The following is a 144,179-nucleotide window of genomic DNA, read 5'->3' as shown; positions in this document are numbered from 1 at the left end:
CGTGCGATGCAGAGACACACAGGGAACCATATAGGTCACAAAGTACATGCCAGCCCAGATAGGTTTTTAATTTTCAAAGGCTATAACATATATGCTTACAAGGTGGAACCGTCCATCTCATGTAGAGGGAAGGGGTGGGGTGAAAACAGCCGCAACAAACGTAAAAACCCAGGTACAAGATGCCTAGGGTTATGCTTAAACTCTGAAATGTAAAAAGAGTTTATAGGGCCTGGCGTGGTGGCGCACGCCTTTAATCCCAGCACTTGGGAGGCCGAGGCAGGCAGATCAATGTGAGTTCGAGGCCAGCCTGGTCTACAAAGTGAGTCCAGGACAGCCAAGGATACACAGAGAGACCCTGTCTCGAAAAATTTAAAAAAAAAAGGAGTTTATATAAGGTTTATTTATGCCTTTTCTACTGCAAATGGCAACTGGCTTATCTCTTTAAACAGGGGCCTTCTCACAGGAGACAGGTGGCTGCTTGGCCTAACACAACAGGTGCCCGAGAGCCCAGAAGAGGCTATTTAGATCTATTCAACCTTGCTTTGATTTCAACATGATAATGATAACATACATCCCCTTTGAGAGAGGTCAAAAGAAAACAGACCCCGGTAAAAAGGAGACTGCTAAATCATATCAGGCTACACTTTTATGACTTCAAGCTGCAGAACAGGCAGGTAGCAGAATTTGCTGATCCCTTCGCTCTAAGAGTGACTTAGACATCAAAGTGTCTCGAGCCAGGACTTCAGCTGTGCACGGCCAATAGGTCTTTGGCTACAGAACCCCCGGAACTTATCATGCCCTTCTTTTAAATAGCATAGATAAAAATCAGGCAGCTCATAATCAGCCAGTGCTGTAGCTCCAGGGAACCTGACAGCCTCTTATCGCCTCCATGGGCACCGAACACTCATGATGCACACACATAAAAACAAGATACAAATACAGATAAAGAGATGTTAACTACTAAGTATTCACATCAAAATGCCTGTGAATTATTGATTTACAGGGCTTATCCCTTCGTCTGGAATACAGCTGGACTGGGTCCCAGTAGGATAAAGGGCATGCTCCTCCTCACGCAGAGCCCAGGGCATTGGCGTCAGGAGTGGGAAAGGCAGCCAGCCCTGTCCTACTAAGAAGGTCCTCTGACTGCAGAACACCAGGACCAGAATGCCAATGGCAAGGCCATTCTTCTTAATGTCATGGCAAGTAACTAAAATTTGCAAATGCAGACATAGCCCAAACGTTGATTTACTAAGAGTCTCTCAAAATTATAGTAAATGTGATGGAATTTTTAACCATTAAGAAAAAAAAATAACAACTTCTTTAAAAAAATACTAGCAAGTGTCAAGTTCTGAAGTTTCAAAAACTAAATACCCAAGAACAGCTAGGAAGATTCTGAAATACAACCCAAATGAAGAGAATTGGCTTTTCCAGATTCTTAGTTTATAAATCTAGAGTAATTTAAATTATTTGATTCTAACACATAAATAGACAGACTAAGTAACAGAGGATAGCGTCTAGAAAACAGATCCCTATGCACACAAATTCTTCATTTATGATAGTGGTAAAAGTATGGTAGGGGAAAAGAATTAATGATTAGGTTAATTTGGCTGTGGTAATGAAAAAGCCATGTCAATCAAAATGAAGTAGGCTTCCTAGCTTACTTCCCAGGCCAAAATAACTTTCAGGTGGATGAGAAAAGGTAAATATAGTATGTATGTATGTATGTATATATATGTTTGTCATAAAATATGAAATATTTATTAAAAGTATAAAAGTAAGGGATGAGGAGGTTAGGCCAGGAGAACTTGTCTACAGCATGTGAATCCCTGAGTTTAATCCCTGGCATCACAAAGTTAGACACTACGACAGTAAGACTGTAACATATTAGAGTACCACCTTAAATAAAAGGTCTTAGTGCAGTGTGGGCTTACGGGCATGTCACAAAAACAAGACAGCCTTCAAAGAACAGGGTGGTCATTCTGATTTTATAAAAGCATATTTATTCATGTTCAGTAAGCACCATAATCAAAACCAAATGCTTTTAAAAAAAAATACCCAAAAGATACTTGTGACTTTTGATGTAGTATAAAACTTCTCAAATAAATATGCAAGTTCTCAGAGATCAATCAAAAATCGTAATGCTGCTAGCTCTACTGGGGCCGAGGAACTGAAAAGGCACTTGCCTAACATGCCCTGGATTCTGTCCCGGGTCTCACAATGACACAATGACAAACGCACATTATTGATTAAACCAGGTAAATAAAAAGATACAGATTTGGCTTTAAGCCACACTTCCCCAGTCTCTCCTCAGCTGTCCTATTGGACTGGACAAACCTGCTAACAGGGGCTTCTTATTATTTGTAAGTAGTTTACATCCATCTAGTGGCTGCAGTCACTTATTGGCTAGCATCTCCTTTTTTTTTTCTTTTGGTTTTTCAAGATAGGGTTTCACTGCATAGCCTTGGCTGTTCTAGACTCACTCTGTTAAGCAGGCTGGCCTAGAACTCACAGAGATCAGCCTGCCTCTGCCTTTGCTGGGAATTCAGGCGTGCGCCACCACACCTGGCTAGCATCTCCTTTTAACTGTGGTGCTCACAGTCTTCTCAGATATTGACAAATTATCTCACCTTCACTAGTGAAAAAAATAAATACAAATGTTAACTTTAATGAAGTTATCATTGCGCCGCCCCCTTAACTTGTATTATCAAATACTTTATTACTTAATCTGTCTACTCATATATTAGGGTTATTCTAACTACTCTTGTTTTATAAACTATTCTAATATCTGGAAAAGCCAATTTACCTCATTTTCCCCCTGCCTATTCTTAGGTATTTCGTTTTTCAAACTTCAAAACCTGAAATTGAAGGCCGGGCAGTGGTGGCGCACACCTTTAATCCCAGCACTAGGGAGGCAGAGGCAGGCGGGTTGCTGTGAGTTTGAGGCCAGCCTGGTCTACAAAGTGAGTCCAGGACAGCCAAGGCTATACAGAGAGACGCTGTCTTGGAAAAAAAAAAAAGAACCTGAGATTAGCTAAATCGAATTCAGTACTCTCATTCATGCTTTTGACACTGCAATCCTTTTGGTGGTAAAAACCTATCTGCCTTTGCAATATCAATATTTAAAATGTATATTCAGTTTGATCCAGCAATTTCACTTTCAAGAATTTTTCTTAGATGGTACATTCACCTATGTGTAAACAGACACATAGAAGACGGACAAGGAAGCCAGGCATGGTGGCACACGCCTTTAAAACCAGCACCTGGAAGGCAAAGGCAGGCAGAGCTCTGTGAGTTCGAGGCCAGCCTTGTCTATATAAACAAGTTCAAAGACAGCCAAGGCTACACTTAAAACAAATGGAGTCTACAAAGCCAGTCCAGCCAAGGACAGGCAGGCCAGGACAGCCAAGGTTACACAGAGAAACCCTGTCTAGAAAAAACAAACAACAAAACAAAGCAAAAGAATAACGAAGGCAAAGATGGAAAAACAACGCCAACAAAAGGATAACAAAATAATGGAAATGATTAAGTATCCAACAACAGGGAACAGGTTAAGTGAATGATGGTCTTCAGTAATACTATGCAGGCATTAAAGAGGACAAGGACGTGTTGCACTAGAAACCTATGTATACCCCACCTCCAGGACATGTCAGGAAAAATCAGCAAGCCCAAAATGGAGTTTTCTACTATTGTCTAAAAAAAAAAAAAAAAAAAAAAAATATATATATATATATATATATATATATTATATTTTCACTTATACCTTTTTGAACTATTTAAATCTTTTAGCTGTCTATATGTGTCAAGCTAGTTAACATAATGGACATGTCACTCCACTTAAGATACTCAAATTTCATAGAACATGGTAGATCTTGCTTAGTTTGGCAGGGACTAAGTGGGGCAAAAAAAAATTGGAAGAACAAGCCGGGTAAGGTGACTCACCCTTCTAATCCCAGCACTCAGAGAGGCAGAGGCAGGAAAAGAGCTGTGAATTCAAGACCAGCCTGGTCTACAGAGTGAGTTCCAGGACAGCCAAGGCTACACAGAGAAACCCTGTCTCGGAAAAAAAGAGAGAGAAAACCGAAGAACATTGTTTAATGGCTATTTGTTTTGACTTTGCAAAACCCTGGTGACTGGCTGCACAACCGCGGAGATAAATATGCGGGCTTTTGCGGGGGGAGGGGGGCACAGACAGGTTCTCTCTCTGTAGCTTTTGTTGATCTAGCACACTCACTGTAGACAGGGTAGCTTTGAACTCAATAGATTCTTCTCCCTCTTCCTGGTCAGGGATTAAAAGAAGGTGCCACTGGTCTGGCTAGGCTGGGGGTAAATACACTTCAAGTTAAAAAAAAAAAAATTCCGTCCAAAAGATATTCGTATTGTAACATTTTTAACTCGCTATTAACTTGAAAAGCATTTTCAAGACACCCCATTCTTTTATTATTTTACAATCAAGCAAACAGAACATATAGAAAAGCTAACGTCACTAACTACACCAAGTGACCTTTCACCTACAAGCTGAAAACTCTCACGATGCCAAGCTAATGACAAGGATGGGGAGGTGGCAGGGACACCGCTGCACCTCACCCCCCATTATAAACAACTTTGGGTCCCTGTAGCACATAACTTTGGGTTCCAGTGCACGCGCAGGTCCCAGCGACTCAACTCCTCTCCGCGAACCGGAGTTCCAGAGAGCGCGGCAGCTCCACGGTTCCTAGCGCGGGCGACCTCGCGACTCGCCCCCTCCCCACTCCGTCCCCTTACCCGGTGTTGGGCACCATGACTTTCGCGGCTCAGAAAACTTGGTGGCAGTGGGACCGCGGCGAGCTGTGAGTGACAGGCGAACCTTCCCTCCGCATCGAGCCGCGCCCCCTGCCTCTCCCCGAGGCCCGCTCGGGAACCGGCTCACCCACAGAACTGAGATCGCAGAGTGCGCCTGCGCCCGCTGGGCGCTGGGCGGGTCTTTCCACGGTTTCACAAACAACACCCAGGAAACCACCGCTCAGCGCATGCGCTTTGGAAGACACTCCGCCCCGCCCCTCTCCCGGGTCTGGTGGTGACAATCGGTCTCTCCCGCGGATCGCCGGCGTGTCCAGAGCATCAGTCCTACGTCGGCTTTTCCTCGCCGGCCGCATCGGCACGCCACGGCTCCGAGCCAGCAGGAGGGCCGACTGAAGGGCACGCCGGACGGGCTTGCGGGGGCCGGGCGTCGTTTTTCCCTGCCCGTCCTCGAGCCAGGGCGCTCGCTTCGAGGAACACTTTTAGACGTCCTGAAAAATGTTTTTGCAAAAGCTGATCAGCGTCGCGTTCTCACTGCCAACGAACTTGGACTTAGCCAGCCTGACCTCCAGGGTCTGGAGATAGCCGGCGAGCTTCTTGGGGACATCTTTGCAAAAGTCACCCACAAGAAGCCAAATTTGGAGAAGGAATTCTTAGTTCTGAAATGAACGCTGGAATGAGGTGGATTCTGGGATTCAGTTTCGTTCTTGGAGTTCTACCTAACACAGCTCCTCTGGAAATGAAATTGTTTTGTATTTTGTAACGGTAGAAAAAGATGTTAAGGAGATTGTTGTCTGGTTCAAGAAACTAACCTAAGATAGCTATGTACTCTCTCCCATTTGTCACAGGCTCTAACTGGACCTGTGGCTGTTTACTCTTTTGACGCGTGAGTTTGTGAGCTATGATAATGATTCCTTGGATAATGATCCAGAAGAATATACTTATTCAACAAATACGAGTACCTCTTAAGTGACTTGAGGGACACGGTCTCTGCTCTTACATAGGAGATGCGAGTAGCCAGTCTGTCTTTTTAAATTACAGATGTTTCAGAAAACCAGAGACAGATGAAATGTGCCGTTCGCTCTTGGCTGCTTTTACTAAATGGTCTGTATATTTGTCTGTATATCAGTTCTGTATATCAGTTCTCAGTAGTGAGATGACCTCTCTCCATGAATCTAAAGTGCTTCTGACGTTTGAAACTTTTAGTGTCCTCGGTCTCTTTCTTCAATAATGTTGCATTTCCATTTGTTGCAGGCGGATCGCTGTGAGTTCGAGGCCAGCCTGGTCTACAAAGCAGGTCCAGGACAGCCAAGGCTACACAGAGAAACCCTGTCTCGAAACAAACAAACAAACAAACAAACAAAGGGAGAGAGGAGGAAGATAGAGCTCAGCTAAGACTCAAATTAAAAGAAAAAAAAAGTTGTGAATTTTTCAGTCATAAAAACTGGCATTTTGAAGCCAGGCGGTGGTGGCGCACGCCTTTAATCCTAGCACTCGGGAGGCAGAGGCAGGTGGATTGCTGTGAGTTCGAGGCCAGCCTGGTCTACAAAGTGAGTCCAAGACACTCAAGGCTACACAGAGAGACCCTGTCTCAAAAAACTTTAAAAAAAAAAACTGGCATTTTGTAAACCCAACACCTAGACTTGTATTATTTGGGAGGAGGGGTCATCTGTGAAAAGTAAGTTTATTCCTAAATTATTGGTGGTAATTTTCTAGGCAAATGTTTATAGGTGTTTTGCCTGTTTGCATGTTTGTGCACTTCCTGTGTACACTGCCTGAAGAGGCCAGAAGAGGGTGTCAGGATCCCTGGCACTGGAGTTACAGATAGTAGTTAACTGCAGGTGAGTGCTGGGGAATTGAACCCTGGATCCTTTGAAAGAGCAGCCAGTGCTCTTTCCTTAACCATGTACCCATCTCTGTAGCTCTAAATTAAATATTTAAATAACAATAAATAAATAAATAGAAGGCATGGCTGAAGCGATGGCTCCATAGCTAAGAGTGAATGCTGCTCTTGCTGAGGACCTGGGTTTGATTCCCAGCACCCACGTGGCTTACAACCACCTGCAACTACAGCTTCAGGGGACCTGACGCCTCTGCCCTCCATAGGCACCCCACATGTGCGTGCACGCACGCAGAAACACACACATACACACATAAGTATAAATAGCCAGGCATGGTGACACATACCTTTGACCCCAGCACTCTGGACACAGAGGCAGGTGGCACTACATAGTGAGACCCTGTCTCAAAGAACTTAAATAAAAAGCAATTAAATATTTTGACTGCTACTAAAGTGTGATTTGGAGTTATCCACTAGCCTTCAGGAGGCTGAAGCCAGCCTAAGCTGCATGGTAACACCGTAACTCAAAACAAAACAGAAACAATGCTAGCGGTTGGGAGTGGCTAAGGAAGAAGGGGTCTTGTTGATATTATGGGATGGGCTTCCAGGATGAGCAGTTTTGGTTTAGACTTGAGGAAGATTTCTTCAAGCTGCAGTGTGAAGAGCAGGCTTGAGGAAGACGGAGGCACAGGAGCCTGTAACGTCACGAATAAAAACATGTTAGACGATGTAACCTAAAGCAGTTGTGGTGTGGAAAGATTTTTTTAAAATACATTTTTATTAATTTATACATATTACATCTCAATTGTTAGCCCATCCCATGTATCCTCCCATTCCTCCCTTCCTCCCACTTCCCCCCTACTCCCCTCCCCTCCCCTAAGTCTGTGTCTGAGGGGGACCTCCTCCCCCTGAATATGCTCATACGGTATCAAGTCTCTCCTTGGTGACCTATTATCTTTCCTCTGAGTGCCACCAGGCATCTCCGTCCAAGGGACATGTTCAAATATGGGGCACCAGAGTTTGTGTGAAAGTTAGATCTCCTTCTCCACTCAACAGTGGAGAATGTCCATCGGCTAGTCCGGGTAGGGGTTCAAGGTTTTTACTGCCTATTTTTTCCTTGGCTGTTGCCACAGTTTGCGGAGGACCCCAGGGCCCAGACTCGCCTGTAGTTTTCCAGGACCCACTGGATCCTTCCATTTCCTCTTTCTCCCAGGCTTCTCACACCTAAAGTTTCAATAGGATGTCCTCCCCTCTGTGGTGTGGAAAGATTTGTTTAAGAAATAGAACCAGCCTGGCGTGGTGGCGCACGCCTTTAATCCCAGTACTCGGGAGGCAGAGGCAGGTGGATCGCTGTGAGTTCGAAGCCACCCTGGTCTACAAAGTGAGTCCAGGACAGCCAAGGCTAACACAGAGAGACCCTGTCTCGAAAAAAAGAAAAGAAAAGAAATAGAACCAACAAAATTTAACTAGTGAATATAGGCGGAGAGATGGGGTCTGGGTTGACTGCCAAATTTCTGTTGTAAATTCCTGGGAATATAGTGATACCATAAACAAAACTGGAAATACAGGAGCAGGAGCTCATTCTATGGCTGAGCCCTTTCCCCTCCCACCAAGCATCTGTTCCTTCAATGGCAGTAATACATTTTGAAATGAGATTAAGTTCTTGCCAGTGCTATATCTGCAGAAGTGAGACAACTTCTGTAATACCAGCATGGTTCAAACAAACTTGCCCCCAAGACACACACACACACACACACACACACACACAGAGAGAGAGAGAGAGAGAGAGAGAGAGAGAGAGAGAGAGAGAGAGAGAGAGAGAGATTCATTGTGTTTGAGCCAGTAGGTCATGCTGTTTAGGAAAGTCGTGAAAGGAACCTTTAGGCAGTGGGACCCCCACTGGAAGAGGTGAGGCACTGGGGTACTGGATTTGAGGGTTACAGGCTGACTCTCCTTCTCTCCCAGACCCCCTGTTCCTGATGGTCCAGATGATGAAACCGGCCACCCAGCTGGGAGCCTCTTCCGCTCCTGTGGTTTCCCCCAACAGTGCACCAAAAGAAATACTTACTCCTCTAAGTTGCTCTGGTCAGATATTTTGTCCTAGGAACAAGAAGACCTACTTACTTAGCAGAGCTGTACTGCCCTCCACCTCCTTTCCCTCCTTCCTCCTCCCTGTAGGCTGGGACATGGATGTAGACCGTAGCTAGATTCACACAAATGCAGATAAAACCCTCAGGACCGCCATTCTCAAACTTCAGCATGTGCCAGAATCACCAGCAGACCTTTTGGAAACACAGCTAGCAGAAGGTGACGGGTCCTCAAAAAACCAAAAGTGGGGGCTGGAGAGGTGGCTCAGAGGTTAAGAGCACTGTCTGCTCTTCCAAAGGTCCTGAGTTCAATTTCCAGCAACCACATGGTAGTTCACAACTATCTACAATGAGATCTGGTGCCCTCTTCTGGCCTGCAGAAGTATGTGCAGGCAGAACACTGTATACTAAATAAATAAATCTTAAAAAAAAAAAAAAAATCAAAAGTAAGCCAGGCGGTGGTGGCGCATGCCTTTAATCCCGGCACTCGGGAGAGTCAGGCAGATCGATGTGAGTTTGAGGCCAGCCTGGTCTACAAAGCAAGTCCAGTACAGCCAAGTCTACAAAGAGAAACCCTGTTTCAAAAAAAAAAATCAAAAATAAAATATTGCTGTATGATTCACTAACTCTAACTCCCAGCAAGTTAAAGCGAGGTTTGCACACCTATATTGGTAGCAGCACTATTTAAAATAACCAGAAGGTTACAAGTATCTGCTCTTTGGTGGGAAGGATAAGCTAAGTGTACTGCATGCAGACCACGTAGTAGCACTCAGTGTTCTTTGTTTCTTTGAAGCAGGGTCTCTCTATGTAGTCCAGGATGTCCAGGAACTCACTACGTAGACCGAGCTGGCCTCGAACTCACAGTGCTCCTCCTCCCTCTGTCTCCCAAGTTCTGGGACTCAAGGCATGTACCGCCGCTCCCTGTGGGGAATCATGGTCCAGCTGCCTGGAGAGGCATGGCTTTCTCAGGTGACAGTCTGTGACTCCTGGGGCACTGTGTGCCTTCAGACCAGAGAAACTGAGCAGTTCCTCAGGCAGTGAAGCCTTCAGGCGGATTTGTGTTTCTCTGCAGGTTCCCTCAGAAGCCAAGGAAGCACGGAAGCTTGACAGGACAATTGGTCTTAGTAATCTGTGGACCCTGCAAAGCTTGCAAATGCCAGTTTATCCTGTAGCTACCATAGTATAGATTCTAGTAATCTGCCTTTATGTCCTGTTTCTTATAAAGGTATAAGAAGTCTGATTGCTCTCAGTGAACTTGTCACAGCTTCAGTCTTGCTGTGGCCCCGCAAACCCAAGCCTGGTTTAATCTCTCAATGTCTATATCAGGTAACCTTACACACTTATAGGTGATACCTGAAGAGAGACCTGAAATATGAGAATTTAAGAAAAAGAAAAAGTTAAGGTGAAAGGTGAGAAACTCCTGGGTTGTGGTGCACACAGAAGTATAAGGCATAGAATTAACTACAGGTAAAAATACGGGACTGGCAGGGTCAAAGGAATGACATTTGTGTGCAGAAGCCCTGCAAATTTTGTTGCTAGGGGAAGGCACAAAAGAGATAAAAACAGTAATAGGGCCAGGCAATGGTGGCACACACCTTTAATCCCAGCACTTGGGAGGCAGAGGCAGGCGGATCTCCATGAGTTCGAGGCCAGCCTGGTCTATAGAGCGAGTTCCAGGACAGCCAAAGCTGTTATAGGGAAACTCTGTCTTGAAAAACCAAAAAGAAAAAACAAAACAACAAAAAACAGTAATAAATAAAAGTGACACAGTTGAAATTAAAAATGAAAGGGATCAAAAAATAGAACCAACTTGGGAATAGAAGAAAAATTAAAACCTAAGATATATTATCTAACCAGGTGTGTTGGTGCGCTCCTTTAATCCCAGCACTTGGGAGGCAGAGGCAGGCAGAGGTCCGTGAGTTCAAGGCCAGCCTGGTGTACAGAACTCTAGCGTCTCCCTCTGTGATGAAGTTGACTGTTTTCTTCCTCCTCGTGCTGCTTTTGCCCCCTACAACTAGCTCCAGTTTCCTCTTAAACCCTGCTCCCCCAAGTGCAGTTCCTGATAGCATGGAAACTTGTTCGCTGCTTCACTTCATCCCTTACTGAAGTTGTTAGGGAGGTTTCTCATCTCCCTCAAGAGAATTAACTCCTTTTAAGTCACAGTACAGGTCCCACAGGCAAGAGACTTTGTATGGAGCCTGAGATGGGAGGGGTCTTCTCTTTCATGTGAGTGAAGTGCCCAAGCCTGATAACCTCGGGCCAATGAGTTAAAAACTATATCCCCATTTCATTTAACCACTCTGTTGTTGTTTTTCAAAACAAGGTTTCTTTGTATAATCCTGGCTGTCTTGGAACTAGCTCTGTTGACCAGGCTGTCCTTGAACTCAGAGATCTGCCTGCCTCTGTCTCCTGAGTACTGGGATTAAAGGTGTGTGCCATTTCATTTAAGACTCTCAAGGTTCTTGTTTGTTTGTCTGTTTCTCTGTGTAGCCTTGGCTACAAAGGACTCCCTTTGTAGACCAGACTGGCCTTGAACTCACAGTGATCCACCTGCCTTGCCTCCCAAGTGCTGGGATTAAAGGCATGTGCCACCACTGCCCATGCCTCATTAAGGTTCTTAAGTAGGCTTGTGCTCAGTATAAACCAACTGCTCCTTTTACATTGTATCCCCTTGATTCTACGTCTGAGGATGCTTTTGTTCCTTCTGACTGGAGGGTCTTAGCAAAGCTCATCTTACTGAGGGTGAATATTTACTGGGGAAGACTGATCATTCAGAAAGATGTCAGGACCAAGCTACTAAAAATCAACAAAATAATGTGCCTATCATTTTTGAAACATTAGTAGGATGAGGCATGTATAGTGATGTGCTCAACAACAGATTACATATCCTCCTGAGGCTTGCGGACACATAACTGTTGGCACTGCAAGTGTGGCATAAGTTAGCAGATTCTGGAAGAAAGACAGAGGAACTTCTTATGATCAGACAGGGGCCTGAGGAGCCATATGGGGATTGTGTGTCCTGTCTTTGTAGGCGGTCAGTTGCCTGATGGTTGATGGGGAGGCAGGGAGGATGCTTGTTAAACAACTAGCGTATGAGGATGCTAATGGTGCACGACACACTGCCATCCATCCTGTTTTAAAGAAAGGAGATAGTAATGGTTACAGCTGCCCCTGTGCTGTTCCTGGGCTTTCAGATACCCAAGAGTTAACTCTGGCTACAACCCTCCAAAGGCAGACAGCTCCTCAACTATTGGCAGTCATTCAACAAGAGATAAAAGGAATAAATAGAGGCAAATAGCTCAACTTTATGTCAAATATGTTGTTATCGCTTTGAAGAGAGCTGGAAAGTTGTTCCTCTTGCTCTCATTACATATTATATGGATGGCATTCAGCTTTCTGATGGAAAGAATAGAATTCTGGAAGATAATATTTGCTGAAATAAAAATTGGATTAGCCCATTATGGATTGGATATAGCCCCTGAGAAAATTCAAAGTACTACTCCAATCTTATATTTAAGGAAATTGATAGAGTCTTCAGCAATCAGTTCTCCAAGAATAAAGATTAGAAAAGACATGTTAAGAACTCTTGAGTGGCCAGGCATGGTGGCACACACCTTCAATCCCAGCACTCAGGAGGCAGAGGTAGGCGGATCGCTGTGAGTTCGAGGCCAGCCTGGTCTACAACATGAGTAAAGGACAGCCAAGGCTACGCAGAGAAACCTTGTCTCAAAAAATAAATTAATTAATTAAACATTTTAAAAAAATAAAACATTTTTTAAAAACTCTTGAGTGGGAGTTGAAGAGATGGCTCACTGGTTAAGAGCACTGTCTGCTCTTCCAAAGGTCCCAGGTTCAATTCTCAGGACCCACATGGCAGCTCACAACTGTCTGTAACTCCAATTCCAAGGGATCTGATACCACTGTACCTAAAATAAAAATTAAATAAATCATATATTTAAAAAAAAACAAAAGAACTCTGAGTGATTTGCAAACACTGCTCAGGGACTTAAATTGAGTCAGACCTATGTTGAAATTTTCTACACTACAACTTCAACCTTTATTTTATGTTTTTTTCCCCCCCAGACAGGGTTTCTCTCTGTGGCCTTGGCTGTCCTGGAACTCACTGTGTAGACTAGGCTGGCCTTGAACTCAGAAATCTGCCTGCTTCTGCCTCCCAAGTGCTGGGGTTAATGACGTGCACCACCACTGCCTGGCTATTTTATGTTCTTAAGTGAAATCCTGGTCCTTCATCTCTTAGAGAATGGGCTGAACCTGCACATGTAGTGTTACAAAAGGTGAGAAGTGCAGGTAGGAATGCTTGGCTTCAGTGCATCCCAAGTCCCTAAGCTGTTCCTGCATTGTTAGCTATCCCTTCTCCCAGCATTCCCACAGGCATGGGGGCCAGTAGAACGGATACATTTTTCAGTCCAAAAATGGTGATCATGCTACATGGTCTGGAGCTTTGTATTTGATTGTTAATTATCTTGCTCCCCAAGATCCGGCCGCTGCACATTCTCACACACACCAGTCCTTGTTGTGTAAACCTTACCTAACTTAGAGTTGATTGGTTAATAAAATAAAAAAATGCTGAAGTCTGGGCGGGGCAGATGTGAGGGGAGGAGCTAGGGTTCGAGAGCTTTGGAGACCGAGGGATGGTGGGAGAGCAGAGACAGGTAGAGAGAGAGAAGGAAGCAGAGTAGCCAGGGGATGGGAAAAGAAACAGGTGGCCACGAGTTATCCCTGAGGCTCAGCGTGGAGAGGAGCAGCCCGGATGGAAAGCACAAGCAAGTATTTAAGGAATTAAGGATGGAAGTAGCCCAGATAGAAATTAATAGAGCAATTGGCATGGGTGTGGGGCTGGGAGGTAAAGGCAGTTTAGGGGTTAATATCTGCCCAGCCCCAGGTGAAATAAGGCTTATTTAAAATACAACAGGTGTCTGTGTCTTTTATTGATTTGATAGTGGGTTAACTGAAACCGCCATAATAATTATAGGTTTCTTAATAGTAAACATTAGCCATTTTTATTTTACTACAACACTATATTGGCTTATGACTGTTGAAATAATGATTCTAGCTAGACAGGTCTCAAAGAAAACAATTATTTGAACAAAAGCTAATGAAAATTTGTATTGTGATAAAAAAATCAGTTGGAAGTTTTAATAACTACTTCAGATGATTTATCACTGGCTTTGCTACATAGCCCTTTCAAATTGATAATTGTTTTCTTTCCAGTAAACTTACTATGCCTGGACAGTGGTGACCCACACCTGTAATCCCAGCATTTGGAGGCAGAGGCAGGCAGATCTCTGAGGCCAAGGCCAGCCTGGTTTACAGAGTGAGTTCCAGAATAGCCAAGGCTACACAAATAACCCCTGTGCTTTAAAAAAAAAAAAAAAAAAGCATGCTAGTCTATGTCTTAAATGTACTAGGTTTCAGAGCCAGGAGTGGTGGCGCACGCCTTTAATCTTAGCGTGCGGGAGGCAGAGGCCAGAGGATCGATTTGAGTTTGAGGCCAGCCTGGTCTACAAAGTGAGTCTAGGACAGTCAAGGCTACACAGAGAAACCCTGTCTCAAAAAGCAAAAACAAAACAAAACAAAACAAAAGTACTAGGTTTCATCTGATACCCTGTGCACAAGAAAAAGGTGGTGAGAGTGCCCTGGTGCCTAGAGATGCCTCACTGATGTGTGCTTACCCACGCACTTCCGTACAACAGATGGAAGCACACGGAATTCACATTCCTTCACCTCTAAACGTGTATTCTGATTCACAACACACGGTCCTGGTAGTGCCGGTGTGGGTCACCTCATCAGGCACCCTACTCGTGATTAACTACAATTCAACAGGAATTGCAGACATGAAAGAATATATTACATCACATTCTAATCTTTCAGGACCTTGTCTGAGGGAAAGTCAAAGGCAGATTCCCCTTTAACACTACTGTCTCTCTTACTAGGAGCTACCCACCTCCAGGGAGCAGGAGAATCTTGTGCACGCTCTTCTAAAAAAAATGTTTCAACATTGAAAAAAAAAAAGTTTTCCCTGACTAATGAGCAGGCTGCCTTGATAGCTAAGGAACGTCCTTTATGTTGAGGAGGACCATCTGTGTGCCGACTATGAATTGGCAACAATCCTCAGAGTCATGGCATTACCACAGTTGGCACACGGATGTTACTCACGTCCCTAGTTTTGGGAGCTGAAATATGCTCATGTCAGTGGGCACTTTTTCATTGCTCATTTTCACTGTTCCCCTATCAGGAGAAATAGCTAAGGATGTTATCACCTCTTTACTTAGAGCTTTTGATGTTTTAGGGCCCTGAGAGATATTAAAAACTGGCAGTGCCCCTGCATACACTGCCAAGCTTACTCAGGAAGTTTGCAGCCTTGTGCAGTCACCCATATCCCAGGCATCCCATAGAACCCTCAGGGTCAGTCTTTTGTGGAAAGGGCTAATTGGCAATTTAAACATTGTTTAAAAATAAAGGAGGAGGAGGAGGGCGGCATGGAGGAGGAGGAGGAGGGCGGAATGGAGGAGGAGGAGGGCGGCATGGAGGAGGAGGAGGGTGGCATGGAGGAGGAGGAGGGTGGCATGGAGGAGGAGGAGGGAGGCATGGAGGAGGAGGAGGGAGGCATGGAGGAGGAGGAGGGTAGCATGGAGGAGGAGGAAGGTGGCATGGAAGAGGAGGAGGGTGGCATGGAGGAGGAGGGTGGCATGGAGGAGGAGGGTGGCATGGAGGAGGAGGAGGGTGGCATGGAGGAGGAGGAGGGTGGCATGGAGGAGGAGGAGGGAGGCATGGAGGAGGAGGAGGGAGGCATGGAGGAGGAGGGTAGCATGGAGGAGGAGGAAGGTGGCATGGAAGAGGAGGAGGGTGGCATGGAGGAGGAGGGTGGCATGGAGGAGGAGGGTGGCATGGAAGAGGAGGGTGGCATGGAGGAGGAGGAGGGTGGCATGGAAGAGGAGGGTGGCATGGAGGAGGGGGAAGGTGGCATGGAAGAGGAGGAGGGTGGCATGGAGGAGGAGGGTGGCATGGAAGAGGAGGGCGGCATGGAGGAGGAGGAGGGTGGCATGGAGGAGGAGGGTGGCATGGAAGAGGAGGGCGGCATGGAGGAGGAGGAGGGTGGCATGGAGGAGGAGGAGGGCGGCATGGAGGAGGAGGAGGGTGGCATGGAGGAGGAGGAGGGCGGCATGGAGGAGGAGGAAGGTAGCATGGAATAGGAGGGTAGCATGGAGGAGGAGGAGGGTGGCATGGAGGAGGAGGAGGGCGGAATGGAGGAGGAGGAGGGTGGCATGGAGGAGGAGGAGGGAGGCATGGAGGAGGAGGAGGGTGGCATGGAGGAGGAGGAGGGTAGCATGGAGGAGGAGGAGGGTGGCATGGAGGAGGAGGAGGGAGGCATGGAGGAGGAGGGAGGCATGGAGGAGGAGGAGGGTGGCATGGAGGAGGAGGAGGGTGGCATGGAGGAGGAGGAAGGTGGCATGGAAGAGGAGGAGGGTGGCATGGAGGAGGAGGGTGGCATGGAGGAGGAGGGTGGCATGGAGGAGGAGGAGGGCGGCATGGAGGAGGAGGGTGGCATGGAGGAGGAGGAGGGTGGCATGGAGGAGGAGGAGGGTGGCATGGAGGAGGAGGAGGGAGGCATGGAGGAGGAGGAGGGTGGCATGGAGGAGGAGGAGGGTAGCATGGAGGAGGAGGAGGGTGGCATGGAGGAGGAGGAGGGAGGCATGGAGGAGGAGGAGGGAGGCATGGAGGAGGAGGAGGAGGGCGGCATGGAGGAGGAGGAGGGTGGCATGGAGGAGGAGGAGGGTAGCATGGAGGAGGAGGAAGGTGGCATGGAAGAGGAGGAGGATGGCATGGAGGAGGAGGGTGGCATGGAGGAGGAGGGTGGCATGGAGGAGGAGGAGGGCGGCATGGAGGAGGAGGAGGGCGGCATGGAGGAGGAGGAGGGTGGCATGGAGGAGGAGGAGGGTGGCATGGAGGAGGAGGAGGGCGGCATGGAGGAGGAGGAGGGTGGCATGGAGGAGGAGGGCGGCATGGAGGAGGAGGGTGGCATGGAGGAGGAGGACGGTGGCATGGAGGAGGAGGGTGGCATGGAGGAGGAGGAGGGCGGCATGGAGGAGGAGGAGGGCGGCATGGAGGAGGAGGAGGGTGGCATGGAGGAGGAGGAGGGTGGCATGGAGGAGGAGGAGGGCGGCATGGAGGAGGAGGAGGGTGGCATGGAGGAGGAGGGCGGCATGGAGGAGGAGGAGGGTGGCATGGAGGAGGAGGACGGTGGCATGGAGGAGGAGGAGGGCGGCGGCATGGCTCTTCCTCACAACATTTCATCTTCTAGTTTATATACTTCAAATTTGGGCAAGGATGGCCTCACTGCTGCAGAATGTTCTGGGGCCCTTCCAAAACGACTCAGGATGACAGTCCTTTGGAGAGATGCTATTTATGTTTGGCCTATTGAATGGCCCAGTCCAGCAATTCACGGGAGCCAATGCTGTATTTATGATGTTTTTCCTTGGCCTGCTGAAGTCGATGTAGGTACCCGAAAGACTGACTCAACTTTTGAAAGATGGATGAAGAGATTGTAAGGCATCCACAGAGGCTACACCTGAAACAAACAAAAACAAAAAACAAAAAAGGGAAGAGACTGGGGCAGTAGTCACCAAGCCATGAAGAACAGAGTCTGCCTAGCAACAATGACAGGTGAAGAAATTAGTGACTGAGGGAAAAGAAATGATGATATCTCAGGGGAAGAGTGTGAGTGCTGGAGTGCTGTCCCTTGCTGTGTTGTCCCTGTTGACTGCATCTGTTACTTCTGGGACATACAGAGCTTATGAACTAAAGCAGTCTCAATGGAGGGGCTCAAGACTTTGAGCAGGTTACAACAGTACCCTGTATAGCTTGCAAACATCATTGTATCCTGGCAAGTACAACTGTATTGATGCTGGCAATTGCCACTATATTCTGTTTCTGCCAAGAGTATGCAACGTCTGTTGTCAATAAGCTTGTCACAACCTCAATGTTGCTGTGGCTCCTTTAACGCAAGCCTGGTTTAATGTCTCGCTGGCCATATCAGGTAACCTTGGCCTGGTAAGTAAGCATGGGTGTTCACAACTCTCGGCTGTGTCAGTTTTGAACAGCAAGGACACACTAACACATGCTGCAACATGGATGAACCTTGAAAACATTAAGCTACATGAGTCCCACCATAAAGAACAGATGCTATGTAACTACACTTATATGAGGCATGTAAAGTAGTTAAATTCAGAAATAAAGGGCTACAGAGATGGCTCAGAGGTTAAGAGCAGTGGCTGCTCTTCCTAAAAGTAATGAGTTCTATTCCCGGAAACCACAGGATGGCTCTCCACCATCTGTAATGAGCTCTTGTGCCCTCTTCTGGCGTGTAAGTGTACATGCAGGCAGAACACTGCATAATAAATAAATCTTTTTTAAAATTTCACACATAAAATAGAAGGTGGTGTTTGCCCAGCATTGGTAGGAGAGGATATGAGAAATTATTATTTAATGGGAACAGAATTTGAGTTTTGGAGTTTTTTGTTTGTTGGTTGGTTGGTTTTTGGTTTTTTGAGACAGGGTTTCTCTGTGTAGCCTTGGCTGTCCTAGACTCGCTTTGTAGACCAGGCTGGCCTCGAACTCACAGAAATCCACCTGCCTCTGCCTCCCAAGTGCTGGGATTAAGGGTGTGTGCCACCATGCCTGGCTTTGGAGTTGTTGTTTCTTTTTAATACTATAAATAGATAGCTAATGTACTTACTATCATTGAGATATAGATTTGATAATGGTCAAGATAGGGCTCTGAGCATAAACTTAATTCCCAGCACTGGAATAAAAGTTGTTTGGTTTTTTTTTCTTGTTTTTTGTTTGTTTGTTTGTTTGTTTTTGGTTTTTCGAGACAGGGTTTCTCTGTGTAGCCTTGGCAGTCCTGGACTCACTGTGTAGACCAGGCTGGCCTCGAACTCACAGTGATCCTCCTACCTCTGCCTCCCTGGTTTGGTTTTTTGAGACAGGGTTTCTCTGTGTAATAGCTCTGGCTGCCCTGGAGCTTGCTCTATAGAGCAGGCTGGCCTGGAATTCACAGAGATCAGCCTGCTTCTGCCTCCCAAGTGCTGGGATTAAAGGCATGCACGACCACCACCTGGCTATTTTTCTTAAATTTAATGTTTTGTCACTACTGAAAGAATAAAGCAATTTTAAAAATATATATTTATTTTTATGTATATGAGTACTCTACCTGCATGTACAACTGCTACCAGAAGAGGGCATCAGATCACTTTATAGATGGTTGTGAGCCACCAGGTAGTTGCTGGGATTTGAACTCAGGACCTCTGGAAGAGCAGATAGTGCTTTTAACCACTGCACCATCTCTCCAGCCCCTGAATAAAGCAATTTTAAAATTTTATTTGTATTATATATGCATCAGTGTTTTGCTTGCTTGTATGTTAGTGCATTCCATGTGTGCACTTCCCTTGGGAGGCCCAAAGAATGTGTCAGGTTCCCATAACTAGAATTAGAGAGAGTTGTGAGCCACTATGTGGGTGCTGGGAATTGAACCCTGGTCCTCCGTAAGAGCAGTCAGCTCTCCGGCCTCTCCAAAACAACAACAACAACAACAATAAAGCAAGCTAGCCATGATGACATATCTATAGTTCCGGCTTCTCGGAAGGCTAAAGGAAGAGTTACAAGACCAAAGCCCACCCAGGCTGCCTAGAGAGTTCAAGGGCAACACTGGGCAACTGAGTAGGACTCTATCTGAGAGCTCCATAGAGTGACCCTGTCCCAAAACACACCAAAACCATGATTGTACAGCACAACACATGAACAGGAAGGTAAACGTGGACTTGGCACAAATGTGCCAGTGTTGGTCCATTGACCGTATCAACTCTTAACACATCAGTTTGGGGGGTTAATGATAAAGAACGGTACACAGGCAAGTGACTAATCTTCATCGTCAACTTGACTGAATTTACACTGACCATGGAAACACGTCTCTGGATGTGCCCATGGGGTGTTTACAGAACAGTGTAACTGAGGAGCGGGGGGGGGGGGGGGAGGGGGGGAACTTACACTGGGTGACCTGGTTCCATGGGCTGGACCCTAAGGCTGAATAAGAAGGGCATGTTCTGAACACCACCATTCATCTGTCTTCTTCCTGGCGTCGGATGCAGTGTAACCAGCTGCTTCCCTGCCAGGATGGACTGTACTCTCGAGTTGTTTTTGTCAGGTAGTTGGTCCATGGTATAAGGACCAGACAGAAATCTATTTTGAAAATAGAAACCCCATTTTGTGTTAAACCTGCCAAGATCTGAACCAACCCAGATTCCAGGAAAACCACAAAGTAGTCTAAACAGAAAAATATTCCCTAGCAACACAATCAGCTCACCTTGGGAAAGTCCAATTATACTCTCTGCTGGTCAAGCTGACCAGCAGGTGGTCTGGCACATGGCAACAAGCAATTAGGAGAAGCCAGGCCAAAGTTCCTAACGCCCCACATGACTCAACAACTTTTTTTTTTTTTGAGACAGGGTTTCTCTGTGTAGCCTTAGCTGTCCTGGACTCGCTTTGTAGACCAAGCTGGCCTCGAACTCACAGCAATCCACCTGCTTATGCCTCCTCAGTGCTGGGATTAAAGTAGCTGCGCTACTACACCCAGCTAACCAATCTTTTCTATAGGGCAACTTGCCCCTACACCTATTACCCAACCATAAAATGCCAAGGCTTGTAACTCCCTGCTTGCAGCTTTTCTGCCCAAATGCCATTCAATCATATACTGTAAAACTCATTTCTTTGTCTAAAACCTATAAAAACCCCCTCTCAACTGAAATTCGGGGCCACTTCCTTGCATCTGCTGTGTCAGTGCATAGGAGCTGTGGCTCGGGTTTGAACCTGCAATAAAGACTTCCTTGCGATTGCATTTGGGCTTGGATCTTGGGTGGTCTGTTTGGAGAGTCTCTCAAAATTTGGGCATAACAATAGCAACAACTAAAGTAGTAATGCAAGTGGAAATAGGAACTCTCTGCTCAGTTTTGTTTTCGTTTTCGTTTTGTTTTGTTTTTGTTTTTTGAAACACAGTTTCTCTGTTACACAGAGCCCTGGCTGTTCTGGGCTTCTGCTTGCCTCTACCTCCCAAGTGCTGGGATTAAAGGCATGTGCCGCCACCACCTGGCTCTGCTCAGTTTTTTTTTTTTTTTTATTATTAATTAATATTAAACTGTTCTTTAAAAGTCTGTTATGTTAAACAGCAACAAAACTGATATGGCCCTAGAATAAATGCAGGCCTGTAGACCTGTGCATGAGAACTGAGAGCCTAGAAATAAACCTACTTGCTGCCAACTGTTTTCATCAAGTGTGCAGCCATCAGTCAGTCTGGGCCAGAACGTACTATTTTACAAGGATGTCACGATAACTAGAAATCCACATGCATACAAATGGGCCCCATGCTCCACAGAAAAGTCAGTGCACACACTAGATTAAAGCCCTACCCGTAAGAGGTAGAACTGTAAAGTTCTTAGAAGAAAACCCAGAGGTAAACTTTCATAGCCTTGTGTTTGGCAACGAATTTTTCTATATAGCAACAAAAGCACAAACAAGAAAAGAGAAATACAAAGCTTTGGGATTCGGCAGAATTTAAAAGCTCTTTCTCTGGAGATTAAAGAGATGGCTCAGAGGTTAAATGCTCTGACTGTTCCTCCAAAGGTCCTGAGTTCAATTTCCAGCAACCACATGGTGGCTCACAACCATCTATAATGTGATCTGATGCCCTCTTCTGGCATGCAGGTGTACCTGCAGGCACAGCACTGTATACACAGTAATAAATAAATTTTTTTTTTAAAGCTCTTTCTCAGAGGGTGCGCTGGCTCAGGACTGTCCCTTGCCCACTCTCTGCTGCTTGCCCTGGACTTAGTAAACATATTTTCTCCCCACCAAGTGCTTTTTTCCTTTTCTAATTTTCATGTGTGTGTATGCATGGTCTTACATGTGTGGGGGTATAAGTGTGTAGTGCACATGTGTCTGCATCCATGTGGAGGCTAGATGTTGATGTCCTTGAGGCAATGCCTCTCAAACCTAGAGCTCACCAAATGAATATGGCTAGTCTTTCTAGCCAGTTTGCCTAGGAAACAGGCTGGAATCACAGGCAGGTACCACATCTGCCAGCATTTACCTGGGTTCCTGGCGGATGGGGGACACTGAGACATTTAACTTAAGCCCTGAGCAACTTTTTCAGCCTCTCTCAAAAGATGCTATCAAGAGATGGACATGGAGGTACATGGTTGTGATTCTTTTGGTAAGGCAGCGGAGGTAGATGGATCCGGAGCTCAAGGCCATCCTTAACTTCACAGTGAGTTTGATGCCAGCCTGGTTACATGAGACCCCATCTAAAATAAAAGAAAAGGAGAGCTAGAAAGATGACTCGGCAGTTAAGAGCACTGACTGCCCCTTCCAGCGGACCTGGGTTCAATTCCCAGCACCCACATGGTAACTTAAACTGTAACTCCAAGATCTGACTCCCTCCCAGAGACATATATGCAAGGAAAACATCAATGCACATAAGAAAGAAAAGAAAAACTGAAAGGATGATCTATGGAGTAGCGAACCAGATTTATAAATCTTCTAATAAAAAAACAAGTATCAGCCGGGTGTGGTGGCGCACGCCTTTGATCCCAGCACTCGGGAGGCAGAGGCAGGTGGATCGCTGTGAGTTCAAGGCCAGCCTGGACTACAAAGTGAGTCTAGGACAGCCAAGGCTACACAGAGAGACCCTGTCTCGAAAAACCAAAAAATAAAATAAAAAAGAACAAGTATTTTGCATATATGAAAAAGATGCAACATACCAAGAAAGATAAATAGCCCAAGTTTAAAATGGACAAAGAGGGCCACTGAGATGGCTCTGTGGGTAAAAGTGCTTGCGGCCAAGCCTTACGATCTGAGTTCAAATGTACATGGTGGGAGGTGAGAATTGACTTCTGCAAATTATAGCCACTGTGGCACACAGATGCACACATGTAGTTTGAAAAAGTGATCAGAGGCTGGAGACATGGCTCCATGCTTAAGAGCACTGGTTGCTCTTTCAGAGGACTCAGGTTCAATTCCCAGCAACCACATGGCAGCTCACAACTATCTATAATGTCTGTTCCGGGACCCAGTGTCTTCTGGTTCTGTGGACACTGCATTTGTGCACAGACATACATGCAAGCAAATTATCCTTACCCTTATATATATATATTATACATATTTATATGTATAAAAGCGGAGCATGGTGGCACACGCCTTTAATCTGAGCACTCAGGAAGCAGAGGCAGGTGGATCCCTGTGAGTTCCAGGCCAGCCTGGTCTACAAAGTGAGTTTTTGACAGCCAGGGACACACACACAGAAACCCTATCTCAAAAAACCAAAAGAAAAAAGAAAAAAAAATTTTTTTTTGAGACAGGTTTTCTCTGGGTAGCCCTGGCTGTCCTGACTCCCTTTGTAGACCAGGCTGGTCTCGAACTCACAGAGATTCTCCTGCCTCTGTCTCCCGAGTGCTAGGTGTAAAGGCATGTGCCATCACTCCGCAGAAAAACTTAACTTTTAAGTTAGAAAAATAGCAGGTGGATCGCTGTGAGTTCGAGGCCAGCCTGGTCTACAAAGGGAGTCCAGGACAGCCAAGGCCACACAGAGAAACCCTGTCTTGAAAAAACAAAAAACAACAAACAAACAAACAACAAACCAAAAAAAGGTTGTTTGAGACCAGAAGTATGAGATCAGACAGCAACACAGGAGCACCCCATGTCCAAAAACAAAAGCAAAACCCCCCACAGTATCTGAATAAAAAGCCATACAAACAAGCGGGGTCAGGGATTGGGGGGGGGCGGGGGGGGCGGGGGGGTTGTGGCTGGGGGAGCGCAGCGTTAGCTACAAGGGAAATGCAGCTAAATACCACGAGATTAGGTCATTTTAGCATCCACTAGGATGGCTAAAATCAAAAGGACAGAAAATAACCAGTGCTTCGGGTATGGAGAAACTGGAACCTTCAGACATTGCCACATAGTACAAGAAGCGTTAGGAAGCAGTTTCACAATCTCTCAAACAGTGGTTTACCAGCTACCACTGGATGTCTATGCACGCCCTAAGGAAATACAGGCAAGCAGTCAAAGATACCACCAGATGGCGCTGTTACCTTAAATTTCAAATTTTATCATCCAGGAAAATGTTAACATTGTAATTAGACAATTAGAGTCAAGGCAAAACTATGAGGCTTTGTATAGGACTGCCATCAAAAAGTGTGGTGGCACACGCCTTTAATCCCAGCACTTGGGAGGCAGAGGCAGGTGGATCTCTGTGAGTTCGAGGCCGGCCTGGTCTACAAAGGGAGGACAGGACAGCCAAGGCTACACACAGAAACCCTGTCTTGAAAACCAAAAACAAACAACCTCAACTCCAAACCAAGAAATCTGGGAGAAACAAAGGCTTGGAGAGAGGAGAGCTGGACACCTGTCTTTAGTTTGTCCTCCTGCAGGGCAGGGAGTGACTGTGCTACGGGGCCAGCAGGACTGAGCCACAGACACTCCCATCTTAAGCAGACTGGTGACTCCTCCCCACATCCTCCGGAAGGAGGCCTCAGCAAACACAGAGGGGTCATGGAAGTGAGGGAGTGGTCCAAAAGCAAGGAAGGGCCAACAGAGACCCCTAGTACTGGTTCTCCTCTAGCTAGAGGTGGGCAGGGAGGAGACACAGCTCAAATACCGAGCAGCCAGAAAAAGAAGAAGATGGCGAGAAACCGGAAGAGGAAAAATTGGCAGCTGGAGACCAGATGACCCTGTCCCAGATCCACACCTTCAGAAAGGCTCTTGGGCGTTGAATACGGAGGTGAAAAGGCCGTCTGGCTCCCTTGCCCATAAAGAGTGACACCCTTCTCCCGGCTCTACACACCAAGCACTCTTGCCAGTCTGGCTGTGTTTCCAGCCAGGTGGTCTCAAACGCTGACCACAGCTTCGGAAACCAAGCGGGCTCCAGGCATAAATTATAATCTAGGTTGCGTCCTCCCTGTCCCGCTCCGGGTTTGGCCCTTGTGTGTAGGGGGTGGGGTGGGGATGTCCACTTCCTCTGCTGCTGACAAAGCCAGTTCTGCTTCGCAGCTATGTATCCCTCAGTACACCCTGACACATACACATATACACTCATACACAACACACACACACCCACACGCACTTATGCCCCAACTTTTTGTGGCTTTTCAAGACAGGGTGTCTCTGTGTAGCCCTGGCTGTCCAGGAACTCACTCTGTAGACCAGGCTGGCCTCAAATTCAAGAGACCCGCCTGCCTCTGCCTCCCCAGTACCTCCTGACCTAAGATAAATCTTTTTTTGTTTGTTGCTTTTCGAGACAGGGTCTCTCTGTGTAGCCTTGGCTGTCCTGGACTCACTTTGTAGACCAGGCTGTGCTCGCACTCACAGTGATCCACCTGCCTCTGCCTCCCGAGTGCTAGGATTAAAGGTGTATGCCACCACGCCCGGCTCTAAGATAAATAAAATCTTTTAAAAGAAAGAAATTAACTGTATGTTATAACCAAGAGCAGCTATTTTCAGTGACTTGAGGAGAGTCAAAGGTTTCTTGAAAATGTTCATTTTTTTTTCTCACACGAGACAGGTCACTTTGCCCCAGAGTCGCCTTCTGAGAAACCCCTGTGTTTTCTTCGAGTGTGGCAATTGCTTCTGACATGGCACCAAACCTTCCCCATAGAATTCCCGTGTCTCTTCTTGCTTGCTTCATTACTGCCAGCGGTTATACAATAATTGTGGGTTGGCTTCACCACTGTACTTTCATTTGTACTTTTTCTGGCGATGTGTAATTTCAGAGAAGGGGGAGGGGAGAGAGACTTCTAACACTCGCCTCTGTATTACCATTACATTTCCATCTCTTTTAAGACTGAAATATGTTTATAGTAATTCTGATTGACTTTTAAGGCAGAGGAAAGATTTTTTATATCTACCACACTGTCTTATGTTTGCTTGTTTGTTTGTTTGTTTGGTTTCTTTCAAGACAGGGTTTCTCTGTGTAGCCCTGGTTCCCCTAGACTCACTTTGTAGACCAGGCTGGCCTCGAACTCACATTTCTCCACTTCAGCTTTCCAAGTTTTGGGGTTACAGGTATGTAACAGCATGCCCACTTCTGGGCTTGTTTTGGTGAGTGTATCACAGATCTCTTTCCATGGTTATGTCAAAAAAGGACCTCCCCCTCCCCCCCTTCTCTCTCTGTTTCTATGTACTGTATACTTGATCATGAATGTATATACTGTGGGTGGGCGTGTGAGAGTCAGAAGACAGTCTTGGGGAGTTAGTTCTCTGCTTCAACCTTTAAGGGAGTTCCAAGGTTAGAACTCAGGTTGTCAGGCTTTTGTAACAAGCACCTTTGCCTGCTGAGCTATCTTGCTGCCTCCCTACCTTAACTTTAAAAAAGTGGTTTACGGAGCTGGGTGAGGTGGCACATGTCTTCAATCCCAGCACTTGAGAGGCAGAGGCAGGCAGATCTCTGTGAGTTCGAGGCCAGCCTGGTCTACAAAAACAAGTTCAGGACTGTCAAGGCTACATAGAGAAACCCTGTCTTGGGAAAAGAAAAGAAAAGAGAAAAAAAAGTGCTCCAAATTAATGTAACCCTTTGTATCTGTAATGAAACGTGAATTTAAGACATTTCAAACGTCTCTGTGATAAAGCATTACCATAAAACATTTGGGCATGCATGGATCCTTGCTCAGAACTCACATTTCTCTAGAATATATTTCTGGAAGTAAAGCTGTTTGCTCAAAGGATAGTCACATGTGCACCTTTCAGCACGATGCTGCAATAGCTAACACTAAGATTTCCCAACCTTGGTATGGTTGGCCTTTGTGCTTAGAGAACCCATTGTTGTAGAAGGTGGTCGTGTGCATTATGACCAATAACCTTCCTGTACTCTGCAGATGCCAATAGCACCCCTGTCAGTGTTTTCAATTACGACAGTAAAATATACCTAACATAAAAGTCTATCGCTTTAACCATATTTTATGAATAAAGCTAGCTCAGTGGCATTAGATACATTATACTGAGATGTAACACCGCCCCATCCATTGCTAGCTCTGAGTTTGGACAACCAAAAACGTCCCTCAAAAATTGCTAAAAACTGAGCCGGGCGTGGTGGCGCACGCCTTTAATCCCAGGCAGAGGCAGGCGGATTGCTATGATTTCGAGGCCAGCCTGGTCTACAAAGTGAGTCCAGGATGGCCAAGGCTACACAGAGAAACTCTGTCTCAAAAAACCACACACAGACACAAAATTGCTAAAATTCCCCCAGAGGACAAATTGCTGTGATGGTTTGCAATATCACAAAGATGACTGAAGAGTGTAGAATGCAAATGCCATGAACAACAGTATCGACAGAAGACAAAACAAAGGCTGAGGAGGTTAAAGAAGAAAGAACTAATTATGTGCTGTCCAAGACCCAAGTCTCATTCCTGTAGAGAAAAAGGCAAGGTTATAGAGAACACGCTGGAAGTGGGTTGTGGTGCTCCCTCCCTGTGGTGCCACCAGCTGAGAGTCTGGGACAAGAAGGTAGTGCGTTCCAGGCAAGCCCTGGGCTACGTAGTAAGATTTTTGTCTCATAAAACAAACAAAAAGAAGGTTGGTTCTAAATTTGTGGTGCTTTTTCTTAGTTCTTGTTTTTGAGGACAGGCCTTATTTTGGGGGGCCAGGTCAGCCTCAAGTTGATGGCAACCCTTGAGCTTCTAAACACTGGAACTGCAGATGCGAACCACTTCCTGGCTTGCAATACGTGTGAGTACAGATATATCAAACATATATTTTGATCTTAAGTAGTTTGGATTTTAAGTGGATTGCTGGATCATATAGCACTTCATGTTCTAGTTATCTGAGAAAGCTCAATGATGTTACCCATAATACTAGCAATATTAGTTTATAGTCTCACCAACAAAATATGAGTCTCTCTCATCTTCACCAGTCCTTTGATATCTTTCTTTCTTTCTTTCTTTTTTTATTTTATTTTTCTCAGACAAGGTTTCTCTGTGTAGCCTTGGCTGTCCCAGAACTCATTCTGTAGAGCAGGCTAGCCTTGAACTCACAGAGATCTGCATGCTCCTGACTCCCAAATTCTGGGATTAAAGGTGTGTGCCACCTCTGCCCAGCTGTTATTTGATATTTTAAAATGTATTAATTATTTGATATCTCTCTCTCTCTCTCTCTCTCTCTCTCTCTCTCTCTCTCTCTGTGTGTGTGTGTGTGTGTGTTTGTGTGTATACATGCTGCCTTTGTGCCCACAGAGGCTAAAAGAGGGAACCAGATCCCTCGGAGCCAATGTCACAGACAGTTTGTGAGACATTGGTGCTTGACAAGCAAACTCTGAGAGAGCAGCTATGCTCTTACCCCTAAGGCTTAGACTGAGCCTGGGCCATCTCCGTCCCACCTCACCCCAGTTGGATTGTGTGTGTGTTTGAGTGGTGCTCATTCTAACTCGGATGCGATGATACCTAAGTGTGGCTTTGATTTGCATCTCCTTGGTGACTAGAGATACTGACGAGGTTTCAGACACTTTTAGGCCATCTGTATACTCTCTTTTGAGAACCGTCTATCCAGCTAATTCGTTTCTTTTATGATTAGATTTTCTTTCTCTGTTGAGATCGGTATATATTCTGGGAATTAATGCTTGCCAGACGAAGTTTGCAGGGCTTTCCTGTAGTTCTGTCTGCAGGTTGCCCTTTACTCTGCTGATCGCTTCCTTCTTGCATTGATGTAATCCAATTGGTCAATTATTGCTTCTGCTTCCTGTGCATTGAGGAGCATGTCCAATATCTTTGTCAATATTGTCATCTCGAGTGTTTCTCCTCTATTTCCTCTCAGTGGTCACACAGTTTGGGGTCTTAAAGTTAAGTCATTCATACCTCTTGGAGCTCACTAGCTAGACTAGCTGGGCTGGCTGGCCAGGCAGCCCCGGGGATCCCAGCTGTCTCTGCCACCCAGCAAGCCACCACTCAGGGAACAAACTCAGGTCCTTATGTTTTCAAGGCAAGCATTTTGCCACCTGAGCAGTCTTCCCAGACCCAGAAATTGTTTTTCCAGTCCTTTCACATTATGTACTTATTCTTTTTGTAATTTCTTTCTTTACATGAAGTTCTGGTTTGCTCTTATCTTTCTAGTTCTTGTGATGCATGGGTTGTTTGGTTGGGCGTTGAAATCTTTCCGTTTTGCTGCTACCAACACTTGTTCTTTCAGACTTCCTCTGTGTGCTGCTTACCCCCCCCCACCCCACCCTCCCCCCCCTCCTCCCCCGATTCTGGAAGTTTCAATATGCCGTGTTTTCATTTTCATTCCTTTTGAGACGGTTTAAACTTCCTTTTTCATTCTTCAGTGGCTCGTTCATCCAAGAGAATGTTGCCTAATTTACACATATTTATACAATTTCTAAAGCTTCTCTTGCTCACTCTTTTCTCACAGAAGATAATGCCAGGAGTTAAGTTGTATTGACTTTGCTGAGACTCAGATTATAGCCTGGCCTATGGTCTACGCTAGAGGATGGCTCACTGGCTGATAAGAAAGCACACACCCTGCAGCTTACCCTGCATGTAGCCTGCCGGAGGACATGCCGTGTCGATGGTCTGGTAGACCTGTTTGACTTGTAGTATAGATTTAATGTTTGTATTTCAGACTGGATAACTACATACTAATAGGAGCAAGATATTAAATGTGTCTGAATATATTCTATTATAATTTGTCTCTCCTTTTATACATAATGGTGTATATATTCAATAACTGAGTGCCAGCTGGGCGTGGTGGCTCACGCCTTTAATCCCAGCACTAGGGAGGCAGAAGCAGGGGGATTGCTGTGAGTTAGAGGCCAGCCTGGTCTACAAAGGGACTCCAGGATAGCCAAGGCTGTACAGAGAAACCCTGTCTCAAAAAATCAAAACCAAACAACCCCTCCCCAAAAACAAACCAAAAAACAAAACCAAAAGTAACTGAGTGCCACTGTATTCATTGTGTGTTTATGAATTTAGAATAGCTGGGGCTGGAGAGATGGCTCAGAGGTTAAGAGCGCCACCTGCTTTGCCAAAGGTCCTGAGTTCAATTCCCAGCAACCACATGGTGGCTCACAACCATCTGTAATGTGATAGGGCGCCCTCTTCTGGCTTGCAGGAGTACATGCAAGCAGAGCACTGTATATATAATAAATAAATTAAAAAAAAAAAAAAGAATAGCTATTTCATTCTTTCTTTTATCATTTATCCATTCATCTATGCAGAGCCAGCTTCATTGACTTTTTCAAGATATGGTCTCATGAATCCCAGGTTGGCTTTAAACTCATTATGTAGCTAGGGATGGCACTGAAAGGCTTTGTTGTTGTTGTTGTTTTCCCCTAGACAGGGTTTCTCTGTGTAGCCCTGGCTATCCTGGAACTGGTTTTGTAGACCAGGCTGGCCTCAAATTCACAGAGATCCATCTGCCTCTGCCTCCTGAGTGCTGGGATTAAAGGTTCTGCCAACACTACCCCACCTCACTGAACTTCTGACCTTTGGCCTCTACCTCCTTCATGCTAAGATTACAGACACATGTAGTTTATTTAACTTTTTTTTTTTTTTAAGATAAGGGTCTCACTATGTACCCGTGACTGCCTTGGAACTCGCTAGGTAGACTAAGCTGGTCTCAAAATCATAGAGATCCACCTGCCTCAGCAGTTGCCTCTGCTGGGATTAAAGGTGTATACCACCACTCCCAGCTCGTTAACGTTTGGAGTCTAATTTTTTTTTTTTGAGACAGGGTTTCTCTGTGTAGCCTTGGCCATCTTGGACTCACTTTGTAGACCAGGCTGGCCTCGAACTCACAGTGATCCACCTGCCTCTGCCTCCTGAGTGCTGGGATTAAAGGCGTGCGCTACCACTCCTGGCTTTGGAGTCTAATTTTTAATTTAACACAAAGTATTAATTAAATTTGATACAATTATAGTGACTCCTGTTCCCTTCTGATTGTTTGTGAGGCAATTTTTTCTGCCCCTTCCTTTTTTATCTATGTGTCTTTTTTAGTGAAGACAGCTCCCTGTAAACCCATATAATTGTGTGTGCATTTTTAGAAAATCCATCCAGTGAGTCTCTGTCTTTCATTGAGTAAATAATCTATTTTATTCAAGATTATTGTTGACAAGTAAAGACAAACTACTGATTTTCCTCCAGGGGTTCTATATATACTTGTTTCTTTCTTGTTCATCGCCACGGTTTGGTGGTTTTCTGAATGCTGAGCTTTGATGTTCTTTCTCCCAGTGATGTGCCCTACTGTGAGTCTTCACACTTGCTCACAACGCTGACAGAGTGGGTAGCACCCTCTCACTGCCGGAGTAGGACACCTTTGACTGTTTCTACGGGGTCAGTCTGGCGGCGAACAAGCCCCTTTGTTTCTGCCTGTTTGAGAATTTGGGTTGTCCTGATTTCTGCTTCATTTCTACAGGATAGCATTCCTGAGCATATACATGAGTGTAGTTCCTAAGCACACACCCCTCCCCAGTGTGTCCTGCCTCCGCCCCCCACCCCATCTGACTGAGGAGTTTCAAGACAATAGACTTTAAACTCGGAAGCTGCTCGCTTTTCTTTTCCCTCCTGGTTAATGCTGCTTTCTCCTCCTCCATGACAGATGGGGTCTCACTGTGTAGCTCTAGCTGTCCAGGAATTTACAATTGGCCTCGACCGCACAAGAGGCCTCTGCCTCTTGAGTGCTGGGATTAAAGGCGTGCACTACAGCAATGCCTGACCTACTAGGTAGTTCTGAACCTTGGTTGCAGATTGAAATAACTTGGGAGAACTAAAACATTCAAAGTCTGGGCCTTATATAAAGAGCGTCTCATGAGATCAGTAGAGGGGTGGACTGGTTCACCCAACCAGTAAATACCTAAAGCAGTTATCGAGAGTTTTGGCACTTCCGGTCCATGATCCGTTGGCAGAAATGCTTTAGTCCTGTGTGAAGAAGCACATCAGGACAGAACCATGTGGCAGAGTGTCATGCTTCCTGAGTAAGCTTACCCATGGCCAGGAAGCAAATCCACAGAGAAAGGGGAGAAGAAAAGCTCCCAGCACCCAACGCCATCCCCTGCTAGACCCGTCATTTTCTACCACTTCCCAAGAGTGTCACACTGGGGGCAAAGCCTTCATGGACCTCTAGGGGGCTTTTCCAAACCCAAATTACAGCGCAGATCCACACAGGAAACTGTACACTATAAAATCCTTCGGCTAGTTTTAATGTGCAGCCAAGGCTGAGAATCACTGATCCTGGCTCATATAATTTTTATCCCTTTGTCGATGTCTTGTTTAGAAGTTTATGATGGGGTTTGAGCCAATCTGGGAAGACCTCCTGGGGAAAACATCCTGACCTTAGGAAAACAATTGCGGGATAGATAGTATTCCTAGGAAGATGTCACTCCAGGGTCTTCCTGGATTGTATGTAGAAGAATGGCAGGCCAGAGAGCCCTTTTTGCAGCCAACAGTTCCTCAGATGACTTCAGCTTGAAGCAGCTAGTATATTAACCCCACCTAGTTTGGGCTAGTGTACCCTGACTTCCCTCACGTGGACGGAGATGATGCCCCCCTTTCTATCTTGTGTTTTGCTGCTTTGCTCAGGGTACCACTGACACAGCTGCGTCATCAGGTTCCTGTCTCTTCCTCTCTCCAAGAATGGAGGCACCAGACAGCTAAAGAACAATGGAGAAGGGACTTGTATTTGCAATGCAGGATTAACAATTTACACAGGAAAACTGTGACTAAGAACCCAAACAGGAAGAGAAGGCAACGGCTCAGAAGTGGGGTACCAGCCCACAGGTTGCAGGTTCTTAACTGGCCTGCGGGAGCAACTGAGAGCAGTCCTCTGAAGAACTAGTGTGTGGAAAGCAGGCTGCTGAAGTGGCAGGTCTAAGACGAGTCTGTCTCTGGAAGTTCTCCAAGGCAGGAGCGGTCTTCCTTCTCCAAAGTGAACCTGACTTTGAAACCTGTAGTCTTTCCCTGAAGTCTGGGAGCTGACCTCATCCTCTCCTCAAAATAGGCTGACAAAATTCCTCCATTTATAGGGCCTCAGGCAGGCCTTGATTGGCTTGGGGTGTGTGTGTGTGTGTGTGTGTGTGTGTGTGTGTGTGTGTGTGTGTGTGTGTGTGTGTGCGCGCGCGTTTCCTCTGTCAGCTAAAGAATTAATGACAGGAAAGAGTTCAGAGTGACGCAAAAGAAAATGTATTTTTAAGTGCCACCTCCTCTCTGAATAGAGAGGAGCCCCTGGAATGGATGCCTCTCAGGACAAGGGGGTTTGACTTTCGTTTGAATTCACAGTGCTTTGCCTGGTGATTTCCCTCCCTCACTCTGTATATTTGTCTAAAGGTGTTGAGGGAGGGGAGTTCACCAAGCAGAACATTGTAAATTCAGGGATCGGTTCCCTGTCTTTGTCTCCAAACCCAGAAATAGGAGCCCCTGTCCTGGTATAGATTAGTTACTTCTCTCTTGCTGTGATTAAAAAAAAAAGAAAGAAAGAAAGAAAAAGAAAAGGAAAGAAAAGAAAGGACTGGAGAGATGGCTCAGAGGTTAAGAGCACTGGCTGCTCTTCTGAAGGCCCTGAGTTCAATTCCCAGGAGCCACATGGTGGCTCACAACCATCTATAATGAAATCTGGTGCTGTCTTCTGGTGGGCAGGCCCACATGCAGGCAGAGCATTGTATTGATAAAAAAAAAATCATCAAAAGCAAATCTTAGAAGAAAGAAAAATCTTAGACTTATGGTTCCCAAGGGAGAGTCCACAGTGGTAAGGAAGGCATGGCAGCAGGCAGCACGAACAGGAAACTGGCTGGTCACATTCCCTCACATAAAAGGCATGAGAGCAATCTGGAAATGGAGTGAGGCTATACACTCAAGCCTGCCCTCAGAGATGTACTTCCTCTAAGAAGGTTCCAGGTCCCTAAAGGTCCATCACCTCCCAAACCTCCCAGCAAAGGAGGAGCAAGTGTTCAAGCACATGAGCCCATGGGGGACATTTCTCATCCAAATCACCCAGTGCAGGAGCATGGAAACAGCAGCAACGGTGCCCATGCCTTGGTGCACGAGTACACTAACAGTATTGGTGGCTGGGGCTGGCAGCTGGCCCCCAACCCTCTCTTTCCTTTGTGGTGTGACATGGACAGAGAGAGTCATTGCAGGTAAGGGGAAGTGACCTACTTCTTGGGGAAATGGAAACTTATTGCTGGGAACAAAGACCGCATAAGAAAAGCTCATTATGTTAACTCAAAAATGTAGTTATTATATTGCTGTGTTCTCGTCATAGAAAGCTACGGCCTTGTGTGAATATCAGATTAGGACCAATCCAGGTTGGAGAGATGGCTTAGTGGGTAAAAGTGGGTATTGCTCTAATTCACTTCGCAGCGTCCGTGCTGGAGGTAGGGAGGCTCGTAACTCTAGCTCCAGGGGATTTGACACCCTCTGGGCCTTCTGAGGTCACCTGCACTCATGTGTACACGTCACACACATCCACATAATTAAAACTAACATAATTTTTGGGTTTTTTGTTTTGTTTTTCTTTTCTTTTTTTGAAACAAAGTTTCTTTGTGTAGCCCTGGCTGTTCTGGAACTCACAGAGATTTGCCTGCCTCTGCTTCCCGAGTGCTGGGATTACAGGCGTGTGCCCTCCAAAGGGATTCCCAAACAAATGTGGTGGCTCCAGTTTCTCTTTCTGCCTCCAGAGGTTGTGAGGAGGAACCCGAGCTGTGAGAAGAGCGCAACTGGGCAGCCTGCACCCGGGAGTTTGAGCCTGTTTCTGGCTGCCAGCAATCTTTGCAGAGCCCATGACTCATCAGTTGCTAACTGGGGGCCATCAAAGGCAGCCCTCTCAGTCTCTGTGCTCCTGAGGTCTGTGAGATGGGGTTTCTCTGTGTAACTTTGGCTGTCCTGGACTCGCTTTGTACACCAGGCTGGCAACGAATTCATAGAGATCTACCTGTCTCTGCCTCCCCAGTGCTGGGATTAAAGGCGTGCGCCACCACACCCAGCTGAATCTCCAAATCTTGCTGAGCCTCCTTCCTGTCTGATACCTCATCACTATATAAGAATAAGAAAAAGAGTTTCACTTTATGCGACAGCAACTTTATCAGAGACTGCTAGTGACCTACCTATTTTTCTTGTCCATTTCTTACCAACACTCTTTATTATTAGCAGTAGAAATATGTTCAGCAAAAACACTGTGTTTCCGGTCTCTTTTGCAACTAAGCATAGCCATGTGACCAAATTATGGCTGAGATATAAATTGAAGATATTTGGGAAGAGTCTAGGAAAGCTTTGCTTTTCATGCCTTTTAAAAATGTGTTGACAGAGATAGGGAAGAGGCGGGGAGGTGTTTGCATGTGTGTAGGCTCCTGTGTAGGGAGGCCTGAGGCTGACACTAGGACTCTTCCCCCATCTTTCTCCACCGTTTTCTTGGAGGCAGGGTCAGTGGAACCCAGAGGATGCTGCTGTGGGTAGTCCAGCTAAGCACCTTGCTCTGGGGATCCTGTCTTTGTCTCCCTATTGCAAGCCTATGGTTGGGCTGCCACACCTACTTTGCACTTACCTGGGTGCTGGGGATCTGAACTCAGGACCTCATCCTTGCGCAGGAAGCACCTTACCCACTGAGCCGTCTCTCCAGTCTCATGACAAGCTTTTCGGAAGACCTTTCAGCCATTGACCATACCAAAGGCGAGAGTCTTTGCTCACATGATGAAACAAGCCAAAAGGAGACAGGGTTTGTAATGAACTCCAAATGCCAAGCCAGCCCTGAACCCATAACTTTGAACGTCTTTTGGTTGAGTACAAGTTTTAAAAACAAAATAAAAACATTTTCCAGTTACTTTGAGCTTTCTGTTAAATTTGGGTGGACCTGCTTCTTAATGGGTATCTTATTTCAAGACAAAAGGATCAGAAGGATAGTTCTATTACAAGGCTCTTAGGTACACTCACATGCTTAATGTTTTCCCTCTCTGAGAATCTTTGTTCAAATGTCCTTTACAATTTCCTTTCCAAGCTGGGTGTGGTGGCGCATGCCTTTAATCCCAGCACTTGGGAGGCAGAGGTAAGAGAACCTCTGTGAGTTCGAGGCCAGCCTGGTCTACAAAGCAAGTCCAGGACAGCGAAGGCTACACAGAGAAACCCTGTCTTGAAAAACAAAAACAAACAAATACAAACAAACAAACAATTTCCTTTCCTGGGAAGGGAGCATGAAGGTGGGACTAGGAGGTGGGGCTAGCTCCAGGCTGTAAAGTGAAATAAATAAGAAATAAAAATTTCTTTCCCTATCCTCATCTCCTGCTGGTCCCCACGCCCAGGATTGCTCTCACAGCAGGACCCAGCCTCCTTTCCCAAGTCTAACATTTTCTTGTCTGAATTATTCATTTTGTTCAGAAAATAACTTCAGCAAGAAAGTGCAGGGTGTGTGTGTGTATTCCAAGTTCCACTGGAGGTATTTCCACCTAACTCTTCCTGTCCTGTAGGTAAATATTATGTCAAATGTATCTGCATTTCCTAAAGACAGACAGGAATTTTAAGAGGCAGAATTACTGCATTTACATGTTGAGAAAGAGAAACATCTGACATTCCCTTGATCGACAGAAGCTCCTCCCTCCTTATGACACAAAGGTAGGATTGTTGTTAGTTACGGCTGGCTTTCGAATTGCTCCTGGTATTTGAGATTAGTTTAAGAATCCTGCCCCTTAGCTCTTTGTGTATCTCTTAACGGCCTGTGGTTTGCTGCACAAAGGTCAAACCCTGTGTTTTTACTCCCCCGCCAAACTACATTCCTCGTAGGTGCTGTCCTCCTGTCTCCACAAAATTAAATTTTTGATTAAGGTCTCATCCTCCCTGTGCTTTGGAAGACAGGCAACATGAAGACCTAAGGCCCTGGTGCAAGTAACCCTCTACCGCAGGCATGGGAGTGAGGCAGGGAGGTTCGATTTTCCAGTTACATAAATAATACATTCACAGGGAGAAACTTTCCAGGCAGGGTCTCCCCTGCATCTGTGTGTGTGTGTGTTTGTATTCTTTGTTAGACTGACCTTTTGCTTATTTCACACACTTAGGGGTTCTGTTTTCATGTGTGTATGTTTCTTCTTTTTTAGACCGATGTTTCGCTTATTTGCTCCTCAGGGTTGAACATTTGCCTGGTGTCCTGCGGCATCAGCAGCAGTTAAATGTGCTTCAGAGCAGTACAGGGAAGGGAGAACAGCTCCCTCCAGTTCTCTGACATTCCAGGAACTTTTCCACTGACCATAGACTACGGCCTGCTTTTTGCGTAAGGCTATTATTTCAACAAAAGGCAAGTCTGGAAAAACAAAAAAAAAGGTATATGCTAACCAGCCCACTTGGCTCTTTGTTAAAGACTTCTGTCAAAGAATACTGTGGACAAGTTTGAATTAGTGACCACAGTGAAGACTTTGTTCTAGTTGTAAAATAACATTTATATTTCCTGCTGGGTGGGGTGGCCCAAGCCATTAATCCCAGCAGTTAGGAGGTAGAGGCAGGCGGATCTCTGGAAGTTTGAGGTCAGCCTGGTCTACTCCACGTAGCAAGTTCCAAGCCAGTCAGGGCTACATAGTGATCTGTGCCCCACCCCCACCCCCACCCCCAAAAGACTTATATTTCCTGCTCATTATGTGATCTCAGATACCCAAAAGAAAACTTATCTTTTCCCTCATAGAACAGTAATAACAGTAACACTATTATGGACATCTATAATATTTATCAACTTCATATTTCATCAGACAAAAGGAATGTGGAGTCAGAATATGTATACACACAAACACACACACACACACACACACACACACACACACACACACATACACACACACACGCCCCACACAGGCTGAAGGGAAAGCAATTTTCTACTACCTTAGAGCAGTTTTTTCTACCTTCTATAAAAAATTAGGACCAGGCAATAGTTTCTTTTTTCTTTTTGTTTTTTCAAGACAGGGTTTCTCTGTGTAGCCTTGGCTATCCTGGACTCACTTTGTAGACCAGGCTGGCCTTGACCTCACAGAGATCCACCTGCCTCTGCCTCCTGAGTGCCAGGACTAAAGGCGTGTGCCATCCCCACAAGAGAAGTAGACTTGTCTGAGCAGTGGTGGCACACGCCTTTAATCCCAGCGCTCTAGAGGCAGAGGCCGAGGCAGAAGCCAGCCTGGTCTACAAAGTGAGTCCAGGACAGCCAGGACTATCAAATACAAGGACCTGAGTTTGATCCCTAAACTCTGGGCCGGCACGCCTTTAATCCCAGTACTTGGGAAGCAGAGGCAGGCAAATCGCTGAGTTCAAGGCCAGCCTGGTCTATGAAGTCAGTCCAGGACAGCCAGTGCTATCACACAAAGAAACCCTGTCTCAAAAACAAACAAACAACAAGAAGAAAAAAAAGAAAGGAAGGAAGGAAGAAAGAAACAAAAGAATAAAAGCTGGGTGTGATGGTGCATGCTTGTAATTCCAGAGCTAGGGAGGCAGAAACTCCAGGTGGATCCTCCAGGCTTACTAGCCAGCCAGTCTACCTAACTCAGTGAATTCTAGGCCAGCAGGAAAACCCGTCTTTAAGAAGATAAAGTGGATAATGAATGCCTAGGATTATCTTCTGGTCTACACACATGCCCGCTCATGTACGTATACCTGCACCCAAACACACACACACACACACACACACACACACACACTCCATTACAGGCTAGATCTTTGGAAATTCTCATGTTAAACTTTAGAAGCAATGAGCACACTTAGTACCCAGATCTTGTTTTTCCCTTTTTTTTTCTTTTTTTCTTTTTTTTTTAAAACAAATGACTGATTCTCGCACAGGGTCAGAAATAAACAAGATGACTCTGGAACATCTTGTAATACCATAAAAGTCAAGACATGTTCAATAAAAAATAGTTGGGTACAGTGGTTTGTGCCCATGGCCCCAGGACTCAGGAGGCTAAGACAGAGGATCCCTTGTATCCAGGAGTTTGAAACCAACCTTGGAAATATGGAGAGACTGAGCAAAAACATACAAACACTCCCCAGCACCGATGGAACATGTTATGAAGAGCAGCGGTCAACTTAAATAGCCTCCACTGGCCAAAGGCTAGAACAATGTGGATATTAAGATAAAATGACACTGGCTTATAATCAGAGTATAAAATAAATATCCAGGAGTCTGTAATAAAAAATGATTATATGTACAAATTCATGGGGGAATGACAAAGCAAATCTCAAATAATTGGATGAATGCTGTTCCTTCAAGGAAGTAGAGGGTGACACCCCATTCCTTAAGCATGAGCTGCATAAAATAACATCTTCAGCATGGTGGCGCATGCCTTTAATCCCAGCACTCGGGAGGCAGAGGCAGGCGGATCGCTGTGAGTTCGAGGCCAGCCTGGTCTATAAAGTGAGTCCAGGACAGCCAGGGCTACACAGAGAAATCCTGTCTCAAAAAAACTGGAAAAAAAAAAGTTTTGTTGTAAACTGGGCAGTGGTGACACACACCTTTAATCCTAGCACTTGGAGACAGAGGCAGGCGGATCTCTGTGGGTCTGAGGCCAGCCTGGTCTACAAAGTTAGTCCAGGACAGCCAGGGCTACACAGAAAGACTTTGCTTTGAAAAACAAAAACAAGCAAGCAAGCAAACAAAGAGTTTTGTTGTAGTTGGTTTTCTGAGTGCTGGAGATGGAGGTTTAATTCCTTCCTTCCCTTCCTCCTCCTCCTCCTCCTCCTCTTTTTCTTCCTTCCTCCTCCTCATTATTATTATTTTGGTTTGGTTTTTCGAGACAGAGTTTCTCTGTGTAACAAAGCCCTGGCTGTCCTGGAATTTTTTGTAGACTAGGATGGCCTCGAACTCACAGAGATCGGAGACTAAAGGTGTGCACCACTCTACCCAGCTAGGGGGACCAGCCTGAAGGACAGGAGGTCTTTGTTTAAGGGGAATTATTTTTAAAACATTAGTGTTTATCACTTGGACAATCCTCTGGTCTAAACCCTAAAGATTTCCCTCTGAATAAAAATAGAAAGGTCAATTACATGTAAAACCCCGGGCAACACTGGGAGCCTTGTGGCACAGGGTGACCAAAAGAGTAAGAATCTCTTACCTCTTTGCAAAGTGCTTCATGGAGAGGCTAGGAATGTCCAGAGAAAGTCTGGCAAGGCCGGGACACTTAACTATAGGGACAGGAGACAACAGCGCCTTCAGTGTAGACAAAAGAGGCCTCTGCACCAGGTGCAGGTGATTGCACTGGGGCAGTCACAAGATGAGGAAAACAGGCATCGTTCATGGCAGTTTCAGGGGGAGGAATTTCTTAAGCAAACCAGAAGAAAAACAGAATGAAAATAAAATTATAAATTATGTAGAACCGTTTTTCAGAGTATACACAATAAGCTGCAGTGAGCATATAGGAAACACTTCGGCGCCACCTCTTCTGGCGGTGGGGGAAGTCTGCAGAAGGGCTAACCCAGCACAACAGGCAGGTCTGTCTGATTCTGTGTATGACTAACTTTGTAGACCAGGCTGGCCTCAGACCCACAGAGATCCGCCTGCCTCTGTCTCCAAGTGCTAGGATTAAAGGTGTGTGTCACCACTGCCCAGTTTACAACAAAACTTTTTTTTTCCAGTTTTTTTGAGACAGGATTTCTCTGTGTAGCCCTGGCTGTCCTGGACTAACTTTGTAGACCAGGCTGGCCTCAAACTCACAGCGATCCACCTGCCTCTGCCTCCCGAGTGCTGGGATTAAAGGCGTGTGCCACCATGCCCAGTCTTTTTTTTTTTAACAAGTACTTTTTAAAAAAAGATGTATTTATTTATTGTTACGTATACAGTGCTCTGCTAGCATATACACTCGCAGGCCAGAAGAGGGCATCAGATCACATTATAATAGATGGTTGTGAACCACTATGAGGTCACTGGGAATTGAACTCATGACCTCTGGAAGAGCAGTCAGTGCTCTTAACCACTGAGTCATCTCTCCAGTGCCTATTTTGAAATAATTTTAATGTACAGAAATGTAAAAGATACTTCAGGGTATCACTCACACAGTTTCGTGTAGTGTTACCGTCTAACCAGAGCATACCATCAACTCCAGGAAATTGATACTGGTGCATCATATACTTGTCGCTTTCATATGGTGGGCATCGGAAGTTCTATGCCGCTTCATCGCCACAAATATCCCCCTTGCATACTACTTCATAATCATGGGGATCTACTCTCTGCACCCTGTTCCTAATCTCTTTCAAATGTCAATCTGTTTTCCCTCCATATGATTTTGTCATTTTGAAAATGCTACAGAAATGGAGTCACAGTATATAAGCTTTTGAAACTGGCCTTTTAAATTTAGTTTGATTTCAGAGGTTTCTTTTTAAAGGAATAGATGTGGGCTGGCATGGTGGCGCATGCCTTTAATTCCAGCACACGGGAGGCAGAGGCAGATGGATCACTGAGTTCGAGGCCAGCCTGGTCTACAAAGTGAGTCCAGGACAGCCAAGGCTACACAGAGAAACACTGTCTTGAAAAACCAAAAAAAAAAAACCACCAAAACCAAAACCAAAACCAAAACCAATCAACCAAAAAATACCCCCCCCAACAACAACAACAAAATAAAGGAACAGGTGTTAATGGTTATGATTTTGGAATCATCATGAGATAAAATGTTCAGTTAATAATCCTCTGAGACTCACTTGATGACTAGTATTATTTTTTGAACTACACTGGCATCTTTTTTGATTGCTTTATGTCTTAAGAAGTCTTACCTGTAAACATGAATCTGGGTTAAATGTTAACTAACCCCTGCATAGTGGAATAGCTTAAGGCAACTGTTCAAAGGTTACTTTTTGTGTAAACATAATAATGAAGGGGTGCGCCTCTTATCAGATAGACAAGTATCAGGGGGAATTTCTTAAGCAAACCAGAAGGAAAACACAGGGCAAAAATTATAAGCTAAATTATTCAGAACCATCTTTTCAAAGTATACAGTAATCTGCAGAGATGATCCTCTTTGGCATTAACAAGGCAGGATATTATATACAAAGTACTTATACCAAAGTCACGTGCGTAAAATAGTTTTCAAAACTCAGGACTTCCTGTTGAAGTTACAAAAGATCAAGTCTTCTCCATGTTACATAGACTATGGGGACACCTAAAATCCTAAACATAGGCTTGAAGAAGCAAACTCCATTCTACCCTTTGGTATTTGTTGTTGTGTGGGTGAGACACACCTGCAGAGGCCAGAGGCCGGTATCAGGTGTTTCCTCAATAGCTTTCCTCTTTAGTTGGAATATAATTTTACTATATATTACATATATGTTATTATATATATTAGGTTTATCTTTTTAACTTTTAATTTTTCAAGTCAGGGTTTCTCTGTGTAGTCCTGGAACTTGCTCTGTGGATCAGGCTGGCTTGGGACTTAAGAGATCTGTCTGACTGTCTCCCGAGTGCTGGGATTAAAGGTGTGTGCCGCCTTGCCAGGCTGATAGGTTTATTTATTTTATGAATGCTTTATTTGAACGTCTGTCTGTGTACCATGTGTGTGCCTGGTGCCCTTGGAGGTCAGAAGAGGGCACTGAGTTCCCTAGACCTGGAATTACTGAGGGCTGTGAACCACTGTGTGGGTGCTGGGCATTGACCTCAGGAGTGGCATGCGCTCTTAACCACTGGGCCATCTCTCTAGCCCTCCTCCTCTTTGTTTTTGAGACAAGGTGTCAGACTGAGCCTGGAGCATTCTGATTTGGTTTAACCAGGCCACCATGACTGCACAACAACCATCTGAGTCATCCCCCCAGGCCCTGTCTGTCTTTTGAATCTAAGTGACACTTAGGCTCCTATAGCTCAGACTGTAAGTTCTTTGAATTCAGGACAAAGGTGCATGGAAAAGGAATAGTTTCACCTTGTTTTCTGTTATAAACTACTTCCACTTATCTAGGCCTCTGTTATAAAGCTGGACTCATCTAGAAAATAAAGTACAGTTTTGTTTTGTTAATTTTATTCAGGGATACAGCCTTTAAATTATAGACTTTTAAAAATGACTTTAGTTGATATAGAGTCTCAGGTATACTTCATTTGTTTTAAGTAGTGACAACTGGGGCTAGAGAGATTGCCCAGTGCTTAAAAACACATACTAGCTGGGCCTGGTGGCACACGCCTTTAATCCTAGCACTCAGAAGACTGTCAGGCAAATCTCTGAGTCTGAGGCCAGCCTGGAACAGAGCAAGTTCCAGGACTATACAGAGAAACCTCGACTTGAAAAAACAAACAAAAACAAAGACAAAAACCCCATCACCATTTTACGTACATGTGTAACTACAAAGAAACAAAGGTTGCCAAGTTGGCCTTTAATCTTAGCACTCTGGAGGCAGACACAGGCATGTCTGAAAAACCAACCAACCAACCAAGCAAATGAAAACAAAAAACAAAGAAACAAAAACCTTATCACAAAATATAGTCCAAATACAGTAGCAGAAACAGTCTGCTGCTTTTCGGGCTCTCTTTTTTTTTTTTTTTGATACAGAGTTTTTCTCTCTAGCCTTGGCTGTTCTGGAACTAACTCACTCAGGAAATCCACCAGCCTGAGTCTAGAATTAAAGGCAAGTGCCTTTAATGGCTGCTTCTCTTATTATTTTTCTTTTTTCCTCCTGATCCAGGCTGGCTCGGAATTCACCACACAGCTCAAGGTGGCCTCAAACTCAGGTAGGATCAACACACGCAGCCATCTAGCGGACTCTACACCAACTAATACCTTGCTATTTTAAAATCCCATGTAGCCATGTAGAGTGGAAATGTTTCCAAACATAATGTTTAGATTTAACATACAAAACATCTTTGACATCTTCAAAAGGAGAACTGAAATTACTTTAAACATGACTTTCCTGAATTACAAATCAGTTATACTTTTTTTTTCTTCCTTTTAGAAGTGTCTGCTCATTTTAAAGTAGGAAATCAGGATGGCTAGATTGAAGTTGTTACTGCCTTTGAAATGGGTGTGGGCAGCCCTGTCTTTCGGTTCGGATTTTGAAGACACGGCTTAAATGGCTCAAATTTCAATGATCTGTGCATTGAAAAAGCAGTTTCCGAACTAGGTATGCTATAAAAGGAAGAAAAGGCGTGTTCTCACTAGTTATACACACCATACACTAAATATTTACGTTTTTACGTTTTACCTATCAGCTAGCTGGTTTTGCTCAAACTAGAGGAAAGGGCTTTGGTGCAAAGAAAACATTTTCTGGCTGTGAATTTTCGGAGATCTCTCGTACATTTTGATACGGAAAAACATTAATCCTTTGCCCCCTCAACCCGGCCCCACGGAGTGATGAACGAGTAAACTTAGAAAACACTGGCATTATGATGGCCATCCATAGCTGTGCAATAAAAAGTTTCATGTATTATTTAGTATTGGGCTGCTGGGTAGAAAATTATTTTTCCACAGATTAAAACTGTAAAAATGAACATGCACTTGAGTCTCTCGTACTTAATTCCTTTCCCAACCACACCTATCCGGCTAGCGCAGGTCTCCGAGGCTGCCCAGGGCCTGGCGCTCGGACAGGTCCCGGAAGACCAGTGCCGTCGCGAGGGTCCCCTGCCATGCCGCCCGCCTGCTCGCCCTCAGCATTTCTGCCCCGCTTCAAAAGTCCCGTGGGGGCCCGAGGCTTTTCTCCCCAGTAACGGGAAGCGTTCAGGCCCCTGAGCTTGAGTCCGAGAAGCCGGAAGGCCCGCGGGCTCGAAGGAGGGCGAGCCGCGAAGCGGGAAGCACAAGGCGCGCGTTCCCGCGAACGCAGGCGCGACGCGGGGGGCGCGCGCACGCGGGCCGGGGGGGGGGGGCGGGGCGGAGGGGCGAAGGCGGGAAGAGGGCGCCCTGGAGTCCCGCCGAGCTCAGGGAGGGCGTCGACGCCGAGGGGGCGGGGCCAGGCGAGGCGGGGACGCGCTCGCGGGCTGGGAAGGCGGGGGCGCGGCGCCGGCGAGAGCGTGCCCGGTCCCCGCCCCTGTTTCCCACTCTTCCTTCCACCTCTGACCGGCCGGAGCTGCGGAGCGGCTCGGCTCGCAGGTCCTCGGAGCCGCCGCCCGCTTCCTCCGCCCGCGGCGAGCCCGTCAATCCCCCCCCGCACTACGCGCTCCTCCATCTGGGCCATGGATGGGTAAGTGCCGGGTGGCAGCTCGGGGGCTGCTCTGGCCTCGTTTCCTCTCGGCGATGCGTCCCGCCGAGGCCGGGGAGCAGGGCGCGGCGCCGGCTAGCGGAGGAGCGGCCCGGGGCCAAGCCCGACGGCAGGGACCTAGGGAGCGCGGGGGTCCGTCCGCCGCCGTCTCCGCTTCCTGAGCGCGGCGCCCCCGTCACGTCCGCCCCCTCGCAGCCTCGGGGCGCGTTCGGGAAGACGAGCCGAGCCGGGGCCGGGGTGCCGGGCAGGACTCCCCACACTTCCTCTCAGAAAATGGTGCGCGGCGCTGGCGGGGGCGGAGGCTGAGGCGGCCGCGGCGCTCGGGGAGTTGCTGTTTACCGGCGGGGTGGGGCGCGCGGCGGAGCTTCCCCCGGCGAGCGGCGACAGCCGTCTGGGGCGGCGACGGGGTCTCGAACCGCGGTCTCGCGCGGGTCTCGGGACCGGCGAGGTCTCCTGACTTATGCTGTGAGATACGTTAAACATTTCTAAATACCGAGCGTTTGCACTTTGTCACCAGGGACGCTTCCTCCTCGTCCCCCACCCCCCAAGAAACTTCGTGAATTCGCCTCGGGCGATGTCAGATATTGTGTAAGTGAGTTTTCCGGGTGCTTTCAACTGCTCAGTTTAAATGGGGTTCGTCACTAAAAGAGAGAAAAAAAAAAGATTTACAGTCACCCTTTCCGAGTTGATGGTGCAGGACCTGTTGTATATTATTAAAAGCGTTAATTGAAGGATTTTAATAAGTTAGGGTCATTTAATAGTATCGTTCATCAAGGAAAAAAAACCCACACAAAACCCTCCAAGTTTATTAGAGATTCCACCTTTGGCGTTTGAGTTATTCCTTTACCTCTTCCCTTCGCCGACTTTTGTTGACAAGATTTCCATAAACTGTTGGATGGTGGAGCATATAACTTGTTTGAAAAGAAAAGCCATTTAACAAGTTGCCGTGTAGTTGATTATTGCTTGCTACGTACTTAGGGGAGGACACTAGAATCTTAGAACAATTTTTGCCCTCGTTAGGTTTCGTTTATCTTAATTTCACCACGTCGTGACAGGAGTTGTCTCATTTGAATGCAGATTGCACACTGCCGCAGATACCAAAGTGCAACTTTGATTTGATTTACAGTTGTGATGGTCTTTAAAGTATTTTTCTCCAATGAAAGTTTTGTGAAAGTGTCTCCTTGAGCATTGACTTCCTCTTACCTGACTTTGATGCATTTTACTTGTGAAATCATTTTCAGTGATTTCAGTGATTAAGCCATACTTGCCATTATACACTCTTCTGGGAGGGCCGTGAAATTCTTTTCAGAAGGTTCGACTTCGGGTTTGGGGAAAGGAGTTAGCTTTTTGTGTCTTGAGACTTAAGTAAAGGGCTTGACTTTTGCTTCTTCGCTGTGAAGTGCAAACTCCTCCCCTGCTGCGTGCAGGTGGTGGTGGGTGGGGTAGGGTAGGGGTGTGGGGTGGGGTGGAGTAGGTGGTGGGGCGGGGTAGGGGGTGGGGTGGGGGAGTGGGGTGGGGGGTGGGACGGGGAGTGGGGTGGGGTGGGGTGGTGGGGTAGGGGGTGGCATGGGGTAGGGGGTGGGGCGGAGGGCATAGGAATAGTCCCCCTTATTCAGCATCGTTCTTATCTGATCCAAAACATGAATTGCATAGGCTTTTAATGATCATTTGCTATTTACTATGTCTTGTTAAAAATTACCTTTTTAGTTGGCATACAAATCAGTTTCACTATATTTCACATGCACACACAGCACCGCAGTTTGCTCATGTTTACTCCTCTGCTCTTGCCTTCTCAAACTTATTTTGTTGATAGAACTTTGCCTCATTTGTGGCATTAAAGCTAAGAAGGCAGTGATGCAGATAGAGGAGGAGGTCAAATAGGGAAAATGCTTGTTTTCCCATCAGGACCAATAAAGATAGCATTACACCCTTTCTTTCTTTCTTTCTTTCTTTCTTTCTTTCTTTCTTTCTTTCCTTTCTTTCTTTCTTTCTTTTTCTTTCAAGACAGTGTTTGTGTTGTGCTGGACTCTAGTATAGAGTCAAAGCTGGCCTTGAGGTCTGCCTGCCTCTGCCACCACACGTCAGCTGTATTATACACTTTTAAAAAAGTATAATTTATCTGTTATTTTTCATGTTTACATTTCAGAAAAATGAATACAAATTTCAGAACTCTATAAGGGGAAATGTATGGTTATTATTTAAAACAGTGAAATTAGCCGGGCGTGGTGGTGCATGCCTTTAATCCCAGCACTCAGGAGACAGAGGCAGGCAGATCACCGTGAGTTGGAGGCCAGCCTGGTCTACAAAGCTACTCCAGGATAGCCAAGGCCAACACAGACCCTGTCTTGAAAAACAAAACAAAACAAAAAAAATCAAATTTATACCGCTTGCTGCATAGACATATTTGCCTACCTTTAGGAAATTATGTTGACCTTATTGATTAGTAACATAATACAGAACTTATTTGTAGCTTTCTTTTAGGAAATACAGAGATAAACTGGTAACTGAAGATATAGAAGAGATCAATTTTTGTATAGAATAACTGTACACCTTGTCCTAGAGAGTGTGGTTTTTAATATAGTGGACTATGCTGTAGGCAAGCTTATTGAATTTCAGTTTCCCACAGCTTGCAAAAAGCCCATTTCCTTTATTCTGAGTAGTTAAAAAAAAAGCAAACAACAACAAAAAAAATCCCACTAGCCAACATATTTTAGTTCCTCCTAGAATCCCAGCGCGGGGGGCCCCCTCTCTAGTGCTTGTGCGTGCTCATGTGCTCGTGTGTGTGTGTGTGTGTGTGTGTGTGTGTGTGTGTGTGTGTGTGTGTGTGTTCATTTCTACCTAGGAGGAGTACTTTGTACTCAAAACATAGTATTGTTTTGTACAAAGTATAACTTTTTTCCCCCCCTTCGAGACAAGGTTTCTCTGTGTAGCCTTGGCTGCCCTGGACTTTGTAGACCAGACTGGCCTCAAACTCACAGCAATCCTCCTGCCTCTGCCTCCCAGAGTGCTGGGATTACAGGCCTGCGCCACCTAGCCTGGCTGTATAACAATTTTTAAATGCAAATTTTACAATATAATCTGGTGTGTGAAAATTTTTTTCTTTTCTTTCTTTTCTATTTTTTTCTTTTTTCCTGAGACAGGGTTTCTCTGTGTAGCCTTGACTGTCCTGGACTTGCTTTGTAGACCAGGCTGGCCTTGAACTCACAGTGATCCACCTGCCTCTCTGGCGTGTGAAATTTGATGCTTGTATCTAGCTCTGGGAGACAGTCATAACAATATTTTGGTAATTTTTGGGGCGTGATAAAATGCAGATTTACAAGAAGCTTTCCATGAATCCAAGCCAGGGTTTTGTTTCATCTGAAGCTTTAGGGTGTGATCACTCCTATCAGTGACTTAAAAGAAGGAGCTTTGGTGGTTTTAGTTTTGGTTTGGATTTGTCAAAGTGAGATGAGCGCATGTTTATTGTATTGAAGCACAGCTGTACTTTCCTACACACTGGAGAGTCATTTGTTTCTTGCATTGATGTTGAGGCTTTGCCTTTGAACTCTGCTGTTACTACACTGTCCATTGTTTTTTCTTTATTAACATTTCACAGTTCATTTTTTTATTATTTGTTATTGCGATGCTTTTTCTTTTTCTTTAATCTTATCTGTCTTTTAAACTTGTTCTCTAACTTTGTTTTCCATTTTCTCTTTTTACTTTTTCCATACAGTGTTGTTACAGATCTTATAGCAGTCGGTTTAAAGGTAGGAATCTTTTACTATCCTTTCATAATCATCTTTATATTTTAATTTTGACATTTTCCTCCAGTGATGAAATCATTTCACCTGTTCACGAAATTGTTTTTTGTTCCGTGTGATGATAATCTTGTACTTTAAACGTTCAAATAAGTAGGCCTGTAGCTGGCTTTGGATTTTATATACCTTTCAGGAGTATTATATATGTTAAAAAAATACACCCAATGTTTTACTTAACTATCAGGATTTGGGGGGTGGTGGTTTTGTTTTGTAGTGAAAATAATCCTAGGCTCTAATTTATTTTCCTGATGAGTCCTTTTCTTCTTTAAATCATTTTTTGTGGGTGCACTTATAAGTAATAAAATAACAACAGCTGATTTTTAAAAAAGTGCCAGTTATGTGCTATGTGCTCTGCATGTATTCTCACTAATCATTATAACATTCCATCAAGATAGGTAATTACTATTCTTATTTTAGAGATGAAAAAGCAGGTTGAGGAAGTTTGTCCAAGGTGTTCAAATGCTTGTATTCCTTTCCTGTTTTCAAAGTCTTACCTTTTTTCCATTATACCTTGTTGCTAGCAGTGAAGTCTCTATCTAAAAGGTGAACATCTGTCAAACTCAATATTTTGTAGTAATGATTTTTCCAAGTTTCCAGTCTTTAGTTACACTATAGTCTTCTCAGTATTGGATTAAAAAATACAAATCAAGTAAGAAGTGCTCCTCAATATGAGGCTTTAAAAAATATAATTAAATGTCTTGGGGCTGGAGAGATGGCTCAGCTGTTGGTAGTACTTAATGCTCTTGAAGATGACCTGAGTTCTGTTCCCAGCATATTATATATACGGTGACTCACAGCTACTACATGTACCTTCAGTTTCAAGAGGCTTGGATGCATTTTTCTGACCTCTGAGTGCACCTGCTTTCCCAGGCCCAGGCACATACACAAAGTGTAATGATAAATAAATAAAATAATAAAAGATAATTGTCATAAAGTTTTCTTTGGTATTTTGATATTTAATATTGAGTTGAGAATCTAGTTCAGTAGGCCATACAGTTAAGATTACTTTAGGAAGTAGAACAGAATATTTTATATTTGCACATATATACACACACACACACACACACACATACATACACACACATATAAATATATACATACACACATATATACATATACATATACACACATATATACATATACACATATATACATATATGTATATTTGCAGTTCTACAATTGCCCAGAGGCATCTTTAATTACCAAATTATCCCATTTTAGAAAGAGCCCAGGCAAGCTTGAATCTGGCTGATGCTCTATACCAGAGTGCAGTGCTGTGAGGCCAGCTTCAGTGTACTCTTCCTCCTTTACCACCACCAAGACCTGTTTAGGATCTGATGGGAAGGGGAACCAGAGGGCATATTTACATATAATTTAAATAAGCTAGATTCATTTCTAGTCTGTCAGAGTTAGCACACATCCCACCACACCTCCTTATTTCTATACGTTTTGCTAGCCAGTTCCATGTTTTTGTTTCTTTACACTAACTGGATCTGATGGGGTTACTTAGAGTCTCTTTTTCCTTCCCTCCTTCCTTCTTTCCTATCTTTTTTGTCTTTTCTTTCCCTCCTCTCCCTCCCTCCTTTCTATCTTGTTTTTTGAGCTAAGGTGTCTCTGGGTAGCCCTGGCTGTCCTGGAACTTGCTCTGTAGACCAGGCCTCTAACTGAACTCACAGAGATCTGCCTGCCTCTGCCTCCCAAGTGCTAGGAATAAGGGTGTATGCCACTACTGCCCAGCCCCTTCCTCCCTTCCTCCCTTCTTTTTTTTTTGTTTTTGTTTTTGTTTTTGTTTTTTTGCGACAAGATTTCTCTGTGTAACAGCTTTGGCAGTCCTGGAACTATATATTGAAATACTGGAATCATGCTAGAAAATCATTCATTATATGTACTTTCTGCCAAAATTGTTTTCTCTTTGATCTCACTAAGGAAGTTTAGTTATTACCAAATAATGAGCCATTAAGACTTGCATTTCATCTAGAATATATGAAAGATAAACCAACATTTGTTTTCTCTATTTGCTGTCTAACACCAACAACATTAGTGGCTTTATTTAGTAACAAGAATGGAATTCAGATTGTGTTCTCTACGTTTACTTTCCTGGATTAAAAAAGTTATTTAAACTTTGTTTTATGCATATGAGTGTTTCCCCTGCATATATGTTATACGCATGTCACCTTTGTGTCTGTCATGTCATGTGTGTCTGTGGAGGTGGGAAGAGAGCGATCTGGAACTGGAGTTAGGGATGGTAGTGAGCTATGTGTGGGCACTGGGATCTCAACCTGAGTCATTTGTGAGAACAGTAAGTGCTTTCTCCAGCCCCCAAAAGGTTATTTAGATTTTAGAGAAGGGCCAGGCTGTGGTGGCCCACACCTTTAATCCCAGCACTCAGGAGGCAGAGGCAGGTGAGTTCGAAGCAAGCCTGGTCTACAAAGTTGAGTCCAAGACAGCCAAGGCTTAACACAGAGAGACCCTATCTCGAAAAACAACAAACAAAGAGTATGTCCTGAAGGAAAACATTCCTCATGTGTTTGTTACTATTGTTTCCAGTGTCTGGTGTATTATAATCTCAAAAAATGTGGTTTTTTTTTGTTTGTTTGTTTTGTTTTTTGAGACAGGGTTTCTCTGTGTAGCCTTGGCTGTCCTGGACTCGCTTTGTAGACCAGGCTGGCCTCGAACTCACAGGGATCTGCCTGCCTCTGCCTCCCGAGTGCTGGGATTAAAGGTGTGCGCCACCACACCCGGCTAAAAAATGTTTGATGATGAATGAATTAATGAATGCCAAATTGTAACATACTTAGTTATGTGACACACATAGTAAAACCCAAGCTTTCTGATTCTGCTAGCATTTCTTCTAATTGGCATGTACTTAGTGAGAAGGAATTCCTTATTTAAACTGGAACTGTATTGGAGACATGCATGCATTTTCAGGTGTGTTAGGATTCATATCATGATGTGTACCTTCAATGTATTTTTGTGGGTTATTAATTTTTTTTTAAAATACATGTTTTTTAAAATTTTTATTTCATTTATGTGTGTTCGTTTCAGATCTTGGAGTTACAGACAGTTGTGAGTTGCCATGTGGGTGCTGGGAATTGAACCCAGGTCCTTTGGAAGAGCAGGCAGTGCTTCTAACCACTGAGCCATCTCTCCAGCCCGGGTTATTAATTTTTTAACCTTGCCCAAATTAAAAGGTTAGCTTTGGAATTCATCATAAAACATTTTTCATTTTTGGCTTGTTGAGACAGTCTTGCTAGGTTAACAAAGCTAGATTTGAACCTGCTTTAGTCTCCCAATGTCTGTGGTCACGGGCATGCACTGCCATGACTGGCTGTTGTATATGTATATTCCACATATATATTTATATATATACTCTGCATATGCATATATTATAATATATACATTACTCTATATGTGTGCATTATTATACATAATAAATAGTATATGTTATATAATATACATCATATAATTTTATGATTATATAATATATAATTGACTGCTTCTCAATATGTATTAGTATATAAATACTAATATATTACATATTATACACAAAATTATATATGCTATATATTTAATATATATAATATCTACTATTATTTTTATATGGGGTATTACATATAAATATATCATTGTATATTGATATAATAAATATATATTTAATAGATGATATATATAAATATATATTCAATATATGATATATATATAAATATACAATTGACTCATTGAGAAACGATGAGCAGTGAGTTCTCTTAAATGAAGGCGATGATGAGTGATACGGCACACATTTTAAGGATTTTATTATTCTACATAAATCAGTGTCAGCATTGTAGGGAATGGGCTTTTCTGCATGCCAAGTATATTTTAAACTTCCAGCTTACCCTTTCATTAGTATTAGCTGGCAAGTACTCAAAATGACCAAAACCACATTTTCCATATTCCTGTTTATTTGGTTTTCAGTATTAACTGTTGCAGTCTTTTCTAGGTACTCATCTACTTTTAGTGGGTAGTTGAGTATAGAAAGACGCATGTATAGAGTGGAATGTAATTGCCTTCCAATAACTGTCATGCCTGCCATGTAGAAAAGAACAATACAGCATATTGACATGCACCTTGAGCGTCCGTTTTCTCCATGCAGCAGCCCATGGCACATCTGCTTGCCACCTGTTTCTGTAAGCACAGTTTTATTGGAGCACAGCATGCTCATTTGTTTCCACATTGTCTGTGGGTGCTTTCACAGTACAGCAGCAGCGCTGAGTAGTGGTTGCAGTCTGTAAAGCACATCACAGTCACCTCTGGCCCTTACAGAAAAAGTTGGCTTGCTGTTGTGCTTCACTATTGGAAATATGGAAGGCTTTGGCTTCAAATTCTTTTAAAATGAGATGCCCTTTAGAGTGCAATTCAATAAAGTTTGATACATTTTAACACTCTAATCAAAACCATAGAAAGATACTCTCTAAAGATCCCTGCTATCTCTTGCCAGTCACAGATTGGTTTTACTTGTTTTTGCACTCATGAATGGAATCATAGTGCGTAGGCTATCTGGTGTATAGCAGTTTCTATTTAGCAAAATGATGTTTAGACTTTTCCTATGTTGTTTTGTAGTAGGAGTTGCTCCTCTCTTATCTCAGTATTTTATTGTGTCTTAAAATCTATTATCATATTGATAGCATTTGAGTTCTTTCCAGTTTGGGACTATTACAAATAAAGATTCTGGGAGGGAGGGGGGGAGGAGAGAGAGAGAGAGAGAGAGAGAGAGAGAGAGAGAGAGAGAGAGAGAGAGAAAGAAGAAGAAGGAGGAGGGGGAGGAGGAGGAGGGGAGGAAGAGAGGAAGAAGAAGAGGAGGAGGAGGAAAGGAGGGGAGAAGAGAGAGAAAAGAGAGTGAGTCAGCCTGTCTGTAGTATTTCATTGTATATCTATCCTCTAAGCTCAGGAGTAGAAGTGCAGGGTGATAGGCCATGTGTATTTATTTATTGTCTGGATCTTGAATGTCCCCCAAAGGCCTGTATATTAAAGGCTCACTCTGCAAGGGAATTTTGAGGAGTTAATAGAACCTTTTAGGAGGTTTAGTCTTTAGGGAAGGTTTACATGAGATTGTGGGATGTTGCACTTCCTCCTTTTCTCTTTGCTTTCTGGACTTCAGGTGAACTACGTGCCTATCATTCACACACTGCCGTTTCTACCTGGCCTTCTTACTAGAGGCCCAAAGTGGTACATCTGTTTGATCTTAGACTGGAACCTCTAGAACCATGAGCCAAACAAACTTTTCTCTTATAAGTTGGTTATCCCAAGTAATTTCATTATAGTGATGGAAGAGCCCATTTGTTGGACCATTTTCTAAACTGTATGAACTTGACACAGCCTGCTCTATGTGAGAGGTCACGTCTATAGCTGTGTTACCTTGAATGTGCCCGAGCCTCAGGCTCATCTAGATCAGAGCTCTGCTTGTCTTTCATCCTCAGCAACTCTTGGTACTGCAAGTTTTTACTTTTAGGTGCTCCTGAGGGTATAGTCTAGTATCAGTAATATTTTATTTTAGTTGCAATTTTCTGTTGTTTTTTGAGGGGGTTGCCTGTGTAGTCTGTCTTTCTTCTTATTTATTTATTTAGGTGTTTCAAGACAAAGTTTCTCTGTGTAGCCTTGGCTGTCCTGTGCTTGCTTTGTAGACCAGGCTGGCTGTGAACTCACAGAGATCTGCCTGCCTCTGCCTCCCAAGTGCTGGGATTAAAGGCATGTGCCACCAGTTTTTGTTTGTTTGTTCGTTTGTTTGTTTTTTGAGACAGGGTTTCTCTTAACAACTTTAGCTGTCCTAGACTTGCTTTGTAGACCAGGCTGGCCATGAACTCATAGAGATCCTCCTGCCTCTGCCTCCCAAGTGCTGGGATTAAAGGCGTGTGTCACCATGCCTGGCTAATTCTGTGACCCTTTAATACACTTCTACGTGTTGCAGTGACCCTCAACCATAAAATGATTTTCCTTGCTTTGACATTAACTGTAATTTGGCTGTTGTGTGGATGGTAAAGTAAATATCTGTTTGTTTGTTTTTTTCCCCTATGGCCTTAGCCAACCCCTGTGAAGGGTAATTTGACCTCCAAAAGGGTTATGGCTCGCAGGTTGAGAACCACTGCCCTAGAACTAGAGTTGCAGACAGTTGTGAGCCACTATGTAGGTATTGGGAATTGAACCTAGAGCAACAGCTGGAGGCTCAACCCCTGAGCCATCTTTCCAGGCCATCTGTTAAATCTTTAAGTGTTTTTTTCTCCTTCCTTCCTTCCTTCCTTCCTTCCTTCCTTCCTTCCTTCCTTTTCTTTGAGACAGGGTTTCCCCATGTAGCCCTAGTTGTCTTGGAATTAGCTCTGTGGACTAGGCTGGCTTCCAAGTGCCTCTGCCTCCTGAGTGTTGTGATTAAAGGTATGTGCCACCAACATCCAGCTCCTCAGTGTTTCTTTAAAGCAAAATATAGCTTAAAATCACATTTATTTATTCACTTATGTAATTGTGTGTGCATATGCCACAGCATATGAGTAGGGGTATGAGGCATCTTGCTGGAATTGATCTTACCTTCCACTATGTGATTCCAGAAGACCAAACTCAGGTGGTCCAGCTTGGTGACAAGAACCTTTCCCACTGAGCCGTTTTATCAGTCTCCAAAATACAGCTGTTTTTGTTTTTGTTTTTTCATATTTTGTTAGGTTTTTTGTTTGTTTGTTTGTTTTTTGTTTTGGACAGGGACTCATTCTGTCACTGTATAGTCCTGGCATCCTGGAACTCTGTCTAGATCTAGACCAAGCTGCCCTCAAATTTAGAGGTCTGCTTGCTTCTGTTTCTAGAGAGTTGGAGTTAATGATATGACCTTCACTCCCCACCGATTCTGATGATCTTTAATTAATGTAAGTAGACCAATTCTTCACATTAGTGTAGTTGAATAGATATATTAAAGTCCTTACTTTTCTTGTTACTGTGACCAACTCCCTTAAGGAAGAGGGAAAACTTCCCTTTGGTCCATGGTTTGAGGGTACAGCCCAACATGGTGCTAAAAGGCATGGGGGGCAGGCGCTTGAGGGCAGGTCACAGAGTCAGGAAGTAGAAACTGGCGCTCAGTTTCTTTTTCTTTTTCCTTCAGTCTGGGATTCCAGTACCTGGGATGGTTCTGTTCATAATGAGAGTATTTTTTCATCTCAGTTAAACTTCAGGACACACCCTCCTACACATGCTAAAAATGTGTATTCTAGGTGATTTCAAACTGTCCATGAACATTAACTATCATGTCAAAACTTTTTGCTCGTGCATTTAGTCTTTGTTTCTTCTGATTTTAGTTTTTTTTTTTTTTTGCTATGCTTTGGAAATGAAGTCTTATCACTTGTTCAGGCAGGCCTCCAACTTTGAATCTTCCCACATTAGCCTTCAGCGTAGCTGGAGTTACAGACGTTCATCACTACATCTAGACCCGTCTCTTGTGTTAATTGAACATATATTTGATTTAGTTTCTCTTACTCAGCATATTAATTAGTTATACATTATATAAACATTCTTTGTAGCTGCTTTGTAGTTAGTACATTTATAACTCACGTAAGTACAGCATCCAAAATCACCGTATTGCTTCATGGTACTGTAGGTACAATAAAACAACATTATCATCCTATACACTGCTGCTGCTATTACGTTATGTAGATAAATTATAGCACAATTATATTTTGAGAATATTTTACATGTGTATATCTGAGTATGAGTTTGTGCACCGTGTATGAGCAAGAGCTTGTGGAGATCAGAAGGTGGAACGGGGATTATAGGCAGTTGTGAGTTCCCATGTATGTACTGGGAACAGAACCCAGGTTCTCTGCAAGAGTAGTAAATATTCCTAGTCACCGAGCCATCTTTCCACTGCTGATAGCTCAATTAAATTTAAAGATTTTATTTTACTTTCATTTATTGATTTCCCTCATGTAGATCCAAATTTCTGTTTAGTAATCAGAATGAACTTCTGCTTTCCCAGATAACATCTGTTAACTTTTCAGCCCACAGGGCAGCCTACTAATGGTGGAGTCTCTTTAGTTTTGGTGCATCAAATCATACTGGGTTGTGTGGAGGCAGTGGGGGTAGTGTTGGGGACTGACCTTAGAGGGCATTAGACAGTCTATAGATGGGCTCCGGACACCTCCAGCCCCTGACATCTTTAGTTCCTTTACTATGAAGGGTACTTTTTAAAAAACTAATAATTTGGCATTCGGGGGCTGGAGAGATGGCTCAGTGCTTAAAGGCACTGACTGTTTTTCCGAAGGACCCTGGTTCATATCCCAGCACCCACATGGTAGTTCACAACTGTCTGTAACTCTGAAGATCTGACACTCACCCAGATATATATGCAGGCAAAACACCAATGCACATAAAATAATGGTAATCCAATAATAAAAAAAGAATTTGGCATTCGATCTTTCCTTTCTTTAACACTTTATTTCAATCTTTTTATTGCAGTTTCTGAGGAAAGCTGGTGATTGTTTTTCTTAATCCTCTGTGTACATGGAACTCTTACTCTCATTCCCCTTCCTCAAAGGGTCTCTTTTTCTAGTTTTCTATAGTTTGAACAATATGTTTAATTTTGCTGTTTATCTACCTTGGTAATTTTTGAGCTTCCTGGAGCTGTAATTTATACTTTCATATATATCACTTATTGTGGAAAATTGCAAGTCTTTGTGCCTCTTTTCCTTTCCAGTGTGTGTGTGTGTGTGTGTGTGTTCTGCAGTTTTGTTATGTTATATAGGACGGTCTCAAATGACTCTCCTTCTACTTTAGTTTTCCAAGTAGCCAGGTGTATAGACCCGTTACCTTCTCTCTCTCTCTCTCTCTCTTTTCTTTCTTTCTTTTTTTTGAGACAGGGCTTCTCTGTGTAGCCCTGGCTGTCCTGGACTCACTGTGTAGACCAGGCTGGCCTCAAACTCACAGCAATCTGCCCGCCTCTGCCTCCCGAGTGCTGGGATTAAAGGTGTGCGCCACCATACCTGGCTAAGCTTAGTGATTTCTTTGTTCAGTAATAACTAGTCTATTTATGAGCCAATCACCGGTTCCATTTTTTGTTACTTTTGTGTCTGTGCATATACACTGTGGCACACTTACGTGTCTGTGCGTATACACTATGGCACACATACGTGTCTGTGCATATACACTGTGGCATACATACGTGGGGGTCAGGACAGTTGTGAGAGTCCATTCTTTCCTTCCGCCATGTGAGACCCAGGGATGCATTCAAGTGGTTTTATTCCTGAGCCATCTTACTAGCCCAAGATTCATTTTTATTTTTATTTTTAACTTTTTTTCCCCAAGATTCATTTTTAATACTGTGTCCATCCGTCTTTACTTTCTTCTGGTAGGGTCTTAGAATATAGCCCTGGAATTTTCTGTGTATACCAGGCTAGCCTTGATCTCACATAAATTCACTTAATTCTGTCTGCTAAGTGTTGGAATTGAAGGCATGAACCCCTACACCTGGCCAGTATTTACTTCTAATGTTTTATTTCTCCTTTAGAGTTTATATCTCTCTGCTTAAATTGTCTTTATTATATGTTTCTATTTATTTTTAGTAGAGACCTTATATATAACATATTGGTTATAGCTATTTGAAACCTTGTCATGTAGTTTTTAAATGATTTTTGGTTTAGCTGGACATAGGGGTGTGTGTCTTCAATCCCAGCACTGAGGAGGCAAGAGGCTGGCAAGAAACCATGTCTCTAAAGAACAAAACAGGTAGGCCGTGGTGGCGCACACCTTTAATCCCAGCACTCGGGAGGCAGAGGCAGGCAGATGCCTGGTCTACAAAGTGAGTCCAGGACAGCCAAGGCTACACAGAGAAACCTTGTCTCGGAGGGGGAAAGGTAACAAACAAACAAACAAACAAAATCAAAAGATTTTGTTTGGCTTGCTTCTATTCTGTAGCTTAATGCCTGTTGGCACCATTGTTTAAAATCAGTTTACCACCTGTAAGTCTCTTACATAATTATCACATATGCTCCTAATAATAGCAAGTATGTAATATATCCTGAAATTGTGAGGTGTAATTCCTCTAGTTATTTATCAAAACTACTTCAGCTGGTCTAGAGCATTTAAATTTTATTTTAAAGTTTACATTGAGCTTATTTTCTACAGATGGTGTCACACTAGCTGGATAACCATATGGAAACAAATGTATCTGAACTACTTACAGGAAAATTTGAGGCTCATGTTAGCTATAAAACTAACACATAATACATACATGTGTGTATACACACATGTGCGTGCACACGCACAACAGACATACATATACTCAACAAACATAGGCATGTACTAATATAAATTTCATTTATTTAATTTTTATTATAAATTTAAGGGAAAATTTCAAGAAATAGTACCAAGAGTAGCCTTTACCCATTTTGTTAACTTAAAATAATTTATTACTGTTTATAGGGCGTGTATGTAGAGGTCAGAGGACAGCTTTGGTGAGTCAGTTCTCCTGCCTTTATGAGGGCTCCTGGGTTTAACTCAGTTGTCAGGCTTGCATCATTGGGTGGCACTAGTCTTTACTTGTTGAGCCATCTCACCAACCCCCTTTTAGTGAACTTTTTTTCCTGTTTGTTTTTTCATTCCCTTATTCTGTGAACATGAAACATGTCTGTTTCTCTCTTAAGGAGATTGCTAGTCTTTTGAACAGTAAAGCCACGTAATTTTTCTTTTATAGTCAGTAGTTTTTAGAGAGATTCTTTATAGTTTATTCTCCCCAGCTTTCCTAACTAGGCGCTGAGCCAGGATTTCCCAAGTGCTACTTATTACAAATCTAAGCCCTGAGTGCTCTTTCTTTCTCTCTTTTTTTACAATTTATTTTGAGACAAGCTCTCTAAATTTCTGACAATGGTTTTCAGTTTCACATTTTTTACTTATTTATTTATTTATTTATTTATTTATTTATTTTTTGAGACAAGGTTTCTCTGTGTAGCCTTGGCTATCCTGGGCTTGCTTTATAGACCAGGTTGGCCTCGAACTCACAGAGATCCACCTGCCTCTGCCTCTGCCTCTGCCTCCTGACTGCTGGTATTAAAGGCGTGTGCCACCATGCCCTGCTTTTGATCAATATTTTCTAAGTGACTTACAGTTTCCTTTTTTTTTTTTCTAACTTTCTTTTGAGTCCATGGATTATTTAATACTTAAAAATTTTTAATTTCTAAATGCAATCTATTCTTTTGTTACTATTCTAGTTTATTTCCTCCCTTTCTCTTTTTCCCTTTTTCCCTTCTTCTCTTGTCTTTCTTTCCAGTGGCCCCAGTACCCTGGATACTCTTGTCTCATCTTCCTGAGTTCAGGCCCTGTAGCACTGTGGCCTACTTATTATTTGGTCACAGAAAAATAAGTCTCAGTAGATTCCTTTGGGCAAAATTGAGACTTCAATAGTGAACAGATACAGGAATTGGTGAGCCAGGGCTAAAGAGCTAAATACAGCTCACCATCATCTGTTTTATATATCTTGCAAGCTCAAATAGTTTTTATACATGCAAGTGTTGAAAAAATAAGGTTAATATTTCCTGACAGGTGAAAAATGGATGTGAAAAATCTTATTAAGTGTTGCTGGCCTAACAGCTGGGTGTGGTGGCACATGCCTTTAATCCCAGCACTTGGAAGGCAGAGCAGGTGGATCACTATGAGTCTGAGGCCATCTACAAAGTGAGTCCAGGACAGCCAAAGCTACACAGAGAGACTGTGTCTCGGAAGAAAAAGAAAAAAAAAAAAGGTGCTGCTCGACTGGAGTGGCTCCTCTGTGCTGTGTGTGGCTACCTTTGTTCACACAGCAGTGGCGCTGAATAGTCAGGACTCTTATCTGGCCCTGACAGATAAGCTTACCAACCTGATACTGTATCTGTGGTATGATGCCCTCTTGGTACATGTGAGATAAGTGCTCCACCACTTTGTTATAACTGAAGCCCTAACTGTCCACTCCTGTTAATGTTTATTCCTAGCTGGTTCTACATGCAGTATATCTGGTAGCAAAGCTATTGACTGTATCACTTGTTTCCTCTTGTCATATTTTGTATGTTCAGCTTGTTAACTGAGTCCTAAAAAGGATTTACTAGGATGACATTTACTATTGATTTTTCACCTTCTTTTTTTCATTGACATTGTTTTTTTGGGTTGTAACTTTATTTTTTTGATGGTAAGTGACTCACGAAGATATCCTGTAGATTTTTGTGTGTGAGTGAATATGAATATGTGCGTGCTTATGTGTGAGAGCTTCTGTCTTCATCAGTTCCTCTATTTTGTATGTATTTGATATGTATGTGTGTATACCTACGTGCATGAATTTGTGTTGAGGTCAGAGATTAATATCTGGGTTTCCCTCAACTTCTTTTTTTTAAATTTATTATTATTATTATTATTTTTTTTTGGTTTTTCGAGACAGGGTTTCTCTCTGTTATCTTGGCTGTCCTGGACTCACTTTGTAGACCAGGCTGGCTTAGAACTCACAGCTATCCACCTGCCTCTGCCTCCTGAGTGCTGGGATTAAAGGCGTGTGCCACCACCGCCCAGCTTCCCCTAACTTCTTTCTGCCTTATTTTAAAATTTCTATTTATTGTGTGTCATGTGTATGTTGTGCATGTGTGCCCATGCACTCACACATGTAGAGGTTAAAGGATAACTTCATGGAATTGTTTCTCATTTCTTACCTTTATGTGGGTCCTGGGTCTCGAATGCCAAGTTGCCAAGCTTGTGAGGCTCACACCTTTACCAGCCAAACCACTTGCCTCCACCTTGGCAGGGTCTTTCATTGAACCTGGAATTCACTGGCTGTGCTGTCGTGCTAGAGTGTCTAGCCAGGAAGCCCCAGGGATCCTTCTGGTTTTTTGTTGTTGTTGTTTTGTTTTTGAGTTTTTCGAGACAGGGTTTCTCTTGTAGACCAAGTTGGCCTCGAACTCACAGCGATGCGCCTTCCTCTGCCTCCCGAGTGCTGGCATTAAAGGCGTGTGCCACTACGCTTGGCTGGATCCTTCTGTTTATACCTCCTCAGCAGTGGTGTTAGAAGTACTCTACCAGGCCTTTTCTATTCATACTGGGGATTCAAACTCAGATTTTCATGACTGTACCATACACACCTTACCAACTGAACTATCTCCTTACTGCCTCATTTTTCTTTTTAAAGAGGTTATTATTTTACATGTGTGTTTTGATTACATGTGTCTATGTGCAGTATTTGGATGCTCATGGAGGCTAGATTCTCTAGAACTGGAGTTACACAGGTTATGAACTACTGTGTAGGTGCTGGGACTCAAACCCAGGTCCTTTGAAAGAGCAGCCAGGGTTCTCAACTGTGGAGCCATGTCTTCAGCCCCTATTTCTGTCTTTGATGAGTCACCTGTTGGCTTTGTTTTTCTTTTTTGACTTGAATGACTTTTCCCAAAAAGTTAGTGTGTGCTTGTATGGCAGGTCTTCTAAGGCTTTGTATATTTGAGGGCATTTTTAAGCAAGAATAACTTATTTTTTCCTTCAAATATCTTTTTTGCTGAGACTTTCGGCTGTTTAACTCAGTCTATAGCCATTTGTCTATGTCACCCTCACACACATACACATATATACACACTCTTGAAGTTGCCCTGCTTTCCTGGGGTGTTCTCTTTCAGTATCTTTTTGTTTTGGTTTTTGAGATAGGGTTTCTCTGTTTTAGTTCTGCCTGTCCTGGAACTCACACTGTGGACTAGGCTGGTCTCAAACTCATAGAGATCCGGCTGCCTTTGCCTCCCAAGTGCTAGGTGTGTGCCAACCCTGCCCAGCTCTTTTTAAGTGTCTTAATTTCTGGAACATTCATTCCTCTAGCTTTTGTAAATATCTGTAGGTTAAATCTGGATACGAGAGTAAGCCATTCACATTAATTTCATGCTACAGACCAAAGTTCCATTGGTTAGCTAGTGCTATGAGTATGAAAGACCATCACCTAGATAAGTTATTATTCTGTCATGAAATTTCCAGAGTCCATAGATGAGGACGTGCTCCAGGGAGAGAGAAGTTAGTTTTAAATAAGTGAAGGTCTGATTAGACTGAAGGTCAGGCTGGCAACTTAGGCACACTACATAATGAAAACACAACAGTGTATAATTTTCTTGAGAAAATAATTTTAATCCAGTACTGTAGTCAAGTGATCTAGTGGGGTTTTGTTTTTGTTTTTTTTGTTTTGTTTTGTTTTTGGTTTTGCTTTTGTTTTTCAAGACAGGGTTTCTCTGTGTAACATCCAAGGCTGTCCTAGACTCAATTTGTAGACCAGGCTGGCCTGAACTCACAGATATCCATCTGCCTCTGCCTCTGCCTCTAAAGTGCTGGCATTAAAGGTGTGTGCTACCAGGCCGACCAGCCAAATGATTCTTTTTATAGGTAGAATTCTCACATATGCATGGGCCTAGAAACCTTACCTTGTTGACTTACATACAGTCATTTAGGGATATACTATAGCAAAACGAAAAAGGAAACTAAGAATAAGGAAAAGGGTTTAAAAAACATTGGGCCATCCCGGAAGAGCAGTGAGAAGACTTTGTTAGCCTGTTGCCTAGAGTGCTTAGAAGGCAGTCATTCTGATTTGAGCAAGGAGACCCCGGTGGAGTGAATACTGTCATGGAAAGCTTGAAACAAATGTTGGTATGATAAAGGACAAGAATATAAGCAAAACCAAAACTAAGGTCATTAAAGATGTCATGGAAATCTAAGCAAACAGGGTAAGAAAAATTATGATTGTTAACCAGCCCAAATTAGCCTGTGTTATGCAGTTAATAGGCCTGTAAAAATGTGTTTGACCTTAAATCTAGGAATGATTTTTGTCTTTATGTGTGGCATTAGACCATAGAATAGAAAATGAACTGTATCAGGACTATGATTTCTTAATAATAATTACATAGTTATAAAAGTGCCATTTCTTGATTTTCAACTTTGAGTCAGCCTTTAGTCACCACAGGAGTGGACAAAGCCTTTAATTGGAGGGCAGAATATAACAATTACAATAATAAAAGGGGTAAACTGGTGGAAGGGGGCAGGGAGATTACTACCTCTGTCATCTTTGTTTTTCACAATGAGGATCTAGAGGTAATGTTGAATTCACAAATAAGCAATAAAGATAACATTGTTAAAGTTCAAAAGTGGCTAGGCGTGGTAGTGCACACTTGTTATCTCAGAATTTGGGAGGCAGAGGCAGGAGGATTGCCAATTTGAGAATTAACATCCTGTAGGAAGTTCCACAGCATGGCCTCATCTCAAAAAGTTTACTCCATGAAATACTTGAAGACTTTCCAAATGGATGTCCAGACTTAATAGGCTCAAAGGGTTCTGTAGATTTGACCTAAAAAACAAAACAAAACAAAAACAAAACCCCCACAAACCTCTCTAAGGCTTATAGTGAATCTATCGGACATACTAGATAAAGAGAATTCTAGAAATAGGAAGAAAAAGGATATCAAGTTAGCCTGTGTGGGTAGCTTAGTGGTAGAGCACTTGCCTGGCATGCATGAAGTCCTGAGTGTGCTACCAGCCCATGGCAGGAGGAAGCATATTAATGTAAAGCAGGTGTCTCTGGAGAAACCATATAGGATAGAATCAAATGAATGACAGGATAGATTCAAAGTCCGGGAGGGACGGAAGGGGCAACCAAGGTTATTTTACCCTCTTGAGTTACTCTTTTCTTTCTTTCTTTTCAGAGACAAGGTTTCTCTGTGGAACCTTGGATGTCCTGGAACTTACTTTGTAGACCAGGCTAACCTTGAACTCACAGCTATCCCTCTGCCTCCCTGGGTGCTAGGATTACAGGCATGCACCACCATGCCCAGCTTTAGAGTTACTCTTTAGAATTGAAGAAGACATACTTTCCAAGACAGCAAAGCCAAGGGAATTTGCTGTCATTAGATTAGCTGTAATAAATGAAAATGTAGGAAAGTATGAAGCTCAAAAAAAAAAAAAAAAAAAAAAAAAGTCAAACCTTTAGAGAAAACCATAAAACAAAGAGAAGTATTTAACAGAATAGCAAGACCATGTTTTTTATTAGTAATACCCTTGAATGTACCGTATTTTTCGGACCACAAGACACACTTCCCCCCGGCCCCAAGAGTGAGGGGGAAATTAGGGTGTGCCTTATTGTCCAATTGCTGATTTTACTGTTTTTTGTTTTGTTTTGTTTTTGTTTACTGCTCTAAAAACTGGGTGTGTCTATGGTAAATGGATTCATTTATTTAGCTACAAGATGTACACTGAAATAGATTGGCTGAATAAAGAAACCATGTGGGACCAGCTTATATGCTGCCTGTGAAGACACACAAAAACTGAAAGTGAAGGGATCAACAAAGATATTCTCTACAAGCAGAAACCAAAAGTGAGTAGAGAAAATACACATTAAAAAAAAAAAAAAAGGAAAAGAGATAGGACACTCTAGAAAGATGAAGGGGGATAGTTTAGCAAGCTAGAATTATAGTTATAAATATGTATCTATGCAATTTTGGGGCCACTCCTTTATATAAAGCAGACAGTACCAGTTATAAAAGGAGAGTAGACTGTAATGACTGTGTTTTTTTGGTTCCATCCCATATTTATTAATGAACAGATCCCGTAGAAAGAAATCACCAGGGAAGCATCAGAGATACGGTATACTGCAGAACAAGTGGATCTGACAGACATTTACACAGTATTCCACCCAGCAGCTGCAGGATGCATATTCTTCTGTGCAGAGTATTCTGAATAGATAGGCTACATGACAACTCTTAAAAAAGAACGGAAGGAAGGAAGGAAGGAAGAAATAGTAGAAATAAGCCAGACAGTGGTGGTACACACTTGTAATCCTAGAACTTAGGAAGCAGAAGTAGGCAAATCGCTGAGTTCTAGGACAGCCTGGTCTACAGAGCGAATTCTGGGACAGCGGGGCTACACAGAGAAACCCTGTCGCAGACAAACAAACAAAACAAAACAAAACAAAATAACAAAGAGAAATGCATGTATATCAAGTAACATTCTTTTGAATAACCAGTGGGTCAAAGGAAAAAGTACCACCAATCTCTTGAAGCAGAATGCCAAAGCCAGTGGGGTGTGGTTGTAGCAGCACTAAGATGGAAACTATAATAATTGACTATCATAGCATATGGGGTACATAGTTAGAACCCTAGTCCTCAGGAGGTAGCAATAGGAGCTCATGAGTTTGAGACCAATCTAGGCCATATGGCAAATACGATCTTGTACCCCCAAAAAGAAAACCAAACCAAACAGATTTCAAATTCATTAATGATAGGAAATAGAATGTCAAGAGAAAGTGAACCCAACCCAAATCAGTAGATGGAAAGAAATGCCAGTAATCAGAGCAGATACAGTCTTGGAGGAGGAGGTCTAAAACACTCAAGCAATGTCTAATGAAGAGTGAGCTGGTTTATTGCAGTTGTAATCATAATTGTAAAACCTTTAGCTAGACTAACCAAAGAAAAAGACAGACAATACAAATAAAAATATAAGAAGTAAACAAACATTACAGTTAATAATGCCACTGAAATGCAAAAATTATTACAGATTATTGTATAGAACTTCACATTAGCAAACTAGAGATCCCAGACAAAGTTGTTTCTGGGTATGTGTTACCTACCTGTAAAATAATGTTTTTTGTTTTTTATTCTCATTCTTCCTCCCAAATAATGACACAAAGACCTATTACATTTATTAATAAGCTTTAAAGCACTAAGCAGAGCAGGTATTGATCTATTCTAACCCGATTAAACTAGCCAGGCTACTTCCTAGCCACATGCCCCATGCTGTTTGCCATCACAGTCTCTCCCTTAGATGCTTCTACTCCATCTGTCTGTCCTCATGGCTCCTCCTTCTCCTTGACCTTTTCTCCTTTTCCCCCCTCCTCTCTCCCACCTGGGATCCCCATCCCTGGGATTGGAAGTCTAGCCCTAACTCTGCTGCCTAGCTATTGGGCAGTCAGCTCTTTATTAACCAGAGAAGATGGAGAACAATTTTTATACAACACGAGACAGGAAATGACAGTGCCCAATTTAGACTGCAACCAGATCTTTGGGTATATAAATCATCTGAATACACAAAACCATCCCTTAAACCTACCAGAATCAAATCATGAGAACAGAGGAAACACAGAAAGACAAATATCAAATACCAAGATTGAGTCTGTGTTAAAATTCTAACAAAAGCCCAGGATCTTGTGACTTTACTGAGGGAGATAACACACAGAGTGTGAGAGAGAGAGAGTGTGAGTGCATGTGCTTACACATGCTAGTGGAGACCATCAAATCAAGGTGTTCCTCAGCTGTTTCTGGAAACTTGCCCATCTGGCTAGGTTGGCTGGCCAGCAAGCCCCAGGGATCCTCCTGTCTCCACCATCCAAGCCCTAGGACTAGTGTGTGCTGGACTTTATGTGCTGGGAATCCAGAGTTGGGTAGGATCACATGCTTGTGTGGCAGACACTTTACTGCCAAATACTTTGTAGACTGAGCTACCTTCAAAGTAAGTTTACCAAACAGTTAACACCAATTCTGAAAGTGTTCATAGGATCATAGTAGTGGGAACCATCGTCTGAGGCTAGCATTGCTTAGATACCAAAGATAGACAAAGACCTATCAAAAATGGGAATTATAAGCCAATATATGTGATAAAAAGATGCAAAAAAATGCCAGTAAAACATTAACAAATCTATGTTATAGAGAAACGAAATATTCTTTCTTTATTAATGCAGTAAATTATTACGGCAACAGTTTTCTTTATCCAGCTAGTTCTCCAGTGACTGACACAGAGAGACTAGTATTTATTTTTAAGCTGCAAGCACTATGCTGGGTAGATTCTGAGCCACTCTAATCCTAGTAACTTTAAAACCCACATAAAAAGCCAGGTATCACACACCTTTAATCCCAGCACTCGGGAGGCAGAGGCAGGTGGATCACTGTGAGTTCGAGGTCAGCCTGGTCTACAAAGCGAGTTCCGGATAGCCAAGGCATCACAGAGAAACCCTGTCTCAACAAACAAACAAACAAACAAACATAAAACCCACACAAGAACCAACCACTTGCTAATCTGATGGCTCCTGGGGCAGTTTCAGTTCTTCCAGGCTGTTCCTACACCTATGTGCTCAGCGCCATCTTCTTTCTCCTCCTCTCCTCTTCTATTTTCTCTTCCCTTTAACCCAAGCCCAGACACCTAAAACTCTTCCTCCTTCTCTTCTACCTAATCATAGGCTTCAGCATCTTTATTTAGCCATTTAGGGATAATTGGGCAAAGTTCCTTATCATCACATGGTTATAGGAGACAGTTTTAACATAACAATGCTCATAGCAGGGTGGTAGCCAGATCTCAAGGCACAAAGTCAGCAACTGAAAACACAGTTGGACCTTCCTCCAACAATCTAGCTCAGTCATGCATTAATACCTACTATTAAAATGGACTTTAATCTAGGGGTGATTAAAATGGCCTTTATTCCAGGGGTGTAAGGCTGTCTCACTGTGCACAAAGTTGTCAGTGTGGTACATGGCATCGGCTGAGTGAAGAATAAAAACAACAGCAACAAAGGAAATTAGTAAAATTTAACATTAGTTCATGATAAAATAATTTTACTAAAATGGCAATGCTACTCAAAGTATTCTAAAGATTCTGTGTGATTCCTGCTTAAGTTTTAATGATAATTTTAAAAAGAAATTTAAATGTTCAAGGAAGAAATGTCAGGTAATAGATATGTCAGTTATCGTGATCATTATTGTGTATATAAATTGATAGATACATCATACTGTATTCTGTTAATACACATAATTACTCCACATGCACACATGATTACTATGTGCCAGTTAAAAGCAAATATTTAATCTTAATAAAAGTCCTCCCCTGTTCTTACTTTACTTTTTTCAAGACAAAGTTTTACTGTATAGCCTTGGCTGTTCTGGACTTGCTCTGCCTCTGCCTCTGCCTCCTGAGTGCTTGGATTAAAGGCGTGCACCAACCACCCTCCCTGCTCGGCTATTTCAATATTTTAAGATCATGTGTATTAAAAAAAAATTAGAGAAAAAACAAAAAAAAAAAGTTAGACTCCTAGAGAATTAATTTTTTTGGATAGTTTCCCTTTATGGTCTTAATAGGTAAAACAAATGATACCGTATCCTTGAATTCATGAGTGTATTAGGTCTGATCTGAAATTAGATTTTTGGTTTGGTTTCAAAATCTTCCTTACCTTTTATTTTAGTGGCTTTCCTCAGTTGTACTGATTGTCTAAAAGACACATTAATATTCACACTTGAGTTGCAAATAAAACCAATTCCCATCAAATTTGGTAATGAAACATTTCATTTGTACTGCTTAATTACACTATTCCTTTGCTTTGTCTGCCCTGTGTATTTAATTGTTTTTCAGTAGGAGGGAGCTTCAGTAATTGATGCGTGAGGCAAGAGAAGCTGATTTATATGTTGACATAGTCAGAGAGCTAACAAATCCATAGGAAATTGCTGGACTTGTGTAAACTGACCATGTGTTTCTAAGGAGACTGTTGATGCAATGCTAACCTCCCTTCTACACCTGCCACATGATGTCTCATTTTTTTGGTCTTTTAAGACCTCCTTGGTAATACTGTCAGTTGTTTACCTATGATGCAGTCTTTTTCTTCCTGCTAAACATTTTTGTTGTCTTTGAGGAGAGAACTGACTTCTTCACACACATAATATATGTCACATAAAGTAGTAATAATAAACCTAACACAAGTTTATTCTATGTGGTTGACTTCTTAATGTTTGAGATTACCGTATTCTGTGAGACAGAAGTTCATGTTTCTTTATAACCAATTGCACATTTATAAAGACTTATTCTGTAGTTGATGACACTTGGTTGTTTCCAGCTGTTAAAGTATGAATACTGTTCTGAGAACAGAACATCGATGTCTGCAGTAAGCATCTCTTGGCTGTGTGCATACGGGCAGGTCACGGGCATCCTTTAGCTAGTCATATGTCTGGCTTTCATAGGTCGAATAGTGTTACAAGTTGTACCAGTGTGTATTCCCACTAAGCCACACCGAGTTAATCCCATTTAATTTTAAGAGTTTTGTTCTCAGCCTTACCAGTGCTCCATTTTGCCACCTTTCTAAACGTGGTGATCTTCTGTTACAGTCTTAACTTAGGTGTCCCCGAGTAACATGTAAGATTAAATTTGTTTTCCTGTGTTGATTGCATATACTGTTCTTGTTCATTTACAATGTAGGTGGCTTTACTTAATTCCTGTGTTGGAAATTGTCCTGCTAGAGTAATGTTATAGAGTGAAAGCAAAGAAAATAAGACAACAAATAAAAGGCTGCCCCCCTCCCCTCACAGATTAACTTATGCTTCGGTTAAATGTTGTAATGTTTATACTCCAGAGGCCAAAGCGTATCACAAAACTATGCTCCACGCCAGTGAGGCAGGAAGTTGTTCTCCCACTCCAGGCACTGCAGGTCGTGGGCTGTGAATGGAGGCTTGGCGATCCTTTCACAAGAAAGGACCAAGTACAGGTGCTCTGCAGTGGTCAGCCTACTGCTGCTTGGTGAAATGCTGCTTATTTTCTGTCATTAAAATCTTAACTCTTATTCTCAGTTCTTGTGTTTTGTTCTTTTATTTTTTTAAAGATGTATTTATTATGTACGCAGTACTCTGCCTGCATGTACACCTGCAGGCCATAAGAGGGTGCCAGATCTCATTTATAGGCGGTTATAAGTCGCCATGTGGTTGCTGGGAATTGAACACTGGACCTTTGGAAGAGCAGCCAGTGCTCTTTTTTTTTTAAATTTTTTTTTTTTGGGGGGGGTGGCGATTTCAAGGCAAGGCTTTTCTGTGTAATCTTGGCTGTTCTGGACTCACTTTGTAGACCAGGCTGGCCTTGAACTCACAATGATCCGTCTGCCTCTGCCTTCCAAGTGCTGGGATTAAAGGCGTGCACCACCACGCCTGGCTCTAGCCAGTGCTCTTACTCTCTGAGCCCCTTTTATGTTTTTTAAAAAGACTTTTAAAGGTTAAATCCTTTGTTGATTATACTCATACATATGTGTATGCCATTATTATATTCTTTCTTTTACCCTAAAAATCTTAATTTTAAAGTATATATCTATTTTTTCTTAACATTTATGCTTTTTGTTGTTGTTGGTTGTTTGAAACAATTTCACTGTGTACTTTGGGCTGCTCTGGAACATCTGGTTCTCCTGTCTCAGCCTCTTGAGTGCTGGAGTTACAGCCATATTCCTACATATCTTTTTGTTTCTTGTATAAGAAAACATGTTGTATTCCATAATCACAAAGTTATTCCATTATCTTCTGGAGTTTCCATCATTTTTCTATTTACATTTTTGTCTTTAGTCCATATAGAAGGTTTTCGTGGGTTTTTTGTTTGTTTGGTATTTTTTGTTTTGACATTTAAACATAATCATTTTAGAATATTTTATGAAAGGGTTGCTTAGATGATAAGGAGGATTTTAGAGCAAGCTTAGCAGGCTGGGTGGGCACAGCCACTTGTATCAACTGTGTGAGTGAAAGATGAGTAATTGTGAAAAGCAGAGTGTTTAACGATTATTAATATTTAATATTGATTTATTATTTTAATAAATCAACAGCTACTCCTTAACCAGCGTTATACCCAAATAACCACATAGAGAGACTAGGATCTATTTAATTAGCCCAGAGGACAGTACTATGCAATAATTACTCCTATTCAGATTTCCCACATTATACTTGCTTTTTACTCATATCCTAGGTCTGACATGCTCCTCCTAGTACATCCTAGACCTCTCCATGTGCTTCCTTCCTGCTCTTTCTCCTCTCCTTAATGGACCAGGATGCCCTACCCTGTTCTGTGTTATTGTTCAGCATTGGCTAGTTGACTTTTATTGGCAATACAGAGAACAAATGGTGACATGTTTACACAAACTTGAGACACACTTAAAATAAACATCACAATGTAATGTCCAGATTAAAACCAGATAGTTGGTAGAGAAATCAGCATTTGAATGAACAAGGATAAACTGTACACAGTCCACAAGAACAGTATGCCAACAGCAGAGAAAGGAGATTTAATCACATGCATTGGAAAGAGAAACAGGAAGAGGGATCCCTGTTCATGTTCATCTTCTGGTATTAATACAAGTTTAGAGGAAGCGTGGTGGTAGGTGGGGCAAGCGGTATATATAGCTAAGCACTGATCATGATGTGGTTTGTTGGTTGTCTCTTTTCTGGTTCTGCACCATAGTCAGAAAGTTCCTACTATTCTAGGGGACAAGCTGCTTCTTGGATAATTAGTTATGCTCCAGAACCCTGCCTTGCCATCATGAACAATTACCTCTATTTGGGTCATGGTCTATTGTGTGAGGTTCTATTGTTTCTGGAATCCATGGTGACTTCAGGTATAGGACACTGACTGAAGACCTCTTGACACTTGGGGAGGGGCATCTGGAATTGGACATTAATAGCTGCCAATAAGGTGTCTCAGGTACATCTTTGTTCCTTGCACCTTGAAGGGAAATAAAGAGGCTAGTTAGGTATTGCCTTTTCCCCAGGTAGTGATTAACATGCCCACGTGCAGAATTAAGGACTGGAGTTACAAAATGGAGGGAGAGATACCAGGGTCTCACCCTTACTTTAGTTACCTTGTGGGCCTAAGGGAGGAGTCAGTGTTTTGTTTTTGTTTGTTTGTTTTTAAAGCAAAGGCATGTTTGAGCCTTTTACCAAATCAGCTATATTTTGACATGAAGCATATTGATACTGAAGACACATGTATGTAGAAGATATATCTATTAACAAATGCATTTTTACCAAATTCCTTATTTTAAAAATAAGCAATTTTATTTTATGTGTAGTGGTGTGAGAGTGTTAGGTCCTCTGGAATTGGAGTTCCAGACAGCTGTGAGCTGCTATGTGGGTGCTAAGAATTAAACTGGGTTCTCTGGAAAAGCAGCCAGTGCTCTTAACCACAGGAGCCATCACTCCAACTCCAAATTCCTCATTTTAAAATAATGTTGGAAACATTGGATTGTTACTTTTTTGTTTACTTGTTTTTTTTGTTTTTCCAGACAGGGTTGCATTGAACTCACAGTGATCTGCCTGCCTTTGCCTCTGCCTCCCAAATGCTGGGATTAAAGGCTTTTTTTTTTTTTTTAAAGACAAGGTTTCTCTGTATTGTCCTAGCTGATTTGAAACTCTGTAGACCAAGCTGGCCTTGAACTCAGAGATCTGCCTGCCTTCTCCTCCCAAGTCCTGGAATTAAAGGCATGTGCCACCACCACTTGGCAGATTATTACTGTATTTAAAACTCAAATCCTTAACTTTATCTGCAGGTAAGAGGCAAACTACAAAGTTTGTCCATTAATTATCAGATTAAAAAGCATAGTAACACCTTTATTTCAGAAACTGGAAATTTCTGTGCTTTAAGGCACTATCCTGGTCTTTTATTTGAAATTTTTCTTTCATCCAGATTGTTTATTTAATTTCTTTGTTTTTTCAAGGTGTCTTTGTTAAACTTTAGTGAAAGAGCTGAGGGTGGTACTTTCTGTATGCCTTAAAAAAAAACAAACTCTATTTATAGTAATGCAGACACATTTGGAGGTTAGTCCTTCATCAGACACCAAAATGTTTGTTATAGGAGCTGGAGAGATACCTTAGTGTCCTCTAAGAGTTGTTTTGTAGAAAACCAGTTTGTTTCCCAGCACCCAGGCTGGACAGCTCACAGTCCCCCGTAACATTGTCTCCAGGGGTCTGACTCCTTCAGGCCACCCCAGGCGCTCGCTACCCCACAACATAAAGTCAACAAGCACCTGCATAAATTAAAAATGAAAGCAAGCATTTGTGGTAGTATTATTATAAAATATATAGTTATTTGAAGATTAAATTTCATCATGCAATGACCCAAAATAATTTTGTTTTGTTTTGTTTTTCGACACAGGGTTTCTCTGTGTAGCCTTGACTGTCCTGAACTCACTTACTAGACCAGACTGGCTTCAAACTCACCTGCCTCTGCCTCCCAAATGCTGGGATTAAAAGTGTGCTCCACCATACCCCAAAGTACTTATTTTAAAAAATTTTGCCAAGATGGACAAATTTGAACCATTTGAAATAAATTGGTTTTGATTTTTTTACTCCATATTTATTATCCTTTTATAACCTTGTTGTTCTATATTAGGGTTATGATGAAAATGCTATATTGATACATATTAGCAATGAGCGTTCAGCTATGCATATAGGGCAGAATTCTTGCTTGAATGGATGTGGTGGCTCATACTGCAGTCCTGCACAAAGAAGGCTGAGGCAAGAGGATAGAGAAATCACCGTTTAGTGTTGGCCTTGTTCCTGAGATAACAAGATTCCTAAAAATGAAGGTCTAGGGCTATACCTAAGTCATAGGATGTTTGCCTAGCAGAGGCAGGCACAGGCACATCTCTGAGTTTGAAGCTACCCTGGTCTACAGAGTGAATTCCAGGACAGCCAAGGTTACACAGAGAAACCCTGTCACAAAAAACCAAAAAAACAAAAAACAAATAAAACAAAACAAACAAAAGAAAAAGAAAAAGAAATAGTGTACACCAAAGATAGATTTAAGGATTAATGGTATAGAAATCAATACTTGTTTAAAAAAAAAATTGGCCAGTATAGATATAAACTATGTCCGTATAGATTTATTTTTAGAAATGAGTATTGAAAGTCAAGGTTCTTAGAATGTGTAAATAAATTATTTTTAATTTATTTATTTTGGTTTTTCAAGACAAGGTTTCTCTGTGTAGCCTTGGCTGTCTTGGGCTCACTTTGTAGACTAGGCTGGCCTTGAACTCACAGAGATCCACCTTCCTCTGACTCCCTGAGTGCTGGGATTACAGGTGTAAATCACCATGCCCAGCCAAATAAATTATTTTCATGTAAATATATTTTATTTAAAAACTGGCAGAATATATAGTCTTTCAAATCAGTTAAGTACTTTAAACATCTTGGATGATTGGAATTGTCAGGAGCAAACTATGTCCCTACTCTTTTGCCTTTTTTGTTTGTTTGTTTTTGTTTTTGTTTTTGTTTTTGTTTGAGACAGGGTCTCTCTGTGTAGCCTTGGCTGTCCTGGAGATGCTTTGTAGACCAGGCTGGCCTCCAGTTCACATTGATCCGCCTGCCTCTGCTTCCTGAGTGCAGGGATTAAAGGTGTGCGTCACCACACCCAGCCACTTTTTTTTTTAAGTAACTACATTGGTAGGCATCTGCTGTAATTTTCCCTTAACCACACAGTTTGCGTCTAACCTTCCTCTTAAATATTTTATACTTAAATAAAATAATACTAACTTTTAGTAAATTTAATAGTAAATATAAACCAGTATTTTAAAACTTGTTTTATTGAGTACTAATTTTGCTTTTCAGCGGGGATCTGATGAGCTTCTTTCTTCTGGTGTCATTAACGGACCTTCTACCATGAACAGTTCTACTCCTTCTACAGGTGTGTATGGTAAGTTTTAACGCCCCCTCCCAAGTTTTCTGTGAGCTTTTTTTGTTTTCATTATTTTTATATATCGCTGTTTACTGTAAAAATCTATGATATTTTATTCAGAAAGAGAAGTGGAAAGAGTCAGCTAAGGAAAAAAAAAGAAATTTAGGAATGGTTCCACTATGTTATACATCTACCAAAAAAATAATTGGAAAGATTTTATAGGCAGAGAATTTGTTAATATAAACATGTGAACAGAGTGATATGGGAGTTGAGACTAAAGCAAACTTTGTAAAGTTGAGCTCACATTAGAATCACAGAGAAGCAGCTGGGGAGATGCGTGTAGTTCAGTCGATAAGTGCTTGCTGTGCAGGCGTGATTTTGATCACCAGTACCCATGTAAAGCTGGCTATTGCCCGTGTCTGTAACCCCAGTGTTGGGGTGTGAGAGGTAGAGAACAGAGAATCCTTGGAGCTTGCTGACCAGCCAGTCTAGTCAGAACAAGGAGCCTCTAGGTTTAGTCAGATACTCTGTCTCAACAATTAAGGCGAAGAGTGATAGAGGAAGACACCCCAGGTTAACCCCTGGCCACTGTAAGGATGCAGCGCAGGGGTGAGTTGCCTATGCACAAACATGCCAGGAAGCAAAGAAAGATGAGTGCTGGTACTCACTACCCTTCCCTTTTTATTCAGCCAAGAAGCCTCAACTCATGGAAGGATAACGCCCCACATTCAGGGTGGCTTATCCCACATCAGTAAGGCCTCTTTGGGAAGCCTTCCTACACTATACCCAAAGATTTATCTCCCAGATGAATCTATTATAGTGTACAAAAGTTGACAATCAAGATTAACCAGTACACTCAGAGTAACTTGAAAGCAAGGAAAAGATGCAAACAGCCTGGCTTACCCCTGAAGTTTCTGTGTGGGAGAAATGCTTGCCTTTGTCTTGAGAGTTCTTAGCTGATAGGTCAGAGGTACAGGTAGGCTTGAGCGCTGTTACTGAAATTTTCATTATCCTTAGGAGTGATCCAACTCCTGAATTGTCTCCTCCTGAGATTCCAGTTAAACCTGTAGGACCAGCACACCTGTCTTGCTTGGTTTTAGCTTCTCTTACTTTTTCCCCCAGGACAGGGTTTTTCTGTATAACTGAGCCCAGGCTGTCCTGGAATCACTCTGTAGACCAGGCTGGCCCTGAACTCACAGAGATCTGTCTGCCTCTGTCTTATGCCTCCTGAGTGCTGCCGGTAAAGGCATACACCACCATCACCTGGCATCTTCCCTTACATATTTTGTTATTTTTTTTCTCTTTAAAAAATTTGAGCTGGGCGTGGTGGCGTGCACCTTTAATCCCAGCACTTGGGAGGCAGAGGCAGGCGGATCGCTGTGAGTTCGAGTCCAGCCTGGTCTACAAAGTGAATCCAGGACAGCCAAGGCTAACACAGAGACCTTGTCTCGAAAACCAAACCAAACAACAACAAACTTTTTTTTTTTGTTTTTGTTTTGAATAATTAGAATAACTTTCTGATTTAGTCATTTTGTTTTCTCCAATTTGCTGTACAGCATGAGGGCCTGGTTTTGATCACTAGTACCCATATAAAGGCTAGATAGTGCCCATGTGTGCAACCCCCAGGGTTACCGTGTTTTCTTTTCTTTTCTTTTGTTTTGTTTTTTAAGACAGGGTTTCTCTGTGTAGGTTTTGGCTGTCCTGGACTCACTTTGTAGACCAGACTACGTCCCAACTCAGAGATTTGCCTGTCTCAGCCTCCTGAGTGCCAGGATTATAGGTGTGTGCTACTGCGTATAGCTGTTATGGTTATTTTTTGTAAAATTGTGTAAGTTTCTCAGTTTCTTAACCTGGCTATCATTCAAATAATTGAGACTTTTTTTTTTAATCAAGCTTTTCAGCACAAGAACTGAGCAGTTATTACTCTATTCGTAACTATTTAAGCTAATTTGGCTTCCTCTCCATTTACATCCCAGAGATCCTTGCACTTTGTAGCACTTTGTAGCACTTTGTAGCTTTCCTGCTCCAGCTCTTCTCTTGTGATGTCTCCTGGGCCTCTGCCCTCCCCGAGTTTCCGGCTTCTCTTCTAACTTCCCGTCTCCTGTCTGGCAGGAAGTCAGCCCTATTCTCTCCCCTTCTTAATGAGTGTCTGTAAGCGACTTTATTGGCATATCAGGGGACAATTGGGGAGCAGTGTTTACGCAGCATTGAGACAGGAGATTCTCAGAACAAGGATTACAATCAGATAGGGTGGTATAGAAATCAGCATTTGAATTTTGTTTTGAGACAGAGTTTCTCTGTGTAGCCTTGGCTGTCCTGAACTCACTTTGTAGACCAGGCTGGCCTTGAACTCATATCTGTCCACCTCTCTCTGCTTCCCGAGTTCTGGGATTAAAGGTGCAGCATTTGGATTATACAGTAACCTTTATGCCTACAGGCCAGTGTTGGAGTGTGAGGGGTGGAGAATGGAGAACCCTTGGGGCTTCATAGGCATTCTATTTTGGAGCTTATAGTTTCTTTTTTATTATTATGTTTCTTTTTTTAAACATATACATTTATATTATTACATATGAATAAAATAAACTACATACAGCAGGAAGAACCATGAGACAATCAGGAATTATATAAATGTTACATTCATAGTGATTTGGCTATTTGTTTTTGGCACACTTGAAGTAAACATCTTTCCTATCTTTTGGGGTCTAAATTTTTGAATGAAAATCAGTATCTATCATATCTCATCTCTATTAACTTAAACCATCTATCTTCATCTAAAAACATCTTAACCCCTAACCAACTAAGCTTAATTGTAAGACCAAACTATCTCATCTTCAACCCCATCAGCGATTTGAGTAGGAATAAAACTTAATTACCTGAGTGAACTGGAAGTGCAGGTTAGCAGCTTCCAAAATGAAGAAATGACTGAGACAGTTTGCTGCCTGAACAGTCACCCAAAATTCTCTATAACGTTGGAACACCATCTTCAGCCTTCTAGCCCAGTATATCTGACAGACATATTTGTAAGGCAGGAACTATTCTGGACTTGCTTATCCTATCTTGGCAGAGTTTATAGTTTTTATTTCTCTGTATCCGTTTGAGTTTTCTTTTTTTCTTTTTTCTTTTTTCTTTTTCTTTTTTTTTTTTTTCTTCTTTCTTTTTTGCCAAGGTGTGAGAGGGTATTGTTAGGGATCTAGTCCTTGCAAATGCCAGACAGGCCCTACTCATCTAGACTTGTTTGATTTACACGTCTTTTAATGTTCCTCCTAGATTGTTCTAGATTCCCAGAGCACTGTGTCCTGGCGTGAATGTGTGTGTGTGTTAAATTAACAGTACTTTGATTTTTCCATTTGGAAATAATACAGAACAAACTTTTTTTTTTCATCACGGTGGGCATTGGGCCCAAGACCTTGCATATATTACATGACATTGTTTCTCTAGTACCAGAGAAACCTTTAAAAAATAACTTCCTTCATTCTTTGTAATTGCCTAACCCAGGTTTGTCTGAACTTGTGATTTTTCTACGTCTGCTTCCAGAGCACTTGTGGTGTTACCATGACAATGTGAGTGTAGCTCACAGCTGCCTGTAACTTTAGCTCTAGGAATCTGAACATTCTTTTGGCCTCCATGAGCATCTGCATACATGTGGCACCCATGTATTATAACAGAAAAGGTATAGGAGTAGAGTTGATGCCTTCTTAAGACTTAGCTTTTCTTTTCTTTCCTTTTCTTTTTTCATTTCTTTTCTTTCTTTCCTTTTTTTTTTTTTTTTTTTTTTAAAGAGACAGGGCTTCTGTGTTTACCCCTGGCTGTCCTGGACTCTCTTTGTAGACCTGGCTGGCTTCAAACTCAGAGAGATCTGCCTGCTTCTGCCTCCCAAGTGCTTAAAGGTGTGTGCCACCACACCCGGCTACTCTTCAGTTTTTGTAGGACACAACGTTTTAATAAAGTCATACTGTGCATCAAAGTGAGAGCTGTGTATACTGACTTGTTGGGTGGTCTTTTTTTTTTCCTTCTTCAGTAGAATCAGAAATACTTCTGTAGTTAATCTGAATATCAACTTTAAAATATTTTAAGAGTCTGGGAAACTACTTTCTGTTGGTAGAAAATTTCTTGTTTGAAAACAGAAATTTGGTTTGTACCAGACTTCTTGGAAGTACATGGCTGCCTCATAAAATTTTTACCATTTTTGTACAGCAGTGATAGGCTAATGATGCATGGCTGTAAATTTACCAGACAGATGCAAGAAAGCTGAAGTGGAGAGACTTACACCCGCTGGTGTAACTGTAGCAGGCAGGCTGCTGAAGGCTGTGTGTACTGAGGGAGGGAAGCCCTTTGCATCAGTAGAAGGGCAGGTTATTTAGTTAACTTTTATGGACCATTTGTGTGGGGTCCAGAGCTGAAGCAAAAGTTATATATGAAGGGACAGACTAACTTCTGTCATCTTGTTAAATATTAAGCTTTACAGCACTAGTTGTTTCTCTAGAGTCTGATCTTTTGGGGTCAGGTGCCATAGGTCATTGGGACTTTGTCTTGGAATGTTGGTGTAAGACAGTGTTAGTTGTTAGATAAGGCTCCAGCAATTGAGTCTTGATTGTTCAAAGTGTGCACTTTAATATTTATTTTGGGCCTTTTGGTCTGTGTTTTTCAGTAAGATCAGTGTTTCTACTTTGAGTATGTGGAACCAATAGTTACAGTTTCATATTATCTCAAAATGTATTATTTCTTAGCCAGGACTCAGGAAGCCTAGACAGGAGTATTTTGAATTTAAGTTCTAGGTAAGCCTTCACTGTAACATTCTATCTTATCTCAAAATAATGATAATTTTTACCTTTAATATTGAACTTTTAAAACAGAGTTTAAACGTAGTAGATAGAATTTCTCCTGTAATGTTAAATTGGGATCCACCGAAAGGATTCAGAAGTATGCCAGTGTCAGGTAATAACTGATTTTCTAAAGTTAGCAAATAAGGACGAAACTGAACTGTTATAGTCTGCTGATGGAGTCGCTGAATGTTTATGTATGTACAGGAAAAACTGCAAGTGAAAATAATTAAGGAGAATTGTGAGTTGATTTATTGCAAGATTTTAAACTGAATAGTGATAAAGTTCTAATTCATGTATACCTTGCCCATGATGCCCACATTTTCTGCTGTTGGCTTGGCCACCAAATAGTCCAACGTGGTGCATTTCTTTAGTCCCAGCATTTGAGAAGGAGCAGAATAACTTCAAGATCATCCTTGGCTACATTAAAAAAAAAAAAAAGAGAGAGAGCGAGAGAGAGAAAGGTGTGTGTGGTGGTGGAGAGGGTAGGTAACGGGATTGAAAGCTGCTAGAAAAAGCTACCTATTCATATCACAACGTACCTGCTGTTTTCAAATCAGAAGCTCTGTATGTTGTCCATAAGAGATTTATAAAGAATGTCAGTCTTGCCATTAATTAATTTTCAGATTTAACTGCTCCGTCTAAATGAGAAGATGAGACTATAGCAGAAACCCAATGCTAAGGAATTAAATTTACCAAAGCCCAAATTTGGCTTATTTTGGTACAACTAATTTAAAATGAAGATTTTATGCTGCATAGGGATACTGGAACACTGGACTCTACCATGCAACCTGGAACCTATGGTTATTTTCTTCAGATGTTGTTAATGTCCTTTTTGTTTGTTTGTTTATCTTGGGGTTTTTGTTTGTTTCTTTCTTTGAGACAGAGTTTTGCTGTGTAGCCTCAGCTGTCCTGGACTCACTTTGTAGATCAGGATGGCCTTGAAGTCACAGAGACCCTCCCCTGCCTCTGCCTCCCAAGTGCTGGGATTACAGGTGCATGCCCGATTGCTAATGCTCTTTTACCATCTCATGTACTGTGATCTGCTTGAGGTGCTCAGGAGGTAGTACTTGCTGCCCAGCCTAGTGATCCGAGTTTGGTCCCCAGGCAGTTCCTACATGGTGGAAAGAGAGAACTGACTTCCATATGTCTGTTGTGACACACTCATGCCTGCACACATGCACTTTGGCACACAGAAAATCAATAAATAAAATATAGTTAAAAATCCTTTCTTTCCGTCTGGTTGTGGTGGCACGTACCTTTAATCCCAGCACTCTGGAGGCAGAGGCAGGCAAATCACTGTGAGTTCAAGGCCAGCCTGGTCTACAAAGCAAGTCAAGGACAGCCAAGGCTACACAGAGAAACCCTGTCTCGAGCTGTCCCCCCAATCCTTTCTTTCTTGTAGGTATATGTTCTGTAAGAGCTTTAAATTATGAAGCTTAGTTCCAAAGCAAAGAATATCTCTTCCTATGAGCTTTACCTGTACAATAAAGAGATTTTGATTCAACTTACATTAAATTTGTTATTTGTAATAAGGGGTGTGTGTGTCTGTGTGTGTACGTACACGTGTGCACACATGGGAGTGTTTTTATATTTGGGAACTGGAACTTCTAAGTTTTTTTTTTAATGTCCTCTGACAACTATGAAAAAAATTAACACTTCATACTGTCCTTTTAAATTTAGCTGTACAAATTATTGACAGAAATTGTGATACCGCTTTGTTTGTTTGTTTGTTTACTAAAAAACTGATTTTATTTCAGTCCATTGTTTCCCGGTTCAACAGCTGCTTTTAAAGTCTTCCTTTTGGCTAGAGGTGGCCTTGGTAATTAAGTGTTCTATGGCACCTGTGCGGACATCTCTGTATACTGATTTTCTTTTCTCCTGCTGCTTGCAAAAGTGCTGTCAAAAATAAAGCTAACAATATGCTTGAAAGATAAATGTAAATGGAGGAGGAAAGACTCTCATGTGTATGAAACGTGTATTTCTGTGTGAGTGGATGCATTGTGTGTGAGTATCTCAGGATACAAGTAAGGAGGGGTTGGACCCCTTAGAACTGAGGTTATAGGGTCATCAGCCACCTGGTGTGGGTGCTGGGAACTGAATTCAGGTCCTCTGGGAAGAGTAGCTCCAAGAGGTCTTAACTGCTAAGCAGTCTTTCAAGCCCAGTATTCTGCTTCTTGATTTGTCTGCTGATTATGCAGTCTGTTTATTTGTGAAGCTGTGATAATGTATTACTAAAATCTATTGTATGACTACAGTACACAAAGAAATCTATAGAGAAATACTTTGATACAGTTATAAGAGTTCTAACATATACACAAGATGAACACATTATATACAGTTGAATGTGTATATGTGGTCAAGCCAAGTGTAGGGTGTGCATCTGTAGTCCCAGCAGAGGCAGGAAGATTGCTGTGAGTTCCAGGCCAGCCTGGTTTACAAAGAAAGTCCAGGACAGCGAAGGCTACACAGACAAACCCTGTCTTGAAGGGAAAAAAAAAACAAAAAAAACAAACAAGACTCTTAGTGGTCACACTAATGTCTGTTTTCCTTTACTTTAAAAACAGAATTTCCAAAATATTACTAGACTGACACACAAGAATAAAACCAATTTCCTTCTCCCATTTGAATCTGGAAGGTCAGTGGGAAGAGAAGATTGACACAGATGAAGTAGTCCTGCTTTAAGCTCCCTCACCCTCTTCTCTAAGGAGGGCAGTGGTGGTGATAGTCATGATTTGAATGCTTAGTCATGCAGGAGTGGAGCGGCAGTCCTCGAGAACAGTTTGGAGGTGTGCCCTTGTTGGAGGACGTATGTCACTGGGAAGGGTGGGGCTGAGGGAGGTGTTCAAAAGCCCAAGCCAGGCCCAGTCTCAGTCTCTCTTGGGCAATGGATCCAAGATGTAGCTCTCAATACTTACCCAGCACCATGGGTGTGTCATGTTCCTAAACCTCTGAAACTGTAAGCAAGCCCTCAATTAAATGCTTTCTTTTTAAGAGTTGTCTTAATCATAGTGTCTGTTAACAGCAATAGAACAGTGACTAAGTGATAAAATGCAGTTTTACAATTGAGAAAGTAGTCACAAGTTAGGAGTAGAAAGAAGATCATATTAGAAAACATTGTTGCTAAACAAGAAATCAACTCCCCTATCACCTACCCACATTTCAGAAGATCTAAAAATATACCCAAATCTGTAGTTTGTCATTTGAATTACAGCATTCTTGCCTCTTTGAATTAATAAACCATACTGAAATAATACTCCTGTGATCAACCTGGCCTAATCCACGAATATAAGAACAGGTGAAAACCAGGAAATTAAAATATGTCACTGCATCAATGCGTAGAGACAAAAACCTTATGACAAATAAATTAAAAGCACAATTATAGCTGTTGGTAACAAATAAAACAGAAAAAGAAACTTAAAGTATGATAAAGAATTATTACCAAAACCTAATAATCACCATTGTATTGAAAGATCAAACAATAGACGACACTTGAGTATAGCTTATGTTTTTATGCTCTGGGTATGTCTTACTTTCCTCTGAGCAACCTTGTGTGCAAAAGTAACTTAGTTTCCTTGCTCAGTTGCTGTCTGGCAAGCTTACTGCCTTCTTCTGCTAACCTAGGCCTAGTCCTGGAAGCTTCTAGCCTCCATACAATCTAACGAAGGCCTAGAATGTTTTCAGCTTCTGGGACTGATTTACTACTTAATAAGATCACCCTTATTTGCTCTTCGTGAGCTCTGGGCTGGCTGGTTCAACTTAGCTGATCTGGCTCAACCTCCTCTCCCAGCTGACTTCTTCAATCTGGCTTCTCTCTCAGCCCCCGGAATTGCTCTGCTTGGCTTCAAACTAACTCAACAATCTGCTCTAATCTTCTGGCTCCTTCTCACTTTCTGACTCATTCTGTCCTCACCTGAGTTCTTTCTCTGCAACCATCTCTCTATTACTGTCCTGGCAAAGCACTGCCTCCTCTCTCTGAAAAACTGCCTCTTAAGTAGCTTCCCTTTTCTCTCTCTTCTCATAAGAGTTGGGCGAATCTTATTTTGTCAAATCTTCTCTGATTCATCACCTTTTCTGCCACTCAATTAGACATCATTTTCAAACATGGGTGCTTCCTTCTGCAAACTAACTTTACTTTCATATGGGATTAAAGGTATGTACTACCATGCCTGGACCTAAGCTTTTCTTTACCTGATACTTCCTGTAAACCAAGCTGGCCTTGAACTCAGATCTGCATGCCTGTCTCTCCTAGATTAAAGGCGTGTTTGTATTCCAGTTGGATCACACAGACCTAGAAGGTCTTTGGATGTGATCTCTTGCCATAACAGCCAATATCTGAATTAGCATTTCTCTATAACTGGGTTTATCCATATATTGAAATATCTTTATTAAATCCCAACGCTGCTTCATAAAAAAAGATTTAAAAAGCTATTTGTATTAGAGCTTAAAATAAGACAAATAACCAAACTATCACTACCATCTAACTTATTTGAAGGGGTTACCAGTGAATAACTAACAAATGTGTGAGATAATCTTGGTATTCATATGCTTGAAATTACCTTCATTTGAATCACTACAAAGCTGGAAGACTAATGACAGACATAGCATGTATGAGGTCCTGGGTGCAATACCCAGAAATACAAAAACAGCAGTATACTAACAGTACATATCCAGTTACAAATACAAGTGGGAAAACAGCAACAAAGTCTAAATCAAGCTAGAATGGTCCTACATATCTATAGTCATATAGCTAAGGAGGCTGAGGGAGGTAGGTCATGAGTTCAAAGCAAACTTGCGACACCAAGTGTGTCCAGGCCAAACAGGTCAATAAAGTGAGATTCTGTCTCAGTGACTGCTCCCAGAAAACTAGTTTATGTGCATATGGCAATATTAGAATAACAGTTCCTTGAAAGTTTGTCATTCATAAAAGAAACTCTAGCAGTTAGAGAGGTAGGATAGCTGTAAAGTGCTTGTCGCATAAACCAAATGCTCAGATACAGTGCAACTGGAAAGCTGGAGTTTGCTGGCCAGCTGCTCTAGCCTGAGGAGCTTTAAGTCAGTGAGCTCCTCTCTTCTCAAAAGAGGCACACAGCATTCCTGAGGATGAAGCCCAAGGTTACCCACATTCATAAATCCATATACACAAACATGAAGGAAAAGTCATACTAACTGTAAAAGAGATATGCTAGGTTGATGTCAGTATTATATGTCTCAAGTTTTGTGATTGTAATATAGGTACATAGATCTGTCAGGGATCATCAAAATCTCTTGCTCGACATTTATTTAGTTTTGTGGTGGAAATGTAAGATTGGTTTTTGAGACACTTCCTTGAGTAGCCCAGGCTGTCCTTGAACTCTCTTTAGTCCTCCTACCTCAGTTTCTACAGTACTGGGCTACAGGGCTGTGCCACTGGGGCACACCTGGAATAATACAACAACAACAACAACAACAACATCCGAGCATCAGGGCTGGAGAGATGGCTTAGCAGTTAAGAGTGTTTGCTGCTTTTTCAGATGACCTGAATTCAGTTGCCAGTACCCACATCAGGAGACTCCCAACTGACAGTAACTCCACCTGTAGAGGTTCCGATGCTGTTTCCTCAGGCCTCCACAGGCTCCTGAACACACTTGTGCTATACATAAAACAAAACAACCTGGCACAGTGGCTCTCATCTGTAATTCCCTTACTTGTGAGGTGAGGATGTAAAGATGGGTGAGTCTCAGGCTTGCTTGAGCATCATAAAGTAACCCTGTCTCAATCCAAGGGGTGGGGAATATAACGTCATAATATAGTACTGGCCTAGTGTTTGCAAAGACCTGGGTTTAATTTCTACCACTGATAAGTAAACAAAGACATCACTAAACAATGTAAAACCACTTCTTCCACACACCTTTCAAAACATGGTATTTGATAATTTTTAGTTTCCTTGGTGAAATACAACAATATTTTCATATTGTTACTTTACTTATGACAATAGTCTTGTTGTTCTGTTTGTTTATTCTACCTTGTTGTTTCTGGGAATCATACTTAGGTCATCCGTTTTGGCAACAGGCACCTAGTGAGCTATCTGGCAGGGGCCCGGCTTTGGCTTTTCATGTTCACATGATTGGAACATTTCTGCAACTTCAGATTTTTAAAAATAATTTACTTATTTTTATTTTATGTGCATTGGTGTTGTGTTTGCATTTATGTCTATGTAAGGGTGTCAGATCCCATGGAACTGGAGTTAAAAGACAATTGTAAACTTCCATGTGGCAGCTGGAATTGAACCTGGGTCCTCTGGAAAAGCAGAGAGTGCTCTTAACCCTTAAGCCATCTCTCCAGCCCCCTGCAGCTTCAAACTTTCTGTCAAGTCTTTTAAATACACTTCTTTCCTGGTTATCTAAATAAATAAGTCAGATTTTTAGATTTTATAGATAACATTTTCAGTTAGTGTATAGCAGTGTCCTGAATTACTAAGAACAGCAAAAGGAAAAAAATTCACTTAGATTCATTTGATACCAAATAGTAGAAACAATGTGATTTCCAGGTTGAAAAGTTTTGTTTGCTTTTTAAAGAATATACAATTGATTACTTTGTATTACACACACTGCCAGGATGCTGGCCAGGCACTGGAAAAGCTAGCTGTATCTGTTTTTGTGCAGTCTTTTGGGATCCATCTTAACGTTGATATGCATGCAGTTTCTTGAGGAAACAGTAGTTGAGGCACCCTGTTCCCTGTGCCAGAGGCAGTCTTCGAGGTTGAATCATCTAGGCTGTCTGCTTTGTCTTCATTATCATTCTGGTTTTTGTTCTGAAAATAAGCAAACTTTTGAAATTATTAGTAGAGGTATGTTTGTACATATATACATAGAACATGCAAAGTGTATAAATTATACAGTGCATAAACTTTAGTAATCATTATAGGCAGGTCAGTTCTAGGTAGTATGATTTAAATAAAATCTTGTTATGTGGGGCTGGAGAGATGACTCAGAGGTTAAGAGCACTGTCTGTTCTTTCAAAGGTCCTGAGTTCAATTCCCAGCAACCACATGATGGCTCACAACCATCTATAATGAGATCTGGTGCCCTCTTCTGGCCTACAGGCACACATGGGGGCAGAATACTGTATAAGTAATAAGTAAATAAGATCTTTTTTAAAAAAATCTTGTTATGTGCTAGGATAATGAGTTTATTTTTGCAGTGGCTGGTCTGAAATGTTAGGGCAGAACAGCATCATGGGCGGGGGGGGGGGGGGGAGGCACACTATACTGTAGAGTGGTGGGTAGCATGCCTGTAGTGTGAAGTTTTTAGGGGATATTTTTAAAATGTATATTTCAGCCGGGGTCTGCTTTTACTACTGAATAGGATTCTCATAAGAACAGAAAATTTAACTAATTAAATACAAAGTTTATATCGTAATCTTTCCTAAAATTTGTTTTAAGTCTTGGCTGTCCTGGAATTCTCAGGCTGGCCTTGAACTCACAACATGCTGCCACTGCCTCCTGAGATCTGGATTAAGAGTGTGTGCACCACTGCATGGCTTAAATTTTATTGTTTTAATTATTTTTATTTAGCAGTAAAACAATTAGAAAAGAGTTTAAAAATATATTAGTGGCTAGAGAGATTGCTAAATGGTTAATAGCACTATTGATGCTCTTGCTCTATAAAGCTATATAATTTATTTACTCTAATCCTTTTCCTCAAAACAAATCAAACAAAAAAATCACAGACAACAATTTAAAACAGTTTTTTAATGGCTAGAGTGGAAAAACCAAAAGTGGGTTCATCAAGAGGTGGTTGTTTTCATTTCTCACTCACACGATTCTCATCAACCCCATAGCTCCATGAATTTCAAATCTGATACGCTAGGTCAAGTGTGACAATTTAGTTAATACAGTATGTCAACCCAAATTAGTTTCAGTAATTAAAAAGAAAATCTTATGTTTTTTAGCTAATGGGAATGACCACAAGAAATTTAAAGGAGATAGACCTCCCTGTTCGCCTTCCCGTGTTCTCCATCTTCGCAAAATTCCGTGTGATGTCACCGAAGCAGAGGTCATATCATTAGGTCTACCATTTGGCAAAGTCACTAACCTTTTGATGTTGAAAGGAAAAAGCCAGGTATGTAACATTTAAAGATTGACACTGAGTGCTTATTTTCTAGGTGTTAATATTTTATATACTTTTTATTTTCTTGAACTTAAGAATTAACTAGGTGAATTGAGACAGGGTCTCTGTTGCTCTGGCTGATATAAAATTCATAAACTCAGGTGACCTTTTAAGTTGAGCCCTCCAAAGATCGAGAACCACAGGGTGTTTGCCTCCTTGATGGCCTCTCAGCTTGTCTTACTATTTGACCACAAAGCAGTTTTTGTTTGTTTTTCTTTTTTTGGTGGTGGGGAGCTTGTTTTTCTAGACAGAGTTTCTCTGTGTAGCCTTGGCTGTCCTGGACTTGCTTTGTAGACCAGGCTAGCCTCAAATTCATAGAGATACACCTGCCTCTGCCTCTCAGAGTGCTGGGATTACGGACAGTTGTGTGTCACCACACTCTACTCACAAATTAATTTTTAAGTAGATTTTTTTCGTTGTATGACAATAAACAGGAGAATTTCTTACCATTGACTTGGGGTCATTTTTTGTTTGTTTCTTTTCTTTTTTTAGAGATTTATTTATTTATTGTACATGAGTGCTTTATCTGCAGAAGTGGGCATCAGATCACATTATAGATGGTTGTGAGCCACCATGTGGTTGCTGGGAATTGAACTCAGGACCTCTGGAAGAGCAGGCAGTGCTCTTTACCACTGACCCATCTCTCCAGCCTGTCATTTTCTTTCTTAAGATGTATTTTGTATTTTACTTACTTTCTGTTTTCTACTACAGGATGGTTCTGAAAGACATCCTGTAATTACTAGGTGCCCTTGACAGAGAAATTATATTTGTCTAAATAAAAAACAGTTAAAATTTCCAAACTGTGCAGTTATTACTATAAGCTAAAACCTAGTCAGCCTTTAGATGGGATTCATGAGTTGGAACAACTGGGCATAATTGTGCACGCCTGTAAGCCCAGCACTAGAGAGGCAGAAGCAGGTGAATCTCTGTGAGTTCAAGGCTAGCCTGGTGAATTCCATACATAGTAAGTTCCAGCACAGCCAGGGTTATGTTTTTTAAAAAAAAAACCTTTTTCAAAATAAAATTGAATGTTTAGCTAAACAATTGTTAGTGTTTTAAAAATAGAAAAGAAGAAACAATTTTTTAAAGGCTAGAGATTTTTGAGTGGTCAGCAGTTATGAGCACTTGTTGCTACGAAGAGAACTTAGCTCAGTTTCTGGTCCTACATAGTGTCTGAGAGCTGGCTGGAACCCCAGTTCCAGGGAACCTGACTGACACCCTCTCTAGAGCTCCATGGGCACCAGTCATAAACTTGGCACACATATATACAGGCAGACAAATATATGCATAAAGTAGAAAATAAATCTTACATATTTTTTAATGGGTTAGCTTATAGTAGGCCACTTTCCTTGTGAGAGCTAATTTCTTTTTGCATTTTTTTTTTCATTGCTGTGAATCTTCTCTTTTGCTTTGGTCTGTTGTAATCTGTAGGTTATCACAAAACAATGTCATGTCTCTTCCTTCCATAAAAGTCATTGAGTACAATGTATATTCTAGTTGTAGAATTTTCATGTTGCTTCTTTAGTAATTTGAGAGACATAAAAGAAACTTAATTGTATAAATGAGTTTTTACATTAAATTGTTTTTTTGTTTTGCTTTTGGTTTTTCAAGACAGGGTTTCTCTGTATAGCCTTGGCTGTCCTGGACTTACTTTGTAGACCAGGCTGGCCTCGAACTCACAGCGATCTGTCTGCTTTTTCCTCCCTAGTTCTGGGATTAAAGGTGTGTGCCACCACTGCCCAGCTTAAATTGTTTTTTAAAAGATATTTTTATTACTTACTTTTGTGAGTTTCTACCCACCAAGCTGTTTTTTTTAATCTTTCAGGATAAATTTTAATTGATACATTCAAATATACAATTTCTATATATAAATAGGATATTATTTCATGTGGGGTTCGTTTGGTGGTGGTGGTGGTTGTTGTTTTAAAAGACAAGGTTTCTCTGTGTAGGTTTGGTTGTCCTGGAACTTGTTCTGTAGCAGTGAGTTCTGCCTTGAATTGGAATTCTTCATCTATTCAGGATAATAGCGTCTAACAAGATACATAGTTTGTAAATGTTTTATCTCATTAATGTATTTCTTCACTCTAGAGTTTTGTTTTTTGTTTTTGTCTTTTTTAGTTTTAAAAAAACCTTGCTGTTCGGAAGCTTTTTTAGCCTCAATTTTATTTTTGTCTCTGTGTCCTCCCCCACCATACCATCAAAAACCAGCCAACCAAACAAACAAACAAAACTTGCTTTTTCAGTATTTCTGAAACTGAGGGTTTTTGTTTTGTTTTAAGATATTGTTTATTTTATATATGAGTACTGTATCTGCATGTACACCTGCATCCAGAAGAGGGCATCAGATTCCAGTATTGATGGCTGTGAGCCACCATGTGATTGCTGGGAATTGAACTCAGGACCTCTGGAAGAGTAGACAGTGCTTTTATCCACTGAGCCATCTCTCTAGCTCAAAACTTGAGTTTTCTTAAGGTGAACAAGGGAGCTTCATTTTCTGGTACCTGACAAAATGTAGTAACTGCCATGCTCATAGGAAGAACTGTGGGCCTCCTTGTTTCAACTTAGACCCTACTAAAATAAAATTCTAACTGTTAACACACTTTTGGTTGTCCTGAAAATCTTGTATACTCAACATTGTAATGAAGAGGACAACAAATCCAGACCTCAGAGATTTTGTAACACACTATAATGTGTTACCTGTTCCTTGTACTTTTCTTGAGTAGTTTTGTTTATAAAGAATGTGGGCATGAAACTGGATAATGTGTGATTCTGTTCATTTTGTTTAATAAACAGCATCCCTGTAATAATTTAGGTGAGACTGATAAGATTTAGAGAAGTTAAGTAACATTCTGTAATATTCAGTCTGTGTGCTTACTCATTTCTTGGAGTCAGTACATGTCTGTCACTTAAATTGTAGTTCCTTCTACTAAAAAGTCTATGGGTTGCATGCCCATAACTAAAATTAATTGTCTGTATTTTTATGAAAAGCTTCACACTTATTTCTAAGCCTTAGGAGCATTAGCTAAAATCATGTGGATGACTATAGGGTGGTAGATAAGATAATAAGGCTGTAAATATATGTTCAAAAAGATTTTTTCTTCACAGGATTTGGAGCAAAGATGGTTAAGTAAATATGATATATAGCAAATTCTTGGTATATTAAATTAATACTATCTGATGACAACGTACACTTGAATTCTCATTGTGGGTTGGAGTTTTACGTCTTAAAGAAATTCTTTTTTTTGTTGTTGTTGATTTTTTCGAGACAGAGTCTCTCTGTGTAGCCTTGGCTGTCCTGGACTCGCTTTTTAGACCAGGCTGGCCTCGAACTCGCATTGATCCACCTGCCTCCGCCTCCCAAGTGCTGGGATTAAAGGCGTGCGCCACCACGCCCGGCTCAAAGAAATTCTTATCACAATCTTAAATTGAGAACCTTTAAGAAATTAAAAGTATCTCACCTGTGGGCAAATGATTGTGCCCACGTCTTTAGTTCCAGCACTGGGGAGGCAGAGGCAGGTTCATCTCTGGGTTCCAGGACAGCCTGGTCTACAAAGAGAGTTCCGGGATATCCGGAACTATATGGAGAAACCCTCAAAACAAGCAAACAAACTACCACCAACAAAGTATCTCACAAGTATCTCACATGAGGTATTTTGGTTTTGTTTTTTGTTATGTGATATTACCCAGTCCTAATCTTTGCTAGTTGGTAGTAGTTCAAGTGCTATGTGCAGGGCTATGTGTACATAGATAATACGCAAATGTGTGAACACAATGTTTATGTGAATATAGTATGTAAACACAACCTTCACATATATAAAACAGAAAAAATACTTGATACAGATTTGTATATAGCGTTTACTTTAAAGTATACAGGATGAATGTTGGTTAGAAGCATAATTTAAAAGTGAGAAAAACTGAATGTGGGTGCTGGAGAGCTGGCTCAGTGGTTAAGAGCACTGACTGCTCTTCCGGAAGTTCTGGGATGGATTCCTGTCACCCACATGTTAACTGTCTGTACCTTGAGATTCAGGGATTCTCTCTCCCTTTTCTGGTGTCTCTGAGCATATATATATATATATATATAGCTCATAGACATATGTGAGACAAAAACAAACAAACCTCATACGTAAAAAATGAAATAAAGAATTAAAAAAAGAAAACTGATTGTGTATGCTACTAATTTGAATAGATGCAAAAGCATCTATTCACTGGTATTGAATAGCTCTTTTCTACAGAATACCAGACAGACCATTTAACTAGCACTTTAACCTAACAGTCATTTCATGCTCTAGTTGTGTTACAGATTGCTTATATAGCTGTATATTTTAACAGAGGAAACTGAGGCTTGGAGTTATCTGTGACCAAGTTACTATTGATAGGTAAAGATTTAAATCAAGTTTTACTCAGGCCATCAGCATTTCTCATTCCCTCCTGTAAGATCAGGTATGTTGTCTCCTTCCCAATGTTTGTGATATGAACTCTGAAAAAAAAAATGTTCCATTTAATTTGTAGATGGCTGATTTAAGAAGAACAAATAATTATGGCCCAATCCTATTTAAAAGTCTAGGTAAATAGCCAGGCGTGATGGCACACACCTTTAATCCCTGCACTTGGAGGCAGAAGCAGGCAGATCTCTGAGTTTGAGGTCATCCTGGTCTACAAATTGGGTCCAGGACTGGCAGAGCTGTTACACAGAGAAATCCTGCTTGGAACACCCCCCCCCCCCAAAAGGCATTTAGTAGAGTAGCACTTTTCAGGCAACCTTCCCCCCTTTCCCATCCTCTAACAGGCATTTTGGCTTTTCCTTATTTATTTTAAGCAGGGTCTCACTATGGTCTGTACCAGGCTGTCTTGCAATTCAGAGATTTTCTCACTTCTGCCTCCAATGCTGGGATTAAATGTGTTGCACCACTACACTCACACCTGGACTTTTGTTTTTAACTCCGTTACTTGTCTCTATTGAATGAAATTCTAGCCTCTCTTTTGTGTACTCTAGCAATTTAGCCCCAAGATTTAAACAAAGAAACAAACAAAAAACTCAAAAACCAAAAAAATTAAATCATAGCTCCTCCTGAAAGTATTCGTTTGTAATGGTGATGCAAAATATATTTTTGCCTTTATAACTATTTTTAAACATTTAAAGAAACAGAAATAGATATATAACTCAAGAGAAAATATTTAATCAACTAGCAGTTTCCTTAAGTTGAAAGCTTTTATTGGACCCAGTTTTCCAAATTAATTTTATCCTCCTGTGGACAGTGTCATGTATGCCGAGAAAGCACAAGTTTAAACTAGTATAGAATGACTGCTAACTATCTTTTGTTTTTATTGCAGGCCTTTTTAGAAATGGCTTCTGAAGAAGCTGCTGTTACTATGATAAATTATTACACTCCTGTTACTCCTCATCTTCGAAGTCAGCCTGTTTATATCCAGTATTCCAATCACCGAGAACTTAAGACTGACAATCTGCCTAATCAGGCTGTAAGTATCATAGGCATCTGCAAGAATAATTATACAAAAATGTGGTATCATTACTTAAATATTTCTATACTTTAAGAGAAGAACCACCATATTTTTTTCATTTTATTACTAGGATTGCGCATATAATTGTTCTTAAAGTCTTAATAAGAAGAGCCAGGCATGGTGGTGCACGCCTTTAATCCCAGCACTTGGGAAGCAGAGGCAGGTGGATCTCTGTGAGTTTGAGGCCAGCCTGGTCTACAAAGCCAGTCCAGGACCGTCAAGGCTACACAGAGAAACCATGTCTGGAAAAACCGTAAACAAACCAACCTTTTAAATAAAAACAGTTTCATTTGAAAACATTGAAAGTTGGGCTGGAGAGATGGCTCAGAGGATTAGAGCATTGTATGCTCTTCCAAAGGTCCTGAGTTCAATTCCCAGCAACCACATGGTGGCTAACAACCTTCTATAAAAGATCTGGTGTGCAGATATACATGCAAGCAAAACACTGTATATCTAATAAGTCTTTAAAAAAAGAAAATACACTGAAAGTTGTGGCAGTAGAAATGATATTTATTGGGTTGTGCATGGAGTCACATTCTTAATAGTCTTAGCAGTAGGAAGCTGGAAACACAGGGAGAGTCTCAAAAAAGCGAGAAATAACATTTCTCCCTTCAAAACTATTTTCACAATTAAGGTAAAATTCTGTACCTCCTAAAATCGCAAATGTGAACGAAGTGCAAGAAATCATGGGATTTTAGCCCTTGCTTTGACAGAAATCAAGTCTTGAGAGTTTACCTTCCATGGTCCTTTGTGTATCTGATCTACATCCCTGGCCTGGAATGGTGTGGAGACAGTTTAAGATGTAGAGACTAGTTCTGAAATTTTCCTTAAATGAGTTTGGACGTGAGTGAAAAGTGTCTAACAAACATAATGCTTTTATTTCTGCTTTGTACTTTTAGTTTTTGTGTCTTTCTGTGTTCATTTTAACTGGTTAAATAAAAATTTGCTTTAACATGAAAAAACTTGTACAAAGCAAGTACATTTTAAGAAAATGTATTCACTTTCTGTTTTTTTAAGACTTACCTTTTTGTTTTACATGCATTTTGGTGTTTTATCTGTATGTATGACTGTGGAGGTGCCAGATCCCCTGGAACTGGAGTTACAGACAGCTCTGAGCTGTCATGTGGGTGCTGGGGACTGAACTGAGGTCCTCTAGATGAGCAGCCAGTGTTCTTAACCACCGAGTCATCTTTCTAGTCCATTTTGTTTCTTAAATATCTTTTAATTTTTAATATATCACTTTCCCCTTTTCTGCTCTTTTCTTTAGCCCTTCCCATTCCCAGCATTACTTTTTAAATTCACAACTGCTTTTTTCTTTAATTATTATTGTTAAAACATGAGCTTTTATTACATACCCCCTCCCCCAACACACACAGAGATTCTTTATGTAGCTCTGGCTGTTCTGGAACTTGCTGTATAGATCAAACTGGTCTCAAATTCAGAGATCTGCCCACCTCTGCTTTGCAAGTACTGTTCGTGGGTGTGCACACACATCTTGCGGATTCTGTTTAGTGTTGCTTCTGTGTATGTGATTTCAGGGCTGACCACTTGGTATTGAGAGTACTCATCTTCTTTGCTCAGCTGTTGTTAATTGTGTGTGGTTCTTTGCCAAGGAGCAGGGGCCTGTGAGATTTCCCTATTCCAGTTGAGCATGTTTGTTGGTGTTGTCCTTAGGCAGCCACATGTTGAGGTAGGTTTGTGGATGTGGCTTGCCTGTCACATCTGGCACGACAGACTTCTGTTTTCTGGCTTTTACAGTCTTTCCCCCTCTCTTAATGATGTTCCCTGACCCTTGGATGCAGGAGTTGTGTTGTAGATGTGTCCATTGGGGCTGGACACCTGGTAATCAGTTGCTGTCTTTATTTTGGCCAGTGGTAATGCTCTCCATCTGCTGTAAAGTGATCTTTCTTTGATGAAAGATGATCTGTTGGTATAAGGATAAGTAGTTAGAATGCAAGTTTTTTTTTAAATGTTAAGAGAATCTTGCATGTATTCTTGTTCTAGACCAGGACTTCTCCCAGGTTTGTTTTGTTCAGTTGAAAGATTATTAATGGAACTACTTTTATACATTTATTTATTTATTATTTTTTGGTTTTTCAAGACAAGCTTTCTCTGGGTAGCCTTGGCTGTCCTAGACATGCTTTGTAGACCAGGCTGGCCTTGAACTCAACAGTGATCTGCCTTCCTCTGCCTCCGAGTGCTGGGATTAAAGGCGTGTGCCACCACGCCTGGCTTATAAATTTATTAAATTGGAATTTTTCACATTAATCAGGAACATTTCCTGCACATCATTTTTGTTTTAGGACATTTTTCTTCTTGGGCATCAAATTTGGAGCCTTAAGCATGCTAAGCAGGTACTGTACTGTTGAGCTCAACCTATTAAGTGTTCTTCAATGAAAATTGGTTTTATAGATCACAAATAAGAAACCTGCTCATAGTTAAACATTCAAGCAATCTAGAAAAATATGAAGAAAAAGCATCTCCTTGACCAGAGATAACTAATAATTGATGCTAATAGTCTAGGTATTTTTCTGTTGTGCTATCTGTGTATGTAACTGTATACAGGTGAAATCCTGGTGTGTGAAGAGTGTTTTGTTTTGTTTTTTACTGTGTAATATATTACAGACATTGTTCTAATGCAAGAGATTCGGAGCCACATTTGGCTTTTGGCTTTATAATGACTGCTGTTATTCATTTGATAGAAGACCTATAATTAGTCCAGGGTTTGTTTTTATTTTTTGTTTTCTTTTGTGGTTTTTTGTTTGTTTGTTTGTTTGTTTGTTTGTTTTGGTTTTGGTTTTTCAAGACAGGGTTTTTCTGTATAGACTTAGCTGTCCTAGACTCAGTTTGTAGACCAGGCTGGCCTTGAACTCACAATCTGCCTGCCTTTGCCTTGAGTGCTGGGATTAAAGGCCCTGTGCCACCACACCTGGCCTGGGTTTTTGGTAAGCATTGAAAAAAAAAATTTTTTTTTTTATGGTTTTACAAATAGTAGTGCAACAATACATTTTGGTGCACATGGAACCTTAATCTTACTAGGTCTTGTTTCTAACACCGAAACCCCTGGGTTTCAAACAGGCATATGCATGTTTTAATATCTAGTTCGTGATTGCTTTCTATGTTTAATGTTATTAAATAACTATTTTATTGTTAAATCTAATTCAATTATTTATAACAATTATTTGCAGTAATTTTTTCCTAGAGCCGTCTCTTTTAACTTAAAAAAAATCTTCTGTGTGCATACATGTGCACAATATATTCATGTTTGTGTGTCTCTTTTTTTTTGTTTGTTTGTTTTTCAAGACAAGGTTTTGCTGTGTAGCAGCCCTGGCTGTTTGACACTGTGAACTCCAGGCTAGCTGGCCTTGAGTTTCTGAGTATTCTGTTTCGCCTTTAATCCCAGCACTCAGGAGGCAGAGGCAGGCGGATCTCTGAGTTGGAAGCCAGTCTGATCATCACAGTTCCAGGATAGCCAGGGTCCTATTGCATGAGAAAACCTTGTCTTACAGAAAAAAAAAAAAACAAAACCCAAAACAAACCATATTAAGTGTTTAAAATAGAAAAAGAGCATATACATAGCTGGGTATAGTGGTGTGAACCTTTTCCAGCACTTGGGTGCCAGAGACAAGGCACCTGAATTCCAGGCCAGCTCGCTCTGCATGATGAGCTTTATGATAGTTGCAGCTACAGAGTGAGGCCCTGTCTCTAAACAAAAGAAGAAGTAAAACAAAGGAAAACCAACAAATGCAAGTGTAAAAACTGGGATTTGTTGAGTTAAGCATACAGAAAATAAAAGGCTCCCAAGGTTTTTGAAAGGCACTTATTTTAATAAAATTCACTGTAGCAAAATGCTAAGAACTCAAGCATTCCACATTGTGAAATTGTAAACAAATTACAAACCACAAGCAGTTATTTAAAATAACAATTATATGATTAAAGTTTTGTAATTGACTATGAAAATGAAAGCCATATTACATTTGTAGAATTTTTCTTTTTGGTACATATTTTTCAGATTACCATCACTTTTAAGAAATGCTAAGAGTGGCTTTAAGAAATTAAGAAATGGCTAAGCATGGAGGGACATGCTGTAATTTCAGCACTTAGGAGGCTAGTTTGAGGCCAGCTTTGGCTACATAATAAAAATCATGTCGGGTAGAGGTGGGGGCCACAAGGCCTCAAACCTTCATAAGAGCTACAGACACCTGAGGAAAGCTGAGAACTCGAGGAAATAGTTCTCCCTGAGGAAGAGTAAACTAGTTTTTTTTTTTAAAACACATACCACCTACCCCTCTCTCTACACACACACACACACACACACACACACACACACACACACACACACACACACACACACACACACACACACACATAAACACACAGTTAATGTTACACAGATCAAGGAAGTTGTACTAATTCTCCTTTCACCTTTTTTTTTTAAGAAATATTGTGAAAACTTACAATACAAATGTAACAAAAATATGCAGGTAGAGTATAAAGTTTCAATTTTTAAGCCTTTTGAAAGTGTCTGAACAACCTCATCCTTCATTATTGGCTGGATTTTGTGTATGCTTCCTACAAGTGAGGACATTTCTTCTACAGACTAGAATTAGGTGGTCAACACTGGCTTAGGTTGGCACAGGCCTGTAATTCCATTTACTCGGGAGGATCATGAGTTCAAGGTCTGTTGAGGCCTCATTTTAAGGCCAGTGTAAGTAACTTAATGTGACTTTATCTTGAAGTGAAAAAGTACCCCAAGCAGGCTCCAGTAGGCTTTAAGTCCATGAGGCCTTAAGTTTAGTTCCTACTACTGGCCCCCCAAAAGAAAAAGTAAGAAATTGATATGGTACATTACTTGTCTGCCATCTGTAGGTTCCACTCATGTTTTGTTCTAATAATACCTGAATATAGCAAAATGATACAGTTAGAGTCATGTATGTGTTCTGTTTTATTATGTCTTTTTAATCATTTTAGACAAATTCTGCTTTTCTTTTAATCTGATGTTCTTAACATTATTGAAAATTAATGACAGTTTATTTCTCAAAATGTCCCTCAACTTGTGTTGGTCTTCCATTTCCTTGTAATTCAATTCAGGATGTGTGTCTTTGACAAATACATCTAGAAGTGACACAGCCATGTTTAACTAGGCTTCTGTAGTATGGAAGAAGTACACTTCTTACTCATCCATTGGGAGGCTGGTAGTTCGGTTGGTTGTTTCATTGCTACTTCTACAAAATGGTATAATATCTGTATATACCACAATACCACAAGCACACATTGTTGTGTATATTTTAAATCCTTTCTAGATTAGGCGTTACTTATAATGCCTAATGCAACATAAATGCTGTGTAAATAGCTGTTTTACTACCAGACATGGTGACATACCCTAGTAATCCCCAGCACTCAGGAAGAAGGATGACAAGTTCCAGGCCAGCCATAGCTACATAATAGTGAGACCTGGTCTCAACAAAACCCCCAGAGTTGTTAAATTATTTTCATTAAGGAATAATGACAAGGAAAAGAGATATTTGCATGTTCAGTATAGATCAGTGGTTCTCAACCTTCCTAGTGTTGCAACCTCTTAATACAGTTCCTCATATTATGATGACCCCTCAACCATAAAATTATTTTCATCACTATTTTATAACTATAATTCTGCTACTGTTGTGAATTGTAATGCAAATATCTGACATGCATGTGGTCTTAGTTCCCTGTAAAAGGGTCATTCTGCTCCCAAAGGGGCACAACCTAAAAATCGAGAATCGGTAGCATACATAGATGGAAGGTTTTTTGGTTTTTGGTTTTAAATTATTTATTTATTTATTTTTATATGCTCCCTAAATGTGTGTCTGTTTGAAGGTGTCAGATCTTGGAGTTACAGATAGTTGTGAGCTGCTTTGTGGATGTTGGGAATTGAACACCAGTCCTCTGGAAGAACAATCAGTGCTCTTAACCGCTGAGTTTAGATGTTGAACTTGCACATATGGAGGGCCCATCTTTCCTTAAGAGGGGGAAGAAATAATACCTCATGCACAGATTTTGGATTTACCGTAAGTGCTGCTCTTTATGAGCTGCCAGTTGTTAGCATTCTGGACTTAGAGATTGCTATTTATTTCATGGAATACCTTTGATGTTCATATTTCTCAAATTGGGCCAGTGAGGGCCCCTCAAATTGTCTTCTGTATCCTTTGACATAGAGCCTTTATTGTTTTGGTAAATTTTGCATTGTGAAAAATATAACAAAAATACCACAAAACCAAAATTATCTCACACTTACCTTCTACTTTTCTTGCCACCACTCTGAACCAGCTGCTTTTTAGAACATCTTGTTTTATTTCAGTGGAAATGTATTAGAAGCTTGCTTATACACTAAAACTAAAACAGTTGCCAGGCTAACTGAATGACAAGTTAGCCTGATCACATTCTAGACTCTTTATACTGGTTCATTCCTTGCCCACCCCATGGACCTCTTCACCCCTCTCAGGCTGTCTTCATCACAGTGGCTACCCATCTCATTGGGGGTGCCCTTCTAACTCCTTGGGCTCAGGCATTCTCAGCCAGCTGCCCCGCACTTCTCCTCACTTTTCTCATGCTGTTCAGGTACTAGCTAACATTGAAGGCCCCCCTGCCCCCCACACCTCATAAATGCCTTCTTTTCTTTGTTTGGGTTCCAGGTTTCCCATTGCGAGGCATCCTCTGTGGATGTACTCCTCAGTTCATGATGTTCCATAGCAGGGAGGCCTGCTTATACTGATGGCCTGCTTTCCCCACTGACACACCAGTCACATTTACACTTATACCATCTACAAGCTTTAGAACTGAATTGTTAGTAATGCTGGAGCTGAGAGGTGGTGGTGCACACCTTTAGTCCCAATATTCAGAGGCAGAGGCAGGTGAACCTCTGAGTTTGAAGCTGGCCTGGTCTATAGAGTGAGTTCCATGACCGCCAATATTACACAGAGAAACCTTGTCTCAACCCCCACCACAAATAGTAATAATGCTGGGACTTATTCAAAAAGCATGCACCACTGCTCCTAGATTTTTCATGTAGGTTTTGAGGATTGAACTCAGCTCCTCATGCTTACACAACAAGCACTTTATTGATTGAACCATCTCCTGAGTCTCATCTTTAAAAAAAAGAAGAAAAAATAAAGAAGAAATGAAGCAAACAAAAAACTTTAAACTCTATACACTGGCCGGGCGTAGTGGCGCACACGTGTAATCCCAGCACTTGGGAGGCAGAGGCAGGTGGATCACTGTGAGTTCGAGGCCATCCTGGTCTACAAAGTGAGTCCAGCCCAGCCAAGGCTACACTGAGAAACCCTGTCTCGAAAAACAAAACCAACCAACCAAACAAACAAACAAAAAAGTAATGATAAATAAATAAAAATAAACTCTATACACTTGAGATGTGCATCCAGATAAAAAGTATACAGGAGTTTGTATTATGTCATATAAGCTTTGAGATCCATTCATTGCATTCGTGATCAAAAATGCTCATTTTTCTTTTCCTCTTCCTCTTTCTTTTTTCTTTTTCTTTGTTTTCTAGCGAGCCCAAGCTGCACTGCAGGCTGTCAGTGCAATCCAGTCAGGAAATCTCTCCCTTCCTGGAGCTACTTCTAATGAAGGCACAGTGCTACCTGGGCAGAGCCCTGTACTCCGCATAATTATTGAAAACCTATTTTACCCTGTCACTCTGGAGGTTCTTCATCAGGTAAGGAAGAAGCTCTCCTGACAGCAGACTCAAACATGCTTTCCTTGACACACAATTTTAATCACAGCACTCAGGAGGCAAAGACAGGTGGATCTTCGTAAATTCAAGGCTAGCCTGGTCTACTCAGTGAGTGCCAGGATAGCCAGAGCTACATAGAGATGCCCTGTCTCAAAAAAAAAAAAAAAAAAAAGAATCTTTTGGTTGATGTTTTCTTTTCATTATTTTCGTCTTCTTATAATAATAAGAAAGATTTACCATTCTGTTTCATAGAAGAAATTATATCAGGTTTTTTTTTTTTTGACAGCCCTCCCCCCCCATTTCTAAATTTTGTTTGTTTGTATATTTGTTTCTGAGACCTATGTAGCCTGGTCCTGGAACTCTCTCTGTAGACCAGGCTGGCCTCAAACTCACAGAGATCTGCCTCCAAATTCTGGGCTTAAAAGTATGTCACTACACTTGGCCTAAGTAGCTGTCTCGATTTTAAAAGCTGCCTAAGGTGGCAAGGCTTAGCCTGTAGATGGGTGGTCGAGTGTGTAGCATGAGTCCTCATATTCAGTCCCTGATACTGTAATTAGGATAATGATACCAAACACTGGAGGGAAAATGGTGGGTGAAATTCTAATTTTAACCAGATTTAGTAGCACACACTTACAGTCAGCATTTGAGAAGCTGAAACAGGATTGCTACAAGTTCAAGTCTAGTCATAGCAAAACCCCATGCCAAAAACCAAAAATGAATTATTTTCATATTTTATTCATTGTCCTATTGCTGTGAAGAGACATTGACTGAAAGAACTTTTTAAAAGGAATGCATTTAATTGGGGCTTGCTTACAGTTTCAGAGGCTCAGTCCAGGGAACACGGTAGAGGCGGGAGTGGTGCTGGAGAAGTAGCTGGTAGCTGCATCCTGATCCTCAGGCAGAAAGAGATTGGGATGGCATAGGTTTTTGAAACCTGGGAGCTCACCCCCAGTTGACAGCCACAAGGCCACAGGTCCTAATCTCTCTAATCTTATTAAAAAATTGTACTCCCTGGTAACTTAAGCATTCAAATCTGTGAACCTATTGGGGCCATCTCCTGAGTGTAATTAGGATTACAGGCATAGTTTTTTTTTAATAGATAAGCATGAAAACATGAAGAAAGTTTAGTATCCTTGATAAAGCCTAGATAGTTGTGGTTTATTCAACAAGTTTTTCCCCCTCACCCAGAGACAAGGTTTCTCTGTGTAGCCTTGGCTGTCCTAGACTCACTTTGTAGACCAGGCTGGCCTCAAACTCAAAGTGATCCACCTGCCTTTGCCTCCCCGTGCTAGGATTAAAGGCTTGTGCCACCACACGCGGCAATTGTGGTTTATTCAAAAGAAATCTCACCACAGAATACAGCTACAGTAATTTTTTTATTTTGTCCCTCTTATATTTGAATATTTTCAGTTTAAAATTCTTAGGTGGGAGCCAGTGATGGCTCAGCAAGTAAGGGCATTGGCCCTAAGCCTGATGACATGAATTCAGTCCCTGGGGCCTATATAGCAGAAGGAGAAATCTGACTCCTGCAAGTTTTTCTCTAACCCCCACCCTTGTACTGTGGAACATGCATGTGTGTGTGCACATGCGCATAAACAAATATTATGTGACGAGAGATTATATAGTAAGCTTCAGTATATACGCAGATAGATATGTGATATGCGTTATGTTAGGCACTTGTAGTCCAGTGCAGTTTTTATAAACCATTCATTAGTACATCTAAACGGTCTTACCAATGATACTCCACTAAATCAGGGCTAGTAATATTTAAAATTTACAAATTGGAAGGCCACCTACTTACACAATTTTCTATTGGGTAAAAGGACACATCTCCTCCTGTAAGGCCATGCTTCCTAATACTTCCTAATCCTTCCACTTCACCAGTTTGGGGCCAAGTATTCAAACAGGAGCCTTTGGGGGACATTCTCATTCAACCCACCACAGCCCTCTCCATGGCCACCATAGGCTTGTGGCTGTATCATACTTAAAATGCATTCCATCCAGTTTTAAGTCCCCAAAGTCTTTCAGTTTCATGTGGTTTAAGGGGGCCAGGCTCTATCCAGAACAAACAACTGACCGTGGCAGTGTCATCCCTGCGGTTCTGGCTTGAGCATCATGGAGTGCACATGAGTAAAGGGGTTGTGGGGTCTCCTGCAGTGAAGGAGAACAATGTGTGGCAGCTGCCTGCTTGGGGTAGAGCCTTGCCACTTTGAACCACAGTGTTTAGAAGTCCAAAGTTCAGTCTCTTCTAAGATTCAAGGAAGTTCCTAATTATAATCCCCTATAAAATAAAAAAGACAATTATGTAGTGGCACAGAATATATATTACCATCTCAAAAGGGAGGAATGGGGTCATGGTGAGGAAATACTGGACCAGTGTAAGACTGAAACTCAGCAGGCCAAATTCCACATCCTGTTGTTCCTTGTCCTGGGTCAAAAGGGCTTAGATGACTTAAGTCTTCCAGATTTGCTGCCTGCTGGCTTCATTCCCTATGTGCAGTTTTCCTTGGTAGATAGCTCAGATGTCTAGAATGTCTAATATCTTAGCATCTCCAGTGCAGTCCAGGCCTCTTGCCCTCTCGGGGCCTTCACGCAGGGACTGCCCTGCCACCTGTTGCCTGTCCTCAGTGGTTCTCCAGAACTCTGGATGAAGATTTATTCTTCATGATTCTAAACCCAGAACCACATGGATGACACTGCCATGTTCAGCTGCTTGCTTTGAGATGGAGCCTGGCCTCCTTAAACCACATCTGCAGCAGCTTTTCTTTGTTGTTTTTTCAAAGCAGAAATTTCCTAATGCCTTTTCTTTTTATAAGTTAGAAGCCTAGCTGGGCAGGGGTTTTGCCTTGAAAACACCTCTCTTTATTCTGTTTCAGGTCTGGCCTCTTCTTCTTTTTCATTTTCTTTTTAATATTTATTTATTATTATGTATACAGTATTCTGCTCACATGTACACCTGCACACCAGAAGAGGGCATCAGATCACATTACAGATGGTTGTGAGCCACCATGTGGTTGCTGGGAATTGAACTCAGGACCTCTGGAAGAGCAGTCAGTGCTCTTAACCTCTGAGCCATCTCTCCAGCCCTTTGGCCTTTTCTTAATGTTGTCACTTTCAGCACAGGCCTTCTTTACTGGGGCTCCTTTTCTCTTCAAACTGTATATTTTGTACTTCTTTTTGCCTCACTTACTCCTGTTCATTGTAGATCTGCATAAGTGTGATTACTAATAACCACACGGCAGAGTCAATACTAGGCCGTCTTGAAATTTCCTCCACTAAAGAAATTAGTTTATTACTTTTAAATTTAGTTGCTGGTAAATTCTTAGGACAAGGGTAGAAAGCAGCTACAGTCTTTGGCAAAACTATCACAAAAAGAGTCTCTAGCCGAATTGCTACTATTCTTGCTCCTCCTTAGAAACATCTTAAGCCAGACCTCCACAGTTCTTATAGCCTTTAGCACTGCCTTTCCAGTTTCTCATAGGATGCCCTGTTAAATTCTGCTTCCATTTTTCTAATTCAGGATCCCAAAGTCTTACATATTTCTCAAAAAAGCCAGCATGGTCATGTATGTCACCGCAATAGTCCATACCCTGATACCAATTTCTAGGGACCAAGTCTTCAAACATGTGAGCCTACTGAAGGCGTGCTCATTCAAACCACCACGCATGCCTTTGGATTTATATGACTTAGTAAAAAGCTGTAGGGTAAGGGTGCATGTGTGTTCAAAAACTAAATGCATCTTATCTGAACTCAAAAATAACTGCACCTGTGAGCATTTCCTAGAGCCTTTAACAGTGATGTTTTAGCCACTGTTGTCTTTCTCTAAAAGTGGTTCAGTAGTTGCTTAAGTTAATGGTTGCATTGTTCTGTTAAACATGTTTTCTGTTTATTTCACAAAGTAGCATTGAACAATCAAAGCACTGGACACAAGTTATAATTAGTCTTTTATTATGTTTATTTCACAAATGTAATGAATGACCTCTGTGGCCTATCAGCAGAGTGTTTCTATTTGCTTCTGCAATGCTGTGGTAATTTATATTCTTATAAAAGATACGTTTAAACCTGTGGCTCAGCACCGGCACCACCAAGCAGGTGCACTTAGTCAGTGTCACGGGGTCATGCCTAAGAGTCTAGTTATCATTTCCCCAAAATGGCGACAGGCTTTCTTTCTCATAGAGAGGTTCCTGGAGACCTGGGTGAGCAAGACTAAGTCTATTCGCAGTATTATCAGCTGGATTATCACTCTCAGTCTTTATTATAGAAGTCATTGTTTAGTTCTTCTTTCCAGTACAATTGGGGAAAATCGTTACCAACAAACGACACACAAGTGTTTCCCCCATTTCCTTTCTTTTGTCTGTCTGTCTGTCTTTTGGAGATACAGTTTCCCTGTGCAGCTCTGGTTGTGCTGGAACTAGCTCTTGAACCCAGAGATCTACCTGCCCCTGCCTCCTTTGAGTGCTGGGATTAAAGATGTGCACCGTCACTGCGCAGCTTCCCCGTTTTCTTCCCCTAAGTACCTAACATTGTTCTTAAATGCCTTTCTGGCACCCTGTCTATTTCTATGTACTCTGTCCTCCAGCTTAACCCTATCTTTACTTCCCTTTCTCCTTCTGGGCTTGGGCTACTCCTTAACCTACAAAGTCAGGCTGATGTCCATCTCAAATGTGTCCTCCTCAAGAAGTCTTTCTTTACTGTAAGTGCTCTCCCTCAACACTCCCATTCATACTCGTCTTAGTCATTATTCTGTTGCTGTGAAGAGATAGCAACACCAAGGCAGCTTACAGAAGAAAAAGCAGTTAATTGGAGGCTTGCTTACATTTTCAGAAGTTTAGCCCATTATTATTATGGCATTAGGTGGAGGGGGATGGCAGCATGCCAGCAGGTGGTGGAGCGGTAACTGAGAGCTCCATCCTAAACTGTAGGCAAAGAAAGAGACTCTGGGCTTGGCATGGGCTTTTGAAACCTCCAAGCCCACCCACAGTGACACTTCTCCTAACAAGGTCACACCTCTTTGTTTTGTTTTGTTTTTTATTTTATTATTCAGATTACATCCTGATTGTTATTCCCTCATTTGCATCTTCCCGTTCCCCCTCCTTATTCTATTCCCCTCCCCTAGACCTGTGACAGAAGGGGACCTCCTCCCTCACCGTATGGTCACAGCCTATCAGTTTTCATCGGATAGCCTGCTTCCTTTTCCTCTGAGTGCCACCACTCCCCACCAAGGGGAAGTGGTCAAATAGAGGTCACCATAATTTATGTCAGGGTCAGTCATTCCCCCATACCCCCCTCCACACAACTGTGGAGAATGCACTGTCCGTTGGCTAGATCTGAATGGGGGGCGGGGTCTAGGCTTACTGTATGCATTGTCCTTGGTTGGTACAGTAGTTTGTGCAGGCCCCCCTGGTTCCAGATCTGCCAGGCTTGATGGTCCCCTTGTAGGGTTCCTGGACCCTCTGGGTCTTTCTGTCTCCCCATTCTCCCATACCACTCTCACCTGAAGTCCCAATAGCAAGTCTCAGCATCTGTCCCCTGTCCCAATCCCTTGCTCAGTGAAGACTCTCAGAGGGCATCCATGTTGGACTAGTGTCCAATTATAAGTGAGTATATACCATGTGTATCTTTCTGGGTCTGGGTTACCTCACTTAGGATGATCTTTTCTAGTTCCATCCATTTACCTGCAAATTTCAAGATTTCCTTGTTTTTAATAGCTGAGTAGTATTCCATAGTGTAAATGCACCACAGTTTCTTTATCCATTCTTCGACTGAGGGGCATCTAGGTTGTTTCCAGATGCTGGCTATTACAAATAAGGCTGCTCTGAACATAATTGAGCAAATGTCCTATTGTGTGGTGGAACACCTCTTAATCCTTCTAATCCATTCAGATAGTACCATTCCCTGGTGACTACGCGTTCAAATAGATGAGCCTATCGGGGGCATTCTGATTCAAACCACCACACCCTCCAAGAGATCATGTGGTTAGGGTGAGAGGGCCCGGAGCTGCTTTGGATCTTGCTCTAATGCTGTTCTGTAATCTTTTCTCATTTCTGTAATAGAATACAAAAGCAGCTTAAGGAAGGAAGGACTTGTTTTGACTTGTGTTTTGAGGGTCCAGTCCATCAAAGCAGAGAAGGCAAGGCAGTCAGAGTGGTTTTACAGTGACTGCAGGATTCAGCTCAGCTGGTCATACTGTGTCCACTATCAGGAAGCAGAATAAACTAGGTGTTAGGCTGTCTTACTCCTTTGTTTCTTTTTTTATTTGGTCCAGTGCCATCCACATTCAGGGTGGGTCTTCTTCCCTCCTCAATTAAACCTCTGAAAACAGCCTTCAAACATAGCTAGAGGGGCGCATAATGTAGCAGATGCCTGTGACCCAGCACTAGAAAGGTAGATGAAGGACAGTGAGGAACTTAAGGCCAGCCTGGCTTACATGGGGACCTGCATATTAATAAAAAAAAAAAAAAATCAAAACCCAGCAAAACAAAATATAGGATTCATAAACCAAGATGTATTTATACAAGTACATTAGTTTAACATTTCCCCTTAGATTTAATATGAACTCTTTTTTGCAGATATTTTCTAAATTTGGCACAGTCTTGAAGATTATCACCTTTACAAAGAATAATCAGTTTCAAGCCTTGCTTCAGTATGCTGACCCACTGAATGCACATTATGCCAAAATGGTAATTATACTTTTCATTTTCCATTATTAGTCATTGCTTTGGAGACATCTGAAGGAGCCATCATATTTCACTTGCCCCAGTTTATCTTGTGATTGATTAATTAAATGTGGCTTCTGATCACTGTAAACTGTTGTTCCGTGTGTTCTTTCTTCTAAGCTGAAGCTTACTGCTATCCCATTGGAAGCACCTTCAGTCTACCACTTCAGATCTGAGGCTCGTTGCTGTTTGTCATGTTTAAAATCTATATTTATGCTTAGCATTCCTGGTGCAGTCTGACTGATAAGTAGATGTTTGACCTTGTGGTTTCATTTACTTGTTTTCAGTCAGCCAGAGATTGATTTCACTACTTTTGTATCCACATCTGCTCTCATTCTTATTTATCTCTGAATTGATAAAGATATTAAACCTTAAGAAATATGCTGCTATCAAAAATTTTTTTTAATTTTGTTTTTCTTGTTTTGTTTTTTGTTTGGTTGGTTTTTTTTGGTTTTTCAAGATAGAGTTTCTCTTGTAGTCCTGGCTATCCTGGCCTTGGTTTGTAGCCCAGGCCTGCTTCTGCCTCCCACATGCTGGAATTAAAGGTGCACCACCACGCCTATTTATGTTTTCTTTTTTTAAGTGCATGAATCTTTGGGTTTGTTTTAATGAGACAAACCGACACACTTGGTCATTGGATACATTAGCTGTCCAAGAGAGCTGTCATTAATCTTAATTCTGCTTTGTATCAGTTTAGAGAGAGACTAAAGCTTAACGTACTTTTGTTTTTCATACAGTTTGAGGAATATAGCCTTTGCATTTCCTGTCCCCCTCTAGCTGCATGTTTGTTTTATGTTTATGTATCAAAAGGTTGTCCTATTCTTTGATTTTTGTGTCTGTTTTTATAAATTTGATCATTTGTGAAAGTAGGCAGTGGCCACAAGTAACCCATCAGTATATTTTATTCTTAGGAAGGAAAGGATTACTGATCTTTGGTCACAAGTGATTCCTTTTGTTCATTATTCAAAAAAGCAAGTACAAAAGAAAAAAATATGGTAGATAATATTTTATGTATTATGACTAATGTACTATTTACAGTGGTGTTTTATCAATATATTATATTCAGCATAAAATTGAAATATGAAATTAATATCTTGAAACATTTACTGTGGGCAAGATAACCATAATAATAGTGTTTCTATAATAGTCTACAAAATTTTTTTTTCCTCTCATTTGATCTGAAAGATAATAAAAATAAACCTAGCTCTTTTTCCTTTTGATTTTGCTTTCTGCCTAATGCTGGATTGCTACTGTCTCAGCTAAGGGCCCACTCTGTCAGTGTGGTCTTGACAAAACCCCAGTCCCTTTCTCATTTGCTTTAGGCTCTGGATGGCCAGAATATCTATAATGCATGCTGCACTCTGCGCATTGACTTCTCCAAGCTCACCAGCCTTAATGTGAAATATAACAATGACAAAAGCAGAGACTTCACTCGCTTAGACCTTCCTACTGGTGATGGCCAGCCATCTCTTGAACCTCCTATGGCTGCTGCTTTTGGTGAGTAGTTCCTTTTTCAGTCACAAAGCAACTTTTCTGAAGTTACAAATTTCACTTACTTACATCAATCTTTTTCTTTTTGGGCTCTGTTGGGATTTCTAAAGGAAAGCAAGAATTATGGAACAAATATGCTTATAAATTAAACTTTAATATAGGGTAGTTTTGATAGAAGTCTGCATTGTGTTCCAAATCCTTTTTCTAACATTAATTCATTAATATTACTCCAAAGCTACATGTTTGCTTTAAATTAATTATTTTAATGGAAACTTTGATTTTAAATACTCAGATTTTTAAACAATTTTGGCATTAAGTGCTCTTGAGAAAACTTATTATTTCTTTTAAAGTAATGATAACATCTAAATTAATGTCCTATATTAGATGTTTGTCTTTCCTTTATTTAGAGAGAACTGATTTTATTCAGCTTTACTTCTTTAGCAATAAAACTATCTCTGTCTTAGGTTATGTGAATATTAATGTTTTAGACTAAATAAATGCTTTGAAAATATTTGCCTTCCAAATTATCTCTGTAAGAGTAGGTTTGAAAAACTTCCTTCTTTTATTTAAAGTAACCTTTAGGATGCCTTAGTTGGAGGCCAACCTGTTCTACATAGTGAATTCTAAGACAGGATTACATTAGATACCCGGTCTCAAACAATAACAATAAATAAATAAATAAAGAAAGAAAGAAAGAAAGAAAGAAAGTAAATCTTTATGTAAAGGCAGAAATATTGCTTGCTTGCTTTGCATGTGTCATTAGATTAATATGTGCTACATTTTAGTTTTATACCTCTAAAAAGTGAGCTTTATTATTCAGGAAATTTAAATTTTAATAGCCTTGTGATTTATTTTCCTCTGCTAAGTAGCCCCTTAAAATAGTGTAGATACATGTAGTAGTATTTAATCTATTCATCTTTCATTTGTTCATTCATTCATTCATTTTCTTTCTTTTATTTTTTTAAGATTTATTTATTTATTATGTATACAACATTCTGGCTGCATGTGTGCCTGCCAGAAGAGGGCACCAGATCTCATTGTAGATGGTTGTGAGTCACCATGTGGTTGCTGGGAATTGAACTCAGGACCTCTGGAAGGGCAGCCACTGCTCTTAACTCTCTGAGCCATCTCTCCAGGCCCTATTCATTCATTTTCTTACGACAGGGTTTCCACTTAGTCCTGCCTAACCTGGAACTCACTCACAGAGCTCCACCTGCCGCTGCCTCCAGATTGCTGGGGTAAAGGTGTGCACCATCATGCTTGGCTGCAACTTTTATAAGTGAGAAAATTAAAACTTTAAAACAACTAATTAGTCATCCAAAATTTTCCTAGAAAATGGTTTGTACTTCTATTTTAAAGTAAAATATTTTTGTCTTTGTCATTATCATTTCAATAAAGAATTACAGAAATTAGGACAAATTCAGGCTTGACAGAACTTGGCTATCCAATGCAGAACAAGTTTTATTATGATAAGTGAATATAAATATATTGATGTAACCAATATTCTGTTATAAAAGGAAAAGGGCCTTTGAAAAATACAATTAAGAATTATTTCTGAGGCTGGATGTGGTGGCGCATGCCCCCCAGCATTCTGGAGACAGTTCAGAGGCATCACGGTGTACAAAGCAAGTCTAGGACAGCCAGGGCTCTGTTACACAGAAGCTCTGGGTTGAGGGTGTTTCTGAATATAAGAATATAAGATAATTATGGCAAACTAATGGCTACATTCTAAATGTAATTTTATGTCTTACATGAAAGTTCTGTTCTGCTGTTTGGCCCAGATTCCACCCTTGCTTCTTTTGCTTTGAAGACCATGCACTCTCTTTTCTACTTACGTCACTTTAAAGATTGTATGTGCACACATGGGTGCTCATACCTGGGTGGCCAGAGTTTGACGTCACTTGTCATCCTCTGTCACTCTCCACCTTGTTTTTTCTCTTCAATTTTTCCATTTTAATGTGTAGTTCATGTATAGTTTCTTTTCGTGTGTGTGTGTGTGTGTGTGTGTGTGTGTGTGTGTGTGTGTGTGTGTGCGCGTGCGTGTGTGTTGAGACAGGGCTTCTCTGTGTAGCCCTGGGTGTCCTGGAACTATTCATAGACCAGGCTGGCCTTGAACTCATAGAGATCTTACCTGCCTCTGCCTCCAGAGCGCTGGCTTAAAGCACCACGGTCTGGCTCTATTCTTTCTTTTGATATGACTTTATTATACATTCCATAATGTTAGTCCTTTCTGGCTGTTTATATTAGAGTTTCTCCCAGTTTGGGCTTGTTGAGAGTCAAGTTCATTATTTCCTTTATATACTGTATATATTTCCTATATATGTTGTATGTGAGGAGTCTTATTTAAAAAATACTTGTTATCCTGAAGTTGTAGACATGATAGATATTACTTCTAAATAATCACTGAATGTTTTCTGAAAAATAAGATGTTTTTTGTGTATATACTTTTGTGTTTTTCAGGTAGGGTAGCCCAGGGTGGCCTTGAGCCTTCCTCGGCCTCCTAAACTAGGTGAGCCAACATCAGTATTCTTATTTAAATAATATTTAGTTTTCAAAATTATAAAATTATCTATACTACAGTATCTAAGCCAATAGAACTTTTGAAATTTTAGTTACAAAAATAACATGTAGCCATTTTTTTAAAAATAAAAACTTGTTTCATCAGGCTCAACGATGAAAACTTTTAATGGCACTTGGTGTGTTTGTATGTGGTGTGTGTGTTTCTGTATGTGGTCTGTGTGTTTGTGTGTGGTCTGTGTGTTTCTGTCTGTGTGTTCACGTGCACGTGCTTACCTGTGGAGGCTGTAGAGCAAACTTCCGTGTCATTCTATAGGTGCCGTCTACACTCTCTTCAAGGAGTGCTCCAGTTAGGCTAGGCTGACTGGCCAGCGTGCCTAAGTGTCTGCTTGAGTGTACATGTGGAGGGCTGGGATTTTAAGCATGTGGCACCAGGCCCGGCTTCTTAATGTGAGTTCTTATCAAATGCTGGTCCTCATGCTTACAAGGCAAGCACTTTACTGTTTCAGCTTTCTTACCTGCCATTAATGCTGCTTTAAAGAGTTAGCATTTTAAGTATGCAATCACTGTACATAGTTGTGGGGAATAATGTAATAATTAAGTACATGGTACAATACAGAATAAGCACACATATTTGATTTGGAAAGAACTTTTCATAGTGCATGAAAAATTAATAATGGTTTTGTCTTAACATGTATTGCCTTACCTTCTGTCATGGAACAGTTTTCAGGTGCATGCAAAGTTTTGCCTTGTTTTTTGTCTTTGTTATTGTTGTTGTTTTGATTTGTTTGTTTGTAGAGAGAGAGTTTCTTTGTGTAATAGCCTTAGCTGTCCTGGAATGCACTTTGTAGACCAGGTTGGCCTCCAACTCAGAGAACGTCCTGCCTCTGCCTCCCTAGTGCTGGTATTAAAGGCAAGTGTCATCACACCTGGCTAAAGTACCTGTTCTTAATTATTAAATCTCCAAACATTTTTCTTAAAACTTTGTGTAATCTCTTAATAAAATGAAAATACGCAGGCTGCTTTCTAACAGACTACTTCCAACTGGAAGTGCAGCTCAACCTTTATTTGCACTTTTACAGTCTGGTTTCTTACTGTTCCTGGAACATTCTCCTTTCTCTTCTTTTCTTGTGTTGAAAGGCCTGTGCTTGTTTTGGAAGTATTCCAGAGGATCCTAGGGATCACTGCTCTTTTCATTTCTAAGGCTGTTGTCTTCTTTTCCCACTATAGAATGCCGTTCCTCCCTTTCCCTTTAGCCCTGATCATCTTACTGTTTTGTGTCCAAAAGGCACAGTAAAAACTGGAGCTTTCATCTATCTGTAGGCACTCATTGGCTAATTCAACATAATTACAAGCCTGTATGTTGCTTATAAGTATTCTAAGTTTGCCATGGTGTCTCCATTTGTGTTTCCTGTTTTGTATCTTACAGTCACCTCAACACTTGATTCCTTCATTGGAACTGACTTCTGTTATATTGACACTGTTGTCAGCAGGCTTTGTGTAGAGAGTGCTGGCGCTGCTTGTCTAGAGAACACAAAGCAGTGTGCTTTGCAGTTACGTACTATCTAACTCAGGCTTTCCCTTAGTTCCCAGACGTGTCTTCTTTAACCCCGTCGTAGTGAAACCTCCAGCACTCCTCCTCAGCCCACTTGCTTGATTATATGACTGGAGGACCCTCAGCATGTGAATCTGTAATTTATACTTGGATCTCATAAACTTCTCAATGACAAGTATTCTATCTCATATTGGTTTGTTTAAACAGAATCACACTATGTAGCCCAGGCTGGCCTTAAATTCCATGAAGCCTCCTGTTTCAATAATGGAATTAAAATTGTGTGCCATAGTGTCCAACTTCATTATTTTTTTCCATCAGCCCAATATTCCTTCATTACAGTATAGTTTAACAAGCATTTGATGGCTTTTCATATAGGAAAAGAATGTTCTAGATAAACGCCAGAATCTTAGCCTAGACCAGACTTAATGAACAGCTAAGCTATGTTTTTCTTCCTTGAGCCCAGTTGAAAGGGCTCAGCCTTTGGAGGTAGCTTTAGGGATTACCTACTGAAAAACTGTTAAGTTTCCATAATGGGTCAGTTCCACTTATAATATATTTTCATATAGTCATTTCATATTGTGTTGATGAGCATGTTTGTAGTAGGCAGTACATTTATTGTAGCCTCTCTTCACAGGTGCACCAGGTATAATCTCCTCTCCATATGCAGGGGCTGCTGGATTTGCCCCAGCCATTGGATTTCCTCAGGCTGCAGGTGAATCTCAGATTGAATTTGAAGGTTCTTTAAATGTGTGAAGGAAAAAAGAATTCAAGCTAGCTGTGCTGGTGCACACCTTCAGTTGAAGCCCTCAGGAGAGAGACAGCGGGGACTTAGATAGAGGCCAGAGGGAAACCCTACTCCCCTCTTTAAATATAAAGGCCGTCAACTAGAGAGTGCCATCTGCATGGCCTTAAAATTCTTAGATTGTCAAGCAAAATAGGATAAATTTCAGTCTGTTGCAATTTTATTACATGATGTATAGTAGAATAGTCATAATGAATATGGAAAAAAATGTTAAGCTGAAGGAATCAAATTGAAACAAGGATTGTAGCTTAGTGATAGAGTATTTGCCTGGTACTCAAGGCCCTGGCTTCCTTCTCAGTATAGTAAGATAAAGAAAGAAAGAATTGGGTCCTTTTATAGAAACAGAGGTTTCTATGCCCTTAAATACTTTTAAAACAAAAGTATAAGCAGTGGGACCAACGAGAAAGTGGTATTTTAAGTATAGTGTCAGTGTCAACCTTTTCAATAATTCAAGACTATCTAGGATATTTTTCATGTAAGCTATCACATAGTAAGTCCTACCTAGCATGCATGTTTGAAACTTGTGTTGAAGTGCATGTGTATACTACCTTGATATATTTGAATATAAACAAATATGATATAAGTTTGTGGTCAATATGAAAATTACATCCACTTTGCATAAAAGTGCTAGATAGAAAAGTGGTTGTATGTGATACATCCTCTGAGAAGCCTAACCTTTTGGGCTAGGTGTTGAGACAGACTTTTCACTGTGTAGCCCAAGGTGTCCTGGAACTCACTCTGTAGACTAGGCTGGCCCCAAACTCACGGAGATCCACTTGCCTCTGCCTTTGGAGTGCTGGCATTAAAGGCGTGCACCACCACCGCCTGGCTTCCTAACTGGGTTTTTAAGGCTGCTGAGTCCAGTTTCTCTGCAGAGCACAGATGAATGGTATTAGTTAAGGGTAATGTCAGCAAATAAGAAACTATCTTCTAGAGAGACTCTATGATGAGAAGAAGCTGGCCTTGGGTGGCCTTAGTGATAATCTGGGCACATTTTTTTAGTGTTCACTAATTGGCTTAAGTTCTGTTCTGTCAAATGTTACTCTCCAGTTAATTAGAATATAAGAAATACTTTTCGTGTCTTTAAAAGGTCTGTCTGTCCCAGCTGTTCCCGGAGCCCTTGGTCCTCTCGCACTCACCTCCTCTGCTGTCAGTGGAAGGATGGCCATTCCTGGGGCAAGTGGTATACCAGGGAATTCTGTTCTGCTTGTCACCAACCTCAATCCTGACGTGAGTTGAAAAACGGTCTGTCAGGAAGTGAGACAGTGCATTCTTGTTATAATGATTAAGTTTTATCATTATAAATTACCAGCAGGATATGTAGAAGCATAAACAGTGCTTTAACAGAATAAGCTGTCTTTATTACATTCTAAATAAACTTGTTTTAAAATTGTGCTATATTTAGTTACATTTTGTATTATCCCTTTCAGTTTATCACACCACATGGGCTTTTCATCCTATTTGGTAAGTTTTTAAAAGTTGTTTTAAGTATTATTTGTCGATGTGAAATGAGCACACCTGATTCATTTAGTAATATTTGTTGGTTACTTTTTTATGCTTTGTAGTGTGCTTGACACTGAAGCTAGAGCAAAGATTATAGTCAGGGAGATTAATGCTGTAAGTGGTAGTCTAAAGCAGCAAATGTTTACTAGCTGATTCGGTAGAAATGGTTGTTAAGCAGACTTGTGGAAGTGAGGAAGAATCAGTTAAGGAGACAAAGCGGTACTTGTCACAAAGAGCAGGGAGATTTTCTAGACTGTGGAAGGTAAAGGAAGCCCAATCGAATGTATAAGACAGACATGCTGAACTGGAACTGATGGCTTGGGGAACAGTCATGAATAACTTACAAAGTATATGAAGAAATTTGGTTCCCTACTAGAAATGGAAAAGCATATCATTTTAAGTCAGATAAAGGCCAATACTTTTTTAGAGTACTGGGAATCAAATCCAGGACATCTCCTATGCTATGCAAGGACTGTGCTACCAAATTACAGCCTTAGTCTTTCTCAGACTAGTGAGCCCCTTTCCTTAAAAAAAGAAAAAGGTTGGAAACTTTTTAACATTCTTCCCCTCTCAGTTAAAAGCATAATAACTAAGCCTGTATTTCAATTTCATAGGATTAATTATTTATACATATATCTTTTATTATGCTCATATGAGGTGTAAGTACACAAACAGAATAGGAACAATAAAATAAGCAGTACTGTAAAATTTAAAGAACCTTGGTACACGCCTTTAATCCCAGCACTCAGGAGGTAGAGGCAGATGGATCTCTGTGAGTTCGAGGCCAGCCTGGTCAACAAAGTGAGTCCAGGACAGGCTACACAGAGAAATTCTGTCTTGAAACCCCTCCCCCCAAGATAACTTAATACAAAGCCTTTCTTATTAAAAATATGTGAAATATATACTTTATTTAAAATAAATTGGTTTCATTTTAATTCAGTATTCCAAGGATTAAATATAAGGTTCAAATGGAAGTCTTTCATTTTGATACACATCATTAATTATTGCAGTAATATTTTCAGTTGGATCCGGTCCTTCTTCATGTCCTTTATCTAGAGAAGTCCTGTGTCCCTGTCAGCACACTGTGAAAACGCTTGTGTCTGCGTGTTGAACACATGGGGCAGGTGCTTGTTTCCAAACCTTTTATGTGGTAATAGGTTGCTGTTTTTTTTGTTTTGTTTTGTTTTTCAAGACAGGGTCTCTCTGTGTAGCCTTGGCTGTCTTGGACTCGCTTTGTAGACCAGGCTGGCCTCGAACTCACAGGGATCTGCCTGCCTCTGCCTCCTGAGTGCTGGGATTAAAGGCGTGCGCCACCACGCCCAGCTAGGTTGCTGTTTTTTTCAGACCTGGAGATTGAACCTGGGACCTTATGCTTGTTAGACAAGGCACCTACCACTGAAATGGAGTCTCTTTTTGTTTTAGCCTAGAATATCTTTCTGCCGTAGCCTGCAAAGTAGCTAGGATTGTGGCATGCTGCACTGTACTTCACTGTGTGAAGTTGTGGAGTTCTGTTGTTTGAAGTTGGATATGCAATGCAGAGGTTAAAAGTGGGTACTGTACCTACTTACCTACTGAATTCACATACTTATTTCATTTATTAAAACTTTTATTATACATACATACATACATACATACATACATACATACATACATATTGTGTGTGTGTGTGTGCATGTGCCACAGCATACATATGCATATGAATGTTACAACACTAGAGTCAGTCCTTTTTCCTTCCACTCTTTTTGTTTGGTTTTCGAGACAGGGTTTCTGTGTAGCCTTGGCTGTCCTGGAACTCACTCTGTAGACCAAGCTGGTCTCAAACTCAAGAGGTCTGCCTGCTTTTGCCTCCAAAGTGCAGTATGAAAGGCATGTGCTACCACCAGTGGGCTTTATCTTTTTTTTTTTTTTTTAATTGGTTTTTCGAGACAGTGTTTCTGTGTGTAGCCTTGGCTGTCCTGGACTCGCTTTGTAGACCAGGCTGGCCTTTAAGTCACAGGGATCCTCCTGCCTCTGCCTCCTAAGTGCTGGGATTAAAGGTGTCCCCCACCACATCTGGCTTTTTTTTTCTTCGTCTTCTTCCACTTTTATGTGAGTTCCAGTGATATATCTCACTATCTTCAAGATCTTAAAAATGTTTAACATTTATTTATTTGCTTTATGGGTTGAGGCCACGTTTTAGTTAATGCTATATTGCTATGAAGAGACACCATGGACCATGGCAACTCTTATGAAGAAAAACATTTAATTGGGGCGAGCTTACAATTGCGGAGGTTTTAGCCCATTGTCATCATGGCAGGGAGCATAGAGGCATGTGTGAGGCAGTGCTGGAAAAGTGCCTGAGGGATCCATATCCAGAGCCACAGGCAGCAGGAAGAGGGGATACTCTGGGCTTAGAATGGGCCCTGTGAAGCCTCAAAGCCTACTCCTCCCAGGGGCACACTTCTCCAACAAGGCCGGCCTTCCTAGTGGTGACCAAGTATTCAAGTCTGTGATCCTGTGGGGACCGTTCTCACTCAAAGAACCACAAAGCATGTGCATGCTGTGGTGTGCCTGTGGCGGTCAGAAGCTAACTTGCTTGAGTAGGTTCTCCTCCTTGTGGGTCCTGGAGATCAAACTGAGGTCTCCAGATTTGACACAACTGCCTTTATTAACTGCTGAGCCAGCTCACCATCCCCAGACCAAGGTTTTTAGTAAGCGTTCTCAGTTGCTCAGCAGTACCACAGTCCAGTTTTAGGATTATTCCACCGTCCAAAAGAAACCACTTGCACTCCTCTTTGACACATGTAATTAATGTTGTATAATACTGAATTAATGTTGTATCTTTATATGACCTTTTATCTGAAATGAGTCTTTTTTTTTTAAGAGTAAAATACCTCTTCATTAAAAAAGGAAACCTCACTGAATGTGGTGGTACACACCTTTAATCTTAGCATTCAGCCGGCAGAGTTAGGTCAGTCTCTTAAGTCTAAGCCCAGACTGGTTTGCAGAGAGTTCCTATAAACTCAGGACTATACAGAGAAACCCTATCTTGAAAACCCCCTGCTCCTGCCCCCCTGCGCACCCCCCTGCCCAAAAAAAGGGCAGGAGCAATCTTCCACATCTTGAGTTTGTTTTTTGAGACCAGGTCTCACTGTGCATATATGATAGTCTTGGCTGGTCTGGAATTCTCTATGTAAACCTGGCTGCCCTTGAACTCAGAGAGTTCAAAAACCTGCCTCTGCCTCCCAAATACTGGGATTAAAGTCATGTGCCACCAGCTCTATTTAGTTTTTTTTTTTCAATGTCAACTTTTTGAGAAGGGCAGTAGATTCATAACACTTGATTTTTTTGTTTTAAATTTAAAAATTCATCTTTAGGCTGAATGTGGTCTTTAGGTGCTAGAAAACATCTCCTTTATTTGCCTTGAAGATTTTTGTAGCCGTTCTCTTATTGAATTACAACTAGAGTGATGATGCTTCTCTACAGAGGGCTGCTTTTCTAACGCCAGTGAGACTCACTGTTTAAACTGCAGAATATTATAGTACATTGGACAGGGAAAAAGTAAAAAAATGCTTTTTTATATCTAGGCCCTCCTGCCCTAATTTTCGTAGAGTAAAAGTTTATAAATGTAATTTTTCATGTTGGTCTTTATTTTCTTCCTATACTGAAATTAATTATTTTGCTTGTCTTGTGATAAAGGACCCACTCTAAGAACCAATAATAATGATGATGATGGTGATGAGTTAGAAGATATTAGGGTAGTCCTTAGTGAAATAGTAAGGATAGCTATTAACAGTTGTGAGAATGAAAGTGGACAATTGTGAGAGATGCTTAGGCCATAAATTCCAAAGGTGCTGGTGATTGGATAGAAGATTTTAAGAAAGATGTCAAAAATTGGTATCTGACAGGAGCGATTGTGTGCATAGTGCTTCCATTTATCTTTAGCCAAAGCTACTCAACATTAGAAATAGGAAGAAGTGAGAGGGATGGAGTCCCTTGTGGACGTACTGAATTTGATGTGTTTATGAGATATCTGTGAGAGGTTGAAGGAGAAAAGCTGTGAAACTTATTAAGACAATATATATGAAATTGCCATGAGATGGTGTGTAGCAAGAAAAAAGAAACCTGTAAGTACAGGGATAAAGCTAAGTAGTCTACAGCATGACATCTAAATTCAATGTTTTGTATTTTGGTTTATTTTGTTTTCATTAGGAGTGTATGGTGATGTACATCGGGTGAAGATCATGTTTAACAAGAAAGAAAATGCCTTGGTACAGATGGCCGATGCAAGTCAAGCTCAGCTAGGTACTGACAATGGTGGTGCCAGTTTTGCATATTCCTTCTGAATGAGCAATGTAGAACTGTGAGGGATGTAATTTAGCAGCAGCACTTTCTTAAGGTGGTAGTGTTTTCAGTATCGTTTGCACCTGTTCTGTTTGAGGTTTTGAAGTTCATTATCTAAAATGCACAACACCTTCAGTGCTTAACAGCTTGGACTCTGGGGCTTTCCCATTCACTTTAAACTAATAAACATGATTTTGTTTGTTTCATGTTTCTGTATGGGTCTTCATTTTTTGTTTAAAGGTTGAAAAATTATATGATTAGAGGAGAAATTAGAATATTCTTTTCCTTCTAAATTAAATTTTCTAGAACTGTTGAGTAATGTTTAAAGTTTGGCGAATTTTCTAATAATGGTACAAGAATGTGTCCTTCGCAGGCACTGAAATATAGTTACTCACATGTCTTGCAAAAATGCTTTGCTTACAAGGGTTTGGTATGCTCCATGTCTGGAGATTCCTAGCACTCTACTCAGAAGTTATTTTGTTTGCTTAGGTTAATTTTTAATTGGGTTTATTATGAAATGAAGTTATTTAATTTTCCTATGAGCTTTTGTATTTTTTTTAATTTGTAAACTCTTATGTGTATGGATATTTTTTCTGTGCATTTGCGTACCACATGTGTGCTGGCAGGAGCCAGAGAAAGCACTGGATCCCTTGAACTGGAGCTAGACAGTCTGAAGTGGACCTGTGCGTGCTGAGCACTGAACATGGTTCTCTGGAAAAGCAGCAAGTGTTCTAAACCTATGAGCCATCTCTCCGGCCCCTGAGCTCTTGAATTTTAAACTTTCAAACTAATTACAATTTTAAATAACAAAATGAAAGAAACAGAACAAAAAACAGTAATGTATTGAAAATCTTTATATTCAAAGTTTTCTTATTTTCTTTCTATACAACAGCAATGAACCATCTAAGTGGTCAAAGACTTTATGGAAAAGTACTTCGTGCTACACTGTCCAAACACCAAGCAGTTCAGCTGCCTCGAGAGGGACAAGAAGACCAGGGTTTGACTAAGGACTTCAGCAATAGTCCCCTGCATCGCTTTAAAAAGCCAGGCTCAAAGAACTTCCAGAACATCTTTCCACCGTCAGCCACTCTGCATCTTTCCAACATTCCGTATGTATCTAATAACATTTCAGTGATGAATCTACACTATGTGGACTGTAAGAAGCAAAAGCCATAAAACTATCCTAAACTTAGCAGTTATCTTGGTTGCTTTTGTGTACCATAAGATGTCTTTTATGTACCATCATGCTGTGAAGAGCCTGCATTTCCAATCATACCCTTAAAAGTGAAATTATCGGCATTTGAGCTTTTTCATATTAGCATTTTAAATAGTTGCTTCTGTGTTTAAAAAGGGCATAAAAATAAGTATATGCTGGTAATGCTTTGATAGACATTTGCTCATTCCTTTGTAGAAGTACAGCTCTCAGGTAATACAACAGCAAACAATTTATCTAAAAATGTGGCTGAAGTATTCTGTGACATGAGAAAGTAAGATCAGATGTGAAGCCACTGTGCTCACTCACTTACACAATACTTTGCTGCTTTGGAGCTACACAGAAAATTGAGTGCATCCCACAGAAATTGATTAGTTCACAGGGCATGAGCTCTTTAGTCTCTGATCCTTCAAAGAAAATATTTATTGTAATTCTTTTTTAAAATATATTTTATTGATTTATTCATATTACATCTCAATTGTTATCCGATTCCTTGTATCCTTCCATTCCTCCCTCCCTCCCATTTTCCCCTTACTCCTCTCCCCTATGACTGTGACTAAGGGGGACTTTCTCCCCCTGCATATGAAAAAACAGCCATTTGGGCTTGGGGATTTAGCTCAGTGGTAGAGCGCTTGCAAGGCCCTGGGTTCAGTCCTCAGCTCTGGAAAACAAAACAAAACAAAAAACCCAGCAATATTTGTCTACTTGATAGTGCTAAAAGTTGTGGGAGTGTGTATTTGTGTATTTTTGTGTGTACAGTTTAAAAACCAAGGGAATGGATGGGTAAAGTTTTGGAACATAATTATAAGAACATGAACTAACTAGTAAAGAAAATAATTACTTAAAATAGTGTTGACTGAACCAGACGTGGTGGTACATGCCTTTAATTCCAGCACTCAGGAGGCAGAGGCAAGCAGACCTCTGTGAGTTCGAGGCCAGGCTGGTCTTCAAAGAGAGTCTAGGACAGCCAGGGCTCTGTATAACAGAGAAACCCTGTCTCGAAAAACCAAAAAACAAACAAACAAAAAGTAGTGTTGACTGCTTTGTTTCTTTGCTGGCAAACAGTCAGGCTTGATGAGACTCTTTCATCTGAATTAGGCAGTAAGATCAAACCTCATGCTAACGAGGCAAATTCAGGAGTCACTTTAAGAAACACGACTAATGTATATGGGTTTGCTGGCTGATGATGGCACACCCATTTAATCTCAGCACTGGGGAGGCAGAAGCAGACCCCTGAGTTCTACACAGGGAAAACCCTGTCTCAAACCAAAAGGTTTCAGCTCATCACTATGGACAATCTAAATGTGGGCCTGTTAGTTTTATTTTTAGGTGTCTGTTTATATGTGTGTCTGGTTAGTTGATTGGCGGCTTTTTTGTTTCGTCTGCACCCAGTCTTCATATATGGTCAGCAAGTTCTCTACCAATGAGCTAGACATCCGACACCCAGCCCTTTTTTTTTTTTTTTTTTTTTTAAATCTTGAAGCTTCTCAGACATGAGACCTTGGCTTTTACCACTATGCCCAGCTTATTTGTTCTCTAAGTATATGACAGTCTGCAGGAGCTGGTCACCAGTTATAGTCTACACAGCACTTCATAGGTGGGGAAGGAAATCACAGTATTTCTGAACTGTTTCCCAAGTTCTAAATTCTGTGCTGCTGCTTTACAATGTCACTTTATCTTATCTCTATAACAACCTTTTATCTTAATGATTTACTTATTTTTGTTTTATGTGCATTGATGTTTTGTCTGCATGTTTGTGTGAGGGTGTTGAATCCTTTGGAACTTGAGTTACAGACAGTTGTGGACTGCCATGTGGGTGCTGGGAATTGAACCTGGGTTCTCTGGAAGAGCAGCCAGTGCCCTTAGCCACTGAGCCATCTCTCTGGCCCCCCATAACAACCTTTTTGTTTCTTTGTTTTGCTTTTTGTCTAAGTCTATATAACAAAGGTGATTGTTTTGCCTGGTCTAAGCATATAATGCAGTGCACATCCACATTAAGTACCTGCATGTTTCTGTGAAACTTTCTACTCCCATCTACATCACCTTTTCATCATCCAAATTGAAACTGTCCCAATAAGCAATAACACTCCCATTTTTCTGTGACCTCTAGTCTGGCAACTAACTGTTCTGCCTTTTTGCAGTTTATCAATAATAGCCTTTGAAATTAAGTCATTAGTTCAATCTGTTGATGGTACTCAGACTCAGGAGGGTAGTTTATTCAAATGGATGTACAAGTAAGTAAGGAATATACAGTGTAAGCACAGACCTGTTTCCCTAAAGAATTGTTCTGTGTTGTGTTTGTGCTTTCATTGTGTGACTATGGGATAGGCCATACTATATTGTTTGTTGTTATATTTTTATGTATGTCATTTGTTGCTATATAACACTACCCCCAAACTTAGCATAGTAGTAAATATTTATTATATACTTTGTGCTGTCTCCAGACATGTATGTATCAATTTTGACTTTTGTTCTCCAATTTGGAAAACATTGGGGATATAAAATACTGTAGAGATTTGATGATAATTAGAGCTCACGCTAGATTCTCTTGCAAGGGAGCTAATGTGTTGCAGCACTGTAGAGGTGGCTCACCTAGGTGATCTTCTCTGGGTATGACTCATAAGGTCTGCTCAAAATGCCAGACAAAGGAGTATCAGAAAATGTAGCTCAGTGGTAAAACTTGTATTTAGCATGTAGAAAACCTTGGTTTCAGTTCTCAGCACATACTGTCATTTCTGTGATATCCTAAGGGTTACAAAGGACATGTCTTTGTGACATGAGAGAAGAGCCAGGATGTAAACATTCAAAGGTAGACATAATTAAGGACTGTCTCAGAGAGTGGCTACTCCATACATGTTCTGAATTACATTGAAAGCTGAAGAAAGTGTTTAGCTCTAGGCTTCAACAGATAGACGGGAGCTGGGGAGTAGCTGGGTATCATTGGTAGCTCGTGTTAATGAGTACTGCCAGTAGTGTCAGAATAGTAGCCATTTAGAAGACACACATACAGTTGTTATTTTTTGTCTTGCCTTTATATACTTTTTGCTGTCTCCAGATAAGTATGTATCAATTTTGACTGTCGTCCTCCAATTTGGAAAACATTGGGGATATAAAGTGCTGTAGAGATTTGATGATAATCAGAGCTCACGCTGGGTTCTCTTGCAGAGGGGCTAATGTGCTGTCACTCTGGTTTTCTTACAGCCCTTCTGTGACGATGGATGATCTGAAGAACCTGTTCACAGAGGCTGGGTGTGCAGTGAAGGCGTTTAAGTTCTTCCAGTAAGTCCCTGCTTTCAAAATGTAATGAACAGTATTTAACACGGCTTGCGATGTTTTTAAGTAGTTCAGAAAAGTCCTCTGGTAGGAGGAGAAGGTTTAAAACACAACTAACCCTAAGTACCTGTGTGGTTATTGTCTTAGGAAGGACCGTAAGATGGCGCTCATCCAGCTGGGGTCTGTGGAGGAAGCCATGCAGGCCCTTATAGAGCTTCACAACCACGACCTCGGAGAAAACCACCACCTCAGAGTCTCCTTCTCAAAGTCCACCATCTGACCTTTCTGGAAAGTTTTCTCCTTAAACTGGACCATAATTTCTGTAAAAATCTTCAGGCACAGACTGAAGCAGCTCAAGACCAATTCTGCCTCTTTCAAAAAAGTAACTCTTTGGGAGTTTGATTGATACTCAAGTACATTCAAAACAAGAGATCCTCCTTTTTTCCTCTCATTTCCCCCGCCAGTGTATGATCAAAGGTTTGCTGTTTCTTTGTATTGCCATTTCTATGAAAATAACCTTCAGGAGAAAAAATATCAGGAAAATATTTTTAAAATAATTTAATTCCCTGAATTAAATTTCAAAAGGACAGACTTCTTAAAGTTTTGGTCCAGCTCAGCCTTACATGACATTTCTAAACTCCTTTGTACTTTAAACATACAGACTTTTACAATTTCTTGATGTAATTTAAAGCATATACAACCAGGTTTTTAACTTTATGATTCAGAAGTTTCCCTGTAGAAAATGATGTTCACTTATAAATTATATCAGATATTTGCATCTATTGATAGTTATTATACATAGCCACATGGAGTTATATTGGAAACAGATTCATAAACATGCATGCTTTCTTTCAATGATTTTACTTTTTCCCACTGTATGACACTCCTTTGAATATGCATATCTTCTCTTTTTAAGACTATTTGGGAAAGCAAAGTGTTGCAATTGTCCCCAGGGAAATAAAAGTGGAACTCAGCCTGGATCTATTACAATATCAGATTAGTCATTTCAGGAAAAAAAAAATCATGTTTTAAATTTCAAAATGACATTTGTCAAGTAATGTAATGTGATCTTGGAAAATTTTTAAAGAAAAAATAATCATACTTTTTTATAATTGTTTTCAGAAAAAAAAAGTTTACAGTCTTAAGGAAAAATATTCAGGTCTATCATGGTTTGACAGATTTTTTAAAAGTTATTTTTGGTAAGGTCTTCTTTTAGAAAAAAAATCTCAAGGGTTTTTTGTACCACTATAATCTCTAATACTCAGAATTACTGTGTATTTACTTAATTTCTTATTATGTGCCTTATTATGTGCTTAAGATATAATAGATTAGAGTTTTATCTAAATATCTAGAAAGATAAATTATGGGCTTGGTAAGCATTCTGTTATTTCTTGGCCTGTCTTGGATTTTAAGGGGTTTGGGTGTTTTGTTTTTTCTTCTTTCATTGCAACTTTAAGTGGTTTTCAATAAGTAACAGTTTCTATTCAGATTTGGTGCTTTGGTGTAGTGCTGGGTAGAGAGGAGTGAGTGGTTAGGAGGGACTCCATGTGCACCTGTAGGCCTCTGTGCTGTGACTGCTGGTTGCTGCTAGCTGTCCAGTAAGATCGGAGCTGTAGACCTGCAGCCCCGGTTCTGTATCTGTCCAACCTTTACTGCCCGATAGAATTTGTCTCAGGATTACTTGATTCTTTCTCAGCACTCAAATGAGAACTTGATTTTCTTTGTTAATGGAACTTCATTATTGAATGCCCACATATTTGGAGTATGGGAAAGTGGGTTATTTTTTATACTCTGACCCTCTTACTTTTTTGGTTGAATGTAAAAGTACATGTTAATGTTGCTTCAGTGATTGTATCTTGTAAAATTGTTTCTTTTTAACATGAAACTTCTTCAATGCTTGATTGGTTTTTTAAAATACAGAATTTGTCAAAGGGATCAATTTTGTCCACTCCTTTTCATTTTCAATATTCTCAGAGTAGATCATCTCATCTTTTAAAAAGTATCTCAGTTTTTACTTTCAGCCATTAATTCGAACATTTTTTTCTTTTTTTCTTTTTTTAAAGCAAGAAAAATTTTATGGAGACATAAAGCTGAAAGAGATAATTATAGGTTGTTTAATATCAAATCAGACTTCTCTCAATAGGAAGCACCTGTTGATTGAATAGCAGGGCGATGCCAGGTTGGGACATTTCAAATGGATCGTCCTTAGTGTTGGTTGTATACATAGGTGAGGTAATTGTCAGTGGGTGTTTCCCAATATTTGAGGTATATTTTCACCTGAATAAGGGAGGAAATAAATTAGGATGATCTCCCCAAATTTCCTTTTTCCTTTTCATACAGACACTATATTAATTTCCAGTGCCATTTTAAATTGGATTGCTTCTTTTCAGTTGGGAATTACTATGTGATTTATTAATTCATGGCACGCATAACATCCAGCATAAGTGTAGCAGAAGTTCTTGATAACAGAAGGGAAATCCTAGTGGTGTTGAATGTAATTCTGAAGTAGGGATGGCCTTGAAATCTGAGAGAGAACATTAAATCCTTTTCAGGGATCAGTGTAGATATGTGTGCGTGTGTGTGTATAAATAAGTGTATATACATCATATACTCTTTTAATGTTATATATACATATGCACATTACATACATTTTAATTTATTGACAAAATTAACAAAGATTTGGGAACATAGGATATACTTATTTTAAAAGAGCATGTTTGAAGCCATCAGATTGTGTCTAAAATTAGCTGTAGCATATGGATGTTGCCACATTGAGCTCTCTGCTGTTTGAATTATAGAGGTCTACAGTGTTTGTGTTGGCACAGTTTTAAGTATCAGGGTGGTAGAAAATTTCGATCTATGTGTTTTTATTTGGCATGCGCTTATTTGGTATCTTTTAAGCAGTGGTTTATTTTTGCTGTTGATCGGTGATAATGCCTTGCTGAGTTAATTTACTTTATTTTGTTTGAAGAATGTTGTCATATCATTTTTCAAGGTATCCTTACTTTTACAAAGCATATATATTCAGGACTTAAGAAGATAGCAGTACACATTTAATAATAGCGCTGTATATCAAAATGATTTAGATAATTCACATACTGGTAAAATGTGTTTTGTGGCAGATGAGAATAGACAAATCATGAATTCTCTTAATTGACAGTTTACTCGAGTTTCAGGATTACCTGCTCTCCCGTAGAATGTCATGAGATCTTTGAGACTAAATACTAGAAGCAGCTCTTTGTAGCAGCGGTTGAACTGAATGTTCTAGAGTTACAATTGTTGTCTCTTTAATTCCTCTTTATCCTTCCCTGCTGTGGTGATTAAGGGTCCCGCTGCAGTTTAGGAATGAGCCAGGCATGGTAGCACACAGCTGCACTAGAGCACTGGAGGAGGCTGCTGGCTGTGATCTTAAACCCAGCCTGGACTGCACAAGTCCCATGCCACTGCAGAAGACCTTGTGCCCTTCCCAGTTAAAACAAAAACAAACCCAAGAACTCTTCGGCCTCTACTGTCAACTTTTAAAGTCTTCATGTCATCAGGCAGAGCATTTATTTCAGTGTATTGTCTTGCAGTTTCTTGTCTAGTCCCAGAAAAAAAACTTTTTAAACAAAAAATGGCAAACTCAGAAATAATGATCTTTTGTGCCTCAGTGAATCCACTTATACACCCCAACTTTATCTCTTAGAACAACCAGTGTGTACTGCTATTTTAAAACCAAAACGCATGACTATGATCAGAGCATTTTCTCAACCTTCCCTTTATCTTGATCTAATGTCAATGCAAATAAAACTGCCAGACTTAAAATAGTCACTATTGTGCTAAAACAAACACAGTTTAGATTGTACATAACTTTACAGTGTAACTCAGCTATCTCTTTAAGGATTGTGTTAGGTATATATAAGACTGCTTGCAGTCTTTTTTCAGAGCAAATCCTAACAGGTACTTGTGAATTGTTTAAAACAAAAAACAAAAAAATTTACAGAAATGTTAATTTGGGGGCGGGGTTTAAAGGGAGAAAACCAAAACAGGACCAAAGTTTATGTGCCTTCTTCAGTAGTCTGAATTGACCTTCTCTTCCTATGTGAGACTAAGGTAGCGTTAGTATTTTGATTTTCAGGAAATATCTACTATATAGTTTAAGAGATTGTTGTCCCACAAACTAGTCATACAGGCAAATAGTTATAGCTGAATACACAAAATGTCAGCTACACTTTGCCTTGAACACGTAATGCAGAGAGACCGTTGTAATTGTTCTCAGGCAGTCCTTAGCTTTGGCAGCCTGAGCACATGTTCCAGAGGGACCCTGGGAGAGCCGTCAGGACTTGACAGCTGCTTATGGCAACGTCACTTAACACTGTCAACAGTTGTGTTGTTATGTTCTTTGTAGGAGTTGTAAGAAAAGATATTTTAAGTAGGTTTTTGGGGGCCTTTTTGTTTTGGGGGTCATTAAGAATATCATACTCTAGTCTGTTTTTTTGTTTTTGTTTTGTTTTGTTTTCCTTACCACTCATTGTTACCCAGATCTTTAAAAATGCATCCCATATCCAGGAAGTACTAATTACAAAGATTGCTGACCACACCAAGTTTTACATTGAAATTTCACCTCATTGCTCTGACCAAAGACTGCTTGTTCTGTGAAGCATTTTTTCTGAGCTCTTTTCTGAAAGATCCCATGCAGAGCGGCCTTGACTTTTTATTTTCTAATGGTGAATAGACTGCTTAGAGAAAATGGGAGTTTTACTGTGAACAGAGCGGGACAACAAAGCTAGATGGTCATTTTCAGTACTGTACTTGAGGAGGGAAAAATAGCACAGCTAGAAGCCTCTAACATTGTCTAGTGTTTTATGTGGTCTGTTCATAAAATTCCCCTTTTCTGTTTGTAAGAATGTTCATCAACAAAAGAAAATGCTGTAAATATTTGTAACAACATTTTTAAAAACCAGGCCAAAAAGAAAAAAAAAAAAGGTTTTCGGGAACAAGTTAACATATAAAGTGGTTTTATATAAAACAGCGGTTGTCTTGTATATTTTGATAAGCAGCAGTACCAGATTTCATTTGTAATACAGTTTGTGGTATTGGAAGAAAAGGATTCTGTGATTGTCTAAGTGAATTATGTTATAAATGCAAAGAGGAGAAAATATTAAAAACCATATTTTCTAACTGTGTAGTGCATGGTTAATTCAAGCCTCTGTACACTACAATATTGACTCCGTTCAGGTTGTACATTTGATAACTGTTACTTGGAATTTCAGTCTCTTTTCCTAACAAGTATAGCATTGTAGCATGCCTTTTAATAAATGCCGTGGCATCTGTGCTCTCTTAAGATTTTTCTGTGTCCTTGTCTGTACTTTGGGTTCCCCCTTGTCTTACTTGTAATCCTAACAATGTCATATTTTATTTTTATTCCCATAGCCATCAGTCTCAAGTTGTCATACTAGATAGCAAATACACAACTTTTAAAAATGAGATTTAAGGAAGAAAGCCAAAGTCATCTGTCCTTTAGGTGTAATTATCAGTTTAAGGAGCAAAGCACTTCTCTGATCTTAAAATACGTCACTTTGTCATGACATCCTCCAGTGCATACACTCACCCATCAGTGTGCGCGAAGTCCCCCTCCCCATAGACAGGGAGGCATGGATTATGACCGTCAGTGAGTTAGAGTTAATGGTTACGCTGCCAGCTTACAGTATATTGCTTCCCTGCAGGCCAAAACTTTGCTCATTGATTCTGTAAGGCAGTCAGGAGTCTTGAGTCGTCATGTGTCTTGTAATCTTTTTTCAAAATTCTCTAGGAGGTAGGGCTTTGTTATTAACAAAATAGGAAATTGTTTAGTACTGCTATCATGCCGGCTTATCCATAGGATCCATTATTGCCTTAAATGTTACTAAAGCATTTCAGCCAAAGGGTACATGGTTATTTTAAAAACATAACCCTATAACCAAATGAAACATTGATCAATTAGGTTGACTGTGAAATGTGTGCACAGCAGAGGGCTTGGGGCTATTGCCAAGAGCCATGCCAGTTTCAAGCGTGAGAGGATTAAGAGCTCATGCTTCAGTTTTTTCAGTTGCGTGCAGTTCTTCTTGCCTTTATTCAGCACTGTATTCTGTGTGTATGTGCTGTGGTTTATATTCTCAAGCACAGCCAGCAACATGATCATGAAGGTCTACAGTCCTGGGGAACTTATGCTTTCAGAAAACTACCAAGACCAATTTAAAAGACACTGAACAGGGTGCTGGAAGCATTTTGCCTAAGGCTAAAAAATTTAAACTGACAGTATAGTTTGGGAAACACAGCTCTTTAAAAAGTTCATCCCTTAACAGTTGTAGGGCCTAAAAATTCAAGTTGTTTTTCGACTTCTAATGGGCATTTGACACTGTTTCTCTTCGTGTGCAGTTTTTCTTTCCTCTGCCACTACTCTTCTTGCTGTGTAGAGCTTGTGGTCTTTATGTGCCTGCCTGTGGTCCTCCCTCCATTTGTGTCTGTGTCCTAATCTCGGAAGGCCAGCAAGCTGGGTGTGGCAACACGTGCCTGTATCCCAGCACTGCAGAAGCAGAGATGGGAGTATCACTTGGGTTCCATGTGGAGATGCTGTGTAAGACAGCAGGCCAGCCATAATGAAGACCACGCAGTCTCACCTTGCTCATTCACACAGTGGCCCTGTCTCTAAAGACAGCCATAATCTGAGATTTGGAGAGTTAGTTAGACTTCAGCGTGTGAGTGGGAATGAGGTGTATGTACACAGTTCAGCCCCCAGTGTGTCTAATGGGAGGTACTCAGGCCCACCATAAACTGCTTATGCCGACAGTTGAGAGCTGGGGAAATGAGGCATTGAAGACATTGCTTTTGGGAGAGTACAGTATAATGGCCGTACGGCCCAGCTGACTAAGTCATTTCTCCCTTTAGAGTTCCAACTGTATGATGTGGTCATTGTTCTGCCAAAACACACGTGGCTGAAGCTGCCATTCAGCCCGTAGTATCACGTAACAATACTTATATGTGATGATAATGTGCTTCTACTCTAAAGTGAGCCATTTGGTCGCATTGATTGATGCTCAGACAGGTATTATATGAAGAACAAATAATGGAGTAAGAGGACATAGTCAAACTGGGTCTTTGGGGGGGGTGTTTGTTGTTGTTTGGTTGGGTTTTTTGGTTTTGGTGGGGGACTTGGTTTCTCTGTATAGCACTGGCTGTCCTGGAACTCTGTAATCCAAGCTGGCCTCCAAACTCAAGAGGTCCTCCTGCCTCTACCTCCTGAGTGCTGGGATTATGTGCCACCACCGCCCAGCCTGGTTTCCAACTCTCTATGAAGTGCTGGGAGTAAAAGCCTGTGCCACCACTGCCTGGCTTCTGGCTCTAGTTTCTAATCCTCAGTGTGTTGATAATTGGGTGGGTCTATTGAGTTAGATAGTTAAAAGGATTAAAGCATTTTTGTGTTTGTTTTAGGGTTTTTTGGTTAAGACATTCCTATATTGTGCCTCTTTTTTGCTACTGTCTTACAATCAATGGAAATTTGTCTTTTTGAGTTTCTATCAAATGATTAGATTAAAGTGATAAAAATCAGTGTTTTCAGGAAATGCAGTTCTGAACCATTGGGTTTCAGCATAGAAATCACAACTCTACTGTCTAAATAAATAATTAGCCAGGAAAAGAATGACTAAAATTCTGTGATGACATGTTAATAGTTCTTTTGGAAGAAATGGCCCTCTGCTAGAGTAAGTCAGCACCTGTATCTTTGCTCTTTGCCTAAGATTGTGAAACCTGCAGAATTCTTGATCTTGGGAGAGTACAAATGTCTAGTTCTAATCTGTTTATAAAGATTGTCTTTAACCAAAAGAATGGTGATGTTGACTATCTAAATGTTAGCAGAAGTACACTTTAGAGTAAAATGGAGATGAAGGGATAATAGAATATTTTTAAATGGAAATGAATGTTATATACTATGTGGAAGAGTCACAGATGGGAACCATACACAAATGACAGAACGTAAAGTACGTGTTTGCAACAATTTAAGAGTTAGGACCAGCCGGGCGTGGTGGCGCACGCCTTTAATCCCAGCACTCGGGAGGCAGAGGTAGGCGGATCACTGTGTGTTCGAGGCCAGCCTGGTCTACAAAGTGAGTCCAGGATGGCCAAGGCTACACAGAGAGACCCTGTCTCGAAAAACCAAAAAAAAAAAAAAAAAAAAAAAAAAAAAAAGAGTTAGGACCTTGGAGTTGCCTTGGCAAAGGAGGTAGTTGAGAAAGTGTGTGAAGTAGGGTTCCTGGTGTCTGGTTAATGGTTTATATTCACCTCTGTTCCAGTTGCCCAGGAGTGTTTACTTTCTGATAGTACATCTTTGAACAGTGTACAGTGCACACTAGGATTTGCGTTTCTGTGTTACATTTTAATGAGCTTTCAAGAAATTTTTATGTCAAGCTAAAGGCTATAATCCAATCCAAAATCAGAAGGTACCCTATCCAGTATGACTGTCTTAAGAACTCAAAATACCATGGACTGAGTTTACTGTGAAATTCCCTTAAGTTTGTATGTTGAGTTTCACTAACAAAAGAACCTTGTTTCAAGGAAAATGTATCTTCTGAATAGTTTTATACCCAGCTAGATTCAGAAGTGGTGCATTTCAGTGCATATTAGCTTTGTATTTGCAACTATAAGCCTGATTGCAAATATCTCAAGAAGCCAAAGAGACTACCTCGCTAGCATCCCAAGAGACGATAGTAAGAAGCTTGTCATTAAGATTTTTTTTTTTTTCTTTTCAGAGACAGGATTTCTCCATGTAGCCTTGGCTATCCTGGACATATATTGTAGACCAGGCTGGCCTCAAACTCAGAGATCCACCAGCCTCTGCCTCTCTGAGTGCTGGGATTAAAGCGTGGTGGTATCCCTAAGATTCTTAAACACATACACATATAATACAATAAAACCCCATGTACACAGTATCTAACTCTTTCCTTAGTGCTGGAAATCATACATAGGGCCTTACGCATCCTAAGTAATCCTACTGCTGAAATAGCTCTCCAGCCCTCTTTTGTTCATGTTTGTTTATTTTGGGGTGCTGAGATTTGAACCAAGGCCAACACGTCTGCTAGGCAAGCTCTTGGCTGAGGTACACACCCACTTCTCTGGTCACCAACAGGAAGCCGGCCAGGATTCCTTCATTTCTCTCCCTTTTGCCCATCCCCCAGTATTATTGTTCAGCAGTTAAGTCCACAGTAAAGAGCAGTTGCCAATACCACAGCTTTTCTTTCTATTATTTCCTTCGCATTTTATTTGTTGAACTGAGCTCTTACAAAAAGCTTTCACTGTCTAGATTTTGCTGACTGGATTTCCAGTCTCTTCTGATAATTGGTCACTCACTCAGATTAGTTTCTTTCCTTCTCTGCCTCTCTCTCCCTTTTTTGTGGGGCAAGAATTCTTCATAGATGACAGTGTGTCCTGTCTTGTGATAGCAGTAACCATTGATTATAATTTCCTAGCCTCATTAATTTTTTAGGGACTACAAAATGGTAAAGCTGGTTTGAGGATTAAACACATGGGTGACCTTTACATGCCAGTTGAGTGCTCTTCCACTGATTTACACCCCAGGCCTACAGAGCTCCAATCCTGTTGCTTGCTTGTGCGAGTTAATTGGAGTGATTCTGCCTGAGAGAATTTTCTCAGTACCGTGTGTTTGGTATTCTGAGATACAGTTCTAGTAGCAAAGAAAGAAATTCCTGGAGGCTTTTCACTCCTTCTTTGTAAATTATTTTGGTTCTTCCAAATGCTGCCCTTTTAAACCCAAACTCATAAGCCAGGTGCACACCTTTAATCCTAGCAACTGGGAGGCAGAGGCAAGCGGATCTCTGAGTTCGAGGCCAGCCTGGTCTACAAAGCGAGTCCAAGACAGCCAAGGCTACCCAGAGAAACCCTGTCTAAAAAAACTAAGGAAAACAAACAAACTTTGAACATTTTTAATATTTGTGAGGGCAAAGAGTTGTATAAAAGCTTTGTGTCTGTCACTGTCACTCAGCTAAGGGAGTTCCTACTCATGCTTGTATATACCCCACACTCTTTCCCTTAGGAGGAGGAGGAGCAGGGCCTCGCTGCATATAGTGCATGCTGTTGATTAGATACATTCAATTGTTTGCCATGTGCTTTGAGCCTGTAAGAGCTTCTGGCCACATCCCTTCTTTCTCTTGGCAGCCAGCAGCCACTGCCGGCTTTTCTAAACAGTAAGACTAGTAAAGTCGGCTTCGTCAGTGAAATGCAGACATCTGAATAGACACTGAGAAGGAAACAGAGGCTGCATCTCAGCCTACCATAATACCTAATCTTAACTTTGGGGCATTAGGTAAACAACAAAAAACCGCAAGTGCTTTGTTATAGTGTGCAGACCTCAGATCCACGTCCTCACTAGAACTGCTGGCTCTGGCCTCTATATTTTTCTTAAATGCTGTTTCCCAGATACATAGATTTTTCAGGCCTGGACAATCTTGACGTCAGAATATGCTGTGTATTATTTGCTAGGGCTGTCATAACAGAATATCAGAAATTAGAGGTGGTTCAAATAATAGACAGTTGACTTGGGTTAATAGTCAAGGCCTTGGGTTCTGTCTTCAGCAAAATCAAAGTGAAGTTCATATCCTACGTTCTTGAGACTGAAATCTGAGATCAAAATATCAATGAGTTTAGTTTCTTCTGAGATCTCTCCTGTTTCCTGAAGCGGTTGTCTAGGGATGCCCTGTATCCTTAACCGGTTGTCTCTCCGTGTGTCCTAGTGTGTGCTTCTAATGACACTGCTAATGACACTGCGTTGAGGCTGTACATATAGCCTGACTCGTATTGCCTGCTTAAAGGCGCTCTACAGTCACAGTTGGAGTTTTACGTACCATGCACTACCACTTTAACATGCTTTTCAAAAGAGACAGGGCCAACTGAATGGAGAGATGGATGATGAAGTGAGGATTTGAGGAAACTGGTTCCTACACAGTTACAGATGTCTGCGCTCAGGCCTGTCGAAGCCTGAAGGCCTCAAAACCAAACACAAACAAAATCCCCCAAACTTCTGGAAATGGTCTTAAGGGCAATCAGCAAACCTATACTTCTCCCAGAATCTCTACCAAATGGTAAGAAAGGCCATTTCTCTCCCACCACAGCCCTCAGAGGGCTGCATCCTTCTGTTGCTGAGATTAATCCCAAGCACGAGGGAGGCAGGTACACTGGTTGCTCTAGATCCTGCTCATAAAATAGATTTCTTGGGGTATGGGGTCCTGGCCACATCTATGTCAGCTTATGTTGTGGTTTTATATTTAAAAGGCAGCCCCCAGAAGACCCTTCCTGCTCCCCCTACAGACTCCTAGACGGCCTGAGGCAGGCAGCTCTAAACAATCCCTGTCCCTTCCTGCTTGCCTTTCCCCACTCCTCCCCTCCTCCCTCCCTCCCTCCTTTCCTTCCCTCTTTTTCCCTCCAACAGCAACAAAAACCATGCCTTTCTTGTATAGCCCAGGATGGCCTGGAATTTGCAGTTCTCTACCTGCCTCCCTTGTGCTGAGCCTCCACACCCAGTCTGAGGGTTTTGGGGGAGGTTGTTGCTGTTGTTGTATTTTGTTTTTAAATAGGCATCATCCTTGGGTTTCAATCTTAGCAATAATCCTCAATAAATTAGAATCTTATATCAATAGAAATGCTCTCAATATTTGGCTAAATTCCTCATTCCCCACTCTTGGTATGACTTGTCTTCAGCAAGAGTTCCTTTTTCCCTTGCTGTTTACTCAGTAATTTTCCATCTTCCAATCTCCTCACACCCTGATTTCAGCCATGCATTCCCATTGCTACTCTTGTATCAAGAATTGTTTGAGCCCTGCTAACATTCTTATCATCATAGTCCGAAGCAGAGTTCTCTTTTAATGCATTTGGGGGTAACTTTCCCACCATCCAGGGGCCTAGACCAGATCATCAGAGAAGCATCCTACTGTCCAGTGTGTCAGCTCAGAGATTATGCTTTGGGAAAAACCACAAAAGCTAAACACAACAAAAGCCAGGCCATAAAACCATGCCAAATTTGCCTTCTGGCCTGCAGTCATCACTGCAAAGAGTACTTGTCTACTGTTCATTAGACAAAAGTTAAACCATAGCTTTAAGAGTCTATTCAATTGGAGATGCCAGGACTGGATTGGACAAATGGTGGTGCAATTTATGCCCCCAGAGCATACTTAAGAACTGCAGCACACCCTATTCCCCTCCCTAGGTCTAAGACCTCCTCCTGTACTATATGGTCATAGGAATAGGTAAAAGCGGGGGGGGGGGGGGGGGGGGGCAGACTGGGAGGATACAAGTGATGGGATAACAATTGAGTTGTAATCTGAATAAATTAATAAAATTAAAATTAAAAAAATAAAGAACTGCAACACAGTCATCTGACAGCAGTGTGATTTAGCAGCTGTGTGTTGCCAGGGAAGAGAGGAAGTAAGCCCTACCAAGGCCACTTTTTTTTCTCCCCAAGACAGGGTTTCTCTGTGTAGCCTTGTCTGTCCTGGATTTGCTTTATAGACCAGGCTGGCCTCAAACTCACAGAGATCTACCTGTTTTCACCTTCCTGAGTGCTAGGATTACAGGCACGTGCCACTGCACCCAGCAACCCACTGATTCTTGATAAGACTCTGTCTAAAGACTATTACAGGCTGAACTTGCTGCCCTGAAAATGGGTGGGTTCCATTTATTAAATGAATAATTGGGAAACAAGTTCCAGAGAATGGGACCAGTGACCAAAATCACTGCAGTGTTTTCTAGGATGCACAGTTTTTAACCAGAGTGGCTGGCCATGTACAGAAACAGGAAAGTGTTACCCATAAAGGAAACAAAGTAAGGCGATAGAAGCTGTGGTGGGAGGCTACAGAGAGGTCTTAGCATTTAAGAGCACCCAAGTTCAGTTCCCAGCACTCACAGCCATCCACAACTTCCTGTACTCCAGGTCGCGGAGATCCAGTGCCTTCTTCCCACCCCTACAGGCACTACTCTCATGTCCGAACCTACACATATATGCAATGACTACCACTAATAAAAAACCTTTGTAAAGATTGTGAACCAGGCGTGGTGACGCATGCCTTTAATCTCAACAACTTAGAAGTCAGAAGCAGGTGGATCTCTGTAAGTTGAGGCTATCCTGGTCTACAAAGTGAGTTCCAGGGCAGCCAGTGCTACACACAGAGAAACCCTGTCTCAAAAAAAAAAAAAAAAAAAAGTAATTAGAGACACTGGGTATCAGATTGATTGGAAAAATATTTTACAATAGCCAATGTGCATGTTCAAAGAATGAAATGTTGCATGGTTAGAGAAGTAATTAAATATCTGAAGTTATATAAAATACACTATCAGAAAATTGTTGCAGGGGGCCATGGAACTTAAAGAATTAAAAAACAATGGAAACAGCTCACTAGAGGTATTTGGACTGGCAAAAAACCAATAGAGATTAGATAAATTGAAGAACAAAGACAGAGAACCTTGCGTATAGGAGGCTTCCATACCTTGGGGGAACATGTTGAAAATCAAAGGAGAACATCTTTAAGCAGCATGGAGGAAAACATTACTTATAAGGGAATCATAATATAGTCAACTGACAGAGCAAAAGCAGCGGAGGCAGGAAAGCAGCGGGAGAGATAACGCTGAAAGTATAAGAAGCCAGGGGACGGGCTGAAGAGATGGCTCCGAGGTTAAACGCACTGAAAGCCAGCCAGGTGTGATGGCTCACAACTCACTTTCAGGCAGCTACACAAGAAGATTGTCAGTTTTGAGGCCAGCCTGAGCAACACAGTGAGTTTCTAGCCAGCCTTGACTACAGAATGAGACCTTGTCTCAACTATAAATTAAAAATAACTGTCAACCAGCAATCTTGTATCCAATCTGTGGTTCAAAATAAAAGGAACACAAAGGCTTTCCACGCGAAACAAAACAATGACTTTGATGCTGGCAGATCTGCCTTAGAAGAAATACTAAAATGAAACCCGGCGTGGTGGCACTTGGGAGGCAGAGGCAGGTGGATCGCTGTGAGTTCAAGGCCAGCCTTGTCTACAAAGTGAGTCCAGGACAGCCAAGGCTACACAGAGAAACCCTGTCAAGAAGAAGAGGAGGAGGAGGAGAATGGGGAGGAGGAGGAGGAGGAGGAGGAGGAAGAGGAAGAGGAAGAAGAAGAAGAAGAAGAAGAAGAAGAAGAAGAAGAAGAAGAAGAAGAAGAAGAAGAAGGAGAAGAAGAAGAAATACTAAAGTAAGTTCTTCAAGCTAAAGGCTTTTCATTCTTGCATGTAAGAACACTAGGCAGCCAGCACATGACACTGTCTGGAGAAGAACATTTGTTAATGCCAGATCGAAAGTGATGCCAAGCCAGTCACCCTATTTCACATCATCTAGGAATGTATATGTTAGGTAGATCAAATTGTTGGGGTTTTGTTTCGTGTGTGTGTGTGTGTGTGTGTGTGTGTGTGTGTGTGTGTGTGTGTGTGTGTGTGTTTTGTTTTGCTTAACTTTTTCAAGGCAGGGTTTCTCTGTGTAGTCTTGGCTGTCCTGGACTCACTTTGTAGACTCTGCTGACCTTGAACTCAGATCCACCTGCCTCTTGCCTCAAGTGCTGGCATTAAAGGTGTGCACAACCATGCCCAGCTGTTTTGACTTTTTTTGTTTTGTTTTGTTTTGTTTTTTTGTTTTATCACTGTGCCTGTCATGGATTACCAAACAAGAACCCCAAGTATTGACTTATGGATTACAATGTTTTGCAAGCAGGGTAACCCACAAATAGTGTAACCAGAACCTGGAACCTCAGCAGGACCATATGTGGTTCAGCAGTTTCACAAGACATAATGTAATAAATATCTTTATTGCTTAAGAGTGTATTGATGACTGCCCTAGAGGCTCTGTAGCCACCAGTTCAGGTAGTAGAGCTGGGAAAACTATCTGTAGCTGTGACCTTTTTCACTGTTCTGACAAAATACTGAACAAAACTTAACCAGCCAGGCATGGTGGCACATGCTTGTAATCCCAGCACTCAGGGGGCAGAGGCATGCAGATCTCTGAGTTGGAGGCCAGCCTGGTCTACAAAGTGAGTCCCAGGACAGCCAGAGCTACACAGAGAGAAACCCTCTCTTGCAAAAAACAAAATAAAACAAAACAAAACAAAAACAAAAAAAAACACAAAACAAACAAACAAACAAAAAAACATACCCTCCCCCAAAATAAAAAATAAAAAAATCTTAAAGTGTTTGCTTTGGCTTACAGTTTGGGCAATCAACAATGCTATACAGACCCCCTCTTGGACTAGTGCAGAGGTTATTATTGGTGCGTAGTCAAGTCTTTGTCAGTCACACCTGGCTAAGATTGCAAATGGCTGCCCCAGTTCTTGCACATTCAAGGAGAGGAGGCAGTGATGCTGACAGTGTTCATGTGCCACAGCAAAGGAGAGGATCTTTATGCCTCTGTTAGCCAGCGTTCTGTTACTGTAACCGATACCTCAGATAAATCAACTTAAATAGAGGAAAAGTTTATTTATACCAATAGTTTTGGAGGTTTTGATAGTGATAGTTTTGATCATGGGCAGATCCCATGATCAAGTGATGTCTTTGCTTTAGGGTCCGTGCTGTGACAGCATATGGTAGCAGAAAACCAGACAGTAGTGTAAAGCTACTTACCTTAGGTAGCTGGGAAGGAAAAACGAGAGGAAGTGTGGTTCTCAATGACCTAAGACCTCCTGCTGGGCCCCAACACTTAAAAGTTTCTACCACTTTATATTATTGCCAAATTGGGGTCCAGTCCTCTATCCCATAGGCCTTTTGAGGACAGTGCAAATCCAAGTTTTAGCAAATATATTCACTAAAATTACATTGCATGGCCATCTAGCTGCAAGAGAAGCCAGGAACATACATGGGGCTCCATTTTCCATGTTAAAAATAAAGAGAAAAGAAGACTCTCGAGGGCTACCAGGAAGATGACCCCTCCAAAGTCACTTCCACTGAAGGATAAATGACAAAGAGAATGGCATATTTGTCTCAAAGCCAAACACTGAAACTATCTACTTTCACAGTCAGCCTAGATACAGACACCAGACTATAACTTGTAGGCTCAGTTTTCTTAACCAATATATTTTATTACAGCTTATTAACCGAGCATATGTCATTTATAACCTGACTAACCAAAACAATAGGAAAAGAGGATTAAAGAACACAGTAACAAAACCGTAAGGATATCAGTTCCAAGGAATGATTCTCCTGGCATAATCAGCAGGTTTTCTTCTGCTGGAACCTGAAGTAACCAGAACCTGGAACCTCAGCAGGAGCCTGGAGCCCCTAAGCCTTCCCTCGAGCGGTTCTCTCTAGGAGCCTCTCGGAGTGGAACGATGAACAGCCAAAACTATCCAAAGTCTCCAAAGCACCACCCCGCCTCCAGTTCTGGGCTCATTTATATATCTCCTCCCAGAGTCTGTTCATGGATCTTTTCAGCTGGCTCCCTTCAAGGTGGTTGGTCGTCTAGTGGATTAACCTCACCTGTTCTCTCACAATACCATTCTGATCCCACGCTTGGGATCGTAACGAAAACAGGTTTGTTTCTCCTTCAACATCTTAACTGCATGCATCAAACTGTCTTTGTATTATTTCTTGGTATTCATCAACAAGACCTTATTTTTGCAAAAGGAGATAATCTGCAGGAGCTAGAAAGTAACAAAGAATCCAAAGAGGAAGACATGAGAAAACCTGCCTCAGACTCAAAAGCCTGAGCTCTAAGAACCCTTAACCCCAAAGTATCGCTCATCCTAAAGTCACCCTCAGGCTTGGGGCAAGTCACATGAGACCCTGTGTTTAATTCCCAGTGTCCAAAACAAAAATAGTGGGCCAGGGATATAGCTCATTTGGAAGAGTGCTTGCTTGATGTACATCAGGCCCTGGGTTCAATCCTCCAGCATCTCGTAAACTGGGTGAATGGTGCATGAACTACCCTGGTGATGCCAGCTCTTAGGAGGTTGAAGTAGGTAGGAGACTCAGAAGTTCAAGGTCATCCTTAGCTACAGTGCAGTTCAAGGTCAGTCTGGGCTACAGAGATACTATCCCCCTACTCCCCCAATACTCCCCCCCCAAAACCCTGAAGTCTCCCTCCTCAAGAGACTATATATGTCTTCCCACTGAGGGCAGGGACTTAAATTAGGTAATGATGAAGCACAGAGCAGGTCTGCACACGCTTTCCATATGCTTCTGTCATGTCGGTATTTTCAGGGCCTTTATTTTCCATTTAAAACAGGTATTTTGTTTTTTTTTTTATTTTAAAAACTTTTTATTTATTTATTTATTGATTGATTGATTGATTTTCGAGACAGGGTTTCTCTGTGTAGCCTGGGCTGTCCTGGACTCACTTTGTAGATCAGGCTGGTCTCAAACTCAAAGGGATCCACCTGCCTCTGCCTCCCAAGTGCTGAGATTAAAGACGTGTGCCACCACCACCTGGCTTGTTTTGTTAATTTTAACTTTAATTCTCCTCTAATAAACATACAAATCCCATGCCTCCCTAGAGGGGCATTTCCAGGTTAAAAAGTAATATAGACATCATGGCTAGACACAAGACAACAGTAATTTTCTAAGAACATCTGTCTTTAGGCTATAGGTGCAAAGCCAGGCCTGCACCTTGGTTTACACAGAGATGCAGGAAGACTATTCCAATAGCGAGCAATCGGTGCTGGAAACGACAGGATGACATCCGATTGTGTGAGCGCTTCACCACCGATGTGATTTCCCAAATATTTTCTTCTACAGCTTCTCAAGCTGTTTCAAGGAAGCCTTTCTTGGGGCGTTGTTCTGGCAAAGGCTGAGTATGTGGAAGAAAGAATCCTTCCCCTGGAATTTCACAAAGGAAATTTGGATTGACTTCTGACACAAGGAAAAAGTATACCTGGTTTCACCTTGAAGCTGGGCTGGAAAAAGTTAGAATTTCCTTCTTTTGCTATCAGTTCTTCTCCTTTAAAGTGTCATTAAGAGATGAGAAAGAGCCAGGAGCAGTGTTGCACACACCTTTAATCCCAGCACTCTGGAGGCTGAGTTAGTTAGATCGCTGTGAGTTCGAGGCCAGCTTGGTTTACAAAGTGAGTCCAGGACAGCCAAGGATACACAGAGAAACCCTGTCTTGAAAAACAAACAAACAAACAAACAAAAACAACAAAAAACCCAAACCAAACCAACCAAACAAACAAAAGATGTGGAAACAGCAGGACATTTTCTGTCAACTTGAAGATCCAGATCTTTGTTAGACACTGAAAAAAACATCAGGCTGATCTCAGACTGAATGAATGCCTTCAACTCTTCAACTCTGTTTCAATCCAATCAAACTCAATTGCTAATTGGCTTCTTTTCTTCTCACTTTGTAACACTAGCTTTGCTCAAAAGTAGGGTTATAGTTTCTAAATTTAGCAAAAATAATATCTTTTGGCCACCCACAAATTTAGTATAGAGTTGAGATTATATGTGTGTGTGTGTGTGTGTGTGTGTGTATTTGGCATTGATGTTCGAATATTCACAAAGCCAGACAAATAGTTGGCTCTGGTGGCACACACCTTTAATCCTTGCACCCAGGAGCTGAGTCACGAAGAACCCAGCTTGGGTTGTACAATAGAACCCTGCTTTAAAACAACTGAAAAAGAACAACAAGAAAAAAATTAAAATTAAGTAATATAGAGGGCTGGAGAGATGGCTCAGAGGTTAACAGCACTGGCTACTCTTCCAAAGGTCCTGAGTTCGATTCCCAGCATTCACGTGGAGGCTCACAACCATCTATAGTGAGATCTGGTGCCCTCTTCTGGCGTGCATGTAAACATGAAGGCAGAATGCTGTATACATAATAAATCTCTTTTTAAAAAATTACGTAGTACAGAAAGACAGGGAAAATTAAGGGGACATGGGAAGCAAAGTAGCCATGCATCCTCATCTGGTTAAAGTTTCTTCCTAGATAAGAATCAAGGATTCCAGCTGAAGAGCAGTGTTTGCTGCAGAAGTTGCCCATAAGAAACAATTTTTCTTCAATACAGAAGTATTTCAAAAAAGGACAGAAAGGGTTGGTGTGACGGGTCAGCCAAGAGAGCTCTTGCTGCACAACCTGAGGACCCTTCCTAGTTACTTTTTCATTGCTGTGACAAAACACCATGACCAAGTGAACGTAGAGAAGAAAGCGTTTACTCTGGGTTTACAGCTCCATGAGGTTAGAGTGCATGGGCATTATGGGGGAGAACATGTCAGCAGGCAGCCATGGAACAGTGGCTGAGAGCTTACATCCTGATCCACAAGCAGGAGACAGGCAGAGCAGCTGGCAATGTGTGGCCTTTGGAGACCTAAGCCTGGCCCCAGTGGCACACCTGTCCCAGCAAGGCCACACCTTCTATTCTTTCCCAAACGGTTCCACTTACTGTTGACCAAGCTTTCAAATATAGGAGTCTATGGAGCCATGCTCACTCAAACCCCCACATGAGCTGAAACTGGTCCACTCCCAAAG

General features: G+C 41.5%; 2 protein-coding genes across 9 annotated transcripts in view; one reads left to right on the top strand and one right to left on the bottom strand.

The window, feature by feature from the left end:
- Window positions 1–4,958, bottom strand: part of HSDL2 (hydroxysteroid dehydrogenase like 2) — a 34,576-nt gene extending 29,618 nt beyond the window's left edge. Inside the window, exon 1 of one of the 2 annotated variants that reach the window (XM_084751225.1) lies at window positions 4,762–4,958. In XM_084751225.1, coding sequence (XP_084607351.1) covers window positions 4,762–4,778 — 17 coding nt within the window. In that variant the 5' untranslated portion in view covers window positions 4,779–4,958. The remainder of the gene's footprint in view (window positions 1–4,761) is intronic. The other variant, XM_084751224.1, reaches the window with a different exon arrangement.
- Window positions 4,959–44,630: 39,672 nt separating this feature from the next.
- PTBP3 (polypyrimidine tract binding protein 3) lies at window positions 44,631–130,011 on the top strand. 7 transcript variants are annotated; one of them, XM_084750497.1, is made up of 15 exons: window positions 44,697–44,837; window positions 48,568–48,601; window positions 75,007–75,082; window positions 87,826–87,995; window positions 93,378–93,524; window positions 101,113–101,277; window positions 107,865–107,975; window positions 109,334–109,508; window positions 114,209–114,286; window positions 115,467–115,606; window positions 115,807–115,840; window positions 120,071–120,163; window positions 121,095–121,311; window positions 124,617–124,694; window positions 124,836–130,011. In XM_084750497.1, the coding sequence occupies exons 1-15, from the start codon at window positions 44,830–44,832 to the stop codon at window positions 124,966–124,968; spliced, it is 1,659 nt and encodes a 552-aa protein (XP_084606623.1). In that variant the 5' UTR covers window positions 44,697–44,829; the 3' UTR covers window positions 124,969–130,011. The 7 variants fall into 7 exon arrangements, with proteins under 7 accessions (XP_084606625.1, XP_084606624.1, XP_084606623.1 ...); XM_084750496.1 differs by having other exon boundaries at window positions 75,007–75,091; XM_084750495.1 differs by lacking the exon at window positions 44,697–44,837 and adding an exon at window positions 45,429–45,443 and having other exon boundaries at window positions 75,007–75,091.
- Window positions 130,012–144,179: the final 14,168 nt, after the last annotated feature.

This window comes from Acomys minous, assembly GCF_964271855.1.
Source record: "Acomys minous genome assembly, chromosome: 1".
Taxonomy (NCBI): Eukaryota; Metazoa; Chordata; class Mammalia; order Rodentia; family Muridae; genus Acomys; species Acomys minous.
This window is presented reverse-complemented; position numbering and strand designations above follow the sequence as displayed.

Excerpts from the sequence above, each read along its gene's own strand:
- PTBP3 (XM_084750495.1), top strand. Across the intron at positions 115,841-120,070 it reads TGGGCTTTTCATCCTATTTG|GAGTGTATGGTGATGTACAT; the intron begins GTAAGTTTTTAA and ends TGTTTTCATTAG. Across the intron at positions 120,164-121,094 it reads TGCAAGTCAAGCTCAGCTAG|CAATGAACCATCTAAGTGGT; the intron begins GTACTGACAATG and ends TCTATACAACAG.